This window comes from Calliphora vicina, chromosome 1, assembly GCF_958450345.1.
Source record: "Calliphora vicina chromosome 1, idCalVici1.1, whole genome shotgun sequence".
In the NCBI taxonomy this organism is placed as follows: Eukaryota; Metazoa; Arthropoda; class Insecta; order Diptera; family Calliphoridae; genus Calliphora; species Calliphora vicina.
This window is the reverse complement of record NC_088780.1, coordinates 129,198,186-129,342,364: the sequence shown is the minus strand read 5'-3', so window position 1 is coordinate 129,342,364 and position 144,179 is coordinate 129,198,186. Positions and strand designations below refer to the sequence as shown.

General features: G+C 30.5%; 8 protein-coding genes across 8 annotated transcripts; 6 read left to right on the top strand and 2 right to left on the bottom strand.

The window, feature by feature from the left end:
* Positions 1–5,825: 5,825 nt before the first annotated feature.
* LOC135952700 (uncharacterized) lies at positions 5,826–6,891 on the top strand. The gene is made up of 2 exons (XM_065502709.1): positions 5,826–5,849; positions 5,929–6,891. Exons 1-2 carry the CDS (start codon positions 5,826–5,828, stop codon positions 6,889–6,891), a joined length of 987 nt encoding a protein of 328 aa, XP_065358781.1.
* Positions 6,892–27,989: 21,098 nt separating this feature from the next.
* Positions 27,990–125,131, bottom strand: TwdlG (TweedleG). The gene is made up of 3 exons (XM_065508082.1): positions 124,921–125,131; positions 28,641–29,379; positions 27,990–28,391 (listed from the first exon to the last, which is right to left on the bottom strand). Exons 1-3 carry the CDS (start codon positions 124,999–125,001, stop codon positions 28,171–28,173), a joined length of 1,041 nt encoding a protein of 346 aa, XP_065364154.1. The 5' UTR covers positions 125,002–125,131; the 3' UTR covers positions 27,990–28,170.
* On the top strand, positions 62,895–63,651 carry LOC135948920 (uncharacterized). The gene is made up of 2 exons (XM_065498370.1): positions 62,895–62,909; positions 62,980–63,651. The coding sequence occupies exons 1-2, from the start codon at positions 62,895–62,897 to the stop codon at positions 63,649–63,651; spliced, it is 687 nt and encodes a 228-aa protein (XP_065354442.1).
* Positions 76,611–77,558, top strand: TwdlV (TweedleV). The gene is made up of 2 exons (XM_065508070.1): positions 76,611–76,625; positions 76,707–77,558. The coding sequence occupies exons 1-2, from the start codon at positions 76,611–76,613 to the stop codon at positions 77,556–77,558; spliced, it is 867 nt and encodes a 288-aa protein (XP_065364142.1).
* Positions 88,059–92,978, top strand: Or82a (Odorant receptor 82a). Its single transcript, XM_065508058.1, has 6 exons — positions 88,059–88,368; positions 88,546–88,729; positions 88,877–89,222; positions 91,539–91,643; positions 92,625–92,777; positions 92,928–92,978. Exons 1-6 carry the CDS (start codon positions 88,059–88,061, stop codon positions 92,976–92,978), a joined length of 1,149 nt encoding a protein of 382 aa, XP_065364130.1.
* LOC135957318 (uncharacterized) lies at positions 110,299–119,338 on the top strand. The gene is made up of 2 exons (XM_065508047.1): positions 110,299–110,957; positions 118,347–119,338. Exons 1-2 carry the CDS (start codon positions 110,654–110,656, stop codon positions 119,303–119,305), a joined length of 1,263 nt encoding a protein of 420 aa, XP_065364119.1. The 5' UTR covers positions 110,299–110,653; the 3' UTR covers positions 119,306–119,338.
* A 4,872-nt stretch (positions 125,132–130,003) lies between the features above and the next one.
* On the top strand, positions 130,004–132,021 carry LOC135952686 (uncharacterized). The gene is made up of 2 exons (XM_065502708.1): positions 130,004–131,637; positions 131,702–132,021. The coding sequence occupies exon 1, from the start codon at positions 130,004–130,006 to the stop codon at positions 131,480–131,482; it is 1,479 nt and encodes a 492-aa protein (XP_065358780.1). The 3' UTR covers positions 131,483–131,637; positions 131,702–132,021.
* A 4,004-nt stretch (positions 132,022–136,025) lies between these two features.
* On the bottom strand, positions 136,026–139,310 carry LOC135963820 (omega-amidase NIT2-A-like). Its single transcript, XM_065515810.1, has 5 exons — positions 139,182–139,310; positions 138,678–139,018; positions 138,438–138,618; positions 136,386–136,619; positions 136,026–136,282 (listed from the first exon to the last, which is right to left on the bottom strand). The coding sequence occupies exons 1-5, from the start codon at positions 139,198–139,200 to the stop codon at positions 136,191–136,193; spliced, it is 867 nt and encodes a 288-aa protein (XP_065371882.1). The 5' UTR covers positions 139,201–139,310; the 3' UTR covers positions 136,026–136,190.
* Between the last annotated feature and the right edge of the window lie 4,869 nt (positions 139,311–144,179).

Sequence of the window (144,179 nt, the reverse complement as noted above, 5' to 3'; positions counted from 1 at the left end):
TCATGCTATAACCGAGTAGTGGTCAGTCAATCAAATGGTTTTAAAAAAATATTTTTAAACATTATAACTATAAGTTTGTTTTAAACATTATAACTATTTTGATCAATTTCATAATTTATTGAAAACTAAAAATAATATTGTGGTTTTATATGAAATTAATGGTCTCTAATTTCCCCCATGGATTCGCTACATCCGCTTGAGTTAAAAATTCATTAGCTTATCATTTAATTTAATGGCTTTCAATTTGTCGTAGTGATGTATATTTTCACAGTCTGTTCCCATGTTTTCACCCGAGATTGGTTTATATTTTAATAAATCAAAATTTCAGTATGGAAAGAATCCATCTTAAAACGGGCAAGAAATTAGTTATTTCGGATTTATCGATTCCGCTCCAATGTTTTCATTACTGAAAATTTTTTCCGGTCCAGAAAAATTGCAACTCGCATTTTAAGTTTTAAACTATAAAATCTTCTTCTGTCTGTATATAAAAGGTCGAAGGTACGCTACTTTTAGCCCCCATAGCGCTGGAACATTTGTAAGACCCATTTTAATAACTTAGACTCAAATACTCCTTATCCGCCAGCCGTTTAGAAATGCCAGACTGTACGTTGCTTAACATCATTTTAATTCACAGTGGTGTACTTTGAAGCGAATGATTTGTTGTAAGTGAAGAAAGGAATAAAAAAATGTCTGCGGGACTATATAGACTTTTTATATGATCCGGAAAGATAACTTCATGCAAAAGCTTGTGAAGAAAAATTTGGCTGACTTAAGAGGACATATCACCCCCCAGAACTATCCAAAATTGGCCAATTTTTTAAAAAAAAAGCACGGATCCACGAAAAAGCTCCATATTTGTATAACCCCATATGTTTCTTAAGTACTTGCTAAGTGTTTTTACTATGACACGGTAAATAAGGTCACAGTAGGCACTTTTTTGAAAAAACTCAGTTTTTGGAACACATTTTCCCCATTTTAGGAATTTCGATATTTGAGAATAAAAAATGTCAAAAATTCTAATGCCATTAATTTAAGGACATTTGAGTCTATATTGGTTCCAAATTTTGTTATGATATCTTTAACCATTAAAATTTTACATTATGTCAAATTTTATATTTTTATTCGTGGAAAATCATCATATTATATTTTTTTAGTTTTTAAGGTAAATGAACTGCAAAAATTTTATAAAATTATTAAATTTTACTAAAATATCAATCCCCAAGTCATAGTGTTTTCAACAGTATCAAATACTTACATAAAAAAGCCTTTAGTTACTCCTCAGAAGTTCCACAAACCTTGCCCCCTTTGACAAATTTGTACGTTTTTCATATATTTTCTTTACATGCTTTTGCATTAGTTATCTTTCCGGATCGTATAAAAATTTTTTTCTACAAAAGTAAAACTACGGCCATTTTTACAAGTTCCAAACTTTTTATAGGGAACAGATAGCTGTTAGCACGATTTTTTTAATTTATTTAGAATTTTATCGCCAATATAGCTGATATTTTAAAAATAAAATTCGACCCTCCGTAGGCCCGCCATATATAAGAAACCATAAAAAGATCGATCAAAATTAAAAAAAAATAAATCAATAAACCTGAATATCTCTTCAACTAATAGAGATAACCTACACTTGTAAGCATATTTTTAGATCTGATCAAGGACTATTTATTTATTTTCAAAATTTCAGCTCATTCGGATCATAAATGGATTTTTGGCGATTTATGTAAAAAAATTGAGACCCGAGGTGACCAACTTTGAGGGGCAACGCACTGTCCCCCCATTATTGCTCCCTAGCAACAGTGCAACATTGTACTATAAAAGTTCTTTTATATTATCAATCGATGATGAACAATTTTTTTTACTCTTGCCTATTAGATGCATGAATAAGAATTTCCATGTGAAATCTAAATCTAAAATAACGGTGGATTCATAAACGGTTTTATTCAAATAAAATTTATTTTTATTTAGTCACTGACGCGTTTGATTTGCTTTGCGTTAATTGCAATTTTCTGTTAATCAGTTAAAAAGCAATAAGTTAAATCAAATTAATAAGTAACAATTGCTTTGGAATTTTTTGCAAGAATAAAATTTTCCTACAAATTATTTTAAGTGAAAATTTACAAAACTGCCAACAAAAAAACAGGCATTGGTAAAAACACAACCAAATCAATAACGGAAGATCAGGGAAAGAAGAGCAGCTTAAACAGCTGCGTAAAGCGAATCACGTCTTCAGGAAAACCGCGAAAGGGCATTCACGTCATGACGTGTAAACAGAAAGAGAACGCGAATCACGTCTTGAGGAAAACCGCGAAAGGGCATCTACGTCTAGAGCCGCAGAAACGGAAAGAGAAAGCGAATCACGGCTTTGGCAAATGCGTCGAACTTTGCTTATATTGCAGCGTTTTGAAGTTCCCTAAGGAATTCCCGGGAATGTGCTGTTCGAATGGTAATATTGTTCCGCCAAAGGTGTACCGTTTCGTCTTGCATTTCCTATAACCATTAACAAAGCACAATGTCAATCGTAACTATTGCTGGATTAAATTTGGAAAATTCATGTTTTTCACACGGTCAATTGTATGTGGCGTGCTTCTGAGTTTGTACAGATGTTTTGTGAGATACAGTATTTCAAAGTAGACCACATCAAAAGAAAAAATAGTTTTCAAGCTTCTGTAATCTACAAATGAAGTCCAATATAAGTTAGTTTTAACTTTTTTAAAACTCAACATTAAAGTTAATTAAACGTGAACTACAAATTTAAACTTTGTAACTACTTTTAAACTGTGAGAGATAACTGAAAGCAGAATTTTCGTGTTCAGTTAAATTATTCCTTATCGCTTCATGTTAAGACCTTTTAAACCCAGGGACCGAAAATGATAATTATTCTTGAAATAATAACTAGTTTGGATAGTTTTCAAATATATTTTCATAAAATGCTTCATGCTTCTTAAATTATTGATTTCTATTTTTTTTTTTGTAAGAAATATTTGTGCAACCATAATTGCTTCCAAATTCTTTTAAGACAAATTGTATCGCAAGTTTCCAGGGATATATCGCACTTGATCAACAAGAGGGTATTAACTCAAAATTTTAAAATTTTCAGTAGAGGTTAAAAACTGTTTGTGGTTACATTTTAAGAGAATTTGAAAATCTGAATACATCATAGTATGTAAATTCCATTTAAAAATATAATTACATTGTTTTTCTTTTAAATTTTTCCAATTATTGCAAAAAAAATCTAGTTTTTGAGTTAATAACATTTTTCTGAAAAAATGTGAACAATTTTATTATAAAAAGAGTCACATTTCGAATTAAAATCATAAAGTAAAACCAAATTTATCAACAAAACCGTATCAACTCAAAATTCCACCAAATATAAGTAAATAGAACAATTTGATTATTTTTAACTTGAATGAAGGCGCAACTCAAAATAATACATTTTTTATGAAAATATACGATGCATTTCTATTTCAACTTTTGTATTAACTTAAAATAATAGCTTTTTGTTGTATAAAAGTAGTCACTACATTATCACGAAAATGGTCTCAAATGTTGTTTTCGAGATGAAAGATTAATCGGAATACGTTGAAATTTTTACAGCAGATAGATATTGATGTTGTTAGTTAATTTCTCGAAAAAAGTGAAATTTTTGGTTAATACCTTCTTGTTGATCAAGTGCGATATGTTAAGCTGAAAACGATCTTTGGACACTATTGGAATAGCAACATGATCTTCATCAATATCTACCCGCTTTTCTTTGTAGTTTTCAATTTCGAAAAAAGCTTTTCGATTATCGTCATTAAATTGGCTGTCATCATTATCACTACTTTCAAATATGTTTGAGACTTCCGTTTCGCGGAAACTTATGCTCAATAGAGAGCAAGAACTTTGCATGTATGCTTTAATAAATATTAATGGACATATTTAGAACAGATTTAAAAAATAAATAGTTTGTCTTTATCTACTTTGCAAAATTTGTCCCAAATAGTTTTGATAGCTTTTTATTCAATCATTCGGAAAAGAAAATTTAAATTTTCCAAAATTCAAAGCTATTTTGACTTTCAAAATTGGTCCTTTTTTCACAAAAGACAGTTTAGGTCTTTTCCTGGAAGAGCTTCTTGGTCGCGTAGCGGGATGCGAGTTGGATATCAATCAAAATAAATGTTTTGCAAATCAAAACATATTTTTTTTTACTTTTTTTGGAAAATTAAATACTTTGTGGACTTTTTCTTTAACTCTTTGCGGTTTGGTGGTTAGTTTACTAACCACATTTTCTATAGTCTTTAAAACATAGTTTATTGGCATTTATTGCCATTTTGCTAAACAATTATATTTTTTGAAGTCATCGTTTATGTTTTTTTGCAAAACTTGCGGCAGGGGGTTCTGGTTAGATAAATATATCAATTTGAAAATATTGTAAAAATCAGTTTATCAAGAGACTTTCACGCATTCAATAAAAAAAGCACAGAGTGTTTATTGTTCATCGAATTCAGTGTTACTATGATATTTCGGTTGTTTGGTCAGACAATTTAGTCAAAAATATTCGATTTCAAAAAAATTTATACGAAACAAAACCACTTCACTCCTCAAAACACCTTGGAATGGGGGAAATATAGAATATAGTTTGGTTATTATTATGTATACAGTGGTGATGATCAAATTTGTAGCCAATCGAATAGATCGATTATATTCACAGTTGAGAAAAAAAGAATTACGAATGAAATATCCGAATTTGTGTCACCTCATCGTAAATTTTTCAGCCGCACCAGAAATATTTGGTCATTATTCGATTAGTTTTTCTGTGTATGTGTTTTTCAAGAATGTTTTTGAGATGAAGATCATTGATATATATGACACATAGTCATTGCTTATTAAGGGTAAAAACCTAAATTTATAAAATGTTTATAAAACAAAATTCCCATACAAAATTTGTTGTATGAACGTTTAATAAATTTAAAAATTGACTATACGTAGGGTTTTTTAAGTTTTATTTTTTTAATTTTCAAGAAATTGTATTTTTGGAACGAAAAGAGTTTGTCTTTATATTTATTTACTTTCAATATATGTATGTACATATAATAACTGTGTTAAATATCTTTGAAATCGGAGTTGTAAAATTCTGCTGTCAGATGTGTGATTATTAAAATTATTGACATATTCAATTTCGTGTAATAATTTGTATAACGAATATTAAATTTGAATTGTAATGATTTTCTAATAATTTTACCCAATACAAATAATTAATTTAGTTTTTGCACAAAAACTAAATTGCCGGATACCAGAAAATAAAATATACGACAATCAACTGCATGTAGTACTTAATCTCTTAATAGAAAATATGAGATGGAACTATGAACTAAACAGTTTAATGGGGGAAGTAGATAATATGTGGATGAAATTTTTGTGAATGAAAAATAAAATCCAGTTTAAATTCCAAAAAAAATTAAATTATTAATAGGAGACTAGTTTTGCCTAGATATGTATTTGTGCGTTTGTTTATTTGTTTGTTCATATGTTTATGCATATTGGAATATATAAAACGTATAAAAATAAAGTTTTGCAATTCCAACAAAAATTTAACAAATATTATGTTTTGAAAATGGTTACATCAACATGATTTGGTCATTGTCATCTACATATGGAAGTTTTGTGATAATTTTTGAGACAGTTCAGTTACAGAGATGCTGTTAGTTGAATATTTGTTGGTGTAGGATTGAGTAAAATAAAAATCGTATAAAAGTATTTGGTAGGTCTGCAAATAGCATCAGTTCAACAATACATTTCATTCAGTCAACAAGTTGAGGAATAACAAAACAACCTTTACAATGAATACATTTGTAACAATTATGGTAAGTGTGCCATATTCTCGACTATTAAAAGGCACTTTTCGGAATGTTAAAATTTTACTTTATTTTTTTTTTGCTATAGTGTTTTGCTTTGGTAGCAATGGCAGCAGCCAAACCTGGCTACAACTATCAACAACCAGATGTAAAACAAACATTCCGTCCATCAGCACCAATAAGTAACAATGGCATTTACTCAGGCCAACAGGGTCCAACTCAACAACAATTTGCTACTCCTGTCCAACAATATGTTCCATCAGCTCCTCAATTTGCTGGCCCATCTCCTCAGTATGTTGCTCCCGTACAACAACAAGCTGTATATGCTCCTACTGCTCATGTCGCTTCCTCCTCTCAGTACAATTATCAACCTCAACAACAAACCATTGTCTCAAAGGATATCTACATTCACTCTGCTCCTGAGGAAACCGAAGAAATCGGAAACGATCTTGGTGTTGAAGCTGGACCCCTCCGCAAGAACTACCGCATTGTGTTCATTAAGGCCCCAAGCCAAAACTTGAAACTTAACTTGGACTCTCTCAAGCGCGCTCAAGCTTCCAACGAAGAAAAGACTGTCATCTATGTGTTGTCCAAGAAACCCGACCTTGCCAACATCCAAAGCCAATTGTCTGCCGTTCAAACCGAACAAAAGGCCCACAAACCCGAAGTTTACTTCATCAAGTACAAGACTCAAGAAGAAGCCAACCGTGCTCAACAAGAAATCCAAGCCCAATACGATGCCTTGGGTGGTTCCACTCGCATTTCCGATGAAGGTATCGCTCCCGTCACATCGGTCATTGGTGGTGGTCCCGTTAACATTGGCTCAGTTGGTCCTTCTTTCGCCAGTGGCTCAAGTAATGTTCCTGTTTTCTCCAGTGGTTCAGTTAATGGTCCTTCTTTCGGTGGCAGCTCCAACTTTGTGCAATCTGCCAGCAGCAACCAACAGCAATTCGTGCAACAATCTTTCCAAGGTAGCCAAGGTTCTGCTTCTAATGTTAGCTTTGGCGTTGAAGCTCCCAACCACAAGTACTTGCCTGCTCAAAAGAAATAGATTGGCTTTCCATTTATTTTATTAGATAGTGCCATTAGTTAAGTGTTTCCTGAACTTTTCTTTAAACAATTCTCAACTTTGTACCTTTTTCTATATATTCGCAATTAATATCTATCAACATCTTAATTTTGTTTGTAAATATACATATAATTAATTTATTTAGTTCACAATAAAACAAATATTGTAAAAAATATATTTATACAATGGAATTTTTATTCATACTATTACAATCCAGTAATTGTTAGTCAATCAAATGGATTTAAAAAAAAATATTTGCTAGTGTGTATAGTTTTTTGTAAACATTATAAGGGTATTTATTCATTTCAAAAAAATAGAAATTTGCGCTTTGATTTTTTTACAATTTTACACAACAAAAGCTTGAACAAAATTCCACAAAAAAAATTTTTTTTGGATTTTTTTTCTTTTTTTTGTTGTGTAAATGTGTAAAAAAATCAGTGTAATTTTCCATTTTTTTAAATTTTTCATAATTTTTTTAAAACTAAATGCGAACGAACATTTTCTTTCTTATTTTATATTGAAAATAACAAATAAATTTGAATTTTTTTATTGTTTTGAATATAAAATAAGAAAATGTTCGTTCGCATTTATTGAGCCAGGCCCTCAAAATAATATTGTAGTTTTATAAAAAATTAATAGTCTCTAATTTCCCTATAGATTTGTTACACCTGCTTGAAGAAAAAATTCATTTGCGTGTCATTTAATTTAATATCTTACAAATTGTCATATATACTTATTTGCACAGCTTCACAGTCTGTTTGTCTTTTTTCACGGTACAGAAAATTGTTACTTTCGGATTTGTCACTTCCGATTTTTATGAAACATACATTGTGTTTATCGCATATGATATTGGTTTTATGAGTGCAGATCTTTTTCAGTCCAGAAATATTGTTTAAATATTGAAAAAACTGCAAAAAATTCTATATGATCTTTTCTTTCAGTAGCTTAATTCTTTGTATACTATAATACAAGGAGTTATGTGTTAGTTTCTCATAAAAATTAACATGAAAAATCTAAAAATGTCAATTGAAAAAAAATAAACAAAATGACTACTTTCACATATACGGAATATACAATAGGGTTGAAACCATGGCAGAATCAACCAGGTACAATTATTAGGGAGAGTTGTCAATATTTACCCCTACAACGTCAAATAAAGCATTTACTCTCATCACTTTTTATTTTGTTTTCGCAATGTTTTGCACGTTAAGCCTACTACTCTGTTCATATTTGCGAAAAATTTTATATGCTGTTTGACAGCTAGCTGTTGCTTTTAATTTCGTGCGAAAGAAGTGCTGCGTATGTTATTTCGTGTGGAAAAATAAGTTTCACATGTTTTCCACAATAAAAACAGAGTACAACTTTTGCGAAATTATTTCGCATATATTTCATTCCAAATATTTTATATGTAGTTTGACAGCATTTCGCACGAAATTTTGAACAGAGTACCTAGCTTTATATTAAAACCAACACATATGTATTTATTTGAAACAATTTTAATTTGAATTAAATATTTCACGGAAAAAAGTAAATTGTACATACATACATATGTAAATTAATTTATTTTTGTTTTAGACATTTCGTTTTGTTTTTTCTAATTTTCTTTTGTTTGACGTTATAGGGAATGTATAATTGAGAACATACTTTCCAATAATTGTACCTTGCTTGTTCTGCCATGGGTTGAAACTAAATTTTTCGACAAGAGAAATTTGTTAAGATTTGGTACGCAGGTTTTTTATGGCCATACAAAATTCACAATTACTCAAATTGAATTCACATTGTCTTTTGTTTAACGAGGTTCAAATTTTATACCATTCTGATGGTATAAAATCGCTCAATTTCTATTGTGTATTTTAACCTTTTGTCCAATTTTTACAATATTGATCTTATAGTCTTATAGTTAGTTTCAACATATTTTCTTAAAAATTGCTGCTTTTGAATGTAGGACATTGAACTTAAATATTGTCATTGAGAAAAGGATAACTTAAAAATTACATCTTCCATTTTCTAAAAAGTTTCCTTAAATTATATTCCATAGTAAACATTTTGTAAAAATTACCTAAAATTTAGAATAATAATCAAAAATCTTCAATTATATTTTTAGGCATATCTTTGTAAATTTAGTATTATATAAAATGTAGGGAAATTCAATTTCAAAAGTATAATTACTTAAAACTTAATCCTTTAAGGAAGAATATTTTAAACTGCATATCTCTAACTTTGTACATTATTATTTTAATAATTGTCTATAATTTAAGGTAAATATGTCAAAAACATAAATAGGTAACATAAAATGATACCAAAGTTAAAAAACTCATTTTCTTCTTGATCGACATTTTTCGTTTTGTTCCAATAACAACATACATGGCAATATATTCTCATGAATTAGGTTTTTGACAAAAAACTATTTAGTTGTCATCTATGTCTAAAACCGTAGAGAAATATTCATAGGGAGGTCAAACAACCAACTCGGTTGTCAAAAAACCTATGTGTTGAGAATGTATTAGTAGAAAAAGCTATGTTAAAATATAAACAGCACTGGTATGTGTGATTATTTTAGTTTCCTCTCTATGAGTTTTTCTAGTTTCCTCTCTATGAGTATTTCACTATTAAATACACACTTAATAAATATTAAGTTTTTTTTTTTGAAAATGTCAAACAAATCAATCCATCCATATTTTGAGTGACCTTATTTTGATTAACTAAACCAGTTTAGAGATTTGTTTGATTTTGTAATAATCCAATTTCGCAAATTTTTAGATTAGACTAATGAAATCTTTAAAGTGCTTTTATTAAATATTGAAATACATATATTTGTGGTATACAGACTCACTGATTTTTGCAAAATATATTAACTAAACAAATTTTAATAATTACAAAAGCATTTAATCATTTGTATTTATTTACATTGTTCTCATTGTTCTGTTCACAGAATAAAGAAATACATAATTGGAATGACGGAAATGTTTGCTTTTTCACATAATTTTTTTAATATTTTGTAATAAATTGTATTACAATTGCATTACGCAATAATTTAGTTGAAATATTTTTGTATAATAGCCCTATATTGGCAAATCTTTCCAGATTAATCAACAAAATCTGAAACATAAAAAATATCAAAAACACATCCATGAACATTAAAGCATTTCATCTTCTTCCAAAAATGCAGTAATTTTTCCGCATATTTCCTCATATTCTAGCTGAAATTCATAAAAAATATTCCAAGAAAAATTTCAAACATTTTGGAGCAACATATGTACATTAGAGTGTCCCAAAAAAAAAATATTTTTTTGGAATTTTGGAATTTTTTTTATATATGTATATAAAACAATAGTTAAATATGAAATTTTGTCTTTCTATCATGATTGCAACCCGTGCCGACTTGCGATTTAGTTTTGATGTGTACTTACAAGGGGAAAAAATGCAATTTTTTCAGTTTTTGCAAAAATTTTGCCATTAAATAATTACTTTTGCAATTTAATTTAATAGAATCGAAATGTGTTTCATTAAAATCGGCCCAAAAATATATAACATTTCGCTATCTTTTCTTTAGAAATTCCAAATATTGAAAAATTTGACCTTTGACCTTCACGATTTAAGGTTATCGTTTTCCGATTTTAGTAAAACTTTCAGACCATATTTAAAATTACAAGGACTATAATATTATGAATAGGTTTTACCTAAAATTTATAACATTAAGGAAATTGGGCTCATTCGCCTAAATATGGACAAAAAAATTAGTTTTTCTTGAAAATCGCAAAATTTAAATCGCAGGTACGGAAAAACTGTAAGAGGTATTGACATAATTTTTGCATATTTTTATTCCCTATTTTGATCTCAATAAATCCCAATGTGATGATCAAAAAATTCTGAAATTTCCTTACAACATTTTTAAAAATTTGAAAATGGAGATTCGAAACGGCCATTTTGGCCATACCTGCGAATAGGTTAACGATATCCTACGAAGACAAAAACTCGTACACAAGTAAATACGGATATATTTTAAATAAAAATTAGCTTTTATTTAAATTTTTCTCGAAATATGTTAATTTTTTTCCTAAATTTTATGTTCAAATGACCTGAAACACGTTAATGGTCTGGCGAATTTGTAATAACTTTAACATTTTTTAACCAAATTTTGTCATTTATATCTCATTACAAAGATAATTACGTACGTATTTCGATTATTTTGCATTCAATTGCAAAAGTATTTATTTAGTAGCAAAATTTTTTCGAAAACTGAAAAATTTGCATTTTTCTTTAATTTTGGGGATAATACAGTTTTTGGGTAATTTTGACCCAAAGGAGAACAGGTTTAATTTCCAAAAAAATGTTTTAATGCAATATTCATTAATATAAATAAATCTACATATTTATATTTATTTATTCCATATAAATATTATAATTTTGCATATATCTGAACTTTGACCTCGATGCGCGTCCAAAAATGGTTGTCGATTTGGCTCAAATTTAACATATAGGCACTTAACATATAGGCCTAGTGTCACAATATTCCACCCGGCACTCTTTGATATCTAAAAAAAAAATCGGCTGTCACTCTAATGTATAAATGAAAATTTTAATATTTTTTACAAGCCTCCTAGATTTTATTTGAAAACAAAAAATATGAAAATAATCATACTATTTAAGAAATTAATTATAAATTTTATGAATTGAAATCAAATCATACTATTTATGTTGAAACTTTTTTCTGTGTTTATTTATAGCAAAATATACTGAAATTTCGATTTATTTTTACGGTGGCCATATAATTAAGTTATTTGAAATAAATATACTTAAATTAAAATATTTTAAATTTTGCTATATTGGGTTGTTATACTTTAACCCCCGTATTCATAAAAAAATTTTAAATTTAAACAATGTTTTAAAGCATAATTTCCATACAAAAATTGATTTTAAAATGTTGTTTAAATTTAAAAATTGTTTATGAATACGGCCATAATTATTTAACCAAACAAAAATAAGGAAATTAATTTTTATTCCGCATAACTAAACAAAAATAATATATAAAAGAGATCAAAGGAATGTCAAATGTGGGAATCATTAATGATTTTTTTTAAATTTGTTCAACGCTTCGCTTTATATTGTACTGTGAGTTATCAACATCGAATAAATATCTTGTAACTGATCGGGACATTCATGGAGGATGAGTTGTTTTCGGCTACCATAGAACAATACCGGGTAAAACCACCACATCAGGCATCTGGCGAATAAGCCCAAGGAGAAGTTCTGTGCATTATTATAATTATTGCCAATCGATTGGCAATAACGAATTTTTCGGATCTATCAGGAGAAAGTCAATTGATAAAGAAGAAATTAAGTTGAAGCAACCAAACTTTTTTTAACCCTTCTAAATTTTTGTAGCCACAACTGTAAAATTCGGTAGCCAGGTAATAGAATCATTCGATTGGCAACAAATTGCTATCACTGCTATTTCTCTGTGTAGATTATTTGTATGGTAAATCTTTAATATAGGGCACGAAATTCAATTCAGCAGCAGAAACTATGCAATAGTTTTCATCACGATATCAGTTATTATAAGACAAATATTAATGTTCAAGTATGGGGACTAATGTTGCCCGATTTTCGCATTACATTACAGTCTAATTTCATAGTACTAATTTGTGCAACAGGATTGTTGTATAATCAAAATATGACTGTTCAAACAGTATTCTGGGTGGACATTTGTTTTGGTGTAGGTAAAATCATGGACCGATATTACCCATTTTCAATACCTTATCAACAGAAAGTATTTGTGGAAAATTTCAGCCAGATAGTTCTTTTCGTTTTGGCACTATCGAGTTTTCAACAGACAGACAGACGGACGGACATAGTTATATCGTGTTAGAATCATTTGAGGACCCAGAGTATATATACTAAAGTGGCTCTGTGACAAATGTTTTGATGTGTTACAAACGGAATGACAAGATCATCTTTATTTGATGGTGGATATTAAAATGAGAGACACGAATTTGAAATAAAAACCAAAAACAAATAATTTTTAGCGGTTCAAAGAGGTTTTCATATCAAATAATATATAAAACCAATATTTTGAGCTTTTTTCGAGAAAAAAACTATTTTTCAATTTATTTGAACAGGTTTAGACGTTATATTTGATCACTATAACTCATCTAACTACTTTACATGATCAGTTGTTCCATTCCGATTAGAATACATTACGATCGGCTAACCCAGCCTTTACTATTTGCTTTTGAATTACATATCTATTAGGGTGTTCAATCGATTAACCGTTAATCGGTTAACCGATTAATTTTGGACGGTTAACTGTTCGAATAATTTGAAATTGCCGATTTTCAAATAACAAATAAACCGATTAATTTGTGTCGATTAACCGATTAACCGAAATTCCTTTTTTTGCACTTTTTTGTAATTATTTTTCCGTTTCAATTCAAATACAAATTTCAAATTAAAATTAGATATTTTTTAAACATGATTAGTGAGTATGTATAACAACTGACATATTTAATTTACATATATGTATTTGAAACTTTGTTTGTATTTACGTGTATAGACGAAACTTTTTTTGAAATGAGTCTTTTATCATAACTAAACGAAACTATTAAATTAATAAAAATCTAAAACAATCCAAAAAGGAATATTCTTTATTATGCTTTTGATTTCTCCAACATATACAATCAGCGAGAGAGTTTTTCTTCCAAGAAAAGTTTTATTAAATCTAAAGAAAAAAATCGTTTAAATTATATTATTTTTATAAAACATTATTTCAGAAGATCTCACTAAAACCCTAAAAAACTCACACATCGCTCATTTGCTGCAACAACGTCATAATTCAAAAAAGTCGTTTCGAGAAAAACGTCTTTGAATATTTTATGACATTTTACTATTTATTAAATAAATTTTCAACAAATCATGCGATTTCAGAAATATAAACAGTAGATGTTAATATCTTTCTAATCTGTATTTAACCAAATTTTTCACTTATCAAATATACTAGAAAACATGAATTTTAATTTTGATGTTTACAACAAAAAAACACTCTCACACACAAAAAATAATTGACTTTTTTGAAAACTGATGAAACGATATAAAAGATTATAGAACAGCGTATATTTTGTATTACTCAGTTCATAAAACACGGATTTTGAGTTATGACGTTGTTGCAGCAAATAGGCGATATGTTTATAAAAATTATCTCAAATACCTTATTTGCTGTTTTTTATGTTTTTGTACACAAAATTCGTTGTTGTATTTTCAATTTAAAATGAAAATATAAATTATTCGGTTAATCGAATAATTTTAAATTAACCGATTATTAACCGAATAAATCTAAACCTCGATTAATTATTTGCTCGATTAACCGATTAAACCAGAAACCCGATTAATTGAATACCCTAATATCTATGTATTAGGTTATTATGTTACGAACTAATAAACAAATCCCTTGAAAAACTCTACATAAAATACATTTTTATAAACTGCTAATGAGTCTTTAAAACCTCAAACCTTAAAAGCACCATACATTAATTTTAAACTTTAAAATTTTAAATGTTTTCACAAAGCTTTTTATACCAATTTTGTGTTGAAGTAATATAGTATGACTTTAGGCACTTATAAATAAAAAAAAAATTTATAAAAGTTAATGTGGATTTTGTTAATGAAATAAAAGTAACACATAATTTGCGGATATACAAAATTTAAAGTTAACACTGAAAGGCTTTAGCTGAAATTAAAATTTATACATATGTAGTAGTACGTTATGAAAGTACGTTATGAAAAGCCAACAACTAGATATGTATGTAGTGATTAAGAAATATTATTTTATTACTTAATCAAATTTAAATTTGTAAGATTATGGGCAAGTGATAAATTATTGTTTATTAATTTTTATTAATATCAATTTGAATTTAATAAACATGTTATAGGTTTAAAGGCAATGATTGTTATTAAAGTATTATAAGGTAGATAAAATGTTATTTAGATAAAGTTGATTTCGACATAGATGTGTAAATCATTAACAACTGGAATCAACGATTTTTTATTTATACGTACAAAAGAGGAGTCGCAGAACTCAGTTTACTTTTTTGAAAATTTAAAAATTTTGGGAAATTGATTTTTTCTAGAAGATTTCAACCCAAATATTATGAAAATACCAAAAAAAAAGTTCCTTTGTTCCGCGGCTTCTCAAATATAAGTACATTAAAGACATGAACAACACCTAAAAGTTTTAATCAAATGTTCATGCTTTGAATAAATGATGACCCAAACACTGAGTTGGACATAGCAATGTCAACTCAAACACATTGTCATGTTATGTCATTGTAATTCAATCATATTGTTTGTGGCGCATCGTGAAAGATACTAGCTGCCTTGTTGTTTCAAAATATCTATATTACATGTGTTAAAGTTTTGATCTCTTCTGTCGCTAGGATGGCATTACAGTGAACGTCAACATCAATGTAATGTCGAACTCGTTTAACGAACAATACTTGACAATGTTCAGTGTGACACTTGTTCGTTGTCGTGTTATATAGTATAATTAAATATTTACAGCTTTTTAAATCTAAATCTAATGCCAACCACTTCATTCTAAATACATTTTTAACAGGTATTGCAACTTGTGGCCCAGCATTTCACTATGGCCGAAAAACCACAAGTAGCGGCAAAAACTATTTCCCGACAAGCTAGACTCACCAAATTTGGTATGCAGTCTTCTAAAATATTCCATTTGAGTAAAAATGGGCGGTCCTCGCCTCCTTTTTTGTATTGAGCCGCCTCTAAGGGGGATTTTCGAAAAAAAATAAAGCTTACTCTCTAAAATTCCCCCTTTATAATTTGAAAGATACATTTCTATAAACTTTAGACAAAATTATGAAAGTCGTGTCAGTTTTTTCGTGGGGCTCCCATATGAATTTACCTTTTGCAAAAGTAGCATTAAGTCGTGAGTTTGCAATTAGTTGCAAACAAATTGCAAGTATATTTTGGAAATAATGTTTTATTAAATAAAAATTATATTGCTTCATAATTGATAACACAAATTAGAATAAATTTACACTTTATCAGCATTTCATGTCTAGTTATGGGTTGTCAAGTTTCATTAATTGTATTTATCTTTTCTTTACAATATTTTGGCAATTGAACGCCATAAAAAAATTTTTAAAAATATGATGTTGAAAATCGACTTTTTGCCGCAAAATTTGGAAATTCGGCTATAGTTTAGTATAGTCTTGCCACATATTCCGAGCAATTTTCGGTCAGTGGTCGCTGTAAACGTCTCAGTTACATCCGAATTATTTCCGACATTCAAAATCGACTTTCAAGGTATATCGTCTTCAATTTCTGTACTTCTTAGTCTTCAAACTTTTTTAGCTGGCCTGTGCGATCTTTGTCTTCCGTGTCAAAATCACCACTTCTGAACCGTACAAACCATCTCTCGCGCAATGAAACCAGTGGAACACATTCACCATAAGCTTTGGTGAGCAGCGGCATTTTTTCAAATTAAAGAAGTAAATCAAATCTTTCCTTAAAATTCGAAATTTTCGAAACAAAAAAAAAAAAAACTGTGTTGTATACAATAACTAAGTGAGAATAAATGACAGACATGCACATTAGAGGGACAGGCGATTTTTTTTTAGATTTCAAAGAGTGCCGGGTGGAATATTGTGACACTAGGCCTAAAAGTTAAGTGCTGAAAATTTGGGCCAAATCGGACAACGATTTCTGGACGCGCATCGAGGTCAAAATTCAGATATATGCTAAATTTTACTATTTATATGGAATAAATAGGTGAAACTCGTTAACTTTCTGCATTGTTTTCTAGAAATATGTAGATTTATTTATATTAATGAATATTACAGAGTCACAATATTCCACCCGGCACTCTTCAAAATTTTTACAAACATTTTTTTCCATACAACGATTGTCACTCTAATGTACATTAGAGTGTCCCTTAGAATTAAATTTTTTGAAATGTTGAAACGTTAACCCCTGAAAACTTTCGTAATGACCTAAAATACCACCAAAAAAAATTTTAGCTTGTTCTAAAAAGGTCAACCCGTGCCGACTTTCGATTTAGTTTTGAGGTGCATTTACAAGGGAAAAATGCATTTTTTTCAGTTTTTTTTTTAATTTTTGCCATTAAATAATTACTTTTGCAATTTAATTTAAAAGAATCGAAATGTGTACGTAATTGTCGTTCTAATAAGATATAAAAGACAAAAATTGGTTAACAAATGTTAAAGTTATTAAAAAATCGCCAGGCCACTAACGTGTCTCAGTTAACATATTTTGAGAAATATTAAAACAATAGTTTATTCTTACTTAAAATATATCCATATTTACTTGTATATGAGTTTTTATCTTCATAAGATACAGTTAATAGGTACAACCAAAAAAAAATATTTTTTTAACGGCAGTTTCAAAACTCCAATTTAAAATTTTTAAAAATTTTGTTAAACAAATTTCAGAATTTTTTGAATATCACCATATAATACCCTACACTAAGTAAATGAGCAAAAACATTTTTCTTTTAAAATTTCAATAATTTATATTTTTGAGTGATTTTCGGAAGTGGCCCTTATATGGGGGCTATGACCAATTATGGACCGATCACCATGAAATTAGGTCGTGTGATTTATGTCTCTATGAAAGTTACTATGTTGAATTTTGTGAGTATACCGACATTTTTAAGCGATTTATGCACGTTAAAGTGATTTTCGGAAGCGGGTCTATATGGGTGCTATGACGATTTATGGACCGATCGTAACAAAATTTGGTGACATGAATTTTGTATATATAAATCTTATTTGGAGCTCAATTTGTGGAGATACATTTATAAATTAAACATTTATGACCGATAAAGTCCAATTTCGGAAGGACATTTGTATGGGTGCTAGGTGTAATAATGGACCGATTTCAGCAATTTCCAATAGGCATGGTCCTTGGGCCGAAAAAATAATATGTACCAAATTTGATCGAAATATCTTCAAAATTGCGACCTGTACTCTGCGCACAAAGTTTACATGGACAGCCTGCCAGCCGACCAGACGGACAGACGGACATCGTTTAATCGACTCAGAAAGTGATTTTAAGTCGATCGGTATACTTTAAGATGGGTGTAAGACTAATATTTTTGGGCGTTACAAACATCTGCACAAACGCATGGTGTAGGGTATAAAAATAACAATATATCGATGTAATATTATCACTAAAATAGCATATTTTGCATATAAATGTACTGAAATACATAGTGCATCTTGCCAGATACATGCGCTACGTACGTGACTGTCGGAACATGTGCATGACGGAGGGCTAGAGGCGTACAAATGTCATTAGAAACAAAAAACTCGTTCAAAAGAAACGCCATTTATTGTATATCCCGCATATTTATGTCATGCACATAATAAATAACAATATATTGAACAGTATTGTGTTGCTAAAAACAAATTTTGGATATTGCCCTAATGTTTCTTAATAAAAAACTAATTTCATAACTTCAGATTTTAAGTATTTTTTTTTGTGAAATTATCAAATATTTTATAATATTACCTTTATAATACCAACTAAATTTTTTTATTAATTATCGCAAATTATAGTTTCTGGCAATAACATATGCCAAATTGTATTAAGTTTTATAACATGTTAATAAGTTTGTCTCACAATAGCGCTGTGTTTTACACAAAATCTTGAAACATACAATTTATAAGTCTCAACCCTCTATTAACTGTTTAAAATCATAAAAATAACAATTTAATTGTTTGTGACAAAGTAACATCAACCTAAAATACAAATTTATTTTTGGGCCATAAAAGATTAAGTGCCACATACGTTTTATAGTTGTCTGTGGTCAGTGCGAGTACCAAAGTCAGTTTATATTTTTATATTGTCTGCTTTTGCCATGTGCCCAGATGATGTAGTTTGTATTTTTTTTAGTTTATGAAAAATTCCTCAATAGATTTTTATTAAAAATAAATTATTGTTTTTTTGAATATTTAAATTTTTTTCAACTCTATTCATAACAATATGCCCATTTTTGTATAGTTATGTTTTTGTATAATTATTTAATTTTGGTAGTATTCAAATATTATGTGTATTTAATTATTTCCCGTATACATAGAGTTTTCGTCTTTAGCATGACATTGACCCAAGCGCAACTTCATCATTTGAGTATTGATACAGGAGATAGATTCAAGTATTATTTTTATGCACTCTATATATTATAATTGAAAATCTATCTTAGGAAATGTTGTTCTTTTCTTCAACTAAATAATAGAAATTTAATATATTGTGAATTTTTTTTTGCAACATTATACAGCATATCTTTCACAATAAAATAAATTGTACCAATTTGAACGTCTTAAATAGGGCACACATTTGTAGTATACATCCATAATTTACAACAAACTCAAAAATATAGAGATTTCGAGAATATACCTATTTGTTATTTCTTACCTTTTGTTTTATTCATTCACAAATCTCTTGAGATTGTATTGTTTATTTGTTCATTTAATTTTGTTTGCTTCTTTATTTCAAACAATTTTGAAACCTGTTTATGCACGAATTCCAACCATGCCGTGATCAAACTCATCTTTTGTTTAGATTTTAATACCACGGCGGTATGTCTATTTATTATAGGTTTATTGTTTCGAATTTGTATATTTATATTTGTGTAACTATTGATTATTGGGGTTTTTAGTTTTGATTCGAACATCAGTTATAGATTGTACCCCCGCATAAGAGTGACAGTTAGTTTTTATTTATCTCTGTTTATGTGATCATCATTAAATCGTTTGTTTCTTTTTTTTTGATATGTGATAATGTTGCATAAAAAATTCAATATTTTATAGTTTAATATCATTTGTTTGTTCGTTGTTTAAAATTTATGAATATTTATCATTAATAATGTATTGTAAATGGTTTAATTATGAGCTATCAAGGAATTTTTACACTTGCGATAACCTTAAAGCTTGACATAAGTGTCAAAAGAAGTGTGTTTCTTACACAAACACGTATTATGAAATTTTATGAAGAATAATTATTGCAAAATGTCACTAATGGAGTTTAGTCACGAGTATCCTCCCATATGTTTTATAAGAAAGAATACCAAACAATTTAAGACTTGGCGGACAATTTCAATCATAGCTAAATTATTTCTTGATCCAACAGTCTAACTGTTGAAGACACGACAGGGCCTTGAGGAAAGGACTGAGTGAGACGATGCTTACATGTGTAGGTTATCTCTTTTAGTTGAAGAGATTTTTAGGTTTATTTATTTATTTCTTTTAATTTTTCTCAAACATTTTTTTTTTTTTTTTTTAAATCACCTATATTGGCGAAATAAAATAAAAACAACTTTTTTCCATTTATCTCATTCCTATAAAAAGTTACAAGCATCCAAATTTGGAACATGTAAAACGGACCGAATTTTTTACGTTTTTTCCCAAAAATGTCCCACTATGGTGGTGTAGGGTATAATGCGTTTGTGCAGATGTATCTAACGCCCAAAAATATTAGTCTAACACCCACCAGTATACCGATCGACTTAGAATCACTTTCTGAGTCGATTAAACGTTGTCCGTCCGTCCGTCCGTCCGTCTGGCTGGCTGGCTGGTCGGCTGGCTGTCCATGTAAACCTTGTGCGCAGAGTACAGGTCGAACTTTTAAAGATATTTCGATAAAATTTGGTACATATTATTTTTTCGGCCTAAGGACAAAGCCTATTGCAACTGGCTGAAATGTCCTTCCGAAATTGGACTTTATCGGTCATAAATGTTTAATTTATAAACGTATCTCCCCAAATTGCGCTCCAAATAAGTTTTATATATACAAAATTCATGTCACCAAATTTTGTTACGATCGGTCCATAATTAGTCATAGCTCCCATATAGACCCGCTTCCGAAAATCAATTTAACGTGCATAAATCGCTTAAAAATGTTGGTATACTAGGGTATTCATTCGACTTATGATCGTTCGATTAATCGAATAATTTCTTACGAATAATTATTCGAACAAATTAAAAATAGCCATTTTCGAATAACGAATAATTCGAACAATTTTATGTAGAATAATCGAATAAAACGAATAAATGTTCATCAATTTATTAAATTGCTTAAAATTTTTTCATAATTCCAAATTTAAATAAGTAATAATGACTCACAAAAATTGTATTGTTTCTGAAATTCGACAAATAAATAAAGATACAAATATTGCAAACTAACGTTTTGCTGCAAGAAAAGCATGGAGTTCGTCTTAGGGTACTGCTACACGTTCAATATATATTGACCGCGATCCAGTATCGCGATATTTATTGAACGTGTAGCATGCAGTATTGATGGATCGCGATCCAAATTGAAGAATGACCTAATTTTGCGTTATCCATTAAAATGGATCGCGATCCAAATATCACAATATATATTGAACGTGTAGCAGTGCCCATATACATGATTTTGAACATCGTTGGACATCTTTGTCTAACATGGTAATAAACTTTTTGCGTATTTGTAAATGCGTCAATCATGCACTGCCTGACTTCAAATTAGCCACGTTCACTGACAATGATATCAAACTTTGGACAGATTTATGTAATTCCCTAAGACCACTTGTTATAAATAATTTAGAAATAGTGAATAATTAATTTACTAAAGAATTAGTTACTCAATTTAAAACCCGAATTAATGAACGACATAAACATTTTCTTAATACGTTTATATTGTATTTGAATTCAGGATCATGTTCAACTAGCTCAAATTTTATAAACCATAGCTCAAAAACGGAAACTAAAGGGTTTGCTAGTCAATTGTTTTGTAGATTGTTCGGGAGTTAATCTGATCAGAATATTTCTGTTGATAATTTAATAATGCACTTTGTTTTCGAATGTTTTTTTACATTATCAATACTTGAGTTGTTAACTTTAACGTTATTTTTTGTTTTTCTTTAACAATAAAATATTAAAAAACCGATATCAAAACTTCATTCTTTACTTTTTAAAAAAAAATTAAATTATTCGAATAATTCGATTAATTTTAAACGTATGGTCGAATTATTCGAACAAGTTAAAATCTCTTATTCGAATTATTCGTTTTATTCGAACAAGAGAAAAATCGAATAATTCGAATACCCTATGGTATACTCACAAAATTCAACACAGTTAACTTTAATATAAACATAAATCACACGTACTAATTTCATGGCGATCGGTCCATAATTGGTCATTGCTCCCATATAAGGCCCACTTCCGAAAATCACTCAAAAATAGATATTATTGAAATTTTAAAAGAAAAATGTTTTTGCTCTTTTACTTAGTGTAGGGTATGGTCAAGCCCGACCATACTTTCTTATTGTAGAAACAAATTTTCTTCGGGACTGTATTCATTTTTCATATGATCCGAAAAGAGAACTTAAAGCAAATGCGTTTAGGACCTAGTCCCCAGCAGTTTTTGGAACACATTTTCCCCGTTTTAGGAATTCAACATTTCAAAATAAAAAATGTCAAAAATAAGAATTCCGTTGATTTGAGGACTTGGATCTACATTAGTTCCAAATATTGTTCTTTAACCGTTAACATTTTACATTAATTCAAATTTTACATTTTTCTTCATGAAAATCACCATATTATATTTTTTTAGTTTCTAAGGTAAATGACGTCCGTAAAATTCATATATTTCATGCAAAATGTGTTACACCACCAAACATTCTTTTAAGTCAGTATCTGTTTAAATTCATAAGTTACATTAGATATGCAATATATGAAAAAATTTTAAAATTTTTCAAAGGGGGTAAGGTTTGTGGAGCTTGTGAATAGTAAATATAATCACTTTATATAATTGGTGCAAATTCAAATACTTTTATTGTCTAGTATACAGTTTTGCTAACCTTCAACTGTCAAACCACACAATTCGGGGAATTTCAAATGTTGCTAGTGTTTTGGGTCACGGACCTTTTATTTATATAGTATTTATATGTTCTCTGTTTATCAGTATGTAAGGTATTGAAAATGGTCAAATTCGGTTCTGTTCTATTTCAGAACAAAATATCCGTCTGCCGTTAAAAAACAATTTAACATGATAAGGTCTAAATGAGGACACAGAATTTAAATATTCATCAAATTGTTACTTTTAATAAGAAGCTAACTTACTATGTGTCCAAAAAATCAAAAAAAGTAGGTTGAACCGGTAAAAAGTTTTAGATCAAAGTATATGAGCAATTTGTTTGGAGTTATCACTGTACTTAATTTTACCCTAATAACATGTATCTAGCAAAATGTGCTTTACCACTGCTATTTTCTAGTAACACAAAATTTAAATTAACCAAATCCGGTGTACCAGATAAAAATTTTGTATACAAAATGCACAAAAATCGGTGCTTTTATTATGTTGGTGCTGGGTATATAGGATTCGGAATAGCCAAGTATCGTAGAACCTATGATATATTAGTTTTGTATATTGCGATAATGTCATCCGTTATTTGAGAAATTAGTTAAATTGCTATTCTAATATCAGAATCACTTCCTTCAGAGATATACGAGATTTTATGCCGAGATAACTGGTTGGATATCTGTGGTATTGATGATATACAGTGGTGGCCAGGAATTTAAGACAAAAATTGTTTGCTAAATTCCACGTGATTGTCAATTATTTTTTCAAATATTTCCACAAATATGTATGCATGAGAACTGTCTTAACACACAAGTGTGTTTTATTCGACTGTGTCAATTCATACATATTCACCACGAACACATAACATTTTTCTACAAGTTGACCAAAAATTTTTTTTTTTAAATAAACATATTTTCTCACATTTATATCGTTATATTTTTATTATTATAAAATATTCGGACCAAATTTCGTATTTTTAGTTCCATTAGTTTCGGTCATATCATGTTATTAACAGCGGATGTTCGCTGAGGTGGGTCAACGTATTTCCACATATCTTTGTCCATATATGTTTTACTGATTTTTCCAAACATTTTTCAGAAACTAGAAACATTAATAATAAATTTCATACCCTTAGATGTCCTTTTATTTTGGCTCTATCGCACTTAAAATTCAGTTGATGAAAAAAATTCAAGTATTTGTCTTAAATTGGTGGCCACCACTGTATATAGTCATATCCATATTCTATAAATTAAAATCATTATGGAGATATCAATGGTGATATTTATTATTGTACACCGAGACAATTATTTGTAATAACAAAAAAATCTGTGATTATCGGAAACCTATACGCTCTAGAAATCAGTGATCGGAAGAGAGAGTTTATATTTGGAGGATTATCGATGGCTTCATTAAAATTCAGTGTTCAGGTACAATGTAAGATTAAGCGGAATCTATATGTACTTGATCAGGAGAGTTTCGACAATAAATCTACATGACGAATGATAAGAACATGTGGCTCTAATATGATATTCAGAAAATAACACGACATCACTGATCATGTTCTATCGTGCATAGTTTTATGTACATGCGTCTGTTGATTTTAATTGATTTTAAGGATCATTCCAGATAAGAGTGACCTGGTAGGGCAGACAGTCAGATCACTTTACGACACTTTTTAATATTTCTTGTTTAACATACTTTAAACCACTATTGGCGACATTTTATGGCATTTTATTAAAAAATGCTCAATATTGTTTAAACATGAGATCGGTTGTTAAAAATTTGCATTCAAAATAATTGCTGGAAAATAAATGAAAATTGTAAACTAAATTTTGCTCAAATTATTTCAATGAAATTTCCGGTATACTGATCGAGTTAACTGACCACTATCTGGACAAAGATGATGAATTTCACATAATCGTTTGTATTATTGAAGACAACTATGTACTTATAAATGTGCCCATTTGTGCATCATTTCTTTTTTTTTATATTTTTACATGAGTAGGTGAGATGCAAAACTCGTTCGTTACAAAAATTAAAAAAAAAATGAGATAACTATTGCTTCTGGCAGTCTTTCTCTATGTTGCAGTTTATTTAATTTTTACAACTGTTGAGTTTAAGTCAAGAATGGAGTAACATCTAAGAATTTAAAATATTCGACTAATTTGGTCCATTTAATCAGCCGCTACATGTTTTTCGTGTTTTTGCAAAAATCGCTTTGTAACGAGCGAGTTTTGCATTTCACCTACTCACATGATTAATTGAAACATTGTTGATTAGTGCTTATAAATCGGTAACCGAAAAACGGGTTTACCAGGTTTTCATCACTCAGTTAACCGGTTTTTAAATTGTTTGCCTCTAGAATCAATAAATCTAATGTTCTGGTGATTTGGTCCGATTTGTAATCTAAACTGCTGATATAAAAAGACTTTTCGCTAAAAATATTCAAGCATTTCATTTCAATCCTAACAAACTTTTCTAAATAAATTACACATAATGAAAATATCAAACAAATATTCGGGCTCTGATATATGGATATCAAAACTTACAGATGATTTTATAAAACATTTAATTGAATTTTATGTACATATGTATGTATAAATCATTATTTTCTTTCCATACACTTTTTTCTTCCTCAAATTTAATTTTATTGATCATTTGAAAAATTAAATAATATTAGGTTATTGGACAAACCAGTTAAGTCCTCTTTTTATGAAAATTAAGATTTTAGTAATAAGAAAAGTATACTTTTGGTTAACATACGCATTTGACCAAAAATATGAGCTAAGTCCACTGTGCGAAATTCCAAACAACTGATTATTTATTACCAACTTAGTAATACAAATTTATTAACTAATTTCAAAAGTATTTAAAAGAAAGCATATTAGAACGATTTTTGTGTCTCCTTTGAAATATGTGAAAATTGCTATTTTTATTAATTATAATTTTTTAGTTATTCCTGACTACTGAAAACTACAGGCTGAGCCTATGGTGGGAGCATAAGGCCCAAAATTAAAAACTTAAACTGGACAACACTTCGTCTTTGCGCACGGGAAATTTAATTCAGCCAAACTAACCGTTTATAAGTTACAGATTTATTTCCTTCTTTTTTTCTAAACCACTGTGTGTCTGTTTACCGGTTAAAGCGGTTTTGTCGAACAGGGTTAACCGAAAACCAGGTTTTCTAGAAAAGGCAAAAAAAACACTTTTTAAAAGTGTCTTTTAAAAAGTTGGTTTTTAATAAACAATATTTTTGAACCAAACAGCAATGGAACTAATGTTGCTCTGAACATTTTTTTTGATTATAGCTCTTAATAGAATTAAAACGTAAATTGAGGTTTATTAAACTATTACTCCATATATTCGAAATCTGCATTTCAAACAATGTATTTAATGTCCGTCTGTTGAAAACACGATAGGTACAAACGAAATGAGGTGCTCTCTGTTGATATGGTTTAAAAATGGGCAATATCGGGCCATGATTTCGAAATACTGTAAATATGTTGATAATGCGGCAATACTGATAAAAAATTGTTCATTAGTTCTAAAATAAAAAAAAACAAGTAAGAAAGTATATAATATAATACCCTACACTAAGTAAAAGAGCAAAAACATTTGTCTTTTAAAATTTCGATAATTTATATTTTTGAGTGATTTTCGGAAGTGGGCCTTATATGGGGGCTATGATCAATTATGGACCGATCACCATGAAATTAGGTCGTGTGATTTGTGTCTACATGAGAGTTTACTATGTTGAATTTTGTGAGTATACCAACATTTTTAAGCGATTTATGCACGTTAAAGTGATTCTCGGAAGCGGGTCTATATGGGAGCTATGACTAATTATGGACCGATCGTAACAAAATTTGGTGACATGAATTCTGTTTATATAAATCTTGTTTGGAGCTCAATTTGTGGAGATACATTTATAAATTAAACATTTATGACCGATAAAGTCCAATTTCGGAAGGACATTTGTATGGGGGCTAGGTGAAATAATGGACCGATTTCAGCCAGTTTCAACAGGCTTGGTCCATGGACCAAAAAAATATTATGTACCAAATTTGATCGAAATATCTTTAAAATTTCGACCTGTACTCTGCGCACAAGGTTTACATGGACAGCCAGCCAGCCGACCAGACGGACGGACATCGTTTAATCGACTCAGAAAGTGATTCTAAGTCGATCGGCATACTTTAAGGTGGGTGTTAGACTAATATTTTTGGGCGTTACAAACACCTGCACAAACGCATAATACCCTCCCCACTATGGTGGTGTAGGGTATAAAAACTGTAAAATATATAATAATACTTTTCAAAATGACTTGAAGATTCATAACTGTCTTATAATAATTAATATCGTGATGAAATTGGACATAAACAATATTGATGTTACATTGATTTTACATATTGATAACACACTCTATCGTATTAGTCTATCAATTTAATGGTTACTGGTTCAATTCCTACTTTAGACCTATGTTTGCATTTGAATTATTAGCAGATATAGCGTCAATTTTATACAATTTGGTCATATTTTCATAATGTCCTAATATATTATGACAGTTTAAACTAATTTTTGTTGTGTTTCAAACAAAAAAGTTTTAAACTAATAACACTATTTGAACTATGTTTATTGTTTTGTCATAAAATAATACTTTTTTTTTTTGTTTAAAACACAAAAACAACTATTATAATATATTAGGACATTATGACAATATGACTAATAGCAGGCCATGTGAATACCCCAAATTTTTTAAAACTGTATTACTTGAGATGAGATGAGAAATATATAAAACCAATTTGATTTAAATTCGCTTGACTGGTTTTCAACAGAAATGGTGTAAAATTCGGCTAACAATAAAATCATTTGAATATTATTTTTTATTAAAAAAATATTTTAATGTAAATATTTGATATTTATTTACATATATTTTTTTTGTTTTTTTTTTGTAAAAAATATGGCTTAAAACAACAATGAACAATAATCAATAATTATGTATGTAAATAATTAAAATTAACAAATGAAACAAATAAATTTACAACAAATTTAACAAAAATATATATAACGCAACAATTCACATAAAAAAACAATAAAACTGAAAATACCAATAATTAAGAAAATTATATAATATAAAGTTAATTAGTTAAGTTTCACTTTTATTTCTGATAATTAGAAATTTGTAATTTTCTTGATTTTTATCATCAAAAGGTACATTTGTCATGATGCGTTACGTGTAAATAAATGTTGTTAATTAAATTAAAATTAATTGAAAGAGTAGAAAATGACGATTTAGAAAAGAAATCTTTATGGTGGCATTTAATGGCAAATCAGTCATGTTTGTTATGGAATTAAAGAAAAATATAATTAACACTTTCTTACGAAATTTTACAATTTCACAATTGGTGGCAAATATTTACTGCCATTATTTACAGCTGCGCCAGAATTAAAACTGGAGCTGGAATGCGATGATGTGCTAGAGTGACCGGAGCCATTGGAAAAGTCCAAAGCGGATTGTTGAGAACCATCTAAAGAACCAATTACCGAGGCCACGGGTGCAATGCCTTCATCTGATACTTGTGAAGTGCCGCCAAGTTGATCATATTGAGCTGTGATAAGAAAATTAAACATGAATCACATTTATAAACAAATTAATACAACTTTTAAAAATATATATTCACAAGAAAAAAAAAAAACAGAATCTATGAATAAATTCATTTCAAGTTCATTTGTTTTTTAGTTTATGTTTCAGTTCTCTTTTTTTTTTTTTTTTTTTGCTGTATTCATGTTGTTACCAAAAAATCATAAAAATCATTTGTTATCAAATCGTCATTTTATGCTAAACTCATGTCACTCACCTTGAATGGTACGTTGTGCATGTTGTGCCTCTTCTTGGGTCTTGTACTTAATGAAATATACTTCCGGTTTGCTAGGCTGTTTAGGTTGAACGTCTTGAATGGCGGCCTGCAAGTCCAAGGGATCGGGTTTCTTGGTCAAAACATAAATGATGGTCTTCTCTTCAGTTGGTGCTTGTTGAATGCGTAGAGCAGCCTTGTTGATATTTTGAGAGGGAGCCTTAATGAAAACAATACGATAGTGTTTACGTGGTGGTGCTGGTGGCAAGGCAGGTTGTTGGTATCTTTGATCCTCGCCATCTTCTGGGGCAACATGTACATAGATATCTTTAGTTACTGTATCTTGTGTTGGGTATTGTTGTTGCTGTTGTTGATATCCATTGAATTGCTGTTGATGTTGTCCTGCAAAGTTTCCTACCAACGGAGCCTGTTGCTGCTGTTGTACTCCAGCGAAGCCAAAGTTCTGCTGTCTAGCTGGTTGATATTGTGGAAATTTGGGAACTACTGAAAATTGTTGTGTATTGTGTGCAGTTTGTCCACCCAACAATGCTTGCTGCAGGTTGCCTGAGTTGACTGCCTGTTGCAAGAATCCATGTGTTTCTTGTGTTTTTGTTGTTGTGGATACTTGGGCATTTGTATTGAAGTTGGGCAAACTGACTGAAAAGCCATTCTGTTGCTGTTGTTGTTGATTGTAGTTGTAGCCCTGAGGTGCAGCTAGGACTGTAGCACAGAGACAAATGACCTATTGAATGAAAACAAAATGTATTAGTTAAACAATCAAATGAATAATGAAATTGCATGCGTTAGCTTTTTGGCAAAGAAATACATAAACAAAATAGTACGTAATATAATTTTAACAAATCGATGGCTGTCAAATGTGGTCTATATTTTGGATGGCCTCATTGTTTAATGTTTTGACAGTACAAGAACACACTTTAATCGGAACCTTATACTGGTTATCCAATAGGTTTAGTTACCAGACACGTAACTAGTTCTGAGTTTGTTTCTTCCCCCAAGGCTATATTTATCTATTTATTAAAATCAGCAAAAACCTTATGTGGTAAATAAGTGAATACCTATATAAATTAGACATTTATGACAAAAAAATTCTATTTCGGGGGACATTTGTATTGAGACTGTGTGAAATAATGAATCGATTTCAACACATTTAAATGAATGTAATGAAGCCTCTGTGCGTATAAAACTTTGAGTTAAATTTTATCTCGATATCAGTACTTGAAAAAGATTTTCGGTAGTGGGCCTTATGTGGGAACAATGTGAATACCTATATAAATCACACATTTATGACAAAAAAGTTCTATTTCGGGGGATATTTGTATTGAGACTGTATATGAAATAATGAATCGATTTCAACCCATTTAAATAGGCTTCCTCTTTGGATTGAACAAAAATAACGGAAATACCAAACGTCTTTAAAATTGCAACTTGTTCTTTGTGCACAAGTTTATATGGACACCCAGCCAGACGGACGCATGGATGACGTCAAGTCGAGTCAGATAGGGATTTTGTAAACATTTCGTTTAATTTTTAGTTAAAAATGTAATATTTATAAATATTTATTGCAAACAATAATTAGTAAGAAAACAAAAAAATTGTGGGATAATCGTATATTAATCTGTTGCTGTATAGTCCAATCTAGAAATATCCGTTTTACAATGCGCTTTATATGATATTGATGGATAGCTTGGAGATTAGAGCGACACACTTCATATAGAGAGGACAAAGGAGCGTAAAAAAGTGATTTTGTTACCCCTCTCAAAATAAAAATAGGAAAAAATTCATAAAGTTTATAAAAGTCATCTATTCAAAATCGAATAAAGTCGGCTACATACTATAGATCACTTTTTAATACCTGTCTAATAGACCGACTCATAGAAAAAAAGGATTTTGTTATCGCCCTCAAAATAAACCTTTGTATCTTTGGTCTAGTAATAACCGTTCGTGAGCTAGAACATTAAAAAAGGTTTTTTTTTTGATAAAATTTATATTTTATCCTAAGACATATACAATATGGTATATCATTTGATAGGGCATTTCAAGTTTAATCTAACAGTGTATACACATATCCAGTCTGGTCCTTAATATTTGGATATTGCACAATATGCATGATTTTCAAGGATTTTTTAAGAAAATGTTTATTTTTTTTAAACAAATTTTAAATAAAAATGTATTTGATTTAAGAAAATAATCTTTAATTGTGTTTTAAAAATTTGTACATTTGTAAATTTGTTCGCGGGTAACAAAATCGCTTTTTTCTATGAGTCGGTCTATTGGACAGGTGTTAAATATGGATCTATAGTTGAAACAAATAGCCGATTTTATTCGATTTTTGAATAGATGAATTTTATAAACTTTATTAAATATTTCGTATTTTTATGTAAGAAATATATGGTTGTTAGATTTACTTTTAAGAAAATAAAATACCACTTTTTCAGTTCTATGACACAATTCACAGCAAACCACAAAGCCATAATTACCCACGTAATTTTATATTCCGTACATAATGGCATATAGATGGGCCTTTCTAACGAATAAAATATTTCGATAATATCTCGCACACTTAATGAAAGACCCTTTATATCTATTAAACGATTCTTATTATCACTTTGGTTTAAAAAATTCTTTATCCATTTTTTATTATTTTAATTGTTTAAGCACTTGTTAATATATTTTTGATATTATTTTTAAAATATATATCTTTTTTTATATTTATGTTTCCATTTTTTTAATAAATGCCATCAAGTAAGCATTATTTGAATATAGTTAATTTTATTTTTATATTCTTTATTTAAATATATCTGATTAAAAAAAATGTAATTTTATCACACAACTTTCATATTCACTTACTATAAAACCATGCATATTTTAAATATATTTTTTTTATATTTTGTTTTAAATTCAACACCTGTGTCAACCTTTGTGTATCAATTGACAATCTAAAATCTACTAAATGTTAATAAAAAATAGTACAAACTTTTATAAACACGAACTGAGATGAAATGCGTTGTTGCAAACTATTTCAGAGATCAACTATTCAAATGACCACAAAAAAAAACTTCGAAAATACATATACGAAACCTAAAATAAATGAAAGAAGAAGTAAATACTGTTAAAAACCAGTGGTTTATGAAAGATACAGATACAAAATGAATTCAATATTACATACATACATACTAAAATACCTGTATACAGCTCAACATAAACAATTTGAGAGCTTTGCTATTGGTGATGATGATAGTGTTGATGAGCATGATCATTTTATGAGTGTGAGTATTGGAGAGTGTAATGTTTTCTTCAAACTGTTTTAATTACTGGTAACAACAACAGCCTTGATTGTAGGCGAGATACGCACTTGAAGAGAGTACAATGCAGTTTTATACATTTGAAATAAAAAGAAAATAATTAATTTTTAGTTTATAATTAGAAGGGTTTTTAGATGTCTGAGATAACAATTTTTTATTGAAAACATTTGTTTTTTAATTTAAATTAAACTTTAATTGTTTTACTAAATTTATCACCTGCAATTATGCTACTTTTTGGGTAGGTCATTTGTTAATTAATTTTGAAAATAACTTACAATACACAGTGGGTCGAAGTACTAAATAAGTTATGATAATATTAGAACTATTAAACTACTGAAGAAAAACAAGCTGACAGAATTGAAATTGGATTGGTTTCTTTTTTCCAGTTTTGTGCTAGTTTTTTTTTTAATGTTTGATAGTAAACAAAACGTAGCCACCGTGGATAATATAAGGTGAATGCATCTCATATTTGATTTTTGCAAATCTTTGAAATTAACTATAAAACAAGTTCTATCGTAGAGCTAAGATGGCAAACAATAATTATTTGAAAAACTTATAGTTACTATGTCAACAGAAGTATTCGAAAATATGGAAAATAAAATTATACCATATTCAAGAACGTATCTTTAATATTTATGGTTAGTTTTTTTAGGAGTGTTATACATTGTTGGAAACGTTATCTTATCTTATATATTGTTAATAGATTCGAAATTTATTAATTTTTGACTTACCTACGCAACTTTGACTAGGATTTTAACTGTTGTTGCCTCCGATCTAGTTTTAATATAGAATTAACGTTTGACTTATTATCTAAAATATATATTAAAAACAAACTGCCTTTTCGTTCCTATAAACAAATGGCAAGAAATAACGTTGAGCAGCTCAGAAATTAAAAACATTTTAAATTTAATGAGCTTTTTTTATCTTAGCAGTTTTGCGTTTGTTATTAAAAAAGAACATAATTTAAACAATTATGGAGAGACAAAGAATTAAGCTTTCATAAAATGTATGCGTAAAATGTATATTCCAAGAAATTATGTAAGTTTTTATAAAAAGTTTAGCACATTTTTTTATTTCGGTTTTTTTAAATGAGCTGGGGGAGAAAATACTAAAAGTGGTGTTAATGAAAAGCTGAATAACTTTGAAAATTTTCATCCGATTTGAACAATTAAAACTACATTTTATTAAGAACTATTTTCTTTAGAGATCGGTATAAATTTTTATAAGCTCTCATATCAAAATAATCAATGAAATGCTACTAAAATCAAAAAAGTTGATAAATTTGGTTTTTTTGTTAGATATTATTAACAAAAACAATACTTATGACTTACAAATGTATCAAAAAACTGACTGGTTACAGGTGGATAAGTTGACGAACATCACTGAAAATGGATTTTTTAGAATAAAGTCTGAATTTTAGAGTGTTTGACATAATTTGTAATATACTCAGCAAGAGCTATAACAAGCGATAGGTCGTTTTCCAATTTTTTTTTCACTGTAGCGCCAAAAACTTACTTAAATAATCACCAAAATAAAAAATTTTAACTTTGCCATTTTCTAAAAAAAATCGAAGCTAAAAAGCTATTAACAAATGTCAGTTGTTAATGCAATTAAATCTAATGAGAAAATACATAAAAACACCTCTTTTACTTGTCTTAACGTCTCACTTTTATAGAAAAACTAAAAAATAAATAAAACATTTATTTTTACCGCTCATAACTTTTTTTATAATGATTCGATTTATATGTCCGTAAATACAAATTAAAGCTTAAAGTCCCACCTATTCAACAGAAATATTACAGAAATACTCATCCATTAAAAAGTTACAGATTTTTGATCCGAAAATTACCAAAATTTTCCACTGCGCCTAGCTCATATGTTGATAACTCGTAAAGGAAGTATTTTATGACAGCCATAACATTATTTGAAGTTTAGTTCTCAATATCCCTATAATACATGAGGGGATAAAATAATCCTGTTTTAACTATTTGAAAAAACTATTATGACATTTGATGGACACAGACGCCTTAAAAGAATTGACCTAGCTAAACAACTTAAGATTTTATACAAAAGTTGAAAAACATTCAGTTTTCTAATAATTTTATCACTGTCAAAATATACAGCATACTGGGAATAAAAAAATAAATAAGTCATTTTTAAATGGCTTCGATGTGGTGTGTGAAGTTTTTTCGACAAATTGACTTAAATGGTTTTTATACCCACCATCAAAAAATATGGGGGTAACATATCGAAGTATTGGTCGTAGAATCAAAGAGTATATATCTGTGGACTTTTGACAAAACAAATTAAGTGAAATTTTAAAATTTTTCAGGATAGCGTAAAAACTGTTGAATTGATCGATATTTATTTTATTATTTGTCGTTGAAGAACTTTATTATTTGTCTCAAAGAATTATAAAAAAGCTTTCGAAATTCTTTAAGGACAAATAATGAAATAATTATCGATCAATTCAAAAGTTTTTACACTCTCCTGAAAAATTTAAAAATTCCACTTAAGTTGTTTTGTCAAAAGTCCACAGATATATTCTGGGTCCTCATAAGATTCTAACACGATCTAGATATGTATATAAGGTGGTGTATATAATAATGTTTCAATTTAAAACAAGTAAGAAAGTATAGTCGGGCAAGCCCGACCATATGATACCCTACACGGAGTATATGATTATTAACAGTTTTATTTTGCTGTGGCCTTACATGGGAGCTATGACTAATTATGGACCGATGGTCTTAAAATTTGATGGGATAATTTGGGTATATATGAAATATAGTGTTGAATTTTATTTGGATTCTAACATATTTCAGAGATTTATTCACTCTAATGAAATTTTCGAGATTGGTGCTTATATGGGAGCTACGAAACATTGTTGACCGATCTAAATTTAATATAGAACTACTGTATACGTTAAGGTTTTGACCTTAGCTACTTCAAATATATAAATAATTTACATAATACATACGTTTATCTAAATGTTTTTTTAAATTCGAATATCTGGTAACAATATTATTTTCAAATTACAAACAAATTTAAAATATAACTAATCATTTATTAAAATCTCATGCGTACATAACGACCAATTGAAATTTTTTACTTAACCCTGTAATGAAATTGCCCAAAAAAAAAACAAAGATGCGCATGATTTTGCTTACAAAACACTCTTGACCATGCTATAAATTTTAAATTAAAATTTAAATATAAATTATAAAAATAACAAAAAAAAAATCATGATTAAATGCCAAATAATGTTTAACGAAAACCACATAATGAGACTTTAGCACGAATACTCGAAGCTCAAAATAAAAAAAAAAAACATTTAGGGTGTATCAACTGATCTTGTCATCTCGCCGGAAGTCTGCAATAATTTACGAACAAGACCCCATTACAAGAGCACAAGAAAAAAACGAAGATGTATAATTTCTGCAGTTATAAATCTTATATAATTTTTAATGAAATCTGTTGCCTTTTTGTTGTTGTTCATGTTCCACAACTAATTGTTCGATTATGTAAATGAAGATGCCACTACTAGCGGCAGTTAGGCCATAAAGAAGACACCATGTAGTGTGGCATGTTATTGTGCCATACAAATATAAAGTATCAGTACTTTCGTGTTGTTTCTCTAGAGTATTCTACTTGAAATTAAACGTAAGTTATTAAATGGATATTTAAAGTTGTACATCGTTTTATTTTATGGCTCACAGTATGTGGTTGACACCTTTAAGCATATGGTATGAAGATTGTGTGTTATTGTCTACACAGGCATTATTTATAATGGTGTTTTTTATTTCAAAAAACAGGGAGCAATAAATCACCAGCAGATAAAGATAGGTCAGTTTTTACACTTAATCGGTTTTCTTGAAGTAATGAAGATTTGTTTATTATTACATATTTTTGTTTTTTTAATACCGTTGCATAATTGATTTTTAAACATGAAAAGAAAAATGTTGCTGAGCAAGCATGACTAATGGTAGGGTCACACACGGTAAATATTTACTCAAAAAAGTGTAACCACTTTTTGTTGCACAAATTTGTTTGACGTATTTAGTCTTACAAGTGTTTTGTAAGATCAAACAGCATCAAATAAAATAAAACCAATTGTTTTGATTTAAATCATCTTAAGTAAAATAGGTTTTTGAAATAAATAAATGAATTCAAATATATTTTATTTAGTGGTTACGTCTTTTTCATCAAATGTTTGCCATGTGTGACCCAACCTTTAATAGCATGTTATAATTTTATGGATTTTCGTTAAAAAATCTATTTTTGTTGTTAAATGAAGAGCCGGAGTATTGGCTATTGGCCGACGGTCACCCTTAAACTTAGACTACCAACAGCTTATGTACAAGGGAGTTATAAAACGAGTTAAGCCTAGTACTCTGCTCATATTTGCGAAAAATTATGGATTTTTAATGCGAAAAATTTTATATGCAACAAATGATCAGCTGTTTGTTTTAATTTCGTGCGAAAAATAAGATTGAGAGATGTATTTCACATGTTTTCCACAATAGATGGAGATAGATGGAGTAGTGTTTGTGGACATTTGATTTGAATTATCTATATTGAAAGTGACAGGAAAGACTTCAGGAGAAAGCTAATTCCACATACGGACAGTACGGCTAAAGAACGAATTTTCCCTGTAATGTGTTGTGCGATTCACTGTCCAGTCGACAACGTATTGATGTGCCCCTGCCGAAGAGCGTGTGTTGCGTAAAAAACTACGGGTTTCGGGAACAAGTTCCCTAATTTCAGCAGAGTACCATTGTAGTATCGGTAGAACAGTGAAACACAACCCACATTGCGACGATGTTCCATGTATTGAGTGAGTCAATAGAGCTGGATACCCTACTGTCACCGATAATCATCTTCGCCCTCTCCTGTACGCTGTCGACTAACTCCAAAATAGAGTTCGAAGTACAGGCCCACAGATGAGAGTTGTAATTCATTTTAGGTCGGATATAAGTGGTGTAAAAAGGTGATCAGATGGAGTGAAGTAATTCTTACACTGTTTTAGAAAACCAAGGCACTTGAATGCTTCTTTCGACACTCGAAAAATGTGTTTTGTTCAGCAGATATCGCACTGAATACTCATGCCTAGAACATCAAGAGCTTCCTTAATATTTACACCACCCATAAAACAGATGGAGCAACATGATCTGTTGTGCGTTTGTGAGTTAACATACAACATTGAGTCTTGCGTGCATTGAAATCGACTCTCATATTTTGCTCATTGCCCCAATCTCCGACAGGCATATGAAAAAAAAACAGAAATCTATACCAAATTAAATATTTTGGGGATTTCCGTCAAGTGAATCAACTTTTAAAATCGATGTCTTCCGATTGGGATGAAATTTTCACCGAGGTTAGACCTCGATTCAGACACAATTTTTCAACAAGATCGGTCAAAGAACTCTCTGAATTATAGGGGCTCAAAATTTGACATTTTGGCAAACATGTGATTTTTCTCATCCATGTAACTATTACCTATTGTTCTTAGCAAAATGTGTCCTAAATATTTTAGATAGCTATTTCTCCAATCTTTCGAAAAAAATATTAAAAAAAAAAAGTTTTAATAATTTTTTTCCGAAACAAAAAACTTTTTTGACATTTTTTTTAAATGGGATCTTTTTTTCTCTTAAAATAAAGCTTAGATATTTTCCTTTAAGACCTATTTGGTCACTTAGTGGGATGCGAGTTCGATATCTATCAAAATAAATGTTTTGTTTAAGAGAAAAAAACAAAAAAAGGGTCCATTTTAAAAAAAAGTCAAAAAAGTTTTTGATTTCGGAAAAAAATATTAATAATTTTGTATTTTGTTTTTAAATATTTTTTTTCGAAAGATTGGAGAAATAAGTAATAATATATGTAATATATGTTTGGCCAAAATGTCAAATTTTGACCCCCTTTAACTCAGAGAGTTCTTGACCGATCGTATTAAAAAATTGTGTCTGAATTACTTTTCGAAAAACTTCAATAACTTTTGCAAATATAAAACGATTTTAATAATTAATGTCTCATTTTTGTCTATATAAAATAATCTTTAAAACCCTGTCCTAAAAAGAATAGGTTTTCAGAGAAAAAAATTAAAATAACTATTGTTGAATTTGGAAAATTTCTAAAAAAAAATTAAAAATTAAAATTAGTTGGAGGTACTAAAGTAGTACGACCTACCCTAAAGCAGTCTTTTAAAAATCGTTTAAAGTTTTAAGAAATATATCACTCTATCAAATTCTGTATAGTTTTGGAACATAACTACATATTGATTTTGGCTATACAAGATTCGGCACAGCTGCTTGTTTGTTTTAATTTTATATTTAAACAGCTATGAAATACGAAAACAATTTTTTATTCAACTTAAAATTTATTTGAAAATATTAATACTTTGACCCAAATTTTGAATTGAAAAAAGTGCAAACTAAGACCATCCCTAATGTTTACATCTTAACATTTGTATTATTTTTTAAGAAAATTAATAAAAGTAATTACACATTTTTCAAAAATTTTAACGATCCTCCAAAATTTGATTGATTTTAACCAGACAGCCAGTCATACAACTTTGCATGCACATTTATGAAGGTATTTTAATTAACTTCAAGACAAAATTTTATTACTAGGGCGTACAGTAATTTAATGAGTTTCAAAAATTTAAAGAAAATCTTATTTGTAAATAAACTTAAATATTTCCAAGTCATTTTTTAAAATATTGATAAATATGTTGCTTTTGACAGCTTAAATTACAAATTTTGTAACCTGTTTTTATGGTTTTGAATTTTAAAGGTATTGTACATAATTATATGCATTATGATTCAATAATATTTTAACAACAATGTAAATTTATATGCGGTATATGTAAAGATTGATTATTTAACAGTTATAAAATATACATAATTTATTATTTTTTCTTTTCACTAAAAATCTAGTTTTATAATTTGTATGAGTGAAATGTGTAAATTATTTTGGAATTATTTAAGATTAAGATATAATGGATTTATTTTTTTTTATAATATTGTCGTTTTATTTTTGAAAAATTGAATTGGGATATATCTTTAAAACATGGTCTGATTTTAAGCTTAGTTAATTAATAGCATAACGTGAGATAATTGAGAAGCCGCAGAACATAAGCTACTTTTTTTTCTCATTTTAAATTTTTGAGAAATTGAGTTTTATTAATTTTTCCCCCTTAAAAAACTGCATGAACTTGAAAATGGTGACAAGTTTCTTACTTATCAATAGATACATCTAACTGCCATAAGTCACCACATTAAATGTTAATGATGTTTGATATAAAACCATTTTTATTTTGGAACAAGAACCTTTTGTTAAAAAATAAAAAAGTACGTTTTGTTAAAAACAAAATTATAAAGTACGTTTTTAATGCGTTTTTTTACAACGAAAATATTTTGAATGAATGCATTCATTCAAAATATTTTCGGATTAAAAACATTCGAATGTTTTTAATCCTGATCTAATATATAAACAAATTACACATTAAAATTAAATATATGTATTATTTTTTTCGTTTTATACTAGTGTTGTATGTTTTGTTAAGCACCAATTTTTTTAGAAATCATTTGCTTATAATACCATATAATACCCTACCATATAATACCCTACACTAAGTAAAAGAGCAAAAACATTTTGCTTTTAAAATTTCAATAATTTATATTTTTGAGTGATTTTTGGAAGTGGGCCTTATATGGGGGCTATGACCAATTATGGACCGAACACCATGAAGTTAGGTCATGTCATTTATGTCTATTTGAAAGTTTACTATGTTGAATTTTGTGAGTATACCAACATTTTTAAGCGATTTATGCACGTTAAACTGATTTTCGGAAGCGAATCTATATGGGAGCTATGACTAATTATGGATTTATATAATTTTGTATATATAAAACTTATTTGGAGCGAATTTTGTGTAGATACCTATATAAATTAAACATTTATGACCGATAAAGTCCAATTTCTGGAGGACATTTGTATGGGGGCTAGGTGAAATAATGGACCGATTTCAGCCAATTTCCGAACAAGCCTTGGGCCGAACAAGTTATATGTACCAAATTTTATAGAAATATCTTCAAAATTGCGACCTGTACTTTGCGCACAAGGTTTACATGGACAGACAACCAGCCAGCAAGGCGGACGGACTGACATCGTTTAATCGACTCAGAAAGTGATTCTAAGTCGATCGGTATATTTTAAGGTGTTAAACTAATATTTTTGGGCATTACAAACATCTGCATAACGCATTATACCCTCTCCACTATGGTGGTGTAGAGTATAAAAATTAAAAACTATTTTGTTAACTTGATTGTTTCAAGAAAATTTCAACTCAAATATTATAAAAATACAAAAAAATAAATTTGTCAAAAAATGCGAAAAGTACCTTTTGTTCTGCGGCTCCTCAATTGCAAAACGCCATAGGCAGGTTTGTGGGTAGGGTATATTGCGTTTGTGCTGATGTATGTATGTAAAGCCCATAAATATAGTCTAAAGTTTACCGATCGACTGATAACCACTTTCTGCGGATATTTCTATAAGATTTAGCACATACTAGGACAAAGCATATTGAAAATTGATGAAATCGGTCCGTTATTTTACATAGCCCCCATACAAATGTAATCCAGAAATATGACTTTTTTGTCATAAAAGTTTAACTCATAGGTAGGGTATTATATGGTCGTGCTTGGCCGACTATACATTCTTATTTGTTTTTTATATAAGGCAAATAATAAATTTATTTTGCAATATTATAAACTAATTAATTATCTTCTAAATTGGTTTAATACTTTTAAATTGCAATTAAACACACAAAATTTTAACAAATACTAATTGTGTTTATCTCAAATACATAAACATCAAAGCGGAAATGTTTTCTTTAAACTAAAACCCGAAAAAACTAACTGCTATAAAAAAAATTCAATGTGTTAATTTATTCACTATTCACAATTTATGTTTAAATGTTTCATAAATACCATCTATCATTAATGAGCGTGAAATAAAATAAAAAGGCAAAACTAAATACGAGTACCTACCTAATACATAAACCACAAAATGCGTCAAAAACTAGACAGGTATTTAGAATAGTTGTAGATATCTCTTTCAGTTTAAAAATAAAATCTAGTCACTTGTGAAATTAATAAACAAATTGTATAAAAGTTGTTTATTAAAAAAGTACAGGAAATATTAAATTTATAGAATTTTATTTATTTAAGAAAATGTTTTATAACAAAAGAAATTATATATAATTTAGTTAAAATAAAATATATATATCGTTACCTTAATATAGAAAGGCCCTAACTCGTGTTTTTTTGTAAGACCAACAAATCTCGACTTAAAAAACACCAGTTAGGGCCTTTCTATATTAAGGCAACAATATATATGTATTTCACATCTTATTTAATATGTTCGCTGGGATTTATTTACCCTAATAATTTTTAAACATCAAATATTTATCCTTGATGTCACACTCTGCTAACTATTGTTAAGAGTAATTTTGATAAATTTATTTTGCCTCAATTCAAGTAATTCGCCACGGTTTATTATTAAAAATTTTAATCGTTGTATTAATTGGATTATTTTCAAATTTGCACATAAAATACAAAATATATTTGGTCAAAAACAAATGAAGATATAAAACAAATACATGTACCAGTATAAATAACTTTAAAACAAAATTGAAAATAACAATCGCAGTTAATGATGTTTATAAAGATGGCCAATAGATAAAAAGAAGATCAGAGCAAAATATTAAAAAATACCTAAAAAATCCACCTGCTGATTAAATATTACGACTCATGTTGTAATTTTCAACATGACCATTAAATAATGGCAACGTGTGGAAGCTGCGATATATGTATGTGTTTTAAATATCAATGATGGGTTAATGAGTTCATTATGAGGCAACCAGATTTATTACTACTAATTGAACTTTAATTTTTAGAAAATATAAAAATATATACATGTTTATTAGACTTTGTTTTTGACCAGGTCACTTCATTTGTTTTTCGGGTATCACAATTTTTCTTAAGATTATTGAGTAGATCAAAATAACGGCTTTCTTTTTTTTTTGAAAATTTTCACTCCTTGTAGTGGTTCAACGCACCTAAAGACGCTAATGTTGAACACATTTTTCTGTAGAGCAAAAACGGTTGAATATATTGCAAATCTGATTTCACCAGTCGATTCTGCATCAAAAATTAATACAATTGATGTTTTTTGAATCCTTAAAAATAAAATACAAAAAATAAAAAAAAGAATTTTAGATTTTTTTTAAACATGCACGGTGAAAAAGCATTTTAGCGTATCAAAATAATTATTATATTCTTGTTAAATAAATAACTTGTTTTTATTAGTTTGCCTTAACAAAACATTTTTAAAGCTGTTTTAACCCCTTGTGGACCAAGACATTAAATCGTTGAAAATTCAGGAAGTTATTTACAAAATTTTAACTTTGTGGAGGACCTGCAAGGTACCGAAAGGGACCTGGTACCGTTAGGTCAGCGTCAACCAAAAGATAAAAAAACTCATAGATTTTTGTTTACATGTACTAGTTGACCGCCCTGGCTTCGCCCGGTGTCATTTACTAATGTTAGTTCTTCAAGTTTCTCCAACCCAAATACACCTGCCTGTTCTTATTTATTTGAAAATAAGTTGACTGAATTGAAAAAAAAAAATCCGAGTTTTACCCTGAATTTTTGAATTTTTTATATATGGGAACAATAGGTAATAAGTTACATGGATAAGAAAAAACCCCTGGTTGACCAAAATGTCGAAATTTGACCCCATATAACTCAGAGAGTTCTCGACCGATCTTGTTGAAAATCGATTTCAAAAGTTGGTTCACTTGACATGAAATGCCCCATATATAGATAGATTGATTAGTTGTTTAACTTTTATAAAATTTTTTATTACAAGTTTATTTTATGGGATTTTACGAAACAGTATTTTTTGTCATTACAAAATAAATAAACATGAAATAATTCACTGTTATTCTGGGTAAACGAGTTTGCGAATACAAAAAAATATATTATTCCAAAGATGATATTGTACTTCAAAGTACTTTTGGGCAAAAAGGGTCAAAATATGTTTTGTTTTCATTTTGTAAGCTTATTATTGTTATGGTACGTATAAGTACCTTCGGTCGATATAGGGTTAAATGATGATACCCGCAAATCAAATTTTTGAAATTAACTCTAACGTTTATATTAAAAAAATTACTTCATTAGCCATCAAAGTCGCCCTAAAAAGACTGTATCAAACCATGGTTTCAAGAGGAAATATTAATCTTGAATGAAATAAATAAGAAAGTATAGTCGATCAAGACCAACCATATGACACCCTACGCCAAGAATATGATTCTAAACAGTTTTCTTTTCAAATTTATATGGGAGCTATGACTAAATATAGACCAATTGCCATACATTTAGGTGTCATATCTTCTGTATATATGAAACTTATTTGTGTTGAATTTTATTTGAATACTAACATTTTTGAGAAATCTATACTCGTTAAAATAAATTTCGGAAGTGGGCCTCAAAAGGGAGATATGACCAATTATGGATCGATCGTTATAAAATTTGGTGAAATGGCTTTTATATACATATAACTTATTTGTGTTAAATTTTATTGGTATGCCAACATTTGTAAGAGATTTATGCTAGTTAAAGTAATTTTCGGAAGTGGGCCTTATATGTATGTGTGCTGTGACTAATTATGGACCGATTATTACAAAATTTGGTGTTGCGAGTTCGGCTTATATGTGGTTTGGATATCTATATAACTAAGATATTTATGAGAGCTTAAATATTTTCAGATAGGGCAATCGTATGGAATCTAGGAAAAATAATCGACCAATTCTAACCAAATTCAATAGACTTTGTTCTTGGGGCATTTATATGGGAGCTATGATCAACTATGGACCGATCGACCGACCGATTGTTAATGTATATTTAGATTCAAACATTTTTAAAAGATTTATGATCGTTAAAGTGATTTTAGTTAGTGGACCGATCATCATAAAATTAGGTGACATGACTTCTGTATATCTAAAACTTATTTGGAATGAAATTTGTGTAGATACTATATAAATGAAATATTTTTGACCGAAAAAGTCCTATTTCGGAAGGACATTTGTATGGGGGATACGTGGAATAATGGACCGATTTCAGGCAGTTTCAACAGTCTTCGTCATTGTGCCAACAAAAATGCATGTGGTGCACATAGTTTACATGGACAGCCAGCCAGCCAGACGGGCGGACATGGCGATGCATCGGTTAATCAACTCAGAAAGTGAGTCTGAGTGGTTCGGTATACTTTAAGGTTACAAACATTAGCTCAAAGGCACAATACCCTCCCCATTATGGTGGTATAGGGTATAAAAAGCAACTTATCATATCTCTGAATATGAAGGATCTCAAAATAGTAAGGATCTTGGTTTTCGCGCTTATAAAATTCAACTGGTATAGGAATTGATGCATTACAATCATCGTTCGCATCGCACATTTGGTGAATGGGTCGAAGGAAACATCGCTACTGATGCACAATTTCATTTGCAAATTTTGTTTAGTGATGAACTCTTTTGGATAAATGTCTATGTCAATAAACATAATTGCCATATTTGGAGATATGACAATCATTAAGCCATTGTCGAAGTTGCAAAGGTCTTTGAAATATCTATCATTAGATATCCATTATGTCTATATTAATGACTTAGTAATCCAGATATACATATGTAGGACAAAAATAGGTAAAAATTCGAAGTTGTGTTGGATTTTTCCTTATGTCTCAGCCATTTGTGGACCAATTTTCTCAGTTTTAAATAGCAATCGAGCTGGAAGAATTCCGGAGATATTGATCCATGAATCGTGTATGTAAGTTATTTGGAGGCTTCGGAAAGTTGATTTCAACAGACAGACAGACGGACATGGCTTAATCGACTCCGCTATCTATAAGGATTCAGAATATATATACTTTATAGGGTCGGAAAATTATATTGTGGAAATTAGAAACGGAATGACAAACTTATAAGTATGTAAAAACTCACTGTTTGGTGCACTCACTGTTTGGAATCATAGGTCCGTATGTCTTCACAAATAACGATGGTCAGAACATTACAGTAAACGGTGAGTGGTATAGAGAAATACATACTAATTTTTTCGTGTCTAGATTGGAAGGCATTATTATTGCAGAAATGTTGTTTTAGCTGAATGGTGCCACATGTCACACAGCTCGTAATTCAATCATTTCACTGAGAGAAACATTTGGAGAACGAATAATGTCATGAAATGGACCTGTTAACTGCCATATGTGTAAAGTCCCAGATCTACTCAGATAAACCAAAAAATATCGAGCACTTGGAAACGAATATTCGACGCGTAATTATAAATAAATCCTGATTTATTGCGCAGGGTATGCGAAAATTTGAACGCCAGGTTACGTCATATACAAGCGAGTCGCGGTGGCCACAGAAGACAGAAATATATCTATAATAAAGCCAATTGCATGGATAATAAAAACATTTTCTTTGTTTTATTTCAATTTAAAGTTCTCAGGCTCTATAAAAATACACTTTATTAGGTTAGATTATGGGATAAATAATCATGCATTTTATTGAAATTAGGAAACAGTTAATGAGAATATACTTCACATTGCGAGCTCTAGATAGATTATCCCGATGGCCAAATATTTTCAAAGTAGGTTTTCGGCCTTAACCCTGTGTTAAGGTGACCGGTTAGACTGAAATTTATGTGTCGACTATAAATCTGAGTGGGCTAATCAAGCTGACATGGTTTTCTAGGTGAACAGTTCATTTGGTTGGTTACAAACCATATAGCAAACTTAATATAACTATTCATGTGTATAGCCAATCTTCGACGTAAATTATGCAAAGATTTTATCTATTACTTTAACGTATCGTATACCATTGCAGTATTTGCTCTATTTATACCCTACACCACCATAGTGGGGAGGGTATTATGCGTTTGTGCAGATGTTTGTAACGCCCAAAAATATTAGTCTAACACCCACCTTAAAGTATACCGATCGACTTAGAATCACTTTCTGAGTCGATTAAACGATGTCCGCCCTTCCGTCCGTCTGGTTGGCTGGCTGGCTGGCTGTCCATGTAAACCTTGTGCGCAGAGTACAGGTCGCAATTTTGAAGATATTTCGATCAAATTTGGTACATATTACTTTTTCGGCCCAAGGACCAACCCTATTGAAACTGGCTGAAATCGGTCCATTATTTCACCTAGCCCCCATACAAATGTCCCCTCGAAATTGGACTTTATCGGTCATAAATGTTTAATTTATCTATGTATCTACACAAATTTCGCTCCAAATAAGTTTTATATATACAAAATTCAGGTCACCAAATTTTGTTACGATCGGTCCATAATTAGTCATAGCTCCCATATAGACCCGCTTCCGAAAATCACTTTAACGTGCATAAATCGCTTGAAAATGTTGGTATACACACAAAATTCAACATAGTTAACTTTAATATAGACATAAATCACACGACCTAATTTCATGGTGATCGGTCCATAATTGGTCATAGCCCCCATATAAGGCCCACTTCCGAAAATCACTCACGAATACAAATTATTGATATTTTAAAAGAAAAATATTTTTACTCATTTACTTGGTGTAGGGTATTATATGGTCGGGCTTGACCGACCATACTTTCTTACTTGTTTTCATTTCTGCATGGCCATATAAGTATTTCAGAGGTTACAAATGGCATGACCAAATTTAAGCTATCGACATACAGCAATTTTATTTCAGTCAATATTGCAGACCATAAATAAAACTGTGTTAATTAGCTACAGCTATGTAAGAAACCAAAAATGCTGGACAAAGTGAACCAAACAAAAATCTCAATTCAATATTATGTAATAAAAAATGTTTCAACTTTCAACTATTAAATCACAATTTTCATTGCGTTTTAATGAAATTACAATTAACTCAAATATATTTGATAAATGCAAACGAATTAACGCCAACGCCGCATAAATTAAACACTATTTTTATACGGATCATGCGAAATAGGTTTTCAAATACCGATAAACACATAGTGGGATGTAACTAAATAAAAATTTAATGTAAAATAATGAAGTTTTCATTATCTCTAAAATCTGTTACATAATCATTACGTTTTCTGTAATAGCTTGCGGTCAGTTTTGATTAATTTACCAAACACGGTGGCCGTTATTGAGCATTTTTGGCATTTGTTTTGCATTGGTAACTACATACTTTTTACCTTATTTTGTTTTATTTATGTCTTTTGATCGAATAGCCACCACAATCTCTGCATTGTGTAGTATAAATCAAAATATTTCTCATTGTATCCATGATTTTAATTTATGGCCATTCATCAGCTTCATAAACCAAACCATCAATCTTTCGAATCCATTCCGGAGTTTTTGTTACACCCTCACATTTAAGTGTGAGAATGGTTAATACATTTTTTTAAATTTATTATTATTTTTTTTTGGAAATGTAAATGTTGATTTTTTTTTCAAAAAATTAAATTTGATTAATTTTTTTTTGTAGATATTTATCTTCATTTTTTATTTGTTTTATTTTTCAAATAGTAAGTCCATCAACCAACTATTGTATACTTGTTATTTATTGTTTTATGTAGTTTGGCATCCAAAAACAATAAATGATTTTTAATTTAAATTTATTTAATACCCTACATTATGTTCCAAAATGGAGAGATTGTAATTTTTCTTATTTTTAATACCCTACATTGTGTACCAATAATGGAATGTAACTATTTTGAAATATTAGCAATGAGTGATTTTGTGATTTAAGGTGATTTAAGGAAAATATATCTTAACGCAAAGAAATGGAAGGTTAATTAGAATTGCGTTAAAATCTACATTTAGTACAATAATTTGCAAAAGTCTACGTATTAAATTATTAAATATGTTGTTAATGAAGTGTTTCATGCGGAGGCAATATGCCCAAAAAGTCAATACTATTAGAAGTAAAAAAGTATAGTCGCTCAAGCCCTACCTACACTAAGTAAATGAGCCAAAACATTTCCATTTTAACATATCAATAATTTATTTTCGAAAGTGACCTTAGGAGCTGTACTTTAAGAACTTATTTGGGCTGAATTTGGTTTGGATATGTTTATAATTAAGATATTTATGAGAGCTTAACTATTTTCAGATAGGGGGCAAGTAGAAATAATTCACAGATTCTAACCAAATTCAATAGGCTACAATACTCCTAAGGCCAATATAAAAATTTGTGCCGAATTTTGTCGAATTAACTTTAAAATTGCGATCTGCAGTTCGATTGCAATGTTTATATGGAAGGACAGACGGACGGACATCGCTTAATCGTCGCAGATAGTGATCCTGAGCATATTGCATATTTTAAGGTGGATGTTAGGAATATTTTTTGCTAAATTTTTTTTTTACAAACATCAGCACTAACAAATTATACCCTTTCCAATATGGTGGTGTAGGTCATAATAAAATAAGTAGGAAAGTATGGTCGGTCAAGCCCGATGACCATATAATACCCTACAGTAAGTAAATGTGTAAAAACATTTTTATTTTAAAATATCAAGAATTTATATTCGTGACTGATTTTCGGAAGTGGGCCTTATATGGGAGCTATGACTAATTATTAACCGATCAACATGAAATTAGGTCGTGCGATATATGTCTATATGGAAGTTCTTTATGTTGAATTTTATGTGTATACCAACATTTTTAAGAGATTTATGCTCGTTAAAGTGATTTTCGGAAATGGGCCTATATGTCTAATTATGGACCGATCTCCATGAAATTTGGTTGTGTTATTTATGGCTACATGAAACTTATTTATGTTGAATTTTGTGTGTATACCAACATATCTGTGGACGTTAAGGTGATTTTCGGAAGCTGACCTATATGGGAGCTATAACTAATTATGGACCGATGGTAACAAATTTTGGTGACATGAATTTCTTATATTTAGAACTTATTTGGAGTGAAATTTGTTTAGATACCTATATAAATTAAACAATTAAGACCGATAAAGTCCAATTTCGGTAGGACATTTGTATGGGGGCTAGGTCAAATAATGGTCCGATTTCAGCCAGTTTCAATACCAAATTTTATATAAATATCTTCAAGATTGCGACCTGTAATTTGCGCACAAAGTTTAAATTGACAGACAACCAGCCAGCCAGGCGGACAGACGGACAGGTGGTGTAGGGTATAATGACAGTATACACCGGTCATGCGTGATCTGTGAAATAAAAGAAAATGAAAGAATGAAAAGAATCTCTAAATTAATCTCTATATTTATATCCAACAGTACTAAAAATGGAAGTAACTAGCAAATTGTTCGTTTTAACTCAATAACTTGTACATTTGTACTTAAAACTCTCCATATGATTAATTCTGTTTCTATGCCAAATAGAAAGATGAAGGTTTGTGTCATGTCCGCAAAGTAGTCTTAATTGATAAATTAAATTTAGAATATGTTTGCAATAACCATATGATAAGCAAAAATTTAAAAGTTCTAAGAACAATATAAATATATGGAATTATCATGCATGACATGACTAAAACCAATGAATAACTAGTCACCATATACCTTCAAAATTAACAGATGCTTTAGCAGAATTAACATTAAATATGTTAAAAACTATATTGACTGACTAATTGTTGTAGTAGTGTACCTTGCAGATGAACTTGACTTGTTTCTTGTTATTATCGTTTGCTTTTTGCCACATTTTGTTTTACATAATTTGTATTTTGTTTCTTTTTTAATCTTAAAATAAATATCAATAAATTATAAACATATTTTTCGTAGTAAATCTTAACAATTAATAACAATAAATGAATTGGCGGGAATTTATTGTTGGTTTTCGTTAATGTTTAGTTTAGTGTTTTAATATTAATTAACTGCTTTAGAAACAATTCGAACAATGATATGAAGACATTATTATTTAAATTACGAACATTTATATAAATGTTTTAAATATGCTTTCAAGTAAATGTTTATATATGTTGAGGACGTATTGTTAAGTATTTAAGTGACAAATATAAATATTTTTCAATCAATGACCGACATTAAATATATGGTTTTGATAAGTAAAGGCCGCTATTTATATAGAAGTATTCAATAATTCTTTTAAATTCATACGGTTAATATGCATCGTTTGTATTTCGAAAGGTGATTGACATTGTTATGTTTATTTATTTTAAAAATTACACTTGAAGGAATGGTTTAGTGTAATGGCGTAGATAACTTTAAATTACCAGTTTATTAACTTTTGTGCGAATTTTTTTCAAAAAATAGTTTTTGCAAAACACATAACACTGATCATTGCAGCAATTATGATTCAGATCCAGATGCCTCTATAATGACCAAATGCTCGTATTAACCATATATAAGGGTTTCAGAAAATTAAAATGTATCGCGGTATTGATGTTGGTAAGATGGTTTGATTTACAAGTTCTTAAATATCAAAACCTGTACTAAAAGATAAACTTTGTTTAAAAAATTATGAGTTTCTAAAATCTGTCTTGTTTATTAATTTAGTTAAACTTGAGTTAAAGTTTTGTTGCATCTCTATTTGCCGACGATATCGCCACAAAGTAATTTCATATATACACTCATAAAAAAAATTGAGTAATCCGTACTTAAATCAATCCGGAGCGGTGTCAATAGTAGGGTAAGTACGGATTTTCTTAAACCGAGTACATAATACTTGATTCAAGTACGGATTCATCAATCCCAAAAATCTTAATTTTAGCTCTCCCTAAGTACGACCGAGATTGAATTAATCTTAAAATGAGCTTGATTCAAGAATTCTAAACTTGTTTTAAGCACGAATTCATACTTGATATAATCCAAAAATCGGATTGATTTAAGAATATCCGAGATTGAATTAATCGCAAAATAAGCTTGTTTCAAGAATTCTGAACTAGATTTAAGCACGAATTCGTACTTGATATAATCCAAAAATAGGATTGTTTTAAGCCCGAATTCGTACTTGATGTAAGCCAAACTAAGATTGATTTAAGAAAAACACATTATTTTTTATTTTTAATAAATTTTATTTTGTTTTTTTTTAATTTAAATTTAATACAATTTAACAATTATTACCTTGCTTAAAACTCGTTTGCCACGGAAGTCATCTTCTTCAATTAGCCAGTTGTCAACATTTCATTCAACAGAAATTGTGTCGTCATCGACGCCAAACTATAGAATAAGATTAAGATTTGTTAAATTATATTTACAAAAATCTGTATTATTAAATTCTTACCTGAATTTTGTCCACTTAAAAGCTTCTTCCTAAATTCGATTCGAAGACCAAGAGGAGGTATTGCTTCCTTAATGTTTTCACCATTGCAAGCTGTTGTATGTTACCTGAGAAGCTAAAAATGTACAAACAAATGATATAATATGAAAATTATTTATAAATTCATTTATAATATTAACTACCTATACGATATTCATAAACAATTTTCAAAGGTTTATAAAACAATAATTCCACACAAAATTTGTTTTATAAAACTTTGAAAAATTTAAAAATTATTTATTAATATGAGGATAAATCATTAATATGGTACAGTTATTTTTATATTTTTTCTAAGTGACTGTACTTGTATTTTTGCAATAAGAAACATATTTTTCATTTGTGGTACAAAAATACCATCAGTTCATGGACAAAACGCAGTTATTTATACTAATACACACAACGACGCAAACAACAAATTGTGCACATGTCAATACATATATAGGTGTTTGTGTGTCTATAATATAGAGTCTATATTATAGACCAATGATGTTCATTTCATTGTGCTTTCGCGCTGAGTAACAACACACATATTCTTATTCTCTTTAAAAGAGCGTAACAAATGTCTCATTTTTTCAGAAATTCATTAAGCATTGTTGTTGGTTGGTTTTTGGACGAAGCAAAGCAAACACACGCGTTTCAATTACAATTGAACACAAAACAACAAAGTCAGAAATAAATAAAATATTTTAGAGATTTTCGGCCGTATAATGTGTATTCTTTTATTTCCTTAAAATTTAAATTGCATTAATTTAATAAATCTGTTATATCTGGCAAAAATTCTAAATCTAAACATTCTTTATTTTGTTCTTATTTTAAGTGTTTGACATTATGTTTGCTGGGTAGCTCTCTCACCAATACATCTTCATTTTTATTTTTGAACATCACTGTTATAGACACACAAACATCAAGCACGAGAATTCTTAAACTAAGAACAAAATGCTTGTATTATTTGTTTACAAGTGCAAATTTTGTTGTTTGCGTCTTAAAAAACCTGTTTCTAAACGATATGCGCAACTACATATGTATGTATGTGTGTGTTAGTACAAATGAAAAAATATTTCTTATTGAAAAAATTTGTACGTACATACCACGTTGTACCGTTATTTTGTTTTTAAAGAATTTGTTGCAAATTCAACAGTCTATTTATAAAATATAATATAGTAAGCCAAAAGAAAACATGTAAAAAGAAACTTATCCAAAGTTTTCGATTGACTTGCTGTATTATGTTTTATAAATAGAATAACTGTATTATTTAAAAATAAATCACAATAATAAATAAATTATAGACTTACCTTTTAAATACCCATAAACACTGGGCAGATGAAACTCCTGGAGAAGCTGGATGAAACTCCTGGAGAAGCTTTTCACACAACACAAAAAAACACAAAAGACCGAAAACAATACAGAACAACACGGAACACGGAACGCACAACACAGACTGATGAAATTGCTTCTTTATTCATGTAACTAACCGACAGCGCGAGTAGAAAATTACTTTGAGAACAGCTCAGAGAGTAAATTTTATACCGCTCTTTTTCTATTATGGATCAATATAAGAATTTTTTTCTTATTTCAAGTTATCTTACTCTTAATTTGAAGTTTAAGAATTAACTACTTGATTTAACTTCTCACTTGTACTTAAAACAAGATTTTCTTGCTTAATTCAAGAATTTCGTTCTTGTTTTAAGAAAATTTCCGCTTGATTTTTGTAATCAATCCCGTTTATACTTATTTTAAGTACAAATGAGTATGAATCGTACTTAAATTTTTAAGTACAATTCTGGCTAAATTTGAGTAAAATAAACTTAAATTTAGAAGTGCTTTTTTCTTTCTGTGTACGATAAAATAACAACCAACTCAAATCTTCTTAACTCACTAACTTTAAGAAATTCAAACATTCATTGAAGCAGACAAACTTTTAAGACCAGAAATTTCGTATCAACATAATCAAATCTAAAATGTCTAAAGAAAATGATTAGAAATTTATTTCTAGTATTAAATATACATATAATAACTAATGCTACTCCGCACAGTTTGCCGAAATATATTATAGGTTTTTAATACAAAGTGGATCAAAAACAATCTATCGGGTGAGTGTTTTTAATCCATTTTGAATGATTTACTATATTTTTAAAATTAATAACTATTTTTTAAAGTTTTTTTCCATTTTGTTTGCTGTGTATACATTTCATGTCAAGTGAACCAACTTTTGAAATCGATGTCTTCCGATCGATATGAAATTAGCAGCTAGATAGGTGGAGAATTCTCAGAGTTAGAGGGGGTAAACATTTGACATTTTGTCAAAGCAGATATTTTTTCTCATCCATGTAACTTATTACCTATTGTTCTTAGCAAAATGTGTCCCAAAGCTTAGATATTTTCCTTGAAGACCTATTTATATCTATTGAAATAAATATTTTGTAACTTAAGACATAAAATTTTTGACTTTTTATACCCTCCACCACCATAAGTGGTGAATGAGGTTATATATAAGTTTTTCATTCCGTGTGTAACATTGAGAAATATTCATCTGAGACCCAACAAAGTATATATTTTTTTGATCCTATTGAAATTCTAAGTCGATTGAGTCATGTCCCTCTGTCCGTCTGTGTAAAACACGCTCACGTCCAAAATTGGTAGACTTGCAAAAAATATGTTTATTGTTATCCTAAGAAGTTTGGTATTGAAAATCAGCAAAATCGGTTTAGTAGAACCAGAGCTATGAACCAAAATGTGAGACAACCTAAAAAAAATTACAATTTTCACATATTTTTGGTTATTTGTGTAAATATATTGCAGATTATACCATAAAACGTTACACACGTTATTTTTATAATAAAAAGACTAACTCTAGTGAAAATTATAAGAATCGGTTCATGATTTCTCATAGCCCCAATACAAATTTCTTCCCGAAATATGGTTCTATGATCTATAAATGGCTTCAGAATTGCAGTATCCATACAAAATTCAGCAACAATAAGTTTCCTGCTAAAAGAAATCACAACACTAAATTTTTTGTGGATCGGCCCATATTTGACCATAGCCCCCATGTAAAGTTCACTTCCGAAAATCACTTAAATTAGCACAAATATCTTATAAATATCGCTATTAAGTTGAAATTCGTCATAAATAATCCCCATAAATACCAAAATCGCTATATATAATTATATGATGATCGGCCTATAATTGGTTATAACTCCCATATATATCAACCTAAAAAATATGTATGCAGGTGGAGGGTAACTTGTTTTTAGCAAAATCTAACTTTTTTTCTTTTTTTAATATTTTGTTTTGCTCAAAAGAAAGCTTAGGTTCATTCCTTGAAGAGGATTTTGGTCGGTTAGTGGGATGCGAGTGGGATATCTATCAAAATAAATATTTTGTAACTCAAGACATACAATTTTTGATTATTTTTTGCAAAATCGAACTTTTATTCCAAAATGGGCCCCTTTTCATTTTTAATGCAATAATATCCTTAATAATTTCGTATCACTCAATAATCGTAGTAAATGCGATCTTGAAAGAATAAGTGCTTATGGTACCTCTGGCATAAATGGCGCACCATGCAGTGTCTTTGATTAGATCCCAGTAAAAACTTGGTAATGATTTGCAATTACTCTATAACTTACTTCTCAATGACTACTACATACAGTCATTAGAAGTAATATTATTTTCTAACGATTTGCATGAGTACAATCTGCTTTTGTGAGACCTAACTATCAATTCAAATGAATTATTTCGTAAAAAATTTTCACGTCTAGTCCTCGTTGTCACGTCTAGTCTTAGTTATTTCCATTCAAATCGATTCATTGCTTTTATGAATGAAAATCATTTTTATTATATTAAAAATAAACTCTTCACTAGATCTATTGAGAATGAATTTGCTAAAAATAACTTATTTTAGTATTTGTTTTAATGAGTATAGAAGGCATAGCTATTAATAGTACCTGGTACATTTTTTATTTTATTAATAAATATATAAAAAGTAATAAGCTTTTAGCTTGTATGAAATAAGTTTTATTACACTTTGAATAGCATGTATTATCTTGAATCTGGTAACACTTGAAAAGCTTTTATATATTACACTGTTAACCGTTATTTAAGTTAACCGTTAAGTTTAATCATATAAAGCTTTTAAGTAAACACATGATTAGCAACCAAACAGGAAATGAAAACGAAACAGCAGACATCTGGTTTCTCAACCATTTTTCAAAGCTTTGCTGTTGATGTGGTAACATTTTTATTTTTACATTAACTTTAGGTATTCAAATTTTATTAGTTATTTGACACATCTCTCAACCGATGGTAAAAATCATAATAATAGTAAAATTTTTGGAATAAATACAAGAGGCATGTTTTTTATTTGAATTTAAACTTTTGGGTGGTTGGCAGCTTTAAGTAAATTTGTTATATTATTAGTAAAACTTAAATTGATGAAGACAGCTGTAAAATTAAACATGTTTTTAAATTTACATGGTATTTTATGTGGATGTTTTGTTGGTATGATCGATAGCAATTTGTTGATGAAATCAGACAATATATGGGCTGGAAATGATAATTGTTTTGCCTCTGTTATTAGTATTATAAAATATACGAAATAATAAACGTTTTGTGGAGGAGGCAGTATAAGCAAAATAATATTTATTGGCATAGAATGATGCCTACACTTCAACTATTTAAAGTTGAATAAACTTTATTATACTTTAAGTGATTATTGTTTTCTGTTAAGTATATGGATGGACTGTCACACAATTTGTTCGTAATGATTTCAGTTCCGTAATTTTTATTATGATCGATTTCGTTTTAGCTTCTTCAAATTCCGTGGAATTTATTAATTCCAAAAATATTTCGTTTTACTTTTTCTGAAGATGCAAAATATGGAATTAATTCCACTTTCAATAGGAACGGTATTCTGTGACAGGACTGATAGTTAGCATTCATTTCCATCAAATATTTTTTACCTTTTATTATTGTAGTGTACCATTATTCTTTGTTGCCAGACATTATTATAGTTAACAAAACCAATTTTAATGATTAATTATTAAACTTTTTGTTTTGCAAGCTGTATTATTTTTAATTTAGAATTGCTAAATTAAATATTGATTTAAATTATGAACGATAAACGTGCTTTTATAATTATATATTGTAAATTAGTTGCTATGGAATTGATATTGTCTGAAATATAATCGTTGTTAATATAATATTGACCTAATTTTGCAATTCGATTGAACAAGGTTGCTATATGATTTAGCAAAAAATGTTTTATTGTTTAAGAAATAAACATGAAATTAAAAATATTGCTTTTATATTGTTGTTTTTAAGATGAGGGTGAATTATAAATATATACGTACATTTAATAATTTCCTTAAATTTTTATAATTTGCAAATACTTATAGTATATAATAGGCCTATTATTATATATTTTATTTTATGTTAACCCACGGCTGAGATGTTTGATGTGGCTTTGTTAAACGTTTCGCTAATTGTATTGTTGTTATTGAGTGATAATTATAGAGTGGTAAGTTTTGGCGCTTAATAGGCAATAGTCTGTTTATAAAAATAATAGAGAACTGCGAGGGATGTATTAAAATTATTTGGAATTTATCAATACTACAATCTTGAAATTGAACCAATGTTTAAAGTTCCATTACAAGACCCGTTGTCATCTTTGGTAATTGCTGTCAAATATATTTTATTTTTCTTTTTATTTTTAAAAATAAATTCTTTTCATTTTCTGTATTTTAATTACGTCCGTCTATCACATCTTGTTGTATGCTTGACACATAGAGCAGCATAGTGCGGAAACTAGAAAAAGAAGCACAAACACAAAAATTACTCAATATAATCACACATACGAGTGTTGTTTTTTGTTTTCACATAGTTTTTTTCTACTAATTTATTCTCACCACTTAGGTTTCTGACAACTGAGTTAGGTCTTTGACAGGAGATATATATAGGTCAAAAATCGAGGTTGTCCTAGTTTTTTCCTTATATCTCAGCCATTTGTGGACCGATTTTCTCGATTTTAAATACCGACCGAGCCGGAAGAATTTCGGAGATATTGATGTATGAATCGTGTATGTAAGTTATTTGGGGGCTTCGGAAAGTTGATTTCAACACACAGACGGACATGGCTATATATTCCGCTATCTATAACGATCCAGAATATATATACTTTATGGGGTCGCAAATGAAAAATGTGGAAATTACAAACGGAATGACAAACTTATATATACCCTTGCCACTCATGGTGAAGGGTATAATTATACAAAAAAACTTTGACAGTTGATAGTAGCCATACTGTTGAAGCTACATCTGTCGAATTGGCTGTCATTTATTGAGTTTATTTTGCCAAATCATTATGGACGGATAAAATGTTTAACAAAAAGATAATTGTTTTATTAAAATGGGTGTTAGAAACTGTTTAGACTTAGTTTCAAAAAATGGACTATGAGTGGGTACGTCAGCAATTAAAATTGTCAAATTTGAGACGATACCAATCCACATGAGATCCCAGAGCGTATAATACATCCCGACATTTATTTGAGAACGACGACGGGGAACTGAAAAAAAGTGGAAATAAGTCTGTAACTTCCAAATGAATAGCCCGATTTTAATGTATGGCTATAGAGGAGGTAATAAGTTTAAGTTTTGAACTTGGGCTTATAAAAACAAGGGTGGCCGAGCCACAATGCCTCAAAATGGGACACCTCGGGTATATCAAAAATTAAAAATTATGCCAAATATTGGTTTGTGATCCGATTTTAATGATTTGTATACATATGGAATCTACTAGACAAGATCTACAAAAAACATTGCTTTAGCGATATTTATCTATAGTCTACAATTTTTTAGCTTTTGAAAAGTAAATTTTTCTTTTACCTAACTTGGTCTGCTTTTTTTGCTAATAACGGATCCAATTCTTTTCAGGTTTTCTTGAAATATGTTTTTTTGGTAGGATAATTACCAACCTCTTTTAGCCTAAATTTTATAATATGGACACTTAAGATACGAGGACGGATCTACGGGCCACACAATCCGTGCAATATTGGACATTCTGCACATGCGATTTTAGGGCATCGTCATCTCAAGTGGAGGTAATGTGAACCGGCCATCGAGAACGAGTATTTTGACCCCGTTTGGCTTTCTCTTGTGGGGTTTTATTAAGTCGCAGGTCTATGGGAATATAACTCAAACTACAACGGCTGGCAAAGCCATGTAATCCATGATATCGGGAAAATGTAGACCGATTTATGCGCCAGAATCATGGAAAATTTAACATTTTGGATGTGCGCCACCCATTAGCACGATGTTATATTCCATGCATTCCATACTATGTATCGATGCCATTATAGGCCTTTCAAGCGAACTATAAATTTCAATGATATGTAACATAAACTTTGTTTTATTTAAATTTAAAGATAGGAAGCACATAACCAAAGACTCTTTATAAAATTATGCCTAATGTCCACTAAGCAACAACAACTAAAATTGACCTTAACCATCAAAAAACAACACGACATAATCCACACGAAAACAAGCCAGAGAATTAACAATAATTAACAACGCATTACCTAGGCAACACAAGAAACAAAAACCTTAAATGAAACACACCTGAAAATCTACCTAAAGAAGAGTTATCTACTCATGTACATACATAAGTACCTACTCGTACATTTTACGTTGTATGAACACCAAGAGAGGCACCTTGTACGAACGATGTTGCATTGGAAGGCGATAATACTTAATGGCTTCAAATGATACAAACATGGAAACAACAATGAGCCTAATCACAATTTTTACCAAATGCAGCAACATCGACATCTGAAACAACAATAACCAACACACTATGTAGTCAATAGGTTAACGAGATACAAAAAAGGTCATGTAATGATCCACATACTCACTCACTCACTCAGTCACTCACATACAGCATCATTACAAGATGTATAAAAAAAACAAAAATAAACAAAACTGCATGTTGAGATGATTTTTCAATCAAAAGATTAATGATGTTTCGTCTAATGCTGCGTAAGGGGAGTTATTTCATTAAGACAATGTGTGGCACTGAGAAAGAGATGATGAAGGGACGGAAAGTGGAAAGAAATAAATTTGAAATTAGTGAACAAGTGAAAGATTTTGTGAAGATGAAGATAATGAAATATTATTACAACCGAAAAATAGGCTGTTGTTTAAACAAATGTCGACCTTAAGACACTCTACACTAAGGTGTGTGCAGAGTGGGCTGGATATAAAATGTGACTTTTGTAAGAACTTATTGCTGTTACATTACATAGTGTGTTAGTTTTTTTTATTGAATTATAAAGTAAACAAGATAAGGTTGTGTATTGTACTAATGCTATTAGGGTTGTCATTCGAATAATTGAAGAAAAATTTAATTTTTTATTCAAATGAATAAAAAAATTATTCGTTCAATAATTATCGAGTATTCGAATAAATTTAATTTCAAGTTAAAATTTAAAAAAATAGTTTATACAATACACATTTTGAAGAAAAATATTTCAAAGAAACAAGACCAACATTTCATAATATTATTCCAAGTTGTTTAGATGTAAAATTTTATTGGAAACTGCTTTCAGCATTCGTTTTCCAATCGACTTTGGATTAACACTAATATCACAATATTTGAAATATTGCTTAAATACGAAAATATTGTTAATACCAAAGACCTAAAAAAGGTATATCCAATAGAGTGAGAAATATTCTCTATTAACAATACAGGTATCATTTAAAATCATATTCAATAAAACGCCTTAAAAATTGACTTAAAGCTATATACTGGTTTAAATACATGTTGGAATCTAAATTCCTTAAATCAGCAATTATTCCATAAAGTACTTGATGAGATTTTATATAACTAAAATGATCTAATTTATTATTATTTACATCTATATATTAATAATTTTGCACAATATTGTTATTAATTTTTAACAAACAATTATTAAAAATATCCTGGTTTTAAATATATTTGATTAAATTATACCAATAATATGTTTTAATTTGTATGTGTTCGAATAATCGAAGAAATTTTAAACGATAACTCAAATAATTATAAAATTATTCGATTAAAATAAAATTCAAATAATTGGTGATTTACAAATATATGAAAATAAATCTGAATTTCTATCTGGCGGATTTAAGAGACATCAAATAGCCATAGTAGAGCAGTATTCAAGTATACAAATTAAAAATTTTTCATTCAGGCTAAATTGTGAGCCAAAAAAACTGGTATTCATTTAAATAAAACTTAAACAGTTCAATATAAAAGTTCTCAAAAATATGTAAATTTATTCAAATATTGTACAAATTCATTAAACATAAAAATATTGGCGTATTACTTTGTATTTATAAATTTATCTACTTTTTCTGGAAATCCTCCCATTAAAGAGTTTATGGTTGCTTAAGTTACTTTGTTGGATGAGGTGGTTACGCTTAAAATCGGACATATCCTGGAATACCTTTCCTGTGTTCATTAATTATTTTTTTTACAAGCATCCAATACCTTTCCACATGCCGAAGTTCTGGATAGTTGGGTGGAGTTTCCTCCCATGCTACAAAATTTACATTATTGATTGAATACAACTCAAACCCATAGAAGGCGCTCTATGGGCTTTTAAGATAGGTGCTTATTGTATGAGATACATTTATAAATTAAACATTTATGACCGATAAAGTCCAATTTCGGAAGGACATTTGTATGGGGGCTAGGTGAAATAATGTACCGATTTCAGCCAGTTTCAATTGTTCCTTGGGCCAAAACAGTTATATGTACCAAATTTGATCGAAATATCTTCAAAATTGCGACCTGTACTATGCGCACAAGGTTTACATGGACCTGTACTATGCGCACAAGGTTTACATGGACATAAAGTTCTTTTTGACTCATTCAATATGTGTTCTATAATATTTTTTTTTAGGTAATGCTTTTTTTTAATCACAGGAGAATATTTCGTACGATTTGTGTACGATTTTAAAAATGTGTGACTTTAAAGTTGAATACTACAAACATTTTGAATTTTATCGACGTTTATTAAAAAACGCACATGTTTACACAAATATCTACAATATTTTAATAATTTTAAAGATGTCGACCAATATGTAGTCGAATTTTCCACTGCTGAAATTGTATATAAATAGGATCAGTCGGTTAGATATGGAAGATTTACTTCCAGGATTATTCTGTCCGACTGTGCAGTGTTAGAAATGTTTCACTTCATCTGATCTCCTCATTATTTACATCTCGTACATGCGACCGAACGAGGGCTATAACTTTCATGTACATATGTGCCGATTTTAGTATATTTTTATACCCTACACCACCATAAAGCCCATAAGTATTAGTCCAACACCTACCTTAAAATATACTCATCAACTCAGAACCTAATGAGTGAAATTAACAATGTCCGCCTCTCCGTCTGGCTGGCTGTCCATGTAAACTTGTGAGCACAGTACAGGTCGCAATATTGAATATATTCCGATAAAGTTTGGTACATTTTGTTCGGCTCAAGGACTCATACTTACAAGTTTTCTGTGGATCGATTCATAATTGACCATTCTTCCGGAAATTTCTTTACTTTTTATAGAAAAAAATTACATGTAGATCGGTCCATAAATGATCATTGCTCCCATATAAAGCCCACTTCCGAAAAACACTATATATTTATGTATAGATCGGAATTACCCGATTGAAATTCATGCTTGTTTACTATCATTCAAAAATTACCTTTGTTCCAATCTGGGTGATAATTTACTTATATTGGCAAAATTTTACATAGGAGAGAGCACAAAAGAAAGGTGTTTAATATAGATAAATTAAATGTTTTTGAAGTCTGTTATGGATAATTAAAACACATAATATATTTTTTATGACTTTTTTCACACTTTCGCGTGCTCTAGGCACAATTAAATCAACAAAGTGAAATTGATATTTAAATTATAAACAGTAAAACCACGATATTATTAATTTCAAATATTAAATTTTTCACACTAGACAAAAATAATTTTATTTTTAAAATCATCAACTCTGCGTATGGCCGTACTTCCCTTCAAAACAATGCACTTCAGGTATACTCACCCACTGAGTTGAGGTACAATGAAATACAACTTTGAATTAAAATTTGTTGCAGTTTTAAGTAGTACCTATGAATGAAGAAACAAAAAAACTGATTTATATCAAGTGAAGGTCCCAGTATAGCGAAAATAAATTAAAAAATATCTGAAGATAAAGGTAATTAAAATTATGTTTTTAACAAAATACTCAACATCACGTCTTAAAAATTGCAACAGACTATTAGCATAAGGGCAACATAAAATGTTTGAAACAATTAAAAATAAAACAACAAATTGAAAAAAAGACAAACGATCGTCTCCAACTATTTAACACTAATGATGATGGTTTAGTTTGTTGGCAATTGAACAAAATACTCGTTAAATTAATGATCGTTTAATAAATTTCTAGAGCAACTATAAATACTTATAACATTTAACTTGGAAAACATATTCCAAACACAACTGTTCAACGAACATCACCTCATTTAACTAAACTCCTTCTCCTCTAACAATAAACTCAAATTAAGCAAGAACATGCGTGGTTTTATTGTAAGTGACATCCACCACCAAAAAGAATCATTCTTAAGGATTAATTAATTGTTTTTGTTTTGATTTATAGATTTTGTGTTTTGCTGCTTTGGCTGTAGCTGCTCCTCAAGGATACAACTATCCCAGCCAGCCTAGTAATCAGTATTTGGCTCCCGGTGCTGGTGCAGGCTCTGGTTTTGACGGCCACGGTGTCCAGGGTTATCAACAACAACCCTTGGTCTCCAAACGCTTCTTCATTCACTCTGCCCCAGAGGAAGAAGAAGTAGAAATCCAACAAAAGGACATTGTCATTGGTCAACCCCGTAAGAATTTCAATGTTGTCTTCATTAAATCGCCCGCCGGTGCCGCTCAAAAAACCAAGATCCGTGTCATTCCTGCCGTTAACGAAGAGAAGACTGTCATCTATGTGTTGGCTAAGAAAGCTGGTGAAAATGAAGTTACCGCTCATATTGAAGAGCCTCATACCACCACTGCCAAACCCGAAGTATTCTTCATTAAATACAAGACCAACGAAGAAGCTGAACATGCCCAACACAGCATTCAAGCTGAATACGATCGTTTGGGCGGTTCTACTGTCATTTCCAATGAAGGTATTGCTCCAGTCTCCTCGGTTATCGGTTCCTTAGATGGTCATGGTGCTAATGTTGGTGCTGGTGTAGGAGCAGGATCAGGTATCGGCTCTGACTCTGCTGGCCATGGTGCTGCTAACACTGCTTATTTGCCACCCGTGAAGAAACATTAAAAAGGAGTTTATTTAGAAAGTAGTTTGACCTTCGGTCATTTGAACTGATGTGTGATAGACTTTTTTGTTGCCACAGAATTGTTATTTAGATTTTATGTAATTAATTTTTGTTTTATTTTTTGTTAACGTTCAATTTGTTTGTATTAAATGTAACTATAAAGAAATTATTTTTGGTATTTCTTATTAACAGAAAATCGTTGTCAAATTCAAAATTGGAATATATTTTGGGGGATTTAAACTGTCTGCTATTAAGTCATATTTTCATAATGTCCTAATACATAATGATAGTTTTATCAAATTGTTGTTGTGCTTCAAACTAAAAAGTCTTATTTTTTTAAAAAGAAATGGTCATTTTACAAGGTCTCCTATCATGTCATATTGTCGTAATGTCCTAATATTTCACGACTCGGTGGCTCGGCTTATTCGACTCTTAGGTGTTAGGCACAGGTCTCAGCTGGTTGGTTACTATAACACAATAAACATAGCATAAATACTAGTATTATTTTAGGAAATTTTTTTCTTGAAAGGCAATAACAACATTTTCAAACCATTGTGAAATATTAGGATATTATGACATAATAGGAGACTTTGTGAATTGACCAAATGTCATTTTAGTTTAGAACTTTTTTGTTTGAAGCAGAACAAAGATTTGTTTAAACCAGCGAAATGCAAAGAGCTCTCAAATGAGCTCTCTTGTTTTTATTTTCACATGTACGATAGCACACACATTGTATAAAAACAGTCAGTCTCGCATGAGCATTGATAGAAGCAGGTTGTGTTACGCTTTTATGCTTGTTTATTTCATTATTTCAGCTATTTGTTTTTGCCAGAGAATAATTCTCAACTCATACAACTACAATATCTAAAAACTGTAGTGGTGTGAGTTTGCATTTCGCTGGTTTAAACTATCATAATGTGTTAGGGCATTATGACAATATGACGTAATAGCAGACCGTTTGAAACCCCCAATTAATTTTGTTATTTTAACGTTTAACTGTAAATATTTCTGAAGAAAATCTGTAATTCCGACTAGCATTGGAACAGGAAAGCGAGCTAAATAGCTGTAACAGGTGTATTTAATTTAAATTATTGCTTTAGAAAAAAAATAATTTCCCATCATCGATTTTTAAATAATAAGATCAATGACCAAGGAAATGTTTGAGGAAAATATTTTACTTAATTTTGTCTTGAAGGGAATCACATTGAACCCATAGTTCTCCAGTCTTCTAAACTATACTAAAACTAAAATAGGACATGGGTTTATGGCATGACAAATACCAGGGGAAGACAGATCTAATAAGTTTACTTTCTGAACTAATGGACTGAAATACCCACCATTAAAAAAGATAGAAGTATATTGATATTGTCATTCAATTTGTAACACATCGAAATATTATGGGTCCTCATAATATTCTAAGACGATCTAGCTATGTCCGTCCGACGTAATATGGCAAAAATGAAAGAAGCTAGCTGAAATTTTCCACAAATACTCTCTGTTAACCCTCTAATGCGTAAGCATGCCACAAGGCACTCATCGATAAATGCCAATAAATGCAAATATAAATGATATTTCATTTCAAAAACTTTGGAAGCTTTTTAAAATAATTTAAGTATATTTTTTTGCAACTGTTACATGAGTTTTTGAAATGCAAAATCAGTTATATTTGATTTTTGCGTTGAGGGCCTTGGGTATGCTAGGGCATTAGAAGGTTAAGGTTTGTTTGGTATTGAAAATAGGCAATAGCGGTCCATGATTTCACCAAGCCCCCATACAAATGTCCCCCCGCAATACTGTTTGAGCAGTCATGCACTGAAAGTTTACAATGACTCGTTAATATTACCATCATCCTTCATCTAGAGAAGGGATTTTTTTTAAAAACAAACACAAAATGCGAATCGTTTTGCTTATCTGCATAAACACCCGGAGTCTCTGGCAGGAATCGAACCAGCAACCCTTGGATTGATAGTCCAGCACACTACCGTCTAGTCTATCTGGGCACCACTATTAGAAGTTTAATAAAAGAACTTTATCTCGAGTTCATCGAATTAGACCTGAGAGTATACAGCACAGTTTATCTCGTCAGCGTATATCGTGTTCTTGTTTCAAGTACGAGGGCATCATGCCCTAAATCATTGGGTTTCCAAATGAAGGTTTCTGAAAGTTAGATGTAATATTCAGACCCTCTGGAGAAATAGTGCGTAATACACATGTGATCCAAATGCAAGCAGATCTCGGAATTCGGTGCAGATATTCGGCACTGTTACACTGTATATCTAAATAATCAACTTAGGACTTATGCTAGGGTTGACAAGCAACCTTTTGTAGAGCTTCGTTTACAACCTTGATCTAAAGATTTGTCATATATTTTTGTTATAATTAGTGGCATGATATTTTATCGTCTTAATTCATGTGACCCAATATTTATATTATAAATTTCTGACTTTATTTGTAATCTATATGGAGCTTTACAAAAAAGGTTAACATATGAAATTATGTTGCCCATATTTACATATGAATCCTTTGTATTTTCACAAACTCGATCAAATGCGTGTGTCAGTTGCTGGTGATGCATGTAGTCGCCATCCAAGATTTTTAAAGAAATATGAAAAAGTCTTGCAATAATTGAATGATGTGTTCAATATAATACCAACCGAGAAATTGTGTATATTTCTTCCATTCTCTTCCATTGTTTTGTCTATCAATATCTAAGTATTTTCGATACAGCTTGAGTAAAGTCTAAAGTGGTTTGAACTAAGTGATGATTTCAATGTAACTTTTTGGAAATGGAAAATGAACAATTACTAGAAAACATTTTTAAATTTTACAATTGTAAACTGGTAATGGAGAAGATCCGACAGCATTCGGATTTACCATTTCCGATTTTAATGAAATTTACCACATACATAATAATCCAATATGTTCCTCATATCATTGACTCTTTCAATGAAAACTCATTCCGATGGGTTTCCGATGAAAAAGTCATTGATTTGAGGAACCCCTTGGAACCATAATATGTGTAGTAAATTTCATTAAAATCGAAGATGTCAAATCCGAAAATATCAAAAAATATAATATTGGCAATATCATATTGCATATGAGCCCATGAGCAGTTAAATCAACAACATTATTATCTAAGTGTGAAACAATGAACTTATTTTTGAGATCATCCTATATATTTCTTCCCATAATGAAGAAGTATGTTTAAAACTAGGTTTTTTTAATTTTACTAAAACTAAATATTACGTTATATCTTATTCATGTTGTCTGGTGAAAATACTCAAAAATGTTTTGTATGCTGAATTATATAAATTAAAAGGGTTGGGCTAGTATCATACTATGTTAAGTGTAAGTATTTCAATTACAAGTACTCGTACTAAATAACCTGAATTAGAAAAAAAAAACGAATTAAAATCAAAATTAATTTATTTTTTATTGCACCCAAAGAAAGCAAATTTTCTTTATCATTAAAATACTATTTTGCACAAAATACCTTTTCATTTAGTTAAAAGTCTTAATAAACCATGAATTAATTGATTGGTAACATCATGTCTACTATTTGTGTCAAAGTTATTTAAGTTAATTTTATTGGAATTTCTAATAATTTGTTTCTTCGAATTTAAAGATAAACAAATCAACGTTCATATTAATTACATTAACTCTTAAGCGTATAAACGAAATTGAACTCTGATCATGGTTCATATTGGATTTCTAACAGATACATAAAATGAAGTATACAGTTTGAAAGTGGTTATTGCATTGACAGATACGAACAATATTTTACAGTAGCAAACTTGATTAATGTTCAAATTATGCAAATTTCTGCAGCATTTGAGGAGCTACTAAATTTTATTGTATTTTTATAATATTTATTTAGTTTTGGATGTGTATTTATGCAAATTTAATAAAATTACTGACATTAAATTAAAATACCATAATTTAAAACAATATATATACAATAATAATGTCAATATTACAAAAATAAATTTTAAATAAAAAATAATTAGTATAATATAAATAATAGTTAACAAGTTTTGTATATTTATGTATATATCTATATACTTAAATATACCAAACATGGGATGCGAATACTTAAATAATGAGAAACATTTTGAATATTATTTAGTCTTATATTTTTATCAAATCTGTATTAAAATTTTATTGGTTGTGTAAAAATGCGAAATTTTTTTTTAAATTTTTAGCTTTTATTTTGAAGCTTTTGTACAATTTAAATAGGCCATTGTTAGCTATGACCTTTTCCCATCATTGCACATAGGTCTGGAGTATAGTTTTTTTTGGCCAAAACCATATACTTTCTTTTTTACGTTGAAAATTAATTGAATACTAATAAGTGAGTGGTTGAAATAAGTTTTAGCACTTATTAACACTTTTGTGACCAATAAAAATTTAAAAAAAAAAAATTTTTAATTAAATAATTTATTTTTAATGTGCTAATATTTCACACTCAACACTTTTCAAGATTTCGTATTATTCTTATTTTAAGTCTGTATTAAAAAAAATTTTATAACTTAAAATATAAATTTTTGAGGTTATAATTAGCTTAAATAATGTAAATTTTGCATTAAACGGGCAAGTTATGGTAAAATAAATTAATTGCAAATATTTCCCAACATATTGGATTAATTTCGATTTTTAAAATTTTTCTCAACATTTTGTTTTATTCTTAATTAAAGTCTGTATTAAAAATTAGAACCAAAAAATGTTTATGACCAAAAAAAATATATTTTTTGAGTAATAATTTGCTTAAAAATTTTTAATTTTTCATAAAACGGACAAGTTATGGTAAAGTAAATTGATTGCAAATATTTTCCACCATATTGCTCTAATTTCGGGTTTATATACTTTTCTCAACACTTTTAACCATTTTGTTTTATCTTTGTTTAAATTCCATATAAAAATTCCAAAAAAATATTTTAAGTAAAAATTAGCTTAATGTCAATTATTAACAAAACGGGCAAGTCATGATAAAACAATTTGATTGCAAAAATTTTCCAACATATTTGCATAATTTCGGGTTTTTATATTTTTTTCAACACTTTTAAACATTTTGTATTATTCTTAATTAAAGTCGAAGTTTTAATGAATATAAATAAAATTTTTGAAAAAAACTAAATTTTTGAAGCAAAACAAATCTTAAGAAATTGCTATTTTTAACGAAACGGGCAAGTTATGGCAAAATATATTGATTGCAAATAATTCCTAACATATTGGTCTAAGTTCGCTGTTTGATAATTTTTTCAACACTTGTAAACATCTTGTTTTATTCTTAACTGAATCTGTATAAAAATAAAAAAAAATAATAATAATAAATAAAATATATCTAATATATTCTGCACATCAACAAATTTTTTTAAGATTTAACTTTTGACATATAAATTATATCAACTATAATCTAAATAAGAAATTTTTTATTATTTTCTTTATTTAACTAAAAAATCTGTTGGATAAGCATAGTACCAACATGATAGGAATATATTTTTTTTTTTAATTTACGAAAAATATTTTTTTTTTGTTTTATCGCGTTGTAACGTGTAGTAGGTTTTTTAAAAAACAAAAGTCCACATAAGTATATTTCAAGTGTTTACTTCCACATTGCAGTACCAAAAATGTCATCGCAAGATTTTAGTGTTGGCCATAAATTGTGTATTTCTAGACCTATGTGCATTGTGGCAACATATGGATTCCGAGCCAAAAGAACGACTCATCTTTTGAGGACAAGAACGAATTAAGCCAATATCGGATATTCTGTTCCAAAGTAAAGCGTATCCCAGAGAAAAGAGTTCTGCATCGATCGAAACAAATAGTAGTCGGACGGAGTATGATCTGGACTATAAAGCGGGTGAAACCAAATTTCCCAACCATTTCATACTAAATGAAGTGAAAGGGTATTGCAACAATTGGCCGAGCGTTGTCATAATGAAATATTACGGTTTCATGTCTGCTCGCATATAGCGTTTTTTGGCCAATGCTCGCTTCAACCAAATCATTTGCATTCGGTATATGTTCCCTATTATGGTCTGGTCAGATTTCAGCAGCTAATAATAGATAGGACCCAAATTCATTTGGATATTTGGCTTTAGTTTCGATTTCTTACTCTTCGGATTATGGTAATGATTCGTTGCAAAACTTATTTTCTTCTATAGCCTTCAAGCATCAATTCCGACATGCAAAATCTTCTTTCAAGGTCTCTCGGCTTCAATTCGTATGGTATCCAAAATCCCTGCAAATATTTTGAAATTGCTGCTTGAGTAGCAGCTAGTGTTTATAAACAGGTTTTTCTTTGAAATCTCGACTTTTGCGAACCGGTTAATTTCAAATGTTGATTTTCGGTTAACCGGTTTATATCACTCGGTTAACCGGTTTTTAAAATTTCGGACTAAAATGAGTAAATCGCAAGTTTTATAAAACATTTAAACAATATGAACCTCTTTCGCAACAAATTTTTAAGAATTAAAGTGATTATGGATACTAGAGGACTTAAAAACTTTTTCAGAATCAATTGCAAATAATGAAATTATTAAAAATTAAAATTAAATTTCTCATAATTCTAAAAGTTTAGACTAAATCTTACTACTGATTCATTATAAACTTAGGGATGATTTTACCAAATGTTAAATTGAATTTAATGTACATACATTCTTTCAATAAATTTGACTTCATTAGTGTGTTTTGTTCTTAAAATTTAATTTATTAATCATTTCGTTAGCTTAGTACAAAGTTCCTTTCAGAAATAAACTGTCTAAAATCCATGATCTGAAATATTTCTGAAATCTAATAATGGAGATTTATTAATTATTTGGAGTTATAATGGCAAGTAATCGCAGTCAAGAAGAAGAGCGTTTGCATCTTATATGTCCTTTTTTTGGGACTTGGAACATTTTATGTTTCATATCGGAAAGTCGTGGTGATAATAAATTTTTAAAATTATTAAATATTTAATAAACAAGTAAGAAAGTATGGTCGGTCAAGCCCGACCATATAATACCCTACACTAAGTAAAAGAGCAAAAACATTTTTCTTTTAAAATTTCAATAATTTATATTTTTGAGTGATTTGGTGGCTATGACCAATTATGGATCGATCACCATGAAATTAGGTCGTGTGATTTATGTCTATATGAAAGTTTACTATGTTGAATTTTGTGAGTATACCAACATTTTTAAGCGATTTAGGCACGTTAAAGTGATTTTCGGAAGCGGGTCTATATGGGAACTATGACTAATTATGGACCGATCGTAACAAAATTTCGTGACATGAATTTTGTATATATAAAACTTATTTGGAGCACAATTTGTGGAGATAAATTTATAAATTAAACATTTATGACCGATAAAGTCCAATTTCGCAAGGACATTTGTATGGGGAATAGGTGAAATAATGGACCGATTTCAGCCAGTTTCAATAGGCTCGGTCCTTGTTATATGTAATATGTACGAAATAGTAATATGTACGAAATTTGATTGAAATATCTTCAAAATTGCCACTCTGCGCACAAGGTTAACATGACAGCCAGCCAGCCAGCCAACCAGACGGACGGACGGACATCGTTCAATCGACTCAGAAAGTGATTCTAAGTCGATCGGTATACTTTAAGGTGGGTGCTAGACTAATATTTTTGGGCGTTCCAAACATCTGCACAAACGCATTATGCCCTCCCCACTATGGTGGTGTAGGGTATAAAAATAGTGAATTTTTATTAAATATTTAATAATTTTGGTTTTGGTTGAAATTTAATTTAATAAACCAATAATTAAAACAAGTATTATATATTTAGTAACGTATTTATACTCAATTCAATTTGACTGAGATAATAATTTTGAAATTTTTTTAAAATAAAATGGACTTAGCGCTTTTGCATTTAATATTAACCAATCCTAACTACTAAAAACCAAAAATGTTATACCTTTGTATACTTTATTGGGCATATTATGTTTTCTTCACTACATATGTGTGTCGGTTAACCGGTTTTTTCGAAGTCGGTTAACCGACAAAACGGGTTTTTCGAAGTCGGATAAACATTAGTAGCAGCTCACAATGATTTTGCAAGTTTTTGTTGAGTTTCACAACAATCTTCATGGAGTAGTGCCTCCAATTCTTGGTTTTCCTACTTTTTTATCTGCCCTGGGCGATCTTTGTCTTCCGTCTCAAAATCACTACGCACCAAGCTTTGGTGAGTAGTGGGTATGCTTCACAGGCACTTTTTTCCAAATTAAAGAAGTAAAGCAAAACTTCTCGCATATGACGCTTTGTTGGTACAAAGTTCGACATTTTCGAAAAATACCCTTTAAAATGACATATAAGTTAACAAAAACCGCGTTTAAAAGATACGCCATCTATTGTATATCCCACATTTTGAAGTCATACACCTAATAGTAAACAAGTAGAACAAACCCTGTCTTATCCATACTCATGATGATACTTTTTTTTAAATAAAAAAATTAAATTAAATAAGTGTCTGCTTTGCCGTAGGTGTTTTACATATGATTTGATCACGCAATGATGACGTTTTTTTTCAAACGGCTACTGGCTTTATTTTTGAATATGATTTTTGGTCAAGAAATTTTCGGCAAAAACGTCTCACACAATGGTAATGATGATGTGAGTATTATTATTATTATTTTGGGTGTATTCATCTATAATTAATTGACATAACAAATTTATTACAAAATTTTGGATTTATTATAAACACAAAACAAAATCCTCATGTGATGTTAATGTGTGTAGTTTTATTTCCGCTTACAAAATTGTTTTTATTAATAATAATAAAGTAATTTGTTTGGAGCAGAAAGTAAGTTGGAAAATAAAAAAATATTGAGAAAGTATAGTTGTCGACAAATAGTGTTTTTAATTATAGTTTAACCTCCAACATTTTTTGATGTTCATTTTATATTTTGAAAACTCATTCATGTAGTTAACTATAAATGTCAAGTAGTAATAATAAATATTTTTTCATATAGTCTTATTAAAAATGCACTTAATTTATAACTCATACGCAATGATGCACAGTGGGAGAACTGAAAAAAATGGAAATAAATCTTTAACTTCTAAACGGATAGCCCGATTTTAATGAAATTTCCTAAATGGCAATAGAGGAGGTGTTGGTCAGTTTAAGTTTTAAATTTGAGCTTAAAACACCAAGCGGGTACCGAGCCAAAATGTCCTCGGTGGGGCACCTAGGGTATATCAAAAATTAAACATGACGCCAAATTCTTGTTATCGATTCGATTTTAAAAATTTTTATTTACATAGAATCTACTATAAGAGATCTTTAGGACACAGCGATATATTATCTTCTATAGTTTACGAGTTATTCTCATTTGAAAATTAAAAATTTAGTTTTAAAAATTAAAAATTTAGTTTTGTCATTCCGTTTGTAATTTCTACATTTTTCGATTAAGCCATGTCCGTCTATCTGTTCGTCTGTTTGTTGAAATCAGCTTTCTTAAGCCCACAAATAAATAACTTACATACATCAATATCTCCGGATATTTATGTATGAATCGTGGACAACCTCGATTGTTGACCTATTTTTACCTATATCTGGACTATTAAGTCAATAATATAGCCAATATGGATAATGATATATATTTCAAAGACCTTTGCAATGACGTATATAAGACCATAGTAAGTTGGACCTACAATGGGTCAAAATCGGAAAAATTATTTTTTAACCCGAATTTTTTTTAACAAAAGTTTTTTTTCGCTAAATATTAAAAAAAAATTTAAAAAAAAACAAAAAGAAAATGTTTAAAATGTTTAAAATTTTTAAAAAAAAAATTAAATTTAAAAAAACATAGGAAAAAAATTTTTTTCCAAAAAATTAAAACACTTTGGGAAAAAAAATAAATTTTGTTTAGCTAAAAATATTTAGAATTAAGATTTTAAGATTCGGCAAAGCCGTATATAGCTCTCTTACTTGTTTTACCTACCTTAGCCTGCTATTTTGCTAATAACGGACCAAAATCTTCCCGATTTTGAAATATAATTTTTAGAATTAACAACAAATTTAGTAATATTCCTTAGAAAGAACTGTTTAAAAACCTCTACTGAGTCAAAAGTTATGTGCATTTACAGTGCTGTGCAATATAATAGACTATTGTATATCAAATATTTTCTCTTCGATTTAACACTCTTAAAAAAACATTCTCTTAGGAATTTTTGGTACCGTTATTTTTGATATTGTCAATACTAAAAATAATGGGTATTTTTAAGAAGTTTCTTTCTTTCCTTTATGTGCTTTCGTAAACATTTTAAGAAAAGTTAAAATATAATTTGTGCAAAATAATAGACTTATTTTAAAGGATTATATTTTTTGTTTGAATTTACCTTATAATTTGGATAAATTTTCTGAACATAATTAAATGTAAGGTAAATGAAATATTATTTTTGAAAAAATGTTATAAAATAATATTATTTTTACGAAAAGATGGGTCGTAATGTACATTGCACTCCTGAAGAAAGGATAATAGTGGAAAAGTTACGTGACCAAGGAAAAACACTTGATTTTATTGCGGAATTGCTTGGAAGGTCTCATCATTTCGTCAGAAACGCCATCAAGTGGAAGCCATCAAAAGAAACACGTGGTATATAAAAAAGTATTTTTTTCGAGAATTTTTTACGTTAATGTTTAGTTATACATAAAATAAAAACAAAGTAAATAATGCGTTTATATTTTTCTGAAAGGTAACATTTTGGGAAGTATTACAGAAAATAATTAATTTCAAAATTTGCGAAAGGTCCAAGCCTTTCTCCATTTTTGGTATTTTTGAAAAACCACATATTGATGGACGGTATACAAGATACGGCACAGCTGAATATAATACTCTCACTTCTTTTATATTAAGTTATAATATCGATGCCAGATAATTTTTAAGTTTTATATTTGGGTAAATGAAATGCTAAAACTATTTGTAATATACTATAAAACTATTTGTATATTCCGACTTTGACACAAATCTTAAAATTTTCAGCATTGGATTTTTAGATGACGCACAGTGGTATAGAAAAAAAGAGGGAAGTAAATCTGTAACTGCTAAACTTTTAGTCCGATTTGAATGAAATTGGACAAAAAAAGATAAAGTGCTTTCAAGTTTATGTTTTGAATTAGGATCACATGGGCCCATTTGGGGGGCGGCCAGGGGTCCCAAAGTAGGACAACTCGGGTATTTTACAGTTTTAAAACGATAATATTTCCAATTTCAAAAAAAATTACATATTGAGGGCATATATTCAAAACTCCCTATCTTTGATTTTCACGAAAATGACTTTTTGATGGTAAAATGTTCAGTAAAACAGCCTTCATCTGCGGTGTGATTTTCATAATTATGATTTTCATAATTATAATTAACATATTTTTTTTTTGCCTTTTTCATTCTCTATTTTTTAGAATTAATTTTTTTCCGAATGCAAAATTCAAATAATTAATTTTTAAATATTTGTTGGTATAATTTCTTCTTGTAATTCATGTTTTCTTACTGATTTTTCATTCTGAACATGAATTTTATATTTTTCAATTATTTATCAAAATTGCGAATGCCGATACTGAAAAAATATTTTACCTTTTTGTTTTTGGAAAATATAATGTCCATGGCATAAAAATAAATGGTTAAAGTTGGAGTTTGCTTAAAAATGTGTCTACTTTCAAAGTGTCATCTATTATTTTACCATAATTTACTCCAATCAAACAACAAAAAATTTAAAAAAAAACATTTTTTGTATAACTTTTTGTCTAATATTGTTTATTGTTAATTTTTTTATTTTATGTTGTATTATTAGCCGTTATCTTAAATAAATCACGTTAATAACTGAAATCAAAGTAATATGGACGAAATGTGGTTTGTCGCAGTGAAACAAATTAGATATATAGTGTGATATAACACCATGGTCTATTTTTTGGGGGAACTATCTGATATCCACTTTGTACTTCTTAATAGTTACAAAAATTTATATATTGTGTAGTTTAAATACTACAATTTTCAATATTAAAAAGAAAGTTTAAAAAAATAATTCTAAATAACTTTTACAGATAAAATAAACCCTGTGATATAATTAAACTAAATAGCCTGAAAATTAAAGACAATAAACTTTTTCTACACAGCAATGTTTACCTTATGCTTAAGCTAATAAACTGACAAATGGAATAAATGTATAAAATAATTAGAAATAATTGCTAAAATCAAAACTTAAAATCGCAAACTCATTACAAAAATTTAAATACTATACGACAATTAGATCCCGCTATAATGGGTGAAATTAGATCTACAAGAAGCCATGCCAAATTAGAAACTACTTGGATTTTTCAATGAATTTAACATTGTTATTAAAAATGTCAAATCTCAAAGTATCGTCCTGTTTTAGACTAAACGTCTGCTGGTACACTGATGTATTTATTTTAAAAATATGAATCATTGGAAATTACAACATTTTTATTCAGTAAGTTGTTCTTAATTTTAATATACAAAATATCATGTCCTATTTTTACATATGCATGATATAGGGTAAAACATAAATAATAGCAAAAAATTATTTTAAATGTTTTAAATTAAATATTAAAGATCAATTTATACATGTTTTTTTTTTTTTAATTTATGAAAGCAATTTTTAACTTCTGATAATATAGTGAATGTACATATGTAGTTTAATCTGGCATCAGCAAAATTTCAAACATATTTTTAATAGAATGCAATAAAATAAAATTATGTTTTCTCTGCTGCTACTTTTCTTTTGATGATCATTACAAAAGAAATAACAAGTGTTGGGTTTGTTTCTTATTTTCGTGTGATTATGATGATGAACATAGAGGTAACATTATTTGGTTGTGGTATATAAATAGTTGGCATCTTGCTACAGAAGTCAGTGCAAGTTCAAAAGCTAAAGCAAGCAAAACTTCAATAACAAAAAACTTCAATTCAACTATTTTAGTTAAAACCTAAGCTTTGAAATGCGTGGATTCATTGTAAGTATTAATAATTCCAATGTTACTCTCCATAGATTAAAAACAAAAGGAATTTAACTGGAATGTTGTCTCTATTTAAAGGTATTGTGTTTATGTGCCGTGTCAATGGCTGCACCTCAGGGTTACAACTACAATCAAGGTGCTGTATCAGTGCAACAATCTGGAGCTGGAGGTTTTGGTGGTAGTTTTAGCGGTGTTGCTACTTCAGCTACAGGCGGTGGTGCTTTCTTCCAAGGTGGCCAAAGTATTCAACAATCTGGCTTTGGAGGACACCAACAAGTGCAGCAACAACAACAGCAACATCAGCAACAGCAACAAGCAATCGTTTCAAAACGTTTCTTTATCCACTCTGCTCCTGAAGATGTAGAGGAAGACTACAAAGAAAAACACATTACAGTTGGTGTACCCAAGAAGAACTACAATGTTGTTTTCATTAAATCCCCAGCTAAGTCTAACAAGAAGACCGCCATTAAAATTAGCCCTGCTCCCAATGAGGAGAAGACTGTCATTTATGTGCTCAGCAAGAAAACCGATGCTTCCGACATCCAAGCCGAAGTTATTGAACATGCCACCACCACTGCCAAACCTGAAGTATTCTTCATTAAATACAAGACCAACGAAGAAGCCAATCATGCCCAAGAACAAATCCAAGCCCAATACGATGCTTTGGGTGGTACCAGCCAGGTTACCGATGAAGGTGTTGCTCCCGTTACTTCAGTTATTGGTTCATTGGGTGGTGGAGATGCTGGTGCAGCTGCAGGCTCAGGTTTTGGTGCTGGCACTGGCACTGGCACTGGTGTTGGTGCTCATGTTGGTGGCTCTGCCAGTTTTGGTGGAGTTCAAACAGGCTCTGGCAGTTTCGGTGGTGTTCAAACTGGTGCCATTTCCGGTGCAACCAATAACAATGCTTATTTGCCACCAAATTTCTATTAAATGATTTCTATAGTTAGTTGAATTTGTAGTCCTTCATTACTTTTTCAAATTGTTTACAAACAAGTAATGAGGACAACATATTGTTATTGTTGTTTGTTAATAATTTTGTTTTATTATTTTTTTGTTAAAACATATTTAGTATTGTTTAGTTAATAGAGCTTTGTACAGTTTAGTAATAAATTGTTTAAAAAAAATTTTCTAAAAAAAAATTATTTTATTTTTTAATTTAAACTGTGTCGGGCTGAAGACTGTAATTTCGTTAAGATATCTAATGCTCTTGACCTGTTCATCGTTTTCATGATGATCATTTCAATCATTCCTTTTTCGGATCATCGGTTGTTGTTTTTTTTAAATTTGCTTTCTACCACTGTTCATTCATTTATCTATCTATCAATCATACTTTGTAATGGTTTATTATGAGTTCTTTTTATTTCTTATTTGGTTTTTGGTGGTTTAATTAAACTTTGCTGATAAGTTTTTTTTTGGGGATTTGGTGTTTCCCTCTGCTTATTTGGCTGTAAGTCAGTAGGTTATGGATTTTAGTAATTTTTAATCAACATGATTTAATTTTGTTTTTTATTGTTATTTTTTCATTAAAAAAAATTAAAAATTAAAATAACAAATCATTAGTAAGGTGCATAGAGTTGAAGGTGCGCTCTGATGTACTTTCACTTTGAAAATAATATTTTAATAATGTTATTATAAAAGTATAAACAATACATAAAAAAACATGCAACTTTAATTATATACTCCACCTTAGGGGTTTGGTATAACCAAAAAAAGGCGGAGTTAATTATTATTGAAATTATATTTCTAAAGAAATTACAAAATACTATAAATTATTTTATATTTTCATTATTGAAAATTACACTAGTTTACAAATCAAACATTTTTGTTTGCTCATGGAATGAAACTTATATTTTTGAGAAGAGCTAGGGATGCTAGTTAATTGATAATATTTTGTTTCCCACCTATACGTCAAAATTTTGAGATATATGGGTTTTTATTTTTCACCTGCCCTGAGTACTACTAATGCATACTGTAGAGTACAGAATTGTGGTAATTTAGTATTTACATCGTTTTTGGGTACTCAACACTCTGGAGAAGCTACTAGATACTTTCAGAGTTGTATTTTTTTTGACAAATTCCTAAAAAATTAACGGGGAAAAATAAATACTGTTTAAAAGTACATCTTTCCTGTAGATAAACGTTAATAAATCGCTATTAAATACAAAACTCTAAAGTAAAAACTATTTTAAAATGTCTTCTTGAATGTGTAAAATAAACACAGACCATTTCTGTTTTATTTGCGGAAAAATTATTCAGTCAAATCGAGGTTTTCCTACAACACAAACACTGCAAAATGCTTATTTACATTAAAAAAGTTCGTAAAAGCTTTAGATAAGACAAAACCAGCATTTCAATAATTATGCAGCGTGTTCCCGAGTCTTTCTGAGGCTAAATTAAAAGAAGGGATATTTGTGGGTCCTCAAATAAGAAAAATTTTGGGTGATACCAAATTTGAGTGTCTATTAACCGATGTTGAAAATGCAGCATGGATTTTTTTGAAACTTGTTGTTCAAGAATTTTTGGGGAATAAGAAAACTCAAAATTACAGAGATATTGTTGCGAATTTATTACATAATTTAGAACTGATGGGTGTAAATATATCCCTCAAAATTCCATTTTTACATTCGGACACATGAGTGACGAACATGGAGAGCGTTTCCATCAAGATTTGAAGTTTTTCGAGAGGAATTATCAAGGTTTTTGGGTTCAGAATATGCTAGGAGAATACTCGTGAGGGAGTCAAATGAAAATAATTATAAAAAGATGACTAAAACACTTCACTTTTAATTTGTTTGTCCTAATTTAATGTACATTTTTATATGTTTCGTTTTTAATAAATATCTCAAAAGTTTGACGTCCAGGATTTTTTTTAATATTTTTTCCGAAGTTAGAAGACCTAAATACACAAATCCCCTTATGTTTCAATTCATGAGCAAAAACGTTGTAAACTAGTGTTATTAGTTAAAAAATTATTAATTAAAAAGTTTTATTTTGACTGAGTATTGATAATAATAATAATAAAATTGTCCAATTCACAATTGGTGTCGGAGCGTTGTATGTCGTAATTTTTTATTAATGTTTTGTTTTTGTTTCGAAAAATATTTATGACATACAACGATACTACGCTACGATATCAATTGTGAATGGGACAAATATGTTTATAGAATAGTTATAAAATTGAATTGTTATTTATTTCAATGTAGTTAATTTATTTCATAAAACCTTGGTCGAAATAAAAAGGAATTACGCAATAATATAGTTGTGTATGTTTACTGTAACCATTTCAACATTGTTAGAAGTTTTTTTTTAAATAATATAAATACATTAACTATTTAAATGATTGTGGTAACCATAATATGATTAATTTACGATTCACATGATTGTATCAACCATATATATGGTTACAGTAAACAAGTATTTGTTTGTGACATCTATTTTCATGATGACTCATTATATCATAAGAGTTATTTTGTTCTCAGATAATGATATCCATAAGCCGAGAGCAACATAATATGGTAAGTCCTTTATCATAAAAATGTTTGTCACAAACATATACTTGTGTACTGTAACCATATATACGGTTGATACAATCATGTGAATCGTAAATTAACCATATTGGGACTATCAAGGATTCTCTAGATAATTGGAATTTAGTTACATATTTAACAAAGTGTATTTATGTTTATGATAATACTAGCTGACCCGACAGACGTTGTCCTGCCCAAGTTAAAAAAATGCTTGTGTTCGATTTGTGAATTTGTGAGAAGCGGTTTGAAAAGGGTAAAAAATAGTTAAAAAGAAAAAAAAACGTATTATTGAATGATAATTTTTATTCATAAAGGCCATAGAATAAAATATACATAGAAGCGCTACTGAGACACAAAGAACCTAAGTTTGTTGTCAAAAACCTAAGTCTTGCAACAACAGAATACATGTAAATCAATGTACATATTTTGAGTTTTTATATAAGTAAGAGCTCCTTTTCTTGATTAAACGCTTATTGGCCAAGGTATTAGCGAATTTAGATATTTTGAGTTTTTATATAAAAAATCGATTTTTGGTCAGAAATATGAGTGATCACAGATCGAGCTCCTTTTCTTGATTAAAAGCTGATTGGCCAAGTTATTAGCGATTTTAGATATTTTGAGTTTTTATATAAAAAAATCGATTTTTGGTCAGAAATATGAGTGATCACAGATCTAGCTCCTTTTCTTGATTAAACGCTTATTGGCCAAGTTATTAGCGAATTTAAATATTTTGAGTTTGTATATAAAAAGTCGATTTTTGTTAAGAAATATGAGTGCTCACTGATCACAGATCGAGCTCCTTTTCTTGATTAAACGCATATTGGCCAAGTTATTAGCGAATTTAGATATTTTGAGTTTTTATATAAAAAATCGATTTTTGGTCAAAAATATGAGTGATCACAGATCGAGCTCCTTTTCTTGATTAAACGCTTATTGGTCAAGTTATTAGCAAATTTAGATATTTTGAGTTTTTATTTAAAAACTCGATTTTTGTTAAGAAATAGAGTGATCACAGATCGAGCTGCATTTCTTAATTAAACGCTTATTGGCAAAGTTATTAGCGAATTTAGATATTTTGAGTTTTTATATAAAAAAATCGATTTTTGGTCAGAAATATGAGTGATCACAGATCTAGCTCCTTTTCTTGATTAAAAGCTGATTGGCCAAGTTATTAGCAAATTTAGATATTTTGAGTTTTTATATAAAAAAATCGATTTTTGTTAAGAAATATGAGTGATCACTGATCGAGCTTCTGTTTTTGATTAAACGCATATTGGCCAAGTTATTAGCGATTTTAGATATTTTGAGTTTTTATATAAAAAATCGAATTTTGGTGAGTAATATGAGTGATCACAGATCGAGCTCCTTTTCTTGATTAAACGCTTATTGGCCAAGTTATTATAGATTTAAGCTATTGTGAGTTTTTATATAAGTAATCGAATTTTGGTCTGAAATATGATTGATCACAGACCGATGTATTTTGCAGTTGTATTTAATAGTTAGGCGTATTGGTGGACATGGAGAATTTTTATTTATGTAAAAACTTTTGCGGACTATGTATTGCGAACATTAAACAAAATTAGTTAAATCGGTACAGGCGTCCTGTGGTTTTAGATATATCGAAAAAAAAATTTCTTTCAGTAAAAACTTAAATTTGATTACTATGATCATTTAAACAAAAAATTAGACAAATCGTTGTTTTCCGATTTTAGATAAAGCGAAAAAAGTGAGCGTAAAAGTGGGCGTGGTAAATTTTTCATTCCGTAAAAACCTATGTTGGGCTATGACCAACATTTAAAAAAAAAATATTGTCTAAATTGGTCCGGCCGTTCTCTACTGATGCAATTACCAACGAACGACACTTGATTTTTATTTATATATATTTTTATAACGAATTGACCAATTTTTATAAATGAAGTCTTAATCCTTAAAAGTCTCTTGTTACTCAAAAGTACATTTCATCGGAAAGAGAAAGGATATCTCGAAATTTAGGTTCGTAATTTTAGTATTTTGTTTTCATAAAATTTAGTGGGATACTAGGGACGAAAATAATAATTTGAAAAATGTCTGAATTTTTATAATAAATCAAGGTAAAACTAGGCCATTACTTCCTTGCTTTTAACATTATACCATTGTACTTATTAAAAATAACTTTGTGTTCTTTCTGAGACGTCTTCAATGTTTCACTGTATTAAATCCATGATGCAAGATTTTCAGATCTTATCAAGTTCATGCCTTTATTGTTAGGTCTAGTATTTTTTCTCAATATTAAGAAATTCAACTTTGAAGATCTCATATTTGCAAATTATATTTAGATTGACAGCGATAATGTAAATTTATAAAAACTAATATTAAAAATAAAATTATAAAATTAAAATCTAAGAATAAGACAGTTCTTTTGCCAAAAATTCATAATAAAATCTATTTTTACAATATTGTTTTTTTAAGAAACCCAAAACTGAATAGATGAAAAGATGTATACAAGCTGTGCCAAAAAAATAAAGCCAAGGCACGCGTTAAATATTTAGGAAAAACGCAAACCACCATAACACCAGCTTATGACACTTTAAAAGTTTAGTCATTATAAGCATTTAGACAACAAACGCAAAAATAATCTCGTAAAAAAGATATTTATCATTTTAACGCATCATCAAACATCACTTGAATGACACAAAGATTGATGTTTTTGTTTTGTTTGAAGAAGTAGTTGAAACAAATTAAAAGAAAGTAATTTGGCTTACGACAGATTTGTGACCACACCAATAATAAAACAATCTAGACAAAATGTTTGTATATAGAAGATGCGGCAGTAACGGCATTAAATGTTTCGGTATTTACCTGTAAACAAAAGGGTGTTAAGTACGCGTATGTCTTTTGTTTAGTTCAATAACTGAAGGTTTTTTGGTGAATGATTAATTGTTGAGACTTTTTAAAGTATGCTGTGAAATTGTTAATATATTATTCATTTTATCAATTTATGGCCTGTTGTCCTCTTGTCTGTGTGTTTCTGGTTCTTCCTCAATAATTACTATAAATTGTCACATTGTAATCATATTATTTCCAATCAGACAAAACATATAATTATAAATATACATAGAAGAGTTGAAATTCTGTTGCTGTTGACTTTTGTTAATGACAGCTATGTAATAAATAGTAATTTACTGGGTTGTTAGGTAAGTCAATAGATAATTAAGTTAAGTCATGAATCCAAAAAATTATATTCGTCTGTGTCGAATTTTGTAGATCCGTCATCAATATGTACTTTTATAAGGCTTGTCACATAATCAACATATTTATGACTGTTCAAAGAGTATTCCGGGGGGACATTTGTATGGGGGTAACGTAAAGTCATGGACTGATATTGCTCAGTTTCAATATCAAATAAACCTTATCAACAGAGAGTATTTGTGGGAAAATTTCACCGAACGAGCTACTTTCGTTTGGGTCGTATCTAGGGTTATCCCGAGAATTCCCGGATCAAATTTCCCGGGAATTTTGCCAAATTTTCACTACCTGATTTCCGGGATTTTTAGTCGGGATTTCCGGGAATTAAAAAAATAAAGGTGAATAATCTTCAATGCCAAGATTGACCAAGATTCCAGAAAACACTAGTAGAACAAGAAAAAAACATTTTAACTCAATTTGCAGTAGATTTGAATCAACAAAAATTTAACCATTCAAAGTTTGAAAAAATTTTGTTATTAATTAACTTCAAAATTAATTCAATTTAAATGAAGCTTTTGAAGGAAGCTATATATATATATAGATATTGGGAATGGATTTATGAAATGAAAGGCTGACATTTTTTTTAGTTACATATTAAGATTTTAGTGAATTAAGCATAAATTGAATTAATTAATACGAAGCTCTATATTTATGATTATAGCACTAAGTTTTTATACAAAATTTTGCTATAATATTCATAGTTTACAGTATTAGTATATATTTCGGAAGTAGCCGGGTACCCGGAAATGTAGAGAAAAATTGTACCTATTCCCGGGAATCAAAAAAGGTTGGGAAATTAAATCCCTAGTCCTAACGTGACGGGTGGACATTAGTGTGACAATCAGTTGTATGGAAAACAAATTTGTGTTCGAATTTTAAGGGTGCCGGCCGGAATATTGTGAAAACAGGTCTACAAGTTAATTGCTGCAAATTTGAGCCAAATCGGACAACGATTTTGGACTTCGATGCGTCAAAAGTCCTATTTATATGAAATAAATTTGAGAAACTCCTTAACTTTCTGCATTATGTTACAGAAATATATAGATTTATTTATATTAATGATAATTGCTGTAAATCTTTTGGAGATTAACCCTATATCATTATCTGTATTATCGCTAAAATTGAGAAAACATTAAAATTTTTCAGTTTTTGTAAAAATTTTGCTACTAAATAATTACTTTTGCAATTGAATACAAATTAATCGAAATGTGTACGTAATTGTCGTTATGATGAGATATAAATGACAAACACTGGTTAAAAAATGTTAAAGTTATTAAAAATTCCCCGGACCATTAACGTGTCCACTTGAACAAGAAATTTAGAAAAAAAATTATCATATTTTAATTGTGTATGAGTTTTTGTCATTGTACAATAACTTTAAACTATTCACGGTTTCAAATCTCAACCCTACACTAAGTAAATGAGCAAAATCTTTTTCTTTTAAAATTTCAATAATTTATTTTCATGATTGATTTTTGGAAGAGTGCTATGATGGGAGCTATGACTAATTATAAACTGATCGCCATGAAATTAGTTCATGTTATGTATGTCTATTAGGGTGGCCCTTAATAAACGAAAGTTGGATTTTGGCCATTCTCACCCTCCAGTTTGGTGAACATTAGCAAAAAAATCATCCTGAAAAAATTTTAGGTAAATCGGTTGGGGTTAAGGCACGTCTTCATTTCGTCATTTCGAAATCTTTCCAAGAGAAATTCCAAATATTGAAAAATTTTACCTTTGACCTTCACGATTTAAGGGTTAACGTCTTCCGATTTTAGTAAAAGTTTCAGAGTATATTTAGAATTATCTGGACTATAATATTCTAAGTAATTAAGTTTTGCTTAAAATTCATAAGAGTAAGAAAATAGAGCTCATTGGCCTAAAAATTGCCAAATAATTGGTTTTTCTCGAAAATTTCAAAATTTAAATCGCAGGTACGGAAAAACTATAAGAGATATTTTCATAATTTTTTCACATTTTTATTCCCTATTATACTCTTAATAAATCCCAATGAGATGATCAAAAAATTCTGAAATTTGTTTAACAAAATTTTTAAAAATTTGAAAATGGAGTTTTGAAACTGCCGTTAAAAAATTAAATTTTTTTGTTCATACCTAAGAATAGGTTAACGGTATCCTACGAAGACAAAAACTCATATACAAGTAAATATGGACATATTTTAAGTAAAAATGAGCTTTTATTTTAATATTTCTCAAAATATGTTAATTTTGTTCCTACATTTCATGTTCTAGTGGCCTGAGACACGTTAATGGCCTGGCGAATTTTTAATAACTTTAACATTTTTTGACCGATTTCTGTTTTTTATGTCTCATTAGAACGACAATTACGTACACATTTCGATTCTTTTAAATTAAATTACAAAAGTAATTTTTTAATGGCAAAATTTTTACAAAAACTGAAAAAAATGCATTTTTTCCCCTTGTAAATTCATCTCAAAACTTCAGAGGGCTTGCGGCACGTTTTAACCCCAACCGATTTACCTAAAATTTTTTCAGGATGATTTTTTTACTAATGTTCACCAAACTGGGGGGTGAGAATGGCCAAAATCCAACTTTCGTTTATTAAGGGCCACCCTAATGTCTATATGAAAGTTATTTGTGTTTAGTTCTATGTGTATACCAAAATTTTTAAGAGATTTATGATCGTTATAGGTATTATGGGCCTTATATGGGAGCTATGACTAATTTTGGACCGATCGCCATGAAATTTGGTTATATTAATTATGTCTATATGAAAGTTAATTATGTCTATATGAAATTTGTAAGAGATTTATGCTCGTTAAAGTGATTTTCGGAAATAATGACCAATTATGGCCCGATTAACATGAAATTAGGTCGTGTGATTCATGTCTGTGATTTTCAGAAGCGGGTCTTATATGGGAGCTATGCCTAATTATGGACCGATCACAATACAATTTGGTGACATGGATTTCCTATATATAAAACTTATTTGGAGCAAAATTTGTGATGATACCTATATAAATTAAACATTTATGACTGATAAAGTCCAATTTCGGGATGAAATTTGTATGGGGGCTAGGTGAAATAATGGGCCGATTTCTGCCAGTTTCAATAGGCTCCGAAAAATTATATTATCAAAAATGTCCATATGTAAAAAATATATGGGGCATTTCATGTCAAGTGAACCAACTTTTGAAATCTATGTTTCCGATGCAAAAAAATTGTATGTTTTGACTTACAAAATATTTATTTTGATAGATATCCCACTCGCATGCCACTAAGCGACCAAATAGGTATTCAAGGAAAATATCTAAGCTTTATTTTAAGAAAAAAAGGGGCCCATTTAAAAAAAGTCAAAAAAGTTTTTGATTTCGGAAAAAAAATATTAAAATTTTTTTATTTTTTTTTTAATATTTTTTTTCCAAAGATTGAAGAAATAGCTATCTAAACTATTTGGAACACATTTTGCTAAGAACAATAGGTAATAAGTTACATGGATGAGAAAAATCACATGTTTGGCCAAAATGTCAAATTTTGACCCCCTCTAACTCAGAGAGTTCTGGACCGATCTTGTGCCAAAAGGTCTAACCTTGATGTAAATTTCATAAAAAGAAAAAGAAAAAAAGGCCCATTTTGAAAAAAAAAGTCAAAAAAGTTTTTGATTTCGAAAAAAAAAATATTAAATTTTATTTTTTTTTTGTAAATATTTTTTTTCGAAAGACTGCTATCTGAAAGAATAGCTATCTAAACTATTTGGGACACATTTTGCTAAGAACAATAGGTAATAAGATAATGTCAAATTTTGACCCCCTCTAACTCAGAGAGTTCTCGAACGATCTTGTTGTCTAAGATACTATCCAGTAGAACTAACCTTGGTGTAAATTTCATCCCGATCGGAATACATCGATTTCAAAAGTTGGTTCACTTGGCATGAAATTTCCCATATATAAAATAAAAAAATATCGTTTTTGATTTTTTACCCCCATTAACAGGAAGCCTGGTTATGCCTTAACTAATAGATATACTGTCGGTTAAAATTATTTTTGTATGAAAAATGTCAGTATAACTATTAGTTAACACATAACCAGCCTTCGTGTTACTGGGGGTTAGTAATAATATTCTATAATATATGAATAAAGACATTCAACATATTTTCTTTAAAATTTTTCTAAAAAATATGATTTTTAAATTAAATACAATATGAAATATTATATAATTTTTTAATAAATTATATCAAGGCAGTAAGAGATGTATTTTACTTACTACAAACAAAAATTTTACCATCACACCCATAATAAATATTTTAAATAATTATAAATTTAACCCACGTACTTGCTTTTCCTCTAACATCAGTGTCAGTAATTAATATAAACAATAACCCATTATTATCAACCTTAACATAAACAAACCAAAGAAAAGAAAAGGATTGACTATTTTCAATAGAATGCAAAACAATACCCACCCATTCATGTTGACAATAATTCATTCAAAAATGTTGCCTGCCAAACACTATCAGACCGTCCAACAGACAAACAACTTCAAATAACTTTGAGCTCTTAAGAATTTCATCTTAACTTATTTATTTTCTCTGCCGTTAATTGTCTTATACTTAACTTGGCCAAGAACTGTTGTTTTAACGTCCAAAAGAAAAACAAACAAAAATCTGTTTTATTTTTTGGTAATTTCATCTATTCCAAATGATTGACTTATTTGGTAGACAAAGACAGTGCCTGCGTATAATGGGTCATCATTTTGTACGTGATAAATCGGTGTTGTTAAGGAAATGGCGCAACATTGTATATTTTGGTGTCCTAATGTTGGTCATGTCGGCCCAATGGCCCATGATAAATTATGCCATTTATTATATTGACAACTTGGAATTGGCAACGGCAAGTTTAAGCATTTGTTTCACCAACATTCTGACTGTTATAAAAATCACAACATTCCTTAGCTACAAATGGCGTTTTGTAGCGTTAATGACAAAGTTGGAAAATATGTATCATGAATGTAAGTACATATATTTATTTGATTTTTCACTTATTCTTACATAAATACATTAACTAGTTCAAATATTATAATTAAGAGAGTAAGTGTTTTTGTAAATTATTTAATATTAGGCTTTTAATGTTTCGTAAATTAATAAAAGTGTCTCTTTACTTACTCTTTGTTTTTTTTTTTGGCTAGCGAAAGATACAGCTGCTAAAAAAATCTTGGAAACAGCCAATCGTAATGCTTTTATGATGGTGAAGCTTTACTGGATGTCTGTTTGCAGCACTGGCATGTATTTTATGATGGCTCCAGTACTAAAGATAGTCTGGTCACAAATTTATAAGACAAAGCTAGTATTGGACTTACCGATGCCAATGAGGTAAGAAATTAATAATTTTTCATATCTGCAGAGTTTGGAAAAAACATCTTAAGTGGTTTTGTCAAAAGTTCACAGATATCGTTGATAGGTTCTTAAATGTACTTTTTTAGTTTTATTTTTAATACTTTTAAATTTAAATTTTTCCAGATTTGCCTTTGATTTTGAGTCCTTTCCAGGTTACGAATTTGCCTACATCTATACTGGTCTGGTAACTCTCGCTGTCGTCATGTATGCTGTGGCAACAGATGGCCTTTTTGTTTCGTTTGCCATTAACTTGGTGTCACACTTGAAAATACTGCAAAAATCGATTGAAGATAATAAATTTGTGAAATCTGACGAAGAATTACACAGCGATCTAAAGTCTTATATAGAATATCACAATTTGATATTAAGTTTGTATAATGAACTACGCGATATTTATAGTCCCATAGTGTTTGGTCAATTTCTGATGACATCGTTGCAAGTGTGTGTGATTGTATATCAATTGGTGACGGTAAGTTTTGATGGTTGCATTAACTTACAATTAATTTGTTATAGTCTTACACCATGGTGACGTTTGTAATTTTTTTTTGTCATTTGGGACCCTGCGAAGTATAAATAACTACCAATAACTTTTGTCAATTTCGAATCGGCAGCCAGCCTTAAAAGTACTGCCGATGAAGAGTTAACTATGTCAGTCCATTCGTATTTTATTAAAATAGCTCATCAAAGCCTCGTGATATCTAAAAGAGCCATATTAAGTATCCTCCTCGTAACATGTTGGCTTTTAATAACCGAAATTATTTCCCAAGATGAAATAGTGATGTCCAACAACATATGTATTATATATGACATCTACTTAGGCAACTGAGAACAAAAACCTAGGTCTGTTGTGAAAATCCTAATTCATGAGAATATGTTGTTCTTATTTATTCCATATATGTGTAACGAGAGCAATTTTGTTAAATTAATTATGTCATTCCCTTTGTAACATATCGAAATATTGGACGTAGAACAAAAAAGTAAAATTCTAAGGCGATGTAGAGTAAATGAAGTATGGTGATGAAATTTTCCCAAAATATTCTTTTCTGATCAGAAAATTATTAAAAATGGTCCAAATTGATCAAGGATAAATAGAGTTATGAACCAAAATGTGAGATAACATCCAAAAATTTATATTTTTCATTTTATTTTTGCTTTTTTTATATTAATTTCTATAATAAAAGCATATGAAAATAGTATGAATCTGTCCATGATTTCTACTAGCCTCCATATTTGGGGGCACTCAGAGGATGACCCCTATTCATGCAAAGCATTGTGTTGGAACTAGGAAAATAGGTTATGGGAGGGAGGATAGAGGGAGTAGTGTTTGTGGACATTTGATTTGAATATTTCTATATAGAAAGTGAAAGGAAAGACTTCAGGAGTAAGCTTATTCCACATACGGACAGTACGGCTAAAGAACGAGTTTTCCTGTAATGTGTTGTGCGATCTACTGTCCAGTCGACAACAAATTGATGTGCCCTTGCCGAAGAGCGTGTGTTGCGTAAAAAAATACGGGTTTCGGGAACAAGTTCCCTAATTTCAGCAGAGCACATACCATTGTAGTATCGGTAGAACAGTGAAACACACACATCTTGAACTCGTTTGATGAAATTCCATCTATAACAACTCGTATAGTGCGACCTCTGAGAAAACTCGATATAAATCGACAGAAGTTATTACCGACACCAAAAGCAATAACCCACAAAAGTATTTACATTCTAGGTCCTTATAAAATTCTAGAACGATAGGGCGTTAGAGAAAATATAAATTTAACCAAATCGGGTGAATCAGACTAATGTTTTTATACAAAATTCACATGAATCGGTGGTCGTTATTTTATCAATTCTATGAACTTTTTATACCATACACTACCATAGTGGAGAGGGTATAATGCGTTTGTGCAGATATTTGTAAAGCCCAAAAATATTGGTCTAACACTCACCTTAAAGTATACCGATCGACTTAGAATTACTTTCTGAATCCTTGTGCGCAATGTACAGGTCGCAATTTTGAAGATATTTAGATCAAATTTAATCCATATAATTCTTTCAGTCCAAGTACCAAATCAATTGAAACTGCCTGAAATCGGTATATTATTTCACCTATCCCCCATACACATGTCCTCCCGAAATTGTACTTCATCTGTCATAAATGTTTAATTTATAAATGTATCTCTACAAATTTCTCTCCAAATAAGTTTTATATATACGAAATTCATGTCACCAAATTTTGAAACGATCGGTCCATAATTAGTCATAGCTTCCATATAGATTCGCTTCTGAAAATCACTTTAACGTGCATAAATTTCTTAAAAATGTTGGTATACACACAAAATTAAACACAAATAACTTTCACATAGACATAAATCACATGACTTAATTTCATGGTGATAGGTCTATAATTGGTCATAGCTTTCATATAAGGCCCACTTCCAAAAATCACTCACTAATATGAATTATTGAAATTTTAAATGAAAAATGTTTTTGCTCTTTTACTTAGTGTAGCGTATTATATGGTATGATATTTTAAAAGAAAAATATTTATGCTCAGTTACTTAGGTCAAGACCGACCATACTTTCTTACTTGTTTGACATTCCTTTTGTTTATATGTTAATAACCGATCAGGTTAATCGCATAGTGGATATGATTTCATCTGAATGCACTTTTAGAACTTCGTAAATAATTTATGGACCTAGATTTTTTTTTAGAAAACTTTATAGTTTGCCTGTCAATGCAAATATTTTCAAATCATTTTTTAACCAGATTTTTTAAAATTTATTTTCAGCATATGGATACAATTTTGGTATTAATTATAAATTGTACATTTTTAACTTCAATTTTGCTTCAACTCTTTATATATTGTTATGGTGGTGAGATTTTAAAATTAGAGGTAAGATTTGATGAATGAATTTAAAATAAATTTAAGCTATATTGATGTTTAGATAAGATTTATAGTTTGTAATTTAAGATAATGGCAGTAAAATAACCAAAGTTTCCAAATTCACATCTAGCTTAAATAATTGTGTGGCTTTTTGCCACAGATTTTGTATCTCAGAATCCAAAAATTATGTTTATAAAGCTCGGTACTATGGATTTTTCGATTTACATTTGAGATTAAAAAAAAAATTTCCTGCCAAAATCTTGTAAAACAATATTGAATTGAACATTTATGGGGTAAAAATTTTGTCGTAAATTTCACAAGAAATTTTTGCCGTTAAAATAAATAAAGGATGGATGACGTGGGAAGAAATTTTTTGGTGACAAAGAGATAAGTATAGTTATTAGAAATATTTTTTATTTAAAGGACGAAGTTGAGGACCAATATAAATATGCAGTTGCAAACATGTTAATAGCAGTACCACCAGGAAATCACAGTGTACTGTGTTTGACAAGCAGAGGATGGAGAACGTCTTATATACTGCCTACAGCCTGAACTTCCATATTTTTTCAACTTCTCACAATTCTCTCATGAAAACCAAACGGCAAATTAAAAAACTATTTTACATTGTATGGGAGCAAGTTCTAGGTTATTATAGAAAATATATTTCGCTTTATTCTGAAGATCGAGATGATTCGCTTATAAGCCTTCTTTCCCATAAAGAAACTCAATAATGTCGCCATTAAATGTCTGTCTCTTTGCTAAATTATTTACATTCTTTCAGAATTATTGAAACATGTCAGAACTATAAAACGACCCCCCTATTTCCTTCTTACACATCATTTCCGTTTTCCCACACAAATATAATTTCCGTAGTTGATGTTAAGATTTATTGAAGAATGAATACATTTCTCCCGTTGTAGCTACACATACAAAAATACAAGTATTTATAACTTTCCTTCTGTTTTTCTTTCTTTTCTTCTCACAAACTAGAGTCTCATGGTTGGTATTTCAGTACAACTATCAAATTGGTATAATTTGAAGCCAGCACATCGTCGCATGTTGGTGTTGTTGATGTTACGCTCGCAACGTGAAGCAATTATTAAAGCCGGTTTTTATGAGGCATCTTTGGCCAATTTTATGGCGGTAATTAGTACATAGATTTTTGTTTTGTTTGGTTCTTTTTTTTAATTTTGTTTTACTTCTTTGTCTTGAGTTTTTATTGTAGTTGAGTTTATTGCTCATAAATGTGGCATAATTTCTAATGTGTTTTTTTCTTCTTCTCATTTCGTTTAGATTTTAAAAGCTGCCCTCTCGTATATAACGCTTATACAGTCTATTGAGTAGCCAACAATCTATTGTTTGTAAAAAGCTGCTGTTTTATTGAAATTTGTTTTTGTTCGTGGAAACGCTGCTGTTGAAATTCAAGTGTTTGATTGTGTTTATATGAGTAGCAGTGTTATAAAGTGGCTGATAAGCAAAACAAAGCTTTTAAAGCTTTTCTATTTATTACTACATATATTTAACCAAAGATGTCGTTAATGTAATAATAAAATTATGCACCATATATTCAAAGTAGAAATATTAATTTAAAATTACCAACGATAAGAATTTTAATCAAGTTAGCAAGCAGAGTAGTAACAAAGGATCATGATAGTACAGAAAAGCAGTAACAAAAAGGACCCATGCTCTTGGTTTGCTTATCTGAAAAAGGAGATCCAGTGAGAGATTTTTTATATGGAAAAGAAAAGGCAGGGAGAAAGTTCATAAGACAAACATTTTAAGTTATGATAAAATTGTCCCAACTCAAATATTAAATGCATTTGACCTTAGCAGGAAACAATCTGTATTTGTAAAAAAAAGAAACAAGTAAGAATGTGTAGTCGGTCACTACTTGCGTATATGAGCATAAAATTAAAATTTCAATATTTTTTCATTAGAAATTTTAGGAGGTGGAAGTGGGCCTTATAAGTGTGAAATTACCAATTATGAACCAATCGCCATGAATATAACGCGCTCTTTTTCTTGATTAAACGCTTATTGGCCAAGTTATTAGTGAATTTAGATATTGAAAGTTTTTATATAAAAAAGCTATTTTTATAAATATGAGTGATCACAGATCGAGCTCTTTTTCTTGATTAAATGCTTATTGGCCAAATTATTAGCGAATTTAGATATTTAAAGTTTTTATATAAAAAAATCGATTTTTGGTCAGAAATATGAGTGATCACAGCTTCAGCTCCTTTTCGTGATTAAACGCTTATTGGCCAAGTTATTAGCGAATTTAGATATTTTGAGCTTTTATATAAAAAATCGAATTTTGGTCAGAAATATGAGTGATCACAGATCGTGTTCCTTTTCTTGATTAAACGCTTATTGGCCAAGTTATTAGCGAATTTAGAGATTGTGAGTTTTTTAATAACTCGATTGTATAGTTGACGACATCATCTTGGGAAGTAATGGAATCCACCGATTTGTACGTCAACAATTTCAATTTAGATTTGAATCTTAAAATTCAATTCGTCGACATCAATGTTTTTCGCAGCCAATATAGCACGTTTGCTCAGCCAATCGTGATTATTGTAATTTTGTGCAATGTTTGCAAACACCTTTCGGATGAGTTCGGATTTTAATTCGGTGAACTTTGCAAACGCAAATAGAAATACTCATCGTTTCTTGGATGAACCTAATGCGTCGTTGGAAAATCAGGGACCGTAAATAACGGTTATCCAGGAAATTTGAAATCAAAAATCTATATTTTAGAGTCAACGAAGACATATAAAGTATATACCAATAGATTCGTATTGACGTGCTATTTCAGAATCTATGGTGATAAAAAAAAATTATCTCAACACCACAGTTAACAGTTAATTATAAAAAAGGAGTTTTAAATAACAGTCATAAAAAAATTATTTGAGGACTTTTATTTTTTCCGTCAGAAAGAAAACTCATTTGAGGAAGAAATAAAAGTCCTCAAATAAGTTTTTTTATGACGGAAAAAATAAAACTACTCAAATGAGTTGTTTTTATGACGGCTATTTAAAACTGTTTTTTTAAGATTTTCGAGCGGACTTTTATTTTTATGTTGAAAAATAACTATTTTAAATAGATTATTAATTCAGCTAATATTTCGCCTGAATATGTTTAAATCATGGCCGCCCCGTCATGTTTAGACCGTAAAATTTCTATTTCGAAATCAATTCTAAAATCATTCAGCCTTTTTTACGGAATTACAAATATTTTATTCCGTCCCATTTATTTTCATTGATTCAAGTCGTAAATTAAACTTTTTGAAAGACTTATTTTTAGAATTGTAACTTCTTGCAGTAATATTTATATATTTATAGAAGGAGCTATCAGACAACTCATCTACAGTGATCAAAAGACGCCCTTTATGATTAGTTATTTGCCGAATTTCAGAAAAAATACAAAATTTTAAATAATGACTGCTTATTTAAATTTGGAATTATGAAAAAATTTTAAGCAATTAAATAAATTTAAATATATAGATATGTACATTTATTCGTTTTATTCGATTATTCTAAATAAAATTTTTCGAATTATTCGATATCCGAAAATGGTAATTTTTAAATTGTTCGAATAAATCGATAGATCTTTACTCGAATGAATACCCTAGTAATTACATAAATAAGTGCTTATGTATACAATTGCCTTATGGGTAGCTACTTATGTCTGAACTGATTGTAAGTACATTTGTAAGCGAGGCCCATGCATTTTTTCAAATCGAGAACAAAAATAACTAGCGTTCAGTCAATAAATAAGTAGTTATCCCTTAACTGCAATATTACTTTCTGGATTACTAGGTAAGTATATTTAGCAAACCGAAACTGCGGCTTTTAATTTTACGTTTTTTTTTTGGAAACTGTGTTTTTTAAAAAACCCGTCAATCGCTTATATCTCAGCCATTTATATACGCTTTTGTATGAGTGAGTTTATAAATTTTAAGGTTAAAATGTTATTGTATATGTACTATATTTCAGTATTGTATACAATTCTCAAATAGTAGCTCTTTTTACTTATTTTCACCCAATTCATGGAATTGACATATCCTTAAATGTAATCTAGATAATATAACAATAACACTGTTATATAAAAATTATGTCTACTAAGCCTTATACAATTTCATTGTTATTCATTATAAATACAAAAAGTGTCATTGCAAATAAAGATGTGGCAAGATAGATTAATACCATTTTATTTATATATTTTATCTAAACCCAGCAGTTAAGTAGTCAATGTATCCCTTATAGAAAGTCGCGTAACTACTCATGTAACTAGTGATAGGTAAAATCACTAACTCGAGACAGTCACCAAGAACTGCTGAGAATTTGGCTCCTTTTAAAACAGCACACCTTTCAAGTCTTCTATTTTGTATATAATAATATACACATTTTCACTTAACAAAATTTGTTTATTACATAAAATCTAAACATGCTTGACAGACTGTTTTATCCCTTATTATCTAAAGCACTTCCATTCAATACTCACAAATCCTTTTTTATTCTTTTTTTGTCAATACGTACAATGAAAGGTTACCAACACTCAAGGAAACTTAACGTAGTAAATTCTAAGTTAAGCACCTCATTAAAACGATAATCAGACTAACAAAAAAAAAAAGAGAGATGTGGAAAACTTTTCTCATGCATGCCTACTCGTAAGCCTATTTCTTTATTTTATTTTTTGCCCAGATTTAGTGTTTTTCGTATAACAAAAACAAGAAAATATGAAGAATTTTTATGAATACTTACATTCATCATTCATTCCATATCATTGTATGTAATATTTGTACGCCTATAGAGTGGATTAGATTTTGCAAAAAAAAGAGTATCTGCAAAATAATTCGGTTCCATTCAGAGGGAACTATATTTTAAAATAATAAAAAGTTCTTTCGAAACCTTGTTGTCCAAAATATCGAGCGAAATAAGGGTATATCGTACGTGACATAGAATGGAAGTAATTTTGAGGTACATGTAGAAATATGCGAAAATTTTCGAATCGTGAGAGGCGTTATGTTTTGTTTTAATTTCTTACACTAAACCAAATAGTTTTCCTTTACAATACGTCATATTTAAATAAAAACAATCTCTGGATGATTTTGTAATAAATAAAATTTAATATCGTACATGATATACCGTACGTGACAGGTGTTTCTCTTATAATCAAACAATATATATTCTGTAAATATATGTATACAAAAACTAAAGAAATGTGTAGAAAATATACACTCGGTTTCAATAAACAATTTTATAATAGCAAATAAACAATCAGAGTCAAATTCATTTCATACTTTATGCTAATTTGGGGCTTAGCTTTAACCGAAATTTTAGCCTAAAACATGTCAATTAAATTAAAAAATTGAATATAGTCAGTTTAAACTATTATTTTTGCCACTAAAATGTTGTATAATCTCTAAATACTTACACATTAGTGTTTTCTCCTATTCAAATCATCTGGAAAAAAGTTTCAAGGGTTTTTGGGTTTTCAGTCGAGGTAGTCATTATCGTGGAATTGCCCATATGTGTAAGTTTGTATATTTATTTTGTTCTAGCTTAACCCGGTGAGATTCGCTAAGCCAATAGTTGTAAAATAAAAAAGTCGGTTAAAGGATTTTATAAAAAATTAAATTAATACCGGACATTTTTGGTAATTTTACGTCATCGATAGTGTAAAAAAAATTATCTTGAAATTTTCAAAAATCACGAGTATAAATAATTACTTAGTAAAGGAGGAGACACGCTCACCGATCCCTTTTATTTTTAGCTTAGCAGCAGTCATTGACATCAAACTAATTTACACAAAGTTTTATGACTCTCGCAATTACAGTTTTTCAGAGATTCTAAAATTACTTAGTATGGGAGATGACACTCCAACCCGTCTTTATTTCATATTTCATATTTGTATTCAGCTTTATTAAAAAATTTTCACTTCCAGTTACAAAGGAAGACACTGTGAAAATTTCAGAAATTTACAAACATACACACACCCTTTAATTTTTATATATAAAGATTTTCTTTCTTTAAATATCTCCAAATTATAGCACCTGAACAGTTACACCTTCCACCCATAATGCATAAGAAAGGGTTTTTTCATCACATTAGAAAATAATGTTAAGGTGAATGAATGAAAGCCTGAATGAATAGTGAAAAATATAATGGAAAATTGAAAAAAAAAGATTACTGTTGTATCCTTTTATCGCAAGTATTTAATTTTTGTTATAGTTTTCTAGATGTGAAAGGATAAATAATAAAGAAAAATATACAATTGGTGGATTCAAACGGTCTGCTATTAAGTCATATTGTCATAATATCCTAATATATTATGACAGTTTAAACAAATTTTTGTTGTGTTTGAAACGAAAAAGCTCCATAACTAATAAGACATTTTGAACTATGTTCATTGTTTTGTCATAAAATAACACTTTTTTTGTTTGACCTAATAGCAGACCGTTTGAATCACCCAAATATATTTTCAGTAGTAAATAAAACAAGTAAGAAAGTATGGTGTGATTTATGTCTATATGAAAGTTTACTATGTTGAATTTTGTAAGTATACCAACATTTTTAAGCGATTTGAGCACGTTAAAGTGATTTTCGGAAGCGGGTCTATATGGGAGCTATGACTAATTATGGACCGATCGTAACAAAATTTGGTGACATGAATTTTGTATATATAAAATTTATTTGGAGCGCCATTTGTGGAGATACATTTATAAATTAAACATTTATGACCGATAAAGTCCAATTTTGGAAGGACATTTGTATGGGGGCTAGGTGAAATAATAGACCGATTTCAGCCAGTGTCAATAGGCTTAGTAATTGGGCCGAAAGAATAATATGTATCAAATTTGATCGAAATATCTTCAAAATTGCGACCTGTACTCTGCGCACAAGTTTTACATTTATAGCCAGAAAGCCAGCCAACCAGACTGACGGACATACACAGTTTAATCGACTCAGAAAGTGATTCTAAATCGATCGGTATACTTTAAGGTGGGTGTTAGACTAATATTTTTGGGCGTTACAAACATCTGCACAAACGCATAATAACCTCCCCACTATGGTGGTGTAGGGTATAATAAAAGCTTTTTGTATGTTAAAATAACTTATGTTGCAAGTATTTGATCAAATTGTTTATGATGTGATTACAAAATCTCTTTCTTTTGTTATGCTGGTACATACGCAAACTTTTGTAGAAACTTTCCATAGTCACTTGCATAAATGTGACTGAATTTAGTGTAGTAACGTTGAATTATCTCCTAATCTGTACGGGTAGTTTTATGTTTGTTTGCAGAACAGTTCGACTTCAATTAACAAATAAGATTAAATCTAGTGCACGATCTACAAGTCCAATTCTGATCATTGCTTAGGATGATTTCATTAATTTCCATTAACTTAACTTTCATTACTTTTGAAATGTTGCTTTACAATGAAACCGCGTTGTTCTCCCATTATTGCTCCAATTGTGCAAAAACCATTTAAAAACTCAATTTGGAAATACTTTGCTTGATTCGCCAAAGCAAAAAATTCAAATCCTCCATAAATTTTGGGACATTTTTATTAATCTAGAATACTAATTAATGTATTAGAGTTTGATGTGTACTTCTTTTTTAAATATTGATATTTTTTATTATTTTAGCTATGCACAGTGTGGTAGATCGCAAATCTAACTGGACAAAATTAATAAATCACGTTGGGTTCACTTCTCACTTATGAATCATATTAAAAATGAGTTCAAATATATAAACGATTATAAAAAAACAACTTTCTTTTTCGCAATGTATTTTGGGAGTTTTTACCCCTTCTTCAAAAATTTTCTTTCGTGAAAAAGTAGAAGTCATACTGGAAAAGTGAAAAAATTTATGGCGGTCGCAAGAATGCGCAAGATGTTTACCTTAAAGTGAACACCTGAAAGATTAACTCAAATATAGTTTTACACCGGAACTATCCGAAATAAACAGCTTTAACTCTACTTGAAAAAAGGAAATATTTAATTTTTTCCAATTTATGATCTTCTCATGCATTAAACACATTCAAGACAATAGGCTACACGACTACACGAACACAAATTCTGCTGGTTACAGTTGTAGTCGTGTGTCAGCTACTGAATTATTTTAAAGACGACAGCTACTTTAATAAAAAATAACCGTACAAAATTCCAAAGTAATTAAGATTGAAACAATTATTTTGAGTAAAAATATATATATGGTTATAATCAATTATGTACTTGTTATTAATTTATTTCAATATGGTTATCAGAAACTTCTCTTAATTAAGTAAAAAAATATATTTTTTTAAGCACTAATTTGATTTACATTTTTTTATTATATTAGCAACACTATTTCTGTTTTGTAGTTGACAAAAATAGAAATTAGCCTAATTCGGCTACATCGGCATGAGTAGTCGTGTGGCCGTGTAGCTGTGCTGTCGTTAAAATAATCGTCTCCATATAAACGTGTGCATTTTATTTTTGACAGATTGAAGTTGGTAGCCTGCTGTCTTGAATGTGTTTAATGCATCACAAAAAATAGTTATTTTTAATAGTTACAATGGAAATAATTAAATGAAAATTGTTGCATATTTCCTTGAAATAGAGCTTAATAATAATATAAAAAAATGTTGACAATAAAATCACCGTAGCCTTTTTAATCATAAACCAAAGTCACACAAAAAATACACTTCTCATTGAAATCTTAATGTACCTGTTGACAACAACTGACTTTAAAGCTTAGTTTTTCCTAATCGGAGCTAAAAACCAAAAAAAAAAAAAACATGAATTACAGTTCCCTATTGTATTGAGAAGCTCATTAAATGATCAGAAGGAATGTTGCCAGACATTTATTTTTTAATTTTGTCCAGCTAGATTTGTGATTTACCACAGTGTGGTATGCTTTGAAATTTGATCTATGGAATGATGATATTTCAGCTTGATGATATTTCAGTACACAGTTAGTTATTATTATAGTGTTTTTTATGACAAAAGAATAAACATAGTTCAAAAAGTCGGATTAGTTTAGAACTTTGTTTTGCTCCGGACAATTAGATAAGATTGAAACAGCATGGCTATAAAAACCGTAGTACATTACAGTGGGATGCCATTTGGTTTTTGAATTATATAAAGAAATAGTATTAGCTCCAAGCAAAACTCGAACAATTTAGAAAAAAATTTTAACTGTCATATAACATTAAATAAAAAAACCTTAAAAAATAAAATAATTTATATTTTATTACTTCATTTTATAACTAATTTAAAAGAAAATAAAAACTTAACTTTCTTTTAATATATTGAGATACATGTGCTGATTCACGGTACCCTCAATAAACTGATATACACCAAGTCCAGAGGCTGAGAATGATTCCCGAACCATTACTGACCCACCATCGTGCTTAACCATTGGATTCATATTTTTAGCTAGTAGCTCCTCATTTGATCTTCCCCATATATAGGGTCTACCATCTGAACCAAACAAATAGAATTTGCTTTCATCAGTGAAAAGGGCAATTTTTCCAAAATGAAAAATACTTAAATTGGTGTTTTTGGACGAACTCTAACTTTATTTTTTTATTTCTTGTGTTAATGAGATATTTAACTTTTGCTATTCTTCCATTCTAATCATCGCTATGGAGGTTGTTTCTTATCGTTTCAACGCAACATTTGTTACCTAAACATTTTCCAGCAATTTCGGCGACTTTCAGTGCACTTAAAAATTGGTTCTTTTTGACCTGGCGTATTATATATTGCTCGTCACTCACATACAAAAAATTTTGTTGTTAGCAATTTTCGGCTTCTTTTCAATCCTTTTTTCAGTTTTATATCTTTTTATAATATAATAGACAGTTGATCGACTTGTGTCTACTATTTCCAATATTCTTCGTAGCGATTTTTTGCTGTAATAATACTGAATTATTAATTTTCTAATTTCAACAGCCGTTTGTCTTCTCTGTCTTCCCTTATTATTATTATTACTTTAAAATTTTTGGTCAAAAACACAATTTAAAATTAGAGACAATTTTTAAATTATTTTTCACAACCAGAAGTTACATCTTTTATAAAAAACTGTTGAGAAATATTAATAACAATTTCGCATAATTTTTGTCAAAATTTTGCCGTTTTTCCAACTTATTTCCAAATTTGGACTTTGGTTGATTTTTACGACAGTAAGATGTTTTTATAAAAATTGGCGATTGAAGATTTATTCCTTAACTAGCTGACCCGACAGACGTTGTCCTGTCCAAGTTAAAAAAATGCTTGTGTTCGATATGTGAATTTGTGAGAAGCAGTTTGAAAAGGGTAAACATTTTTAAAAATAATAAAAAACGTATTATTGAATGTTAATTTTTATTCATATAGGACATAGAATAAAATATATATAGAAGCGCTACTGAGAGACAAAGAACCTTTGTTGTCAAAAACCTAAGTCTTGCAACAACAGAATACATGTAAATCAATGTACATATTTTGAGTTTTTATATAAGTAATCGAATTTTGCTCTGAAAAATGACTGATCACAGATCGAACTCCTTTTCTTGATTAAACGCTTATTGGCCAAGTTATTAGCAAATTTAGATATTTTGAGTTTTTATATAAAAAACCGATTTTTGGCCAAGTTATTAGCGAATTTATATATTTTGAGTTTTTATATAAAAAATCGATTTTTGGTCAGAGATATGAGTGATCACAGATCGAGCTCATTTTCTTGATTAAACGCTTATTGGCCAAGTTATTAGCCAATTTAGATATTTTGAGTTTTTATATAAAAAATCGATTTTCGTTCAGAAATATGAGTGATCACAGATCGACCTCCTTTTCTTGATTAAACACTTATTGGCCAAGCTATTAGCGAATTTAGATATTTTGAGTTTTTATATAAAAAAGCGATTTTTGGTCAGATATAAGATCGAGCTCCTTTTCTTGATTCAATGCTTATGGGCCAAGTTATTAACGAAGTTAGATATTTTGAGCTTTTATATAAAAAATCCATTTTTGGTCAGAAATATGAGTGATCACAGATCGAGCTCCTTTTCTTGATTAAACGTTTATTGGCCAAGTTATTAGCGAATTAAGATATTTTGAGTTTTTATAGAAAAATCAATTTTTGGTCAGAACTATGAGTGATCACAGATCGAGATCCTTTTCTTGATTCAACGCTTATTGGCCAAGTTATTATCGATTTAAGCTATTGTGAGTTTTTATATAAGTAATCAATATGATTGATCACAGACAGATAAATTTTGCAGATGTATTTAATAATTGGGCGTATTAGTGGACATAAACAATTTTTATTTATGTAAAAACTTTTGTATTGAGAACATTTAAAAAAATTAGTTAAATCGGCGTATTTAAATAGTAAAATTTGGCGAGGTCAATTTTTCTTTCAGTATAAACATAAATTGGATTACTATGACCATTTAAACAAAAAATTAGACAAATCGATGTAGCCGTTTTCCGATTTTAGATAAATCGAAAAAAGTGGGCGTGATAAATTTTTCATTCCGTAAAAAACTAAGCTGGGCTATGACGAACATTTTAAAAAAAAATTTGTCTAAATTGGTCCGGCGTTCTCTACTGATGCAATTACCAACGAACGACATTTGCTAATTGCATCAGTACAAATTTACTAATTGTGGATCTCAATTACAGATTAATAGAAAGCTGCATATCGGCAGACAGGAGGTGAATCTAGACTTTATGCACAATCTTGGTAGTCAATTTTTACTATTGATTTTTTTGCATTAAAAAAATTTCTTTGAAAATCTCAATATGACTTTTCCTGACTGTTCGGATAATGCTTTAAATGCCATTTCATTCAGAAAATACAGATTATTTTCGGTCTTTATTAACTTTACAACTTCCCAACGGTATACTATAGTTTTATTAAATGTTGGTTACCGTTACCGAAGTTACAACAACAATTTTCATAAATTTTATTAATTATGCTACGCCAATTGAAATTGATTTAAAAAAAATCAATTTCTTCACGTTCTAAGTTGATTGTGAAATAGTTTTTTTCTACTACTTTAAGATTACCTTAATTTCGCAAAGGCAAATTGATCGAGAAAAACTAAAGCTATTTCCGTACTCTATGGACTCAAACAAAACAGAATTACTTACTAGATAAAAACCCATGTATATTTTTTTCGTTCACTTTTGTATCACTGTGTAATTTACTTATATGTCCGACTATTACCGAAATAATAAGAAATGTCATTAGCACTACTTAATACAGTGGCATGTGTCAGAAAAAAATTACTTTCGGAAGTTATCATGGTTTAAACCGCTTAAAAGTTTTGGTAAAAGGTGAAGGAAATTTTAAGTATTAGAAATCAGATCTATAAAAGAAAATACTCGGTAGAAAACATTATTCTTTTAAAACAAACAAAAATGTATAATAAGTGAACATTAGTTGAGTGATTGGGCAGATACAAAACGTTTTTATTTTTATTTTCTTAAAACCTATTTTTAATAATTTTTTCTTTTTACTAATACTCAATATCTTATTAGGCCATTACCTCTAATAGTAATTAAAACCTAATGTCTCCATTGGATATTTTCATCACACAACAAAAAAAGTTAAACTAACTTAAAAATTCATTGAAATAAATTAAATATTAATAATAAACTATTTTTATACAAATTTCAACAAATATTTTTGCTTTTTGGCATAGTTTTCTCCATTTTCTGTAGCAATATTGAACCTTTAATATTGTTTATTAAATTGTTTTGATGTTATTCCTGCAAAATTTTTGGAAAAAAATGTTTGCTTAATAAAATTGCAAATATCTTGTATTTTATATTTTTTCCTCTCACTGGTGGCGTATGCCACCACCCACCACTTTATGAATAAAATGTTTTTTAAGTTTTTTGTTTTATAAATTTTCCACATACATATATTTATTTTGCTTCCACTAATATAGTTGTAGTGCTGTACTTTCATGGCTGTATGTGCATAAAGTGCACTGAGCCGCATTGTAAGTAAATGGTATATAACACTTTACTTTTGGGAAAATTATAGATTTTTTCGGCACTTTATTGCTGAGCATAGAAGAAGTGCACATAGAAAATGTTGTTATGCAAGTAAAAAAAAAAAATAAAAAATAAAATAAAAGAGAAAATTCATACAATTTTTGTACAAGTATTTACAGTGTTTTGAGTACAGCATTAGTTTTAGTTTGTATTATTTAAAATATTGTTGTTTTAAACAAATAATTACTGAAAGGAAACTCGGACATCGGACTTTATCTATTCCAAATTTGTTAAAACTTGGCCCACAGATTTTTTTCAGCAAATGATCTTTCCACAAATCATTCTAAAGTTTTTCGCCAATTATAAGCCAACACATAAAAACTAATAGTGGGACCATGAGCTGATTTCGAAAAATACCCCAAAACCTTCATATATATTTTTGAGTCGATCTTTGTAATTAGCAGGGCAAGGATTCCAAGCATAGAGCTTTTGCATTTATTTATTATCGTACTGTTGTCAATGTCTATATAGTTTTTATTTATATTTTCTATAAAAATGGAAATATCTTACGGTTTAACTGTCATTTTACTCAAGCGAATTTCTACTTTAAAATTAAAAACAACAAGTAAGATTGTAGTTTTAGCCATCTGTACAGCATTTGATAGAGTGCTTAATATCATAAAACCTGAAATGACTTTCATATGTCGAAATTTATGTTAATATTTTTTTCTGATACAGGGGTTATATGGGGAGTGGGGTCAATTAAGGACCAATTCTCATAAAAGTTGGTAGAAAGAATTGGGTTCATATAAAACTGGTTTAAGTCCAATTTCTTCACGATATTAATTTTTATATGACAATTTTGAAGGTTCAAAATGCCCGATTTTCGAAATTTTGATCCTGTGCACAATTTCATCAGGATGACCGCATAATCAACATATTTATGACTGCTCAAACAGTATTCCGGGGGGACATTTGTAATGGGGCTAGGTGAAATCATGGACCGATATTACATATTTGCAATACTAAACAAATATTATGAACAGAAAGTATTTGTGAAAAATTTCATCCAGCGAGCTCCTTTCTGTTGGGCTTATACTGTTTTCAACAGTCGGACGGACAAAGTTAGATTTTCTTAGATTGTTTTGTTTTAAGGACACAAATTTTGAGATATCCTGCTTCAAAGGACTGTAATTATACTTATTTTTCCCTTTCTGATAAATTGTTGTTTTGAATTATTCGTTTTAATAAAAAACTAGTTTTTAAGTCGTCAGTAGTCGTCAGTAGCCTTTAATGGGGAATTTTTCATTACAACTTGAGGAACTTTTTTCTATCCCTTAGTTTTTGCTTATTTGTGGTCTGAATTTCGCTGAGTCGTTAAGTCGATTTTTATTACAGTTCGCCTAAGGGCAAACATTTATCTGGTGTTTTCAGTTGATGTAATGATCATTTTTGGAAGCAATTAATAAGTAGCTTTAATGAATAGATTTGTGTGCATCTATATTTTTATTAGGTTTTTGAGATCTTTATTTCTCCTTGAATACACTGTTTAATTTAGCGTTAATGTAAAAGTAGAATATTTCATAAAGGAGATTCATTGTTTCAATGAATACTATTTTGTTATGTGCATATTAGGGCATAACCAAATTTTGGGCCTAGCACCACACGATGCCTAATATTGTATTATTTACGATAACATTTTTTTTGGGTCATTTTCGAATAAAAACCTCACCCACAAAATCGATTTTTTAAAGTCACAATTTTCTCAAATTTTTATTAGTTTTTCCCGAATCTGAATCGGTATCAGAAAACAGCTGAATCAATTTCAATTTATATGGTAAAACACAGGTGCTTATTTATACCCTACACCACCATAGTGGGGACGATATAATGCGTTTGCGCAGATGTTTGTAACGCCCAAAAATATTAGTCTAACACCCACCTTAAAGTATACCGATCGACGAATACGAATCACTTTCTGAGTCACTGACCTTGCGCGCAGAAGATATTTCGATCATATTTGGTACATATTATTCGGCCCAAGGACCTATTTGAAACTGGCTGAAATCGGTCCATTATTTCACCTAGCCCCCATACAAGATTTTTTAATCTTAGAATTTATTCACAAGATTAAACAAATAATTAAATAAAATTTCGAATAATTCTATTTACCTATAATAACTATTAACTTTTCAACATATATTGAATACTCCTAATATTTGAATTTATATTTTATGTGTTTGTGTATGCAACATGATAACATTTCGTAATGTAATGTTGTTTTTCTTTTAAAAAGATTTTGTTTCTCTATTTTTGCACATTTTTCTCCCCATTTTTTCTATTAAACAAAGCAGTAAAACAAAACACACTAAATGGACTTAAAGCATGCAGATTATTTTACTTCCATGTATTTTTTTCAGAGGATATTTGCGCTTTTGTGCCGGATACTTAAAAAAAGGAGCATATTTCATAAAAAAAACTATTAGTGGTGCAGTTGGAGTATAGTTTTTTATACTAATCTGTAGCAGAAAATATATTCATATATGCTTGTGAGGTAGAAGAAAATTAAATCTTAAATTCAATTGTGTAAGGCAAACTGAAAACTATTAGAATTTTCTAGAAATCATGTAAGAAATTAGATATTTTCAGAATTTATAAATTTTAATTTTGTGATATCTTACCTTTTTTAAAGGTTTTTGCATCAGTGATCACTAGGGGGCGGATTTATATGCAAATGCATGTTGTTCTCGAACTTCCAAATACCATGTAGATTAATTATCTATCCGAATCATGTATTTTGCAGTAAAATGGCATCGATTTGTTAGTACATATTTTTGCATATTTTATTGATAATGCATATTTTGGTATATTTTACTTTAAAATGCATATTATTACAATTTCTAATAAAAGTTGTATTTTTTGTAGCCATTGGGCAATATATTGTCTCGACAAAAAGTTTTTTGTCGAATTTGTTTTAGAAATAGCAATTGGAATATTATTATTTCAAAACATTTTGCTTAAAAATATGTTAGAAATTTGTGTAAAGTATTAAAATTTCATTAAAGGTCTTATTCATATACATATAGCTTTACAATTTATCAAAGCTGTATAAATCAAAAAAAGAAAAATCCACATGAGAATGTAAAAAGTGAATTTTGAGTGACATATTTACACCCATCAGTTCAAAATTATGTAATAAATTCGCAGCAATATCTCTGTAATTTTGACTTTTCTTATTCGCCAAAAATTCTTGAACAACAAGTTTAAAATAATTCCATGCTGCTTTTTCAACATCGATTAATAGACACTCAAATTTGGTATCAACCAAATTTTTTCTTATTTGAGGACCCACAAATATCCCTTCTTTTAGTTTAGCCTCAGAAAGACTCGGGAACACGCTGCATAAATATTGAAATGCTGGTTTTGTCTTATCTAAAGCTTTTACGAAATTTTTTAATGTAAATAAGCATTTTGCAGTGTTTGTGTTATAGGAAAACCTCGATTTGACTGAATAATTTTTCCGCAAATAAAACAAAAATGGTCTGGGTTTATTTTACACTTTCTAGAAGACATTTTAAAATAGTTTTTAGAGTTTTGTATTTAATAGCGATTTATTAACGTTTATCTACAGTAAAGATGTACTTTTAAACAGTATTTATTTTTTTCCCGTTAATTTTTTTTGGAATTTGTCAAAAGAATACAACTCTGAAAGTATCTAGTAGCTTCGCCAGAGTGTTGAGTACCCAAAAACGATGTAAATACTTAATTACTACAATTCGGTACACTATAGTATGCATTAGTAGTACTTAGGGCAGGTGAAAAATAAAAACCCATACATACATATATCTCAAAATTTTTACGTATAGGTGAGAAACAAAAAATGGTCAATTAACTAGCGTCCTTAGCTCATCTCAAAAATATAAGTTTCATTCCATGAGCAAACAAAAATGTTTGATTTGTAAACTAGTGTAATTGGAAATTTCTGAAATATAATAATATAGTTCTGAAATTTAATTGGAATTTTCTGAAATACAATTTGAAACTTCTGGAATACAATTGGAAATGGCGTAGAAATGTAATCGAATAAACCTAATATTTTAGCAATTAAATTCAATTTTATTGCAAAATCACGATCAAAACACAATTCTCCTTTTACAACCGTGTAGCGTATACTCATAACTCACACTTTAGAAATATTTGTAAACAATTTTCGAAATATTAAAAGCTTTTGTTTAATTTCTTCGAGATTCATAATTTTTGTTCAAAAACTGATAGTGTTATCACTTTTGAACTGACAATCAGCGTCAGGGTTCCCTGATTTGTTTCATGTCTTATACCCAACAATTAATTTTTTATACCCAAAAATTCCCAAAACACAGTTTGAAAAAAAAAAATATATTAATAGAAGTGATTGCTGTAATATTAACTGATATATGGGCAATTCCTCAAGAATGACAACCACGACTGAAAAAACAAAATCAAAACTTTTTTTGGAACTACCTTTTTTCAAGATGATCTGAATTTGAAAAACACTAAAACTGTACTTTGTGATGGTATTTACAGTTTATTACAACATTTTAAGGCTAAAATTATAGTTTAAATTGACTATATTTAATTTTTTAATTTAATTAATATATATTATGCTAACGGGCTATGAAATGAATTTGACTATTTTTGTTTTACTATTATTATCACCTTGTTTCTTGAAACCGAATATATAATTTTTTATTTATTTTTTAGATTTTGTATACATATATTTACAGAATATATATTGTTTAACTATATGATCAAATTTGTTCGCGTACTGCATGTCACGTATGATATAAAATTTTTTTATTATAAAATCGTCCAAACACTTAAATATGACAGATTTTAGAGGAATTTGGTAAAATTTTAGCATATTTTTGCATGTACCTGAAAATTACTACCGTTTTATGTCACGTACGAAATACTCTTATTTCCCTCGATAAGAATCAACAATGTTTCGAAAGAACTTATTATTTTTTAAAAATATAGTATTTTCTGAGTGAAACATAAAGGCCGAATTATTTTGCAGATACTCTTATTTTTTCAAAATAGAATGCACTCTATAGACGTACAAATGTCACGCATGATGACATGGAATTGTCCATATGTTTTATTTGTATTGTTTCTTCTAATAAAATTTAAAAATGTTAGTGAGAGTAATAAACTTTTATTCTAATCTTTATAAAAAATGTACCAAATTTCAGCATTTTTACAATTTCGTTTACTTTTATTATAGAAATTCGTTAGCGTATTCTTTCTGGATTTACACTACAAGTATTAACAGAAAGAGATGAAATACATTTAATAAATCATAAAATAAAAAAAATCATTTGAGTAATCTAACTGTTTGTGGAGCCTTAAATATATGTGCGGCTTTATTAATCTAAATAACAGACATTCCCATATCCCTAAAGCCAAATTTTCATCTCGTGAACAAATTCCCAATTTGAAGAAAAATCCCATAATGTGACAATACTGATCAGCGACAACATTTAATTCTCTCTCTCTCTGTCACACACATACTAACCACAGGCCCTTTAACAATATTTCGTTTATTTCACAGATTTAGCATAATTTATTTTATTTTAAAACTCATCTCAGTTAGACGTTGTGCTGGATTTGTTTACTTGTGCACCACAATAAACAGATTTCACTTTACGTTCTATAAAGTTTTATTTAAGTTTGTTAATATAAACAGAAAATTCGCGCGTTGAAAAATTTCGACCTACAAAAAAAGCGGTGAAAAAAACTATATAGTGTACAAAAACTAATATAAACAAAAACTTTTATATAAAGCTTTGAACAGCTCTATAGACCGTACCACCCACTGGCAACATACAAATAAATCAAAGTCAAATTTATCACTAAAAGGAGAAAAGTTTTATTTTGCTGAATTTTTATTTTTTTTTTCATCTTTTGCTTAGATGTTTTGATATTGGTGTGCCAACCATATGTTCCATTGTATACTATTCTACAAAGTATTTATCATTTGAAGTTTTAGCAAAATTATAACCATGTGTTGTTTATTTTTCGTACTTTGTCAACATCATCACGTTGCGTATTCGTATTCTAACCGCCGTTCAGCTGTTGCAAAAGTTTCTTCACTATTTTACGCCGCATTGCTTTTGGTTCTAGTGAACTTTCTATCTCTGTCAAATGCTCAAATCGCATACACAGGTTATTTGTCAGAGTTACGCATACAAGAGTTACACAACATGGCCATACGTTTGGAACATTCGATAGACATGGATAAATTCGCCTGTGAGAGTTATTTTGATTATGTTTGTGGACGTAATCGTCCTTTATTTTCAATAATGGGTAAGTATGTGTTTAAGTATGTTTGCGCGGTTGATGTAGTAAATATGAGTATGATAGATAAGTTACATTTTTATTTAGTAATCAGCTAGGGAGAACTCTAAATACCCTTTAATGTAATTCATCTTTTTGAAAATGTTTTTTTTTTTTTTTAAATTGAGCCAATTGGTTACTGTATATAAATGGCATACATTTTTTAAATGTAAATTTAGAGAACTTTTGCACCAATACTAGATTTACGGCGAATGTGGGCAAACAAAATTATTTTTAATGGGTGCATGAAATGAAAATTATTTTCTTTAAGCAACTTTGCCGATAACTTATGGGAGATTTATTTACAAAAAATATACAGATCATTGATATTTATATATCGAGCCCTAACCGCGAAAATAACGTAAGCGCCAAAAATCAAATTTTATAGGAGAGAGTTTTTTTCGTTTTTGTTTCAAGTTGTGCGAAGGATTTCTTTAAAAATTTGAATGTAGTCTATTAATGGTATCATACATGCGATAAGTGCATTTTTAAGTTAATTTTGTGAGCAACAAATTTGTTTTGGGGCTTACGTTATTTTTACCGTCTCTATTACATACTAAATTGTGGCGCATACGATAAATGCTTTACAAAGAAATAATATTTTCTTAAGTTTCGAAAAAATATATTTTCTAAATTAAACATTTGTTATAAATCATAGTAAAGATTTAACATAATATAGTAGGTGCTTAGGAAATTAAGGCACATCTTCTTCATATGTTTCGTTTAAGGCGTCTTTAATATTTTGGGAATGTTTTAGGCCAATATATTCGTTATGAAAATATTGAGGAATACTATTTATATTGCAAAGAGTTTTTATATCATTGAATTTATGTGACGAAATTTTTCTGTGTTGTATAGCGGAGGAGGTCCACGGACCGTAGAAGTATTTAAATCAATGTTAATAGTCTTTTCCTCGCTATTGTCTAAATAGATGTATTTAATTGTAATCTAATTTTATTTGGAAGAAGCAGATCAGAAAACATTTTCTAGTTTAGAAAATCAGAGTGCTCTAATGATATACACTCATAACCGTAAGGGTTTGTTCTTGCACTTCGAATAACTGTAGGCCACTCACTAGGAACCCATACAGTTCGGTTTCGAGTAAATGATTCTATTGTGCTGTGAATAGAATCAACAGGCATCATGGTAAGACCTGGTAGTAAGTAATTTTAATAGATTTAATGAATTTGGATGATATAATGAAATAAGCTATCATGGTTAACATGGTTTTATTATGATTTTGCCAGGCACAGTTATCGCAATACAAACAAAAATCGTTCACAGTTTTCCGTTCACAGTTTTCCGTTGGACTTTATCGGACATAAATGTTTAACTTATATGGATATATCCACAAATTTCGCTCCAAATAAGTCTTATATATACGGAATTCATGTCACCAAATGTTATTGTGATCGGCCCATAATTAGTTATAGCTCCCATATAAGACCCGCTTCCAAAAATCACTTTAATGTGCATAAATCTCTTAAAAATGTTGGTATACACATAAAATTCAACATAGTTAATTTTAATATAGACATAAATCTCAAATCTCGTTTTCTTAGGGTATTATATGATCGGGCTTGACCAACCATACTTTCTTACTTGTTTTACTATGAGGCATATTCAAATCTCTTTGAAGGTCGAAACTAGCACATAAAAACAAAACATTTTCCCTTTGTTTTTGTTCCTTCAAAAAAATTCTTAAACTTAAATTCTTCTGTTTGGATGTGACTGCTGTCTAAATTTTTTCCTTGATCACATTTAGTACATCTCTCTTTTTGTATTTCAATTTCTTTTGATTTTCTCTCTAGTTCTTCGGCTACTCTTACTTTCATTTACCGCCCCTTTATGTCGCTTACGTCATTTTTGCGGTAAAGCAAAAAGGTGAGTGTCGCTTACGATATAATTGAAATTGCGATATCTCTGTATATATAAAGACTTAATTTTCATTATTTCGTGTTTTGATGCGCACGAAAGTTTTCTATCGATTTTCATTAAAAACTCAATTTTGAAAAAATGGCGCTTACGTTATTTTTGCGGTTAGGGCTCGATATAACCACACCAAAAAAATGGGAGGTATATTGGTTTTGTCATTCTGTTTGTTATCAATTATTGGTCATATACCCTCAAAAGTATATATACTTGGCCTCATAAGTTTGCGTACAAACTACTTTATATATTTTAATTGGCTAATTTAGTCGTAAGTAACAACGGTAATCATTTGAAATTGGTTTTTATGTATAGATAAACATTTGAAAATTACGATAGGTATTTTCTTTTTGCATTTACAAAGTTTGGTAATAATTGACAGCTTGAAAACCATGGTAGGCTAACTTTTCGTGTATGCAAAAGTATGCGTACATAAAAATTAAAGGTAATTTGTAACTGTTTTTGTTATTGTGTGATACTACAATACTGCAGTTTTTGTTTCAAACTCATTATAAAAGTGATTTTTTAAAATTTTTTGTTTCAAATTGGAATAATTTCAAGAAATGGCAAACAGAAAATCAATTAATGTAGCTGAACGTAACATTATTATACATTTACAAAAACAAGGGAAAACTTTGTGCGAAATTTATCAAGTAGTTGAACGTACTCACTCCTCCATCCAGAGAGTGATAAACAATTTTAAAAAGACTGGAATTTTTGTCTCAAAGCCTCGTTCTGGTTGTCCACAAAAATTAACTGAACGCGAAAAAAGGTTTATAATGCAATCTGTGAAGGAAAACCCCAGATTTCCTGTATCGAAAATGGCTGAAAACTTAAATTCACAATTTAATAAACATGTGTCCAAAGACACTGTGCTCAGAATTTTGATAGTTAATAGACAAAAACGAATTGCATTCACTAAAGAACACATAAATATGCCTCCAGAGTTCTGGAAAAATGTTCTATTCACGGATGAATGCAAGTACTGCATCTTTGGTATAAAAAACCGTCAGTTTGTTTGGAGAAAGACTTGTACAGTGCTTAGTCCCAAAAATTTAAAACCAACAGTTAAGCATGGTGGTGGTGCAGTGATAGTACGGGGTACATGACAAGTGAAGGGGTGGGAAATTTAGAATTTATTCCATCGACAATGGATCATAAGGTCTATTTAGATATTCTAATGAAAAATCTTACCGAAAGTGTTAGCAAATTGGGCATTGAAGATGATTATATATTCCTGCAAGACAACGACCCAAAGCATACTACACACAACACAAGGCTTTGGTAGTTGTTTAATAAAACAAAAACAATTGAAAACTCGTCCGCGGTCACCAGACCTAAATCCCATAGAACATTTACTGGATTTGCTGGATTGAAAAATACGAAACCATGTAATAACATTAAAGGAAATGCTTCAAACAGTATTAACTGAAGAATGGAGAAATATTATTTCCAAATACACCGAAAAACTGGTCTCATCAATGACAAAACGCCTTCATGATGTTCTTGGTCGTCGGGATTATCCAACTAATTATTAAAATATAGTTTAATTTATAAAAATCAGTAATATTTATTTTTTTTTTTATGTACGCAAACTTTTGCCTACATGCGGAATTGAATTTTTTTATGAATTGAATTCTTATAAGTTTTGTTGATTCTTAAATATGCATTTTACAATGCAGTTGTGTTCTTAAATATTTAAGAGTTTTATATAAAACATTTCAAATGAGTAGCGTTTATTTTTATATCCAAAATTAGAGTATACTTTTAATTTTCGTTCTTGTACGCAAACTTATGCGGCCAAGTGTTTCCCGGGAATAATATTTAAATACCCTACACCACCATAGTGGGGAGGGTATAATGCGTTTGTGCAGATGTTTGTATCGCCCAAAAATATTGGTCTAACGCCCACCTTAAAGTATACCGATCGACTTAGAATCACTTTCTGAGTCGATTAAACGATGTCCGTCCGTCTGACTGGCTGTCCATGTATACCTTGTGCGCAGAGTACAGGTTGCAATTTTTAAGATATTTCGATCAAATTTGGTACATATAATTTTTTCGGCCCAAGGACCAAGCCTATTGAAACTGGCTGAATTTGGTCCATTATTAAACCTAGCCCCCATACAAATGTCCTCCCTAAATTGGACTTTATCGGTAATTAATGTTTACTTTATATATGTATGTCAACAAATTTCACTCCAAATAAGTTGTATATATACAAAACTCATGTCACCAAATTTTGTTACGATCGGTCCATAATTAGTCATAGCTCTCATATAGACCCGCTTCCAAAAATCATTTTAACGTGCATAAATCTCTTTAAAATTTTGATATACACACAAAATTCACCACAAATAACTTTCATAGAGACATAAATCACACGACCTAATTTGATGGTGATCGGTCCATAATTGGTCATAGATCCCATATAAGGCCCACTTCCGAAAATCACTCATGAATAAAATTATTGAAATTTTAAAAGAAAAATGTTTTTGTTCATTTACTTGGTGTAGGGTATTATATACTTTCTTACTTGTTTTAGTTTACGGACGTTTTGCCTGGAAATTACGGAAATTTCTTGATTTTTTTACTTAAACTTACAGTATTTAGTACATTTTGCAATTATAAGTTCTTAAAGGTATTAGTAAGTGGCATAATATTGCTATCATATTGATATGGGCAAATCCACGAGAATGTCAGCCACGATTGAAAAAACAAAAACCAATGAAAATAGTTGGTTAGTGTAAGAAATTAAAAGAAATCCTCTCACGATACGCAATTTTTTTATATTTCTACATATACCTCAATATTATTTCCTTTTTATGCCACGTACGATATACCTTTCTCGATATTTTGGAAAATTCGTATTATTTTTTTAAAATAAAGCACCCTCTGAATGGAAAGACCAACTTATTTTTCAGATACTCTTATTTTTGCAAAATTCTTCCACTCTATAGGCGTACAAATGTCACTTACGAAGACATGGATGGGCAATTGTAAATAAATTCGAAAAGAATCAATCGAGAAATTTGTTGCTATTATATGTGGTTTTTGTTGCTATTATATGTGGCTTTGCGATAAAGTAATAAACCTGAATAATTTCTGCCGTTTTCGATTTTACATGAGTTTTTTTAAAACAAAAAAATTAGCTATTTTCACGTAAAAAAATATATTTTTTGCTTCAATTTGTTATTATAACTTCGAAGCTATTGAGCCGATTTAAACGCAATATATAAACCTGTGTAATTGGTGATTGCTCCCATATACATTTCAAAAGAAAACTATCGAACTCGATCGACTCGATACATTCTTAGTAGTTTTTAATAACTAATACCCTGCTGAAATTTGTCTCAAATGTTTTAAACTAATTAGTCTTTTGCAATTACTCAGCTTCGGTAATCATCAAAATTTGGGTATTTGAGGTGGAGTTAATTAAAATTCACTGCATGTTCGTATGAATCGGCATAATTTTTTGTAAAATTTTACACCATTTCCAAATGAAATTGAGAAAATACAAATTGAAATCAAGAAATCCACTTTAGTGTTGAGAAATAATAAAATGAAATTCAGAAAAACCAACTACCATTGAAATAGCAAATTGAAATTGAGAAATCCAATTTGATTTTGAGTAAAATTAAACTTATATTTAGAAAATGAAATTCGAGATGCAGAAAATATAAATTGATGTTGAGAAAACCTAAATTTATATTCAGAAATAATAAATTTATTTACGTTTAAGTTTCGTACTCGTAGTTGCACTACATAAGAAAATTGTCGTACAAATTTTTATACCCTTCAACTTCGTGAGATGGGTATATATAAGTTTGTCATTCCGTTTGTAATTTCTACATTTTTCATTTCCGACCCTATAAAGTATATATATTCTGGATCCTTATAGATAGCGGAGTCGATTAAGCCATATCCGTCTGTCTGTCCGTTTGTCTGTTGAAATCAACAGACTATATCTCAACGTCAATATCTCCGGAATTCTTCGGGCTCGGCTGCTATTTAAAATCGAGAAAATCGGTTCAGGAAAAAACAAGGACAACCTCGATTTTTGACCTATATCTAGATTACTAAGTCATTAATATAGACAATATGGATATCTAATGATAGATATTTCAAAGACCTTTGCAATGATGTATATAAGACCTACAATACACATTGGGGGATCTGAAAAAAAAGTGGAAATAAATCTGGAACTTCTAAACGAATAGCCCGATTTTAATAAAATTTCCCATGGCTATAGAGGAGGTGTCGATAAGTTTAAGTTTTGAATTTGGGCTTAAACAACCAAGGGGGGGCCGAGCCACAATGCCCCAAAGTGGGGCACCTCGGGTATATCAAAAATTAAAAATGATGCCAAAAGATTTTTATATATATGGAATGTACTAGACGAGATCTACAAAAAACATTGCTTTAGCCATATATTATCTCTTATAGTTTACGAGTTATTCGCATTTGAAAAGTAAAATTTTATTTTTTTTGCCTACCATTTTGCTAATAACTGATCCAATTCTTTCCCGATTTTCTTGAAGTATCTTTTTTTGAATTAACAACAAATTTATTAATAATCTCAAGAAAGAATTGTTAAAAAATATCTACTGAGTCAAAAGTTATGTGCATCGTTTTTTCGCCATTTTTTTCGAAAAAAATTTGGCATCATTTTTAATTTTTGATATACCCGAGGTGCCCCACTTTGGGGCATTGTGGCTCGAAAATTTTTTTTTTTCAAAAAAATTAAAAAACAACTTTGGAAAAAAAATAAATTTTGTTTACCTAAAAATATGCAAAATTTTTATTTTGAAATATAATTTGGTGAAGTGTATATAAGATTCGTCACAGCCGAATATAACTCTCTTACTTGTTAATTTTTAATTTCTCAATTTCAATTTGTGTTTTCTTAATATTATGTAATTTCGATTTCTTAATTTCAATTTGATTTTTTTTTTCTATATTAATTTGAAGTTCTAAATTCCAATTCGTTTATTCTCAATATTAATAAGATTGCTTAATTTCAATTGTTTTTTTCTCAATATTTGCTATTCTAAATTCGAATTTGTTGATTTGAATTTCTCGATCTCAATATCAATTAGGATTTCTGAAGCATAGAGAATAGACATAGAGCGGAAACTCTCCTGTCAAAGACCTAACTCAGTTGTTAGAAACCTAAGTGGTGAGAATGTATTAGTAGAAAAAAACTATTTGAAAACAAAAAAAACACTCGTATGTGTGATTATTTTGAGTAATTTTTTTGTTTGAGTTTTTTTCTAGTTTTCGCTCTATGTTTATCTATGTTCTGAACTTAATTTGTTTTTCTCAATATCAATTTGAATTTTCTCAATTTCAACTTGAAAAGGTGTAGTTTTATGTAAACTATTCATAATAGTCGTAATAATTGAAATTGATTTTCTTCTTTTATTTTAGGACACCTTCCCGAAACCAATGAAATTATACAGCTGCTAACTGAACTACAAAATGATAGTACCGAATTCGAGGCCAAACAAAAACTTATGGATTTTTTTATATCCTGCAATACGGTGAAGGGTCTAGAGGATTGCTATCGGGAATCGTTTGAATACTTTAAGCCACTATTTGTGTACATTATAACAAAAAATTACATCGACAGTGCTTCTCACGAACATAATAACTTTATTGAGATACTCACACAATTTGTAAAGAAAGCTGAGGATAGCGAAAACTTTAGCAGAAATCCCATACGTTTGAAATTGTCTGCACTTAAAGAAAAATTTAAGACTCCTCAAATTTATTTTAGATCGGGTGATTTAAGTTACGAGTATGAATCATTAAAAATGTATCGGGAAAGTTATCAACATAATATTAGAAATTTGGAAGTTTTTCGCAAACGCAATTCAACTTATGAATATGGAGCCCACCGTACGATATTGGATTGGAGTTTATATGTTTATCAGAGTCGTAATAAGCCAATGTCATATTATTATGCCACCTTAAATGTTCACCTCTGGATGACATTATTCAACACTACGGAACGCTATTATGAATCCAAACGTTTTGCCGAAATTGTGGAATGTTTAAAGTTGCCACAGTTTGTAAATGTTCTGGAGGAAGCCCGCATTTTGGCTGTGGTCTATTTGAAGAGTTTTCGTAATGCTTTCGCCGACTATAATGACTGGAAGAGTGCCTCGGCTAAGAATCAGGAAATATTTGATCAAGAGAATGAAATTCTAAAACAATATCATTTGAATAACAACAAAATATTCTTTACCCTATATGCTCAAAACTTTTGTGAATTTGGCAAGGATCTGGCGGAAAATGTTTTCTATTTAGGTTTGAAGCATACTCAGGAATTCTTTTACACATATTCCTGTGGCTATCAGACAGAGAGAAATGTTCGTTGTATTTAAGTAATAAAAAATGCATTTTAAAATTTCAATAAATTTTCTTTTAATTTTATTACTAGTTTATTTGTCATTTGCAATCTTGCTTTTCAGTTCCTTTTCCTTTTTCATTTTAAAAACTCTTTCAAAATAATCAACGGCCTTTTCATTTCCATAGAGACGCGCCAAATCTTGACAGCTTAAATCATTCATATCTCTGCTCTCCATATCAGCACCACAAATTACCAATAATTTTAAAATGCTTAAATCGGACGTCATAATCACTGCAATAAGAAAAAACAAGTAAGAAAGTATGGTCGGTCAAGCCCGACCATATAATACCCTACACTATGTAAAAGAGCAAAAAAAATGTTTCTTTTAAAATTTCAATAATTTATATTTTTGAGTGATTTTCGGAAGTGGGGTTATATGGAGGCTATGACCAATTATGGACCGATCACCATGAAATTAGGTCGTGTGATTTATGTCTATATTAAAGTTAACTATGTTGAATTTTGTGTGTTTACCAACATTTTTAAGCGATTTATGCACGTTAAAGTGATTTTCTGAAGCGGGTCTATATGGGAGCTATGACTAATTATGGACCGATCGTAACAAAATTTGGTGACATGAATTTTGTTTATATAAAACTTATTTGGAGCGGAATTTGTGGAGATACATATATAAATTAAACATTTATGACCTATAAAGTCCAATTTCGGGAGGACATTTGTATGGGGGCTAGGTGAAATGGTGGAACGATTTCAGCCAGTTTCAATAGGCTTGGTCCTTGGACCGAAAAAATAATATGTACCAAATTTGATCGAAATATCTTCAAAATTGCGACCTGTACTCTGCGCACAAGGTTTACATGGACAGCCAGCCAGCCAGCCAGCCAACCAGACGGACGGACGGACGGACGGACGGACATCGCTTAATCGACTCAGAAAGTGATTCTAAGTCGATCGGTATACTTTAAGGTGGGTGTTAGATTAATATTTTTGGGCGTTACAAACATCTGCACAAACGCATAATACCCTCCCCACTATGGTGGTGTAGGGTATAAAAACAAAAGATTGAAAAATAGAACAAAAACTCAACTTTTAATTAAACTGTTTCCTGCTACACACAAGCCAAGTACTTCCATAAGTATGTATCAATGTAACAGCAGGTGTGTACAAAATCTGTTAGTATTTTCAATTTCTTACCTGCTCGCATTAACAATGTCCAGCCACATGCATCTCTGGCCTCTATATTGGCACCATTTTCAAGTGCAAATTTTAAAATCTCACCTTGATTTGCATCTACCGCCAAGTGACTGGCAGTTAAACCGTAAATATCTTTGGCTTCCAGATTTGCTTTTTTATTTAACAACATTCGTGCCACCGGCATACGTCCATAGTAAAAGGCCTGCTGTGAATGAGAGTTTCGACAGCAAAGTTGGAGGAAGTGTAGCAAATATACAATCGTTGAAATAAGAGGAAATTTATATTGAAATGTTTGCGTAAAAGATACAAATACACTTATGATGATGTTCCCGAAAGTGTATGAATGCGGTATATTTGTGTGTAACCAGCAGTTCTAGGAGACTGTCCCGAACTATTGATTTTATCTATCATTTATGACAACTAGTTACGTAACTAGCTACGTGACTAGTTTTTTAACAAGTGCATGTCCTAAGCAGCAATTGGCTAGTTTTAACTACAATGAGACTGTCTAATAGCTGGTCTAAAAGAAGTCAAAGCATTGGACTCACATACCGGTTACATGGAGTCAGTTGCTTGTTGCTTAGTCAGTTGCCAGTTGCTTAGTCGCTACTACATAACTAGTAATTTTAGATAACTTCTTGTGGGTAAAATAACTACTTTCTAAAGTACAGTACATAATAAACGTTTAAAGTGACAACCATCTAGGTAAGTTAGAGACACTAATGTAACAGTTGATTTCGCCTAGGTTCAACGGGATGTCAGTGTATTTAAACAAAACGAAATTAAACTGTGTGTGAATTATATTAACACAATTTGTATAAAACCAGTTTGAACGAATTACTCAAGAAAAGTGCAGTACGAAATAAATGTTTATAGAGACTACACTCTAGATTACTCAGAGACAATTATGTGACAGCCGACAGAACGCTAGATTACCTGGGATGTATAAAGTAACCAATTGACTTCTCTCTGCTCTACAAATAGCGCACACGTGTCAAATAACCCAAAATATATAAGTTGGTGTCAGCTAAGTTATAAGACATTTGTGACAATTACTGCACGCAGAGCAGAAATATAGTTGGGCATGGTTACTGTAACCATTTCAATATTGTTACAAGTTTTTTAACTATAATATAGTCAGAGTAACCATTTACATGATTGTGGTAACCATAATATGGTTAATTTACGATTCACATGATTGTATCAACCATACATATATATGGTTACAGTAAACATTTATATGTTTGTGACAACCATTCATATGATGAAGGACTTATCATATTATGTTGCTCTCGGCTTAAGGCTTATCATAATCTGAGAACAACATATTATGATAAAATTATTCATCATAAATATGGTTGCCACAAACATATATTTGTTTACAGTAACCATATATATGTATGGTTGATACAATCATGTGAATCATAAATTAACCACATTATGGTTACCACAATCATGTAAATAGTTACTGTGACTATAATATTGTTAAAAATCTTGTAACACTATTTAAATGGTTACAGTAACCATGTCCAATTATATTTTTTCTCTGCGTGTGTATGGTAACTTCGTAACTGCTGGGTAACTTCGGATGTGGTAAGTAGATGTTTATGGTGGGATGGGGTACTAACTCTGTGTGTAATAATTTTAATAATTTGATAATGTTGAATATTTGTCCCAGTCCCTATACCAGGTGCGGATTCAGAGGAAAAAGAAATGAAACCTCTCCACCCAAAAACCTAAAAGTTTTAATATAAACAAGGAATACATTTATTATAAATAAATTTTACTATTTTAATAAATGGTTGATCTGGATCCATGCCTGTCCTATACAAACTTCATACCGGAATTTGTCTCTATATTTCAAACATACATAAGTTCTATGTTATAAAAAATCGTGGATCACACATGTGTAGATCCACTATGAAAGGATTTTTGGAAATTCGAATTTTAAGGGGGTGAAAAAGGCATCCCTATATCTCCGGAACTAATAAATAAGTGGACACGTGTGTGGTAGTTTGTGATTTTTGTACTTTTAAGCGGACAAAACGGGCGTAACAGAAGTTTTAGTACTTTTTTTGTATCCCATAGCCAAGAAATTTAATTTAAATGGAATTGTAGTCCTTCTAAAAAAAATTTAAATGGATTTTGTCGCTTTTTATAAGTTTCAACATATAAGGGTAAACGTAAATTGATCCCTTTTTTCGGTACTTTTTATACGGTACACAAATGTTTATTATAAAACCCCACTATTAAACAAGAATTACTTAATATATGAGCAATTTCATGTCATCGTAGTGACATTTGTACGTCTATAGAGTGGAATGGATTTTGCAAAAATAAGAGTATCTGGAATACGATACGATATTTAAAAAAAATAATAAGTTCATTCGAAATATTGTTGTCCAAAATATCGAGCGAAATAAGGAAAAACGGAAGTAATTTTAAGGTACATGTATAAATAAGTGAAAATTTTCGAATCGTGAGAGGCGTTAGTTTTGTTTTAATTTCGTACACTAAAAGAAATATTTTTCCTTTATATTTAAGTCGTATTTAAATAAAAACAATATTTGGATGATTTTATAAAAAATAAAATTTAATATCGTATGTGACAGATTTTTCTCTTATAGTAAAACAATATATATTCTGTAAATATATGTTTGAATAGAATAACTAAAAAAATAAATGGAAAATATATATTATTCATTAATAGCCAAAATACAATCAGAGTCAAATTCATTTCATACTACATGATAATTGGGAGCTTTGTTTAGCCACAATTTTAGCCTAAAACATACCAATTAAATTAAAAAATTAAATATAGTCAGTAGAGTGTCCTTTAGTATTAAATGTTTGAAATGTTGAAACGGTACCCGCTGAATACTTTCGCAATAACCTAAAATACTACCAACATTTTTTTTTAGCTTGTTCTAAGATAACATATATAACATTTCGCAATCTTTCCATTAGAAATTCCAAATATTTAAAATTTTTACCTTTGATCTTAAGGGTAACGTTTTCCGATTTTTGGAAAACTTTCAGATTATATTTAAAATTGCCTGGACTATAATATTCTGGACAGATTTTACTTAAAATTAATAACAGTAAGGAAGTTGGGCTCATTCGCCAAAATATGGCCAAAAAAATTAGTTTTTCTCGAAAATCGCAATATTTAAATCGCAGGTAGGGAAAAACTGTAGAAAGTATTGACAAACTTTTTTTAAATTTTTATTCCCTATTATGTTTTCAATAAATCCCCATGTGATCAAAAAATTCTAAAATTAGTTAAACAAAATTTTTAAAAAATTGAAAATGGAGTTTTGAAACTGCCGTTAAAAAAAATTAATATTTTTGGTCATACCTGCGAATAGGTTAGCGGTTTCCTACTAAGACAAAAACTCATATACAAGAAAAAAAGGATATATTTTAAGTAAAAATGAGCTTTTATTTTAATATTTCTCAAAATATGTTAATTGTGTTCCTACATTTCTTGTTCTAGTGTCCGAGACACATTAATGGCCTGGCGAATTTTTAATAACTTTAACATTTTTTAACCAATTTTTGTATTTTGTACCTTATTATAACTACAATTACGTACACATTTCGATTCTTTTAAATAAAATTGCAAAAATAATTACTTAACAGCAAAATTTTTACAAAAACTGAAAAAATTGCATTTTTTCCCCTTGTAAATGCGCCTCAAAACTTTTAGAAACGAGCGGCACGGGTTGCAATCATGATAGAAAGACAAAATTTCATATTTAACTATAGTTTTATATATATAAAAGAAATAGAATTTACCAGTTTCAAAATTCCCAAAAAAATGTTTGGCTTATAAGGGACACTCTAATATTCAGTTTAAACTATTATTTTTTCCCTTAAAATCTTGTAATAAACTGTTTTCTCCTTCCTAAAGTGTTTTCTCCTATTCAAATCATCTTTAAAAAAGGTTTCAAGGATTTTTGTTTTTTCAGTAGTGGTTGTTATTCTCGTGGAATTGCCCATATGTACCAAATATTATTGAATTCATAAGACGTAAGGCACGAAAATAAATTTGTTGTTCGAAGTTGTTTGTTGTATAGGGAAAAAAAATTCACCACCAATGATTTGACTGGATCCGCATCTGATCTAGTGTATATTGGAATATCATGTATTGACTAAATGCAACTCATGTGATACAATCGTTTTATGTGGCATAACGACCATGATTCGGCAAAATTAATTAATTTGGTTCCTTTACAAAGTATAGTTAAATTTCTCGATTGACTAGTTTATATAGAAGACAACACATGTTAAACTAAGAGTACCTTCCCTTATTATACTTTATAATTTCCTTAGTTGTACCACACAAAATCAACCATTTGTTTCCGTTCAATTCACACACATTGGAAAGAGTTTTAAAATTCAAATAGGAATGTGATTGATTCACATACTCACATGTAATGGTGTACGGTTATTATTTGGATTTCCCACATGGACACTGGCTCCATACGTAAGTATCACATCGACAATGCACATTTCACTAAACGCAATGGCATTAGCTAAAGGCAAGTAACCATTTGGTCCTGGATATTCAATTAAAATGGGACGACGACGTAAAATACGTTTAACCAAAAATTGTTGGTCTTTTTTAATGGCCCGAAAAAGACTAATTGTTGTTGGTTCGGCCGCCAAAGTGCAGCCCTGCGGCAAAAAAACAGAGATTTAGGAATTATACTGCTATAGTTGTTAGCTACTGCTACTAAATACGTACCACAATATCAGGTGAAGTTTTTAATGTCACATAAATGCCAGCAGCAGCAGTTAATTTAAAAGCTTTAACTCTAAATACATAGCCAAAATTTTCCTCTAAATTGTTAACTGTTGTTAAGCATTTACTTGTCCTGAGAAGAAAATTCTATGAAAAATTAAAGATCTATTTGATTTACATGTTGAAGTTGTGCGTTTTTTGTGCCAGCAAATACTTAGTTCTTCATTTCTATTGTAATCGCGTACTTACCAATTAAGATTTTGCCATCCTTTGACTTTATGATGCACTTCAATTTCATAAACATCTGTTTCAGAAATAAAATTCCATTCCAGCGTAATACTATTATTTGTTTCTTTTACAATTTTTACATTAAATTCATTTTTAATATCACCACCATCTATGTTGATGTCTTCAACAAGCTTCGTTGGTTTCTTGTCGTTTGTTGCTGTTGCAACAACGTCTTCTTCATCAGTCTTCGTCATTGATAATGTGGGTGATAGCGGAGGTGGAGCTGTTGTTGATGATGATGATTTTGTTTTCTTTGCGCTTTTTGTTGGTGGTATTTACAGTATTCTTTTGTTGAGTGAATTTCAATTTTTTTTTTGTTTTTCAGTTTGCTCTTCTTTGGTTGCTGCATTGCACTTGGATTCCTTTGAGTGTACACATTCTTACTGTTGGCGCTGATAATTGTTAACGAAAGCAAACAATATCAACAACAACAACATCTACAATAGTAGAAGCAACAAAAAGTATTGCATTTTTTCTTTGTAAATTTTGTGTGTTTTATCAATATTGCATTTCTATGGCAACCAAAAGTATTCATGCCGGCTGCTTGTGTTGTATCCAGCTTGCTACTAGATGTGAGGAAAAGCAATTATTTCTACATTTATGTGGAAAAAAAACCAGTGAAATTCAATACTTTTTGTATGAGATACACAATATTAAATGAAATGTGCGAAGTTAGTTGGTACACATTTACAGCGCCGTTATAAGGCAACACAATGATTGAATGAAGAGCGAACGTATTGTTCTAAACAAAAGTCAATACCAGTTCGAAATATTATGTAGGTTATCAGTATTTAATGGTAAACAATTTTAAAATTTTACTGCAATAACTTTTTAAAGTTCTTCATCGCTGCTATCATTTTCTGCTGTATCTATGCAATACCCGGTTGGCGTTGCTTCGATCTGCATCGTTTCGAAGTTAGGTCTTTTAAAAATGTCTGTGATTTCGTCGATTTTGTTTCAGTTTCCTTTGCATGGCTTCCAAGTTGCGTCGTTGGTCCTTCAATTTGCGTCGTTTTGGTTTCAGTTTCCGTCGCATGACTTCCAATTTGCGTCGTTAGTCCTACAATTTGCATCGTTAATATGAAAATGTTTGTATTGAAAAATCAATTTTTCAGCTAAAATTATGAATCTCGGAATCAATTAAATGAAAATCAATACAAATGTATGGAAAATCGAGCTTTGATCTGCGTAGTTTCGGTTTGCATCGCGTTTCTCCGGTCCCAATTAGCGTATTAGTTTATAATTGTAACCGCTTATGGTCTATTGGCAAGGATTCTGTAACAGAATCATTCTTTCGGAACTTATTGTATAATATTTCGGTTCCATGGAGAATACCCATCATGCAGTTTCTAGTAACTCAGGTGTGGATTGAATTTTTGATGTGCTTAAAAAGTATCCGCTATAGGAGGCCTATGGCTGGGTGTAGAAGTTTTAAAATCCGGTGTATATCAAATAATAGAATAGGTTAGTTAAGATTTCACTGGACATCATAGAATTTGTGATACTTCCTTATAGATATTAAAGGCGCGAATCCGCGGGGAGGATATAAGGAAATTCATCCCCAAATAGGAAAAATTTTTAATATCAAAAAAGGGAGAAACGAAAGAAAAATACCTAAATTATAGCACCTTAAATTGGCAACTGTTTGTTGATAGATTCAAGATCGGTAAAGGAAAATGAATCAAACATTTTTGTAATTTTGATTTTTTTACAATACGACTTACACATGTTTCCTTAATGAATTCCGCAATGAAAAATAACATCTTCTTTATCCTAATTAGAAATAACAAATATTCCCATTATTTATGTAACTCGATTTTTTTCATGTGTATATCACGGCTAGCTTCGCATTAGTTTGTCATGTCAGTCAAATTTTCCAAGACTTCTGTGACGGTTTCTGGTTCTCACGAATGGCTCGGATAATATTAGCCTCAAGATTGTGGAACCTTTCTGCACCCCACAAGAAAATGTCTAAATTAGGTGAAAAAGTAGCTCCGAGGCTTCCAATGGCGATTACTTAGTGCGCAAAAGATCCATTGTTTGATGAGCTGTATGACATGGTGCATCATCCTGCTAAAACCGAAGATTATTCAAGTTCATATCTTCCATTTCAGCGCATAAAAGGTCCGTAATCAATTGTCTGTAGCGCTCGCCATTGACCGAAATGACAGTCTCAAAAAGTTGCGTATAGCTTTCGCGATGGGTGCTTTGAAAACTTATTCTTTACAAAAGCACACATTTAACGACACAGCACTCAGTTTGGAAATAAGTTTGCATTATTTCCCAAAATTGTTCAAGCTTAATTTTAGTCACTGTCAAAATAACATGATTTAAAAAGGTACTACTATCTGGACCACCGTATAATGTAGCTAAACAATCAATCAGTTTTTTCCGCCTAATTCACAGATTGTAGAATGAAATTTGAATTTCAAATAGAAATGTGATTGATTCACATACTCATGAATTTAGACAAGACACAATGATGAATTAGTCTCACAAAAATTATTTAAAATTTGATAACTGCTCAGTTTTCAAATTGCAAAATGTACACACAATTATTCAATTCAAATTTCTTACAGCCATAACAAAAGCGCTGTTTATTTCTCTAAAATATTCATGACTAAACGATTTGTAAAAGTTTGTTTTTAAGCCCGATATAACTTACGAAATGGCAAACTGTCAAACGAACTGTCATACTGAGCTCACTTCTCGAAATTTGTGATCAATATACTCTGGTATACTGATTGACATTTACTTCGAAAATCAGTCATCTATTTGCGCCACTTATAGATGACTGTTTTATCGAAAAATTGTGCTCAGCGGCTTAACGGGTTTGTCAATAAGCAAAATTGCTGCATATGGAGTAAGAGCAATCCAAAAAAGTTGGTGTCGGCCATTGCTCGCGACACGGTCAATGGATACCGTTAGCGCACCATGATCAACGATTCTTTGTTTAAACTTTAAAGATATGTATGACATTGATGCACTATCGCCACACAGATGGATTTTGGTGTCAAAAAGTAAATTTTTCAAACACTCAATTTCAAAAATCAAATGATGCGGTTTCGTAGAGAAATGTGTAAAGATGAAATACACTTATAGTTTTAAGAAAAATTTTATTTTATTTTTAAAAAATTGAAGTAAAGTCAATGCAAGGGTGCTAAACAAAAATCTATTTATATTTTCACGCAATTCAGTGGTTTATATATGTATAATTTTCTTAATAATACCATTTACCTTAAACATATTTGAAAAATATAACATTTCTCAATCAATAAAAAAAAAATTATGGGGATACCATTAAGAAGATATGCCCAAATCTATAAGTCTCTAAAAATTATTTTATTTTTGATTTTCCATGGAGAAAAAAATGTAGCCCCACTTTCCACCAAGCTGTTTTTTATACCCTACACCACCATAGTGGGGAGGGTATTATGCGTTTGTGCAGATGTTTGTAACGTCCAAAAATATTAGTCTAGCACCCACCTTAAAGTATACCGATCGACTTAGAATCACTTTCTGAGTCGATTAAACGATGTCCGTCCGTCCGTCCGTCTGGTTGGCTGGCTGGCTGGCTGGCTGGCTGGCTGTCCATGTAAACCTTGTGCGCAAAGTACAGGTCGCAATTTTGAATATATTTCGATAAAATTTGGTACATATAATTTTTTCGGCCCAAGGACGAACCCTATTGAAACTGGCTGAAATCGGTCCGTTATTTCATATAGCCCCATACAAATGTCCTCCCGAAATTGGACTTTATCGGTCATAAATGTTTATTTATATATGTATCTACACAAATTTCGCTCCAAATAACTTTTATACATACGAAATTCATGTCACCAAATTTTATTACGATCGGTGCATAATTAGTCATAGTTCCCATATAAGACCCGCTTCCGAAAATCACTTTAACGTGCATAAATCGCTTAAAAATGTTGGTATACACACAAAATTCAACATAGTTAACTTTCCCCTGCTGCGGGTAGTCACCTTGAGTCTTCGGGCACGGTGCAGGGGCTTAAGCATCCTAAGGATGTGATCTAAGAACTACCCTCCCCATACCTCACAGCGTCTGTCCTCTATGTTAAGAGCGGCTGTGGGGTAAATGACCATCTTCGGTCGATCATGACCTCAACTTGGTAGCGCCTGTTCCCTTAGTTAGGGCGGCTACCAATTTCCTCTGTCTGCATTTTCTGATGTCGGTCCGGGACTGTGGTTTGGGTTACCTAGGCAACATAACCGTACCTTCTAGCGTCTGTTCCCTATGTTAAGGGCGGCTGGAAATTACAATCTGGTTCTGTCAGTCCGAATGTTTTTGGTGAAAACTCAAATCCAGGATGCGTCTGTCTCACATTGAGCGGCATCCTGGTCTGCGTCTGACTCCAGTGGAGCGGCAGTGTCTTTTTCTTACCTATGGTAGAGGTATAAACTGCCAAAAACCCCCCCCCCCCCCATGAAATGTCAGTTTCTAACGACGGCCCTATGTCCTTGGTCGAGGGTGCTAAAATCTCCAAGGGTAACGTGAGTACTCAGGCGGAAGCCACAGGTCTGAGTGCCACTGGAGCTACTGTGACTGCGACGAATCAGACGAATACCCCGGGTCTGGTAGTCGGTGATGCTACTGGGGTAAACAAAACGAATAGTTTTTTGACTAGACAGGAAAGAGTGACTATGGACGACAGCGACGACAACCTCTCAGGTCTGAAAGGGTTAAACCTTTATGAGTCTGATGAGGAGGACTTACTCATGGTGTCCTCCGAGCCGCTAAAAGCGAATGAAGACGTACACCCGGAGGCCCATGACCCTGCAAAGGGAGACACAGAACAGAAAAACAGGAAACAGGACTCAGAACAGGACGAACGGAAAAGGTTGGCGGGCTACAAACGCTCTCTCCGGTATGTCAGGACGTTGGACTCGCGAGATCCCGCGTCTTTGACCACCAGGGAAAAGCGTTTGCGGCGTAAACATACCTACCACATACAGAAGTATGAGGCCATGCTAAATACTACTGTTGTGGAGGTAAGGCCAGCCAAGACTAAGACCGAACCAAACCAGAGCAGGCAGGTGATCACATCTAAACATGTGCCCCATGCCAGCACTGGACCGAACACGATCATCGTCTCGGAGGATCTTGACATACGCCCATCTACATCAAAGAGGGCCACGTCGGGGCCAAAGAGAGGTGATGACCAATGCGGCACGACGAAGTCTGCTAGCACAACACCCAAGGTGCTGTCCGCAATCTCCTCTACTCGAGGAACCGCGATGGCTTCCAAAGGTACAGCAAGCAGGCCTAGTATTAAGCGGCAAAGGTCAGGTGAAACGCAGGTGTCTGAGGGTAAGCGGCTGAAACCATCAACTAGCTTAACATCAGCACCTGAGCTACAAGTAGCCATCATAGATCGTAGTCAACCTGATGGGAAAATGACTACGGACAGATGGCTGCTTCTGGAGGAGAAGATCTTGCGGGCACTAGTGGACGAACTCGCATGCAGTGAGGATGATTCCTTCACTGCATTCGATGGCGCCAAATGGTTAAAGGGTGTCAAGATCATCGGGTGCGGTAACGAGAAGGCCCTAGGCTTTCTCAGTAACTGTATCCGAGGAGTTGGCGAACTCTGGCCCAACGCAAGAATCGAAATCGTCCCACTGGATCAAGTACCTTTTCGTACGACGGTGAGAGTGTGGGTCCCTCCTCCCCTTTTGGAGGACGAAGCCACGCTAACACTTATAAAGCGTCAGAATAAGGAACTTGGTACAGAGGACTGGACGATTGAACGAGGGCGCTCTAGGGACAAAGGAGAAGGCAAGGATCTCTGGATCAAAATTGGTTCAGAATCCCTCCGACTCCTGCGTTCTTCGCAAGGCGTCATCAAATACGGGCTAAACCAACTCCGGTTGATCTTGCCCGCGGTGAAGCGCAATGATGAACCCAAGCGGCCTGAGAGTGGTACAGATTAATCTGCACCACTCCGAAGCAGCATCGGACGATTTGCTGCGCTTCATGGAGAAGGAAGCTATCCACGTGGCCTTAATCCAAGAACCCTGGCTTGTAGCCAGTAAAGTTCGAGGCGTCCGGTCACGAAACTATGTGCTCCTTTCTCCGAACCCTGAAGGTAAAGTAAGGAGCTGTATTTTGGTCAGGAAAGACATTAAGGTTTTCCTTCTATCTAATTACAGTTCTGGTGATTTAACGGTAGTTGCACTAGAGCGACAAGGGTTACCAACCCTAATCATATCATCTGCGTACCTACCATACGACGAAGCTAATCCGCCCTCACGTGCCGTACGCACACTTGTAGACTGGTGTAACACAAGGGGCCATGATCTCATCATAGGATGTGATGCTAATGCCCATCATACTCTGTGGGGGAGCTCGGATATAAATGACAGGGGTGAGTGTTTACTTCAATACCTTCTATCTACTAACCTAAGTGTTTGCAATAGGGGTAATATACCAACGTTCTTCAATAGGATCAGGGAGCAGGTCATTGATATTACTTTGGTAGGGAACACTGACTCAGTTAGAATTCTTGATTGGAGAGTTTCACTCGAGTGCTCATTCTCCGATCACCACGGGATAGTGTTTACGATACAGCTTACACTGGATAGGGAAAAACCCTTTAGAAATCCTAGGAAAACCGACTGGGTCAAATTCTGTAATCTTAGTGACACCATACCACATCCAGCAATGGATAGATTAAATGGTACACGGGACTTGGACGACTCGGTGGATTTTCTATCCAGGTCATTAAGGGAAGCCTACTATGCTTCGTGTAGGGAGCGGCAGGGACCTAGGAAATTCCGGCAACCATGGTGGAATCCTAGACTAATGCAGCTAAGAAAGGAATGTAGAAAACTTTTTAATAAGGCGAAGAGGGACCAAGACTTGTTAAGCTGGGACGATTATCGTCAAAGCTTCAACACTTTCAAGAGGGAAACCAGACGGGCAAAGAGGGAATCTTGGGAGCGTTTCTGTGGGGAACTGGAGAATACCACGGAGGCATCGCGTCTACGAAAGGTACTATCCAAGGATCCTGGTACGCCTGGATTCCTGATGAAACCGGATGGTAACTTTACTGAAAGTAGTATCGAAACTTTGGAACTGCTAATGGAGACACACTTTCCGGGTTGCAGGGATGATGAAAATGAGGTATCCGCTTCGGAGCATCTTGCAGCTTCTCAAATCCACATAAGTGAATTAGTTAGATCCATTGTTAGCGTGGAGAAAATCTCGTGGGCGGTGTCATCTTTCAAGCCCTATAAATCACCAGGGCCAGATGGCATATTCCCAGCGTTACTCCAAAAATCGATTTCAACCATCATGCCATGGCTTATAATGATATTTAGGTACAGCCTGGAAACAGGATACATCCCTAAAGAATGGAGAGAGGTTACAGTGGTATTTATCCCCAAAGCGGGAAAGGTAAACCACAGTACCGCAAAGGACTATAGACTATAGTCTGTCATCGTTTTTATTGAAAACACTGGAAAGATTGGTCGATATCCACGTCAGGAACATCCTCTCCCCTGATAATTTCTGTAGGGCACAGCACGCATACCTTAAAGGCAGGTCGGTGGAGACAGCCTTGCATGACGTTGTCGGAACTATAGAGGGGACACTTGACAAGAAGGAATATGTTATGGCATCTTTCTTGGATATAGAGGGTGCGTTTAATAATGTGAACATATCCGCAATAGTTGATGCACTGGGTGACTTATGTGTTGATCAGCGGATAAGGAATTGGACAGAAAATATGCTTAGGAGCAGGGCCATTAACTCTAATATGGGTATTGGTAGGACAAGGAAAGTTGTGACAAGAGGCACACCACAAGGTGGGGTCATCTCTCCACTTCTGTGGAATCTTGTCGTAAATAAAATCCTTTTCAGGCTCAGTAGGATAGGTACCAAAGTAGTCGCATATGCTGACGACGTTGTGCTTCTTATTCAAGGGAAGTTTCTTCCCACAATAAGTGAACTCATGGAATCAGCGCTCAGCGTTCTGCTATCATGGGCCAAGGAAAACGGTTTGGGTGTTAACCCTGCCAAAACCGAACTGGTTCTTTTCACCAGGAGATATAAAACTCCAGAATTTAAACCTCCACGACTGGATGGTACTTTTCTGAAGTTTTCAAGCGAAGCCAAATATCTTGGCGTAATTTTGGACTCTAAGCTCTCGTGGAAACGTAATGCTGAGAGTCGAATGAAGAAGGCATTATGTGCCTTCTATATATGCAAGAAAACCTTTGGGAAGAGATGGGGTCTTAAACCATACATTGTACACTGGATGTACACCGCGGTCATAAGACCTATTTTGACCTATGGGGCTCTTGTTTGGTGGAGAGTGGTGGACACTAAGACTCACCTCTCTATTCTAAACAAGGTACAAAGATTAGCATGTCTTGCAATTACTGGCTCTATGAATTCCACACCTCAGGCCAGTCTAGAGACGATGCTAAATATAACTCCCCTTGATATATATATCAAATGCATTTCTGCTAAGTCTGCTCTACGACTCAAACAGTCGAGCGGACTGAAGCACGATCGTATTGGTCATGGCACCATCCTACAAAAGATAGGCAGGCCAATCATAGGGAGGGAAACGGATTATATAATACCCTCACCGAATTTTGATAGAACATTTAGGATCAGAATACCGACAAGGGATGATTGGGCCGCGAACTCTGTCCTAAGAGATGACGTGATCTCAATCTATACTGATGGTTCAAAGACAGAAAGAGGCACGGGCTCGGGAATCTTCTCAGATGAGCTGGACCTTTTGATGTCTCTTCGATTACCCGATACCTGCACGGTTTTCCAGGCAGAGATTTATGCTATTGATACAGCCGCGAGAAGAATCCGGGAACTGAATCTCGAAAATTCGACCATACATATCTACTTGGACAGCCTGGCATCAATCAAAGCTCTTAACTCCAACGTGATTAGGTCGAAATGTCTTCTCAATTGTATCAAATCACTGGCACAACTGACACAACATCACGTGGAGTTGATATGGGTTCCAGGACATGCGGGCATCCGGGGAAATGAAGTATCTGATGAGTGCGCAACCAACGGGTCGTCCCTGGACGTATCTCTTGCGCAAAGGGATATTCACACTCCCTTGGAGACGGAACTCAGGTGGTCAAATATCATCACTTGTAGAATATCCAGAATGCTCTGGCCCAATCTGACAGAGGATAGAACTAAGACTCTTTTGTCTCTTAGTAGGAATTCGATTAGACTTCTCACGGGTATAATTACTGGGCACTGCATGATTGGACATATGTCGGAACGTATGGGTTACCCACGTTATGGCTATTGTAGAAGTTGTTTAGATGAAGAGGAGGAGGAATCGGTACAGCACCTTCTATGTGAATGCCCAGCCTTACAAGAGCATAGACTACTACATCTTGGTAGAGCTCTTTTCCATGATCTGGACTGTCTCAGGGATGTGTCACTAGTGAATATGATTGGGTTTATTAGAAGTACCGGCTGGTTCCCATAGGGACCACAGAAATCACATAATAGACGAAACTAGGGAGGGAAACTATTCTCACTTTATGTGTGACATTTTCAGCATAAGGGAATAGTACTTCTAAGGGTACCACAATGGGCCGCAAGGCCTCCGAGTGAACTCGCTAACTTGCGAGCAACCCACGTAACCTAACCTAACCTAACTTTAATATAGACATAAATCACACGACCTAATTTTATGGTGATCGGTCCATAATTGGTCATAGCTCCCATATAAGGCCCACGTCCAAAAATCACTCAAAAATATAAATTATTGATATTTTAAAAGAAAAATATTTTTACTCATTTACTTGGTGTAGGGTATTATATGGTCGGGCTTGACCGACCATACTTTCTTACTTGTTTAGTAAAATAAAAGGTGGGAGTGTCTTGTTTCGATTTAAAAAAAATAGTTTTCGGAAGTTTTCGGAACAGGATGAAAACTTAACATTTTTTGTCGAATAATAAACGAAATATCAAAAAATTCTTGTCTATGTATGGATTTCGTGGGCGGTGGGCGTGACCGATTTTATTGAAACTCGGCATGCGTTCTTCTTTTGTTTCAAAAAATATATGTACCACATTTCTAGACTTTTACTTTGATAGGAAAATTTTTATACGAAAAATCTATTTGGATTGTATGGGCAGTGGGCTTTGGGCGTGGTCGATTTTGATAAAATTTTATTTTTTTCTTAGTTTGGTCCATATAATTCTCGGTGCCAAATTTCCACGCTCTACGACCACTCCTTATAATTTTTGCCATAAAATGTATGAAGCCATACCTCTGTGCGCCACCGCAACCTTCGATTTATTGAAATCAGAATTTGGCAATAACTTGATTTCGAGAAATGAACTCAATTGGCCTCCAAGGTCATGCTATTTGACACCTCTCTATTATTTTCTGTAGGGCTACGTGGTTTATGCTGATAAACCAGCAACATTTGACTTGGCTTAGGATTATGCAAGAAAAAATAATGATACTCTCTAAAATTTTTTAAACTAAATTTTATTTAATATCATTCATAAAAAAACATATTTACACACATTAATAAAACACTAGCATTCATATAAAAATACAGAAAGGAAGCAAAATAAAATAACTTAAAACAGTAGCCATTTCATCATCAACTATGCAATTTGTCAAACCACAAATGATTATTGCTTTATGGCATTTGTGTTGTACATATCAGTGCGGCGTTGACCAAATAAAGGCAATTGACGGCGAACATCGTCGACCATTTGGAAATCTACAAGAGAGTTATATGAAATAAATTATATGGAACAAATTTAATTTAATTGCACATTCAAATGCAGCCGAATGAACAAACACAAATACTCTCTAGTACTTACCAATTTCATCAATAACAATTTCACGCATAATGCCAGCTTCACGTTGTACACGACCCCATGGATCAACAATCATGGAGTGACCGTATGCAACATAACCGGACATATTGTTGCGTGATGGTGAGCAAGTGACAACAAATACTTGATTATCGGTGGCACGTGCACGTTGCAAAAGTTCCCAGTGCATGGGACCCTGGCAAATGCAAAATGCTGAAGGATACACTATCATTTCACAGCCTATATTAATGAAACAATGCAGAGAAAACCTTTATTATTAACGGCGAATATACATGAATGAACATGAAGTACATACATGATATAATAATGACAGTAATAAATGATAATTTTGTGAATTAAAATTTAATTATAAATAATTGTGGTAAATGTTATTGATTAAGAGGAACGGCAAGTGTTCTTTGGGGATTTTATATGTATGTGTGGCATATTTTTTGTTATTTTTACCTGGAAAATGTCAATATTTTTCTATTGAAAACAAACGTAGGATTTTAAATTTAAAATATTGCAACATTTTAATATACATATACTGGTCATAAAATAACATGACTTTTGATAATGGAATCGCCATCGAACGTTTCTCGAAAATTTCTTGAACAAAACATTCGTAGAAGAGCCGGAGTTTCTAGAAAGAGCTCACTTGGTGGCAGCAAATCTGTTGATTTAAAATCTGACTGAATCCGTTTTTGATCTCTTTGTTTGGATAACTTGTCTCGTTTTGATTATTTGATATATTAAGAATATATTCTATATACAAATTATGAACATGAATATTTATTAAAATTTTCCAATACATTCTTAGAGTTCTTTCTTAGATTTTTTTCTCTCAGATGAGTTAGGTTTCCAACTCGAACCGTCTTTTCCTATCTAGATACTCTCTATCAAAGTATGACAAGAAGGGAAGCCTCTAATTTTTTCTGCAACAACAACTTTTCTCTCTTCTTGAGGGAGAGAGTTAACTTTTCCTGAAGATCACAATATAATTGCAACTGTAAGACACTCTTTCACAAACACATAATAAGTGTGTTCGCGTACTTTCCAGTAACGATTCCAACTTTAATTTAGAGCGTAAAAATGCATTTACTCTCAATCTAAAAAAATATCCAAAAAAGTACGCGAACAACAATTTGTAAAAATAAGTTGTATTTTATTATAAATCAATTTAAAACGTTTGTTTTGTATATTTTACTTTTTTTCTTTGCAAGACTTGTAAATTGTGTTAATTTTCAACTTTTTTGTTTTGTTTACATTTGCAACAATTTGTTTTAAACATATTTTTTATGTTGATATTTTTTACTGGACAAAAAATGTCCGAGGTCAAATTTTTCGAGGTCAAATATAAAGGTTATTCATAAAAATTACATTCTGATTTTTTTTTACACTTTTACACATGAACATGAACAAAATTCCACAAAAAAAATCCAACTTTTTTTTTGATTTTTTTTTTTCTTGTTTTTGAAAAAGTATGAAAAAACAGAGTGTAATTTTCCTTTTTTTGGATTGAATACCCTCATAAATTGAATAATTTGAGAATTGTTTAAATTTGTAAATTTAATTGTAATCAAATTTTGTTATAATTTTCATGGTCGTCTTTTTACAACTACGTATGTTTAGGAGTGTGAAAGTGGTTTGAAAACCAATACATATAAACAAAATGTTACCAATACATTCTTAGAGTTAGGTTTTTTATGACAACCGACTTAGGTTTTTTTGACAGCACACAGGGGTATGAGAAAAAAAGGAGGGAAATAAATTTGTAACTTCTAAACCCTTACGCCGATTTGAATGAAATTTCACATGCGCAAAGAGGTAGTGTAGTCGAATTCAAGTTTTGAATCTGGACCTCATAAGCCCACCAGGAACTGGGCCAGGGGTCCCCAAAGTAGGACACTTCGGGTATGGTCAATTTTAAAAATGATCCTCATCGAGCACTACCACTATCAATTATCTTTTATAGCTTAGGAGATATCCGCATTTAAAAATGAAATATTCAACATTTACAAAATGTTTAAACAATTAAGTAAGTCTTCCAAAACTTACCTTGATTACGGTAAATGCGGGCCAGTTCATCAAAACGCTTGTCATGGCAAATACCAATGCCAACCTTGTGATTGAAAATATCAACAACGGTAAAGTCGTTGCCAGCTGACAAAGCTAAACCTTCATTGAATTTAGCACCACCATCATTCTCCACATCAATGTCAATATTGAAGAGATGAATCTAACGCAAGAAAGTGTATAAATAATCAAAAAATACAAAAGAATTTTCAAATTACCAACCTTACGATGTCTGCCAATAAGTTTGCCCTCAGGTGACCAAACAGTGCAGGTGTTGTACAACTTATCCGAATCAGCACGCTCAATTATACTGCCACCAATGATGTAGATACCCAAAGATTTAGCTAATATCGATAAAGTCTGGCATGTTGGTCCTTCAGGCACTTTTTCGGCATACTTGGCAAAATACTCCACACCATAAGGAGCATTGAAACTTTCGGGTAAAATCACCAATTGTACTTTGGGATTCATTTGCTTGGCCTCTTTAATGGCATCAACAGCATTTTGTACGTTTGTGGTCACATCGTGGCCACATGGCAATTGGCAGGTTGCAATTGTTAGTTCTGCAATAAACAAATGGAATTAAAATAATGAAATGTTGCAAAGAGGATTCAAGTATTCTTGTTAATTAAAAAAACCGCGCACAAATTAAAACACTTTTAAATACAAACAAAATAAAAACACCAACAATTAATTGTAATTCCATTAAATCATTTAACTACTGACTTTTATTATTTTGCGACATGACTACACTGCTACACAATAGTCTCCAATGATTTTAAGAGCTTTAAACCGTTTCGCGTCCGGCTCCTTACTATACTAAATTCGTATTTTGTTTGTGAGTTTTAAATAAATTTGCATGCGATTTATTATCAGTAATAATTTGAACTATTAATACCAATGGTCCTCTATTGTTTTTAATTTGCTTTCAATTTAATCAAAGTAGTATTTGTAGGATGGGTACTTGGTGTACGTCATTCAGTTTGTCACAGTTAAATATAATTGCAACAATAGTGTCACATTAAAGTTCATTGGCGCTATAAATCTAGAATTAATTGGAGATAATTGATTTGTGTTTGGTATGAAGCAGTTACTGAGATTTGTTTATTACACAATTATATTCGTACTTTCGGTCTTTAAATAAACGTAAATGTTTTTTTCACGGTTTCTTTCAGTCAGCATTCTACAATATGAGTAAAGTCTACCCAAAATGTAGAGCATTACCAATTCGTCTTCTTATTTTCAAAATTTGGAATCTTCTGTTTATTTTTAGACTTGTTTTTTAAGTTCTATCATTTTTGACTTTTACACTTAGGATGACTTTGATTATTATAATTAATTTTAGAAGGCCTGTCTTAATTAATTGATAACGAGTAAATATATTTTAGTAAAATGAACACAATTTTTTTTGAAAATATATCCGCAATGTTAAAATCAATTTATACATTATTTATTTGGTTTAGTTTTTTAATAATTTTCTAGGGTTTTTTTAGTATGACTATGTGTTTCTTGGATACAAAAATAAATAAGAAATTATATTACACCGATTTACATAGTACTTACAGAAGTTGTGGTACAATTACACTATCCGACAGAATTTTTGGATCAGAATAGCGACAATATAATTCTGAAAGGGCATGTTGAGAAGATCATTTTTGTAGAACATACTTATACTTCGTCGAGCTGGTCTTAGTTTTTTTACAGTGAGTCACTAACTAAAAAAAAAGTTGTAAGTTAATATGCGAGATAATTCTTATTCTCAAATCTACATTGAGGAATTTTATGGGAATCATTTTTGTGGAAGATCTTAACTCTCTAACTACTCTCTTTAGGGGTCAATTTGACCCTTTTTTCGAGATCCCTTTTAAAAAAGGACATTTAAGGATTAAAATATTCTACAAAACTGTTTGCCGGAAAATTTTATTGGGGGTTCAGCAAAGACGCCAAAGTTGTAATTAATACCCTTTAAGATTAATTAGCAAAATTACACGCTAACTTGGGTCTGACATTTTTTGAAAAATCGAAAAAATCCATTTATGATCCGAATGAAATGAAATTTAAATCCTTATAAAGATCTATAAAAAACATGCATGGGTATGTATGTTATCTCTTTGATTTCAATAGATATTGAGGTTTATTTATTTTTTATGTTTTGCTATATTTTTCCAAAAAAGTGCCTATATTTTTTATTTTATAAAAAACTAATTACTTCGGAATTATATACAATTTTTTTATGACCCGGAAGGAGAACTTAATGCAAAAGCGTGTAAAGTAAAATTTGGCTCACTTAATCGAACATAATCCCCCAAGACCAATCAAAACTTGGCCAATTTTTTTTTATATAAAAATAGGTTCGAGTAAATAATTCTAAAAAGGGAGCACAAATCCCTTAGAGGCCACAAATCCCTTACACTTTCTTCGAAAACATGTAGTAGGGATCTAATGATTATCGTTACAAGATGTAATGAGGAGCAGTGAAGTCGGGTAGAAGTGGCATGTCCAGCCATAGTAATGAAATATAATAAAAACCTGGCTGAAGTCTAAAAAATGTACTTTAAAAGTGGAACTCCATGGAGTACTGGCACGATTGTTGATCAAAAACTATTCCCGAAAATCCATCAAGGATGTTCTGCTGTTTAGGCTGAAAATCGCCGAAGCTTTGTTGTGTACACCTTTAATTGAACTTCGAAGAACAGACCACAACAAAAAGTAGCAATAGAAAAATAATAAAATATTCAAACATACCATTAGAATAATGAAAAAGAAAAATAAAGTTCGTATTCTGCATTCTCGCTCACTCACAACCATATATCGAACACTCAGTTCAAAAGTGCACAACTCAAAATTTAAATTTTTCAGAAATCGCAAAAAATTATATAACAATTGAAACATAATGAAAGACATAACTGTTGTTTTAGCATCAGTTAACAACAAAATACACTGATATTTTTATACCCTACACCACCATAGTGGGGAGGGTATAATGCGTTTGTGCAGATGTTTGTAACGTCCAAAAATATTAGTCTAGCACCCACCTTAAAGTATACCGATCGACTTAGAATCACTTTCTGAGTCGATTAAACGATGTCCGTCCGTCCGTCCGTCCGTCCGTCTGGTTGTCCATGTAAACCTTGTGCGCAAAGTACAGGTCGCAATTTTGAATATATTTCGATAAAATTTGGTACATATAATTTTTTCGGCCCAAGGACGAACCCTATTGAAACTGGCTGAAATCGGTCCATTATTTCATATAGCCCCCATACAAATGTCCTCCCGAAATTGGACTTTATCGGTCATAAATGTTTATTTATATATGTATCTACACAACTTTCGCTCCAAATAACTTGTATACATACGAAATTCATGTCACCAAATTTTATTACGATCGGTGCATAATTAGTCATAGCTCCCATATAAGACCCGCTTCCGAAAATCACTTTAACGTGCATAAATCGCTTAAAAATTTTGGTATACACACAAAATTCAACATAGTTAACTTTATAATATAGACATAAATCACACGACCTAATTTTATGGTGATCGGTCCATAATTGGTCATAGCTCCCATATAAGGCCCACTTCCAAAAATCACTCAAAAATATAAATTATTGATATTTTAAAAGAAAAATATTTTTACTCATTTACTTGGTGTAGGGTATTATATGGTCGGGCTTGACCGACCATACTTTCTTACTTGTTTTATAGATAAATTGTGCACAGTTTAAGCATATAAATCCGAAAGATCAATTTTGAGTTGTGTCACTTTTGAACTCTCAATTATCTAAGTTTTTTTTTTATAAAAAATTCCAAAAATATCATTAGAAGAAACCAGTAAGAATAATATATTCGCCTGTGCCGATTCTTATATACCCTTCACTAAAGTATACTTTAAGATAATAATAAGAAACTGAAGAAATTTTATGACAAAATAAAAATTGGTGGGTAAAAATTCTAGTTTAGAAAAGGCGTTATATATATTTACATGACTTTACATGTAATCGAGATAAAGTTTAAAATAGGTAAATAAAAATCTGGTATTCATGGATTTTTGTATATATGGGCAGTTCCACGAGAATGACAACCACTACTGAAAAACAAAAACCCTTGAAACTTTTTTTCAATATGATTTGAATAGGAAAATCACTCTGTAAACTGAGTAAAATACTTTTCCATGTTCCTGAAACACTTTCCTCAGTTTTGATTTATTTAATCATTTAAAAATAAAATTTTCTCAACTGTCGATCAGTGTCTAATATTAAAAAAAACAAACTAAATGTTTGTTAAATGATCAAAATGTTTGTTTCCATATATTAATGATCATGTGTTTATACCCTACACCATCATAGTGGGGAGGGTATTATGTGTTTGTGCAGATGTTTGTAACGCCCAAAAATATTAGTCTAACACCCACCTTAAAGTATACTGATCGACTCAGAATCACTTTCTGAGTCGATTAAACAGTACAGGTCGCAATTTTGAAGATATTTCGATCAAATTTGGTACATATAATTTTTTCGACCAAAGGACGGAGCCTATAGAAACTGCCAGAAAACGGTCCATTATTTCACCTAGCCCCCATACAAATTTCCTTCCGAAATTGGACTTTATCAGCCATAAATGTTTAATTTATACAGGTATCATCACACATTTTGCTCCAAACAAGTTTTATATATACAAAATGCATGTCACCAAATTTTATTATAATCGGTCCATAAGTAGTCATAGCTCCCATATAAGACCCTTTTCCAAAATCACTTTAACGAGCATAAATCTCTTAAAAATGTTGGTATACATATAAAATTCAACACAAATAACTTTCATATAGACATAAATAACACAACCAAATTTCATGGCGATCGGTCAAAAATTAGTCATAGCTCCCATATACGGCCCACAATATCTTTAAAAAATATCTTTAACGATCAAAATTTGTATATATACATAAAATTAAGCACAACTAACTTTAATATAGACATAAATAACATGATATAATTTAATTGCGATCGGTCCATAATTAGTCATAGCTCCCATCATAGCACTCTTCTGAAAATCATTCATGAAAATAAGTTATTTAAATTTTAATAGAAAAATGATTTTGCTCATAGGGTATTATATGGTCTGGCTTGACCGACCATACTTTCTTACTTGTTTTAATTTGTAATGATCTAGTGATTTTTTTTTTGAGATAAGAAAAAAAAAATAAACCAAATCATCTTGTTTTTTTTATTCTTTAGAATTGAAATACAATAATAACATAATTGTATAATAATATTTACTCGTTATCTTTCTAATTTAAAATAAATTATGAAATTTGTTTTTTAAATAATATGGTATAATGTTTAAATCATCAAATAATAAAGTATGTATTTTATATTTTGGTGGGGCTCAAAAAAATGATCTAAAACAATGAAATATAAATTTAGTTAATACTCTTTCTCTAAATGTTTGTCATGGCGTTAGTATTTCGTGAGCTGCAAGGTTTTTTTCATATTCATCGCAAAGCAAACATATGAAATATTGGTCTTTGAAAGGAACTTTCAATTTCAAGCATAGTTCCAAAACGGAAACTAAAGAGTTTGCTAGTCAATTGTTTTGTATACTGTTCGGGAGGGAATCTGATCAGAATATTTCTGAAGGTAAACATTGTTAGCGAATATTTTTTAATATTATCAATACCTGAATTGTTAACTTTAACATTATTTTTTGTTTTTATTTAACAATAAA

Excerpts from the sequence above, each read along its gene's own strand:
- LOC135952700 (XM_065502709.1), top strand. The coding sequence starts at position 5,826 with ATGAATACATTTGTAACAATTATG. Across the intron at positions 5,850-5,928 it reads ATACATTTGTAACAATTATG|TGTTTTGCTTTGGTAGCAAT; the intron begins GTAAGTGTGCCA and ends TTTTTGCTATAG.
- Or82a (XM_065508058.1), top strand. The coding sequence starts at position 88,059 with ATGATTGACTTATTTGGTAGACAAAGACAGTGCCTGCGTATAATGGGT. Across the intron at positions 88,730-88,876 it reads GACTTACCGATGCCAATGAG|ATTTGCCTTTGATTTTGAGT; the intron begins GTAAGAAATTAA and ends AAATTTTTCCAG. Across the intron at positions 89,223-91,538 it reads TTGTATATCAATTGGTGACG|CATATGGATACAATTTTGGT; the intron begins GTAAGTTTTGAT and ends ATTTATTTTCAG.
- LOC135957318 (XM_065508047.1), top strand. The coding sequence starts at position 110,654 with ATGTGTTGTTTATTTTTCGTACTTTGTCAACATCATCACGTTGCGTAT. Across the intron at positions 110,958-118,346 it reads TCCTTTATTTTCAATAATGG|GACACCTTCCCGAAACCAAT; the intron begins GTAAGTATGTGT and ends CTTTTATTTTAG.
- TwdlG (XM_065508082.1), bottom strand. The coding sequence starts at position 125,001 with ATGTGCATTGTCGATGTGATACTTACGTATGGAGCCAGTGTCCATGTG. Across the intron at positions 29,380-124,920 it reads ATAACCGTACACCATTACAT|GTCATTTGTCTCTGTGCTAC; the intron begins GTGAGTATGTGA and ends TTCATTCAATAG. Across the intron at positions 28,392-28,640 it reads TGCACAACGTACCATTCAAG|CTCAATATGATCAACTTGGC; the intron begins GTGAGTGACATG and ends TTCTTATCACAG.
- LOC135952686 (XM_065502708.1), top strand. The coding sequence starts at position 130,004 with ATGTCCTTGGTCGAGGGTGCTAAAATCTCCAAGGGTAACGTGAGTACT.
- LOC135963820 (XM_065515810.1), bottom strand. Across the intron at positions 136,620-138,437 it reads CCGCATTTACCGTAATCAAG|GCTGTGAAATGATAGTGTAT; the intron begins GTAAGTTTTGGA and ends TCATTAATATAG. Across the intron at positions 136,283-136,385 it reads AATTGTTATTGATGAAATTG|ATTTCCAAATGGTCGACGAT; the intron begins GTAAGTACTAGA and ends ACTCTCTTGTAG.